General features: G+C 43.7%; 3 protein-coding genes and 5 pseudogenes across 4 annotated transcripts; 2 read left to right on the forward strand and 6 right to left on the reverse strand.

Annotated features, from left to right (window-relative positions):
• Window positions 1-330: 330 nt before the first annotated feature.
• LOC133243531 (melanoma-associated antigen B4-like) lies at window positions 331-18,667 on the reverse strand. 2 transcript variants are annotated; one of them, XM_061410512.1, is made up of 3 exons: window positions 18,194-18,667; window positions 2,892-2,948; window positions 331-2,235 (listed from the first exon to the last, which is right to left on the reverse strand). In XM_061410512.1, the coding sequence occupies exon 3, from the start codon at window positions 2,172-2,174 to the stop codon at window positions 801-803; it is 1,374 nt and encodes a 457-aa protein (XP_061266496.1). In that variant the 5' UTR covers window positions 2,175-2,235; window positions 2,892-2,948; window positions 18,194-18,667; the 3' UTR covers window positions 331-800. The 2 variants fall into 2 exon arrangements, with proteins under 2 accessions (XP_061266496.1, XP_061266497.1); XM_061410513.1 differs by lacking the exon at window positions 18,194-18,667 and adding an exon at window positions 4,577-5,213.
• LOC133242666 (ubiquitin-conjugating enzyme E2 D3-like) lies at window positions 10,000-12,012 on the forward strand (annotated as a pseudogene).
• Window positions 18,668-35,447: 16,780 nt separating the features above from the next.
• On the reverse strand, window positions 35,448-41,503 carry LOC133243532 (melanoma-associated antigen B2-like; annotated as a pseudogene).
• Window positions 41,504-45,225: 3,722 nt separating this feature from the next.
• Window positions 45,226-46,189, forward strand: LOC133242667 (ubiquitin-conjugating enzyme E2 D3-like; annotated as a pseudogene).
• Window positions 46,190-50,331: 4,142 nt separating this feature from the next.
• On the reverse strand, window positions 50,332-55,760 carry LOC133243533 (melanoma-associated antigen B1-like). The gene is made up of 2 exons (XM_061410514.1): window positions 55,645-55,760; window positions 50,332-51,903 (listed from the first exon to the last, which is right to left on the reverse strand). The coding sequence occupies exon 2, from the start codon at window positions 51,843-51,845 to the stop codon at window positions 50,835-50,837; it is 1,011 nt and encodes a 336-aa protein (XP_061266498.1). The 5' UTR covers window positions 51,846-51,903; window positions 55,645-55,760; the 3' UTR covers window positions 50,332-50,834.
• A 4,751-nt stretch (window positions 55,761-60,511) lies between these two features.
• LOC133243534 (polyhomeotic-like protein 2) lies at window positions 60,512-62,259 on the reverse strand (annotated as a pseudogene).
• A 1,768-nt stretch (window positions 62,260-64,027) lies between these two features.
• Window positions 64,028-65,729, reverse strand: LOC133242668 (melanoma-associated antigen B3-like; annotated as a pseudogene).
• Window positions 65,730-90,283: 24,554 nt separating this feature from the next.
• Window positions 90,284-94,508, reverse strand: LOC133243535 (melanoma-associated antigen B2-like). The gene is made up of 2 exons (XM_061410516.1): window positions 94,305-94,508; window positions 90,284-92,044 (listed from the first exon to the last, which is right to left on the reverse strand). Exon 2 carries the CDS (start codon window positions 91,980-91,982, stop codon window positions 90,777-90,779), a length of 1,206 nt encoding a protein of 401 aa, XP_061266500.1. The 5' UTR covers window positions 91,983-92,044; window positions 94,305-94,508; the 3' UTR covers window positions 90,284-90,776.
• Between the last annotated feature and the right edge of the window lie 36,115 nt (window positions 94,509-130,623).

The following is a 130,623-nucleotide window of genomic DNA, read 5'->3' on the forward strand; positions in this document are numbered from 1 at the left end:
CTATCAGATGTCAGAAACTATGCAGTGTTCTAACCAAAAGAAAAAAAAAAAAAATGACCCAACCTCCCCAATCAGCCAAAATTCTGCTTAGCAATGAAACCAAATTAATACATTCTCTCCACCCACTCTTTACCCTGCTTTTTTTTTTGTTCTTCTTGAAGTAGAGAGTCTCTCAGCCTCTTCCATAGAATGACAGCTTCCCTGGAAACTATAATTGAATGGGCAGAAACTGGGAGTTTCCTTGACTAAACATCGCCAGTACAGGCATGAAAGACTTCTTAAAAGCAGATGCTCAATTAATGTTTGTGTAAAAGAAGAGCCACAAATAAATCATTTGCTTTAATTTATATTTTCAAACAATCTTGAAAACCATAAGCAGATCCAAGCATATATCTTTTATATTTACAAAAAGGGAGACTAAACAGAGTAAAACAAACCAAAAATTGAAGAACTTTTGGCTATCTCTCTATGTATCTATGTTCTGAGCTTCTATTAGTGTGGTGTCTTTCACATTTCTAAGGATATTCTTATCCTAAAGTGATGTTATTCTCATCCGGGATCACAAAAGTGATATGAGGATTTCCAATATGCATTTCAAAAAACAAAATTGTTACTCATAAATCTGACAAACAGCAAAGTGTGTGTGACCCATTTTACTCAAATACTTGTATCATGAACCTAAATAAACTTTCTGTTGAAAAAACAAAGAACTAAAACCGAGGAAGAGGGTGGAGAAATCACAGGAACACAGGTTGACAGGCTTTTCTGACCACAAAGTGAAGAACGGCCTTCAGACCACACTAGGGGCGAGATGAGTGGCTGGATGCAGCCCTAGCGTGCACACTGGCTGAAGCAGAAGGGCCAGCACTGGCTGCAGCAGAAATGCCAGGCCTGGCTGAGGCAAGATACTCAGCCTGGGCTGCAGCAGAAGGGCCATCCCAGACCGAGGCAGACATGCCTGCAGTAACCCAGGCAGACATGCCAGCCATGCCCGAAGCAAAAGTGCCAGCCATGCCCAAGGCAGAAGTGCCAGCCATGCCCAAAGCAGAAGTGCCAGCCATGCCCGAGGCAGAAGTGGCAGCCATGCCCGAGGCAGAAGTGGCAGCCATGCCCGAGGCAGAAGTGCCAGCCATGCCCGAGGCAGAAGTGCCAGCCATGCCCGAGGCAGAAGTGCCAACCCTGGCTGCAGCTCTGGCCCCAGTGCTCTCTACTTCCTGTCTGAAAGACTCCTCATACTGCGCCAGGCAGGCATCAGGGACTGTATCATTGACCTTGGCCAAAAACTCCATGACTTTATTCTTGTTGGTTTCTGTAAGCGCTTTAGGACCCCAGAGGAACTCATAGCGAGGGGGATTGCTGCCAGGCACCTGGCGGTACTCCAGGTACTCTTCCTGCACCAGATCTTCTGTGATGAGCTTCCTGGTGTCTCCAAAGATGAAGTGCCTTCTTCCATCATAGATGCCCAGAATATTCAGGAACTTCCAGATGTGCTCCTCAGAGATACGGGGGCCATTCAGGTAGATGAAACTCAGCAGAGGCATTAGAAGACCATTCTTAGGCAGCCCCAAGTCACCTCTCATAGACTCACTGTCGCTGAAATCTAGGTTGCTCACCAGGGTATAGCAGTGACTGTTGGGTCTGACTTCCTTCAGCACCAGGCCAAACACAATCTCCATGTGCTCAGAGGCCCTGCTGAGGATCTCTGGGAATTGCTTCATGTACCTTCTACCGATTGCCTTCAGCATTTCAGACCTCTTAATGAGCTCCCTCATCTTATACTTATACAGCATGTGCTGCACCAACATCTGTGCCTTCTTGGTCAGAAGATCTCTGTGAGAGCTCGCAGCAGCAGCTGAGGCCTGGGAGGAATTTTCACGTTCCTGAACTTGGCCCCTGGCACCTACACCAGATCTCGAGCATGCTGTGCCACCACCACCAGATCTTTTGGGTATAGCACCTGCAGCAGCACTGGTGGTGCCTTGGGCTCCCTGACGCCCCTTGGGGGTGCCAGCAGCAGACGAGCTTGAGGGAGCACTCTCTGAATAAGGAAGGGAGGAGGAGGTGGTCTCTTCTCCCCGAGATGTGGTGGCCTGATCATGAAGAACCTGGGTCTCAGACCAGGCCTGGTGACGTTTCTCACGAGCACGGACCTTACTCTTCTGCCCATGGGGCATGATGGCTGTGGTCAGGGACTAAAGGCAGGATTCTGGGCCAGTAGACAGGAGATTGGGGCACCTGGAGGATGGAGAATGAGGTGACATGAGCACCTTAAAACAGGGAGATTCTACCTTGGCTTCATCAAAGGCCACCTCTGCAGGTGTCCTTGAGGACACTGCCCTAGGAACCCACAAGCCTCCTGTTTTCCTGCTCAGCCTGTCCCCACATAATCCCACAGAGGAAGAACAGAGGCCTTAGACATTTCCTCTGCATCCTCTCAGCCCTGCTTTGGATTTACTGCGGTGACAGCAGGTCCCAGCAGTGGGGTCCTCTCAGCTCATCTTTAGTATTACCATGTCAAGTCCTGGTGGAGCCTGGGCACCCTTCTCTCTGCTACTCTGATACAGACACTTTAGACCTCCACATGATCCAGAAGCAAGTGAAAGGATGCCTCAGTCCACCTCCCTCCAAGGGGATACCCAGTGCTGAGAACTCAGTAGGGTTTTTTCCATCCCGAGTTCACTGGGATCATCATTCAAGGTCCTTACCTTGGCTCCTTAAAACATTGGGCACCATTCTCCATGTGCTGACTGGTGGCTACACCTTCAGACTAGACATTTCCCCTCCCCTACACTTGCTATAAAGCAGTGAAGTAGATGCTCAACCTGACAGTCCTTCCCTGAGATTTCCTGGGCTGAAATCCAAGGGTTGGGATAAATGCATTGAGTACTCACTCAGGTTCCTCAACTGGGCTCCTGGCAGAGAAGCTCCACTTTCTCCTGAATTGATGCCTGGGTGATAGTAAAAGCCAATCACTCTGTGTTCCAACAGGAGGAAGTTAAGATGACCTTATCTTACCAACACAGTCTTCTAAGAACAGGTGCTGTTACAGGCAGGTTGATGTCCCTGTGGTCCCACACAGATCCCAATTCAAGGCCTATAGTATTTTTTTGCTTCTCTTTTCCTCTGTCTTTTTAAAATTAAATGTATTTACTATTGATTGGAGGATGATCACTTTACAGTATTGTGTTTGTTTCAGCCGCACATCAATAAGAATGAACCATAGGTATAGCTTATGTCCCCTCCCTCTTGAAACTCCCTCGCACCTCCCACCCCATCCCACTCCTCTAAGCTATTACAGAGCACTGGGTTTGAGCTCTCTGTGTCATATGACTAATTCCCACCGGTTATCTATTTCATATATGGTAATGTGTATGTTTTCAATGTTACTCTCTCAGTCTGTCCCTCCCTCTCTTTCTCCCACTGTGTCCACGAGTGTGTTCTCTATGTCTGCATCTCCACTGCTGCCCTGCAAATAGGTTCATCAGTACCATCTTTCTGAAATCCATGTATATGTGTTAATATACAATTTTGGCTTTCCTCTTTCTGACTTAATTCACTCTGCATAAAAAATCAGGACTAAAATGACCACATCAGCCAACAATCCCATTACTGGGCACATTCCCTGAGGAAACAGTAACTTAAAAAACACTTGTACTCCAGTGATCGTTGCAGCACTCTTTACAATAGCCAGTACACAGAAGCAACCAAGGTCTACATTTGACTTATGACAGTGTGTAAAATTTCTCTGACCAGAGAAAAATTTCTCAGATTTTTTTTTTGTAAAAAATCTGCTGACCACACCCCTCGGACCAGGGCGGAGTGGTCTGAGGGGTGTTGCTTTCCCCCTTTAGCCCGCAGTGGGAACCGCCATGTATTCCTGAGGTCTCAAAGGGATGATGACAGGGAGGATGTGGTCTGAATGATGTGGTGTGGAACATCCCCACAGCCCCAGAGGTTCTCACCATCCCACAAGGGAACCTGAAACTCTCCCTTCCCAACCTGACGCTCCCCACTTTGACCTGGTCTCTCACTTCCCTGAGATGATCTGGGAAATGTCATGTCAAAACGCCCGATTCTCCCAGTCCTCAAAATAGGACTGGCGCTTTCTGTGACTCCATTTCTTATGGGAGGAACCCCCATCCTGACGCAGTGTCACAGCCATTAATATTGTTGGGGACTAGGTCCCTTTGTTGAACTGGGTTTATTCCATTACAGCAAGGCTCTCACTTCCCCCAAACCACCTCCAGTGGACACCAGGGGGCACCACAATTGGCCAGCTCTACCCGGGGCATCCTAGAGCCCAGTATAGGGGGGCCGCTCAGTGTGGCCCCCTTGGCGGTGTCGAAGTCTGCTCCTCAGCCCTCAGGGCCCTCATCTAGGTCCTAGAGCTCCTCCAGGGGTAGAATCCGGGCCTACCCCCACAGACCAACACCGTAGCCTGAGACACTCTAGACCATATTCAGCCGATAGCTCCGAGAGACTCATAAGAGCCGTATCACAGGGGTGGGATGTGGATGGGTCACTTTTATTACTAGGAGGGTTGGGAAAGTCCCTTCAGCTCCATTCAGGTCCTCACCTTGGTTCTGGACGAGTCCTGGACACTAAGTCTCTGCCAAACAGTCACCGCGGCTACTGGTTAATCCGCTGACTTTCAAAGCGGAAGTGGAGGGGGGCTGCGTAAGGTCTTACGTGGGGTCCCTCAGGGATAACAGCAGGCACAGCGTGCTACGGGAACCCCAGTAGCTCAATATTCATCCGTCCTTGGGTCTTCCTTGTGCACTGTATCAAAGCCCAGGATGCCGCCTCCTATGAACCCGAGTCTTCCAGCTCCCAAACAAAGCCCTTGCCTTCCCAAGTGCCTAGTGGTGGGAGGCCAGCTCTGCCCTGAGCATCTCTGCTTGTCAGGTGGGTTGCCATTCTGTGAGCCTCCTTCGTTGGGGGAGAGATCCTCTCACTAGCACTGATGGTCTTCACCTTATGTTCAGTTATGTTCAAGACACCCCCATCTGCAGATCTGGGTTCTGATCTGGCTAGAGGAGACTCAGCCCTCCCTAAGATCACACAGGTTGAATGAGCGGACCACTCAGATGTAGCTCCTGTGGGCTTCTCAGGGCTAAGAATTTACAGAATTCTGTTTGGCTCCGTCTGCAGGGGTCCCTGCTAACACTCAGCATTGCATGTGAGGTCCTCCTTGGATTCAGGTCCCTCGCTCTTGGAAACTGCAGCCGATTGTATTAGACAGAGGTCTCACCTCGCTAAAACTTTCTAGACTGAAATCAACCAGACATCTGTGCCCAAGCTTCCTAGGGACCACAGCATCAGTGATTTTCCAGGGCCTCCTTTTACAGGGTGTGCTACTGTGAGTACACTTTCAGGTCTTCACATTGACATATGACGAATCCTGTAACTCCACTCTGTTTTATGAAGCTTCTTGTCTTACATCAAGGTCCTAGTCTCCTGAGAATTCCAAGTTGGAAGTCAGGATGATGCTCATATGATCCTAGTCCATCAGGGCCTCTGAGAATAGACAGTGGGGATGCAACTTGAGTCCTTCTGATTCCTCTTGCTCAGCATCCTCACTACATCTACCACAGCCTGGGACTGCTCCTTCTACTGAGCTAAGATTCCTCTTCTTAGTCTTTGGGTGACCACTATATTCAGGGGTGATTGTCTCCTTATTCCTCCTTCATGGAGGTTCCCATATCAGCTTCTGTCCCTCGATTAAAGGCTTCCTGGGGAATGCATATTCCTACAAACAGTGAGCAGTCACCCTCTAGCAAATCTTGGAGAAAATGGGTCTCGGTCCCAAAAGTGATGTAAGATTAGGAAAATGCAGCAGAAATTAAGGAACTCAGGATAGATGTTATGATGTCAAAGAGATAGAGGTGATATATTCCTGCTCTTCAGCCAGATTTAGAGTGTGTGCTTAACCGCTGTCATGTTCCACTCTTTGTGACCCCATGTACTGTAGCCCGGCAGGCTCCTCTGTCCATGCAGATTCTCCAGGCAAGAATACTGAAGTGTGTTACATGCCCTCCACCAGGGATTGTGCCCAACCCAGAGATCGAACCCAGGTCTCCTGCATTGCAGGCGCATTCGGTACCATCTGAGTCCCCAGATTTAGGGTAGTTCTAAAATATTTACTCTCGGCACCTCCCTGTTTGTCCAGTGGTTATGCGCTCCCAATGCAGGGGTCCTAGGTTTGATCCCTAGTCAGGTAACTTGATCCCACATGCCACAACTAAAAATCTCACATCCAACAACTAAGAGTTCTCCTGCCACAACTAAAATCTCACATTCCACAACTAAAGAGCCTGTATGTGGCAACAAAGATTCCAAGTGTCACAACTAAGACCCCCAGCAGTCAAAAAATAAATAGAAATAACTATTTTTAATTAAAACAAATAAAATGTTTACTTTCTACATAGAAGGATAACGCCAGATAATCTTGTAAGCCCTCGATCACTTGAGGGTGTCTGAATTTCCACATGCAGGTGATCATTTGCTAACTGAGCATTATCTCCTTCTCTCCTTTATTCACACCTCTTAATTATTTTGGTGTTTGTATTGCCTTGGCTATGTATTCCATCCCATTTTTTTCGTCACCGAGTCCTTTCTGTCACTCAAGATACATGTTGGAGTGCTAGAAGACAGTGAATTTACTGACTCATGAGCACCTCAGGCCAGGACAAGTGGAAGGGTACATGCTGTGGACAAATTCAGACCAGCGCTCTAGTCCCAGCTCTGTCTCTTATCAGTTGTGTGGACTTGGGTCCATCCCCAAACTCGGGGAACCTCAGGTGAAGTGGCTTTTGTAGGGCTAGTGGCATGTAGCTAAAGCACCTGGCACATGGCCTGGACTACACTGGACTTTACACAATATCTGTTTTTACTATGAGTATGATTAGTTTCATCCTGGAGGATACCACCGACCCTGAGGAATCTTTTAAATGCAGGAGATGTCAGAGAATCTGTGGCATTCTCGGACATGAAACACCAAATCAGTCCAAAATGCTGTTTAGAAAGAATCTTTCATTTCCACTACTAGATCGTATTTTGAGTATGGGGGTACTTTTTTAACTGAAAGAAATTCAAAGACTCTAAATTTGATTCTGAGACTAATTCTGTCTTCCTTCCCGGCTGCTCTTTCATCTGAACAACTCCTAGAGACTTCCTTAGTGGTCCAGGGGTTAAGACTCTGCACTCCCAATGCAGGAGGCCTGGGTTCCACTGCTGATCAGGGAACTAGGTCCCACATGCCACAGCTTCGCCGCAACTAACAGTTCACAAGCCACAACTAAAGATCCTATATGCCACAACTGAAACATTCCTCATGCTGCAACTAAAGAACTCCCAGGCTGCAAGGAAGATCAAGGATCCTGTGTGCCAAAGATAAGACCAAGCATAGCCAAATAAATAAGTAACTAAATAAAATAAGCCCCCATCTTCATCAATTTCACCATCACCTAAAATAGACTCACCTCACAGACTTTGGTGGAATTATCAATGTAGCCAAAAACACTGAATGGAATGCCCTTTCAGTAAAACGAGCTCTGTTTCCATGAGTCACAGAAAAGAGTGTCAGCCCACTGGCTTCTGAGTTTCCGGGTTCATTCTACTACTTTTATTTCACAGAATCTCCTTGGAGATGATGTGCATGAAACATCTAGGTTGTGCACTGTGTTCACGGGCACTGGGACAGGAGCACAGGGCACAGTCCATCCCCACTCCAGGGGGGATTTCTCTCTGGTCTACTCGTGTTGCTCTTTAGTCACTCGGTCCTGTCTGACCCTTTTCTACCCCATGGACTGAACAGATTGCTCTGTCCATGGGATTCTCCAGGCAAAAATACTGGACTGCGTAGCCATTTCCTCTTCCAGGGGCAGCTTCCTGACCCAGGGATTTAACCCATGTCTCCTGCATTGGTGGGCGGGTTCTTTACCACTCAGCCACCTAGGACGCCCCATAATTCCATAGCAATTATTCGGGGTAGTTTTCCATTCCAGGCTTAAGTCTCTCAACTTTGAGACCCGCCATCTGAGGGTCTGACCCCTATTCAGTGTTTCCACAGCCTCCCTGGTGGGCTAGCCCTGTAGCCTAACTTAAAACTACCTTCCACTGCCAGACTTTTATTGTCCTAAAGTCTCCAAGTGCCTTGCCTCAGTGTATTTACACTAGACTCCTCATGAGGAAGCCCTCAATCCCCTCACCTCCTTACACCTCATTTTTATTGGGCCCCTAGATCTCAGTTCACCAGCTACTTTAGATGAATGCTGCTCTTAGACTCTAGAATTCTATAAGAAGGGGTTGAGTTTATTTTTCTTAGCATCCCCAAAACCACCCAGAAGCCTTCCAAAGAGCAGATGCTAAATTGATATTTGAACAATTACAGTGCAAGTGTGCAAGAAAGCAATTTACTGGGATTTCACTTCTCCCACATTCTTAAATAAGTGAAGCCAATCCAGGTAAATAAACTTCAATTTTACAAAGAAAGACTAAAACAAATAAAACAAATGAAGAAGTGAATACCTCTTAAGATTTTTTTCTGTATCTGATAATCTCACAGACTTCACTGTGGAAAAATTTCCATTTTCACAAAAAAAAAACCATATTCCAATATCATGTTAGCTTGTTCCGAATGACAAGAAATGATTCAAGGATTTCAGTCTGTGCTATGTAATACGAAATTTCTTATTTTTCGACTTGATAATCTGCAGTACATGTGGGAGCTCTGCCATTAGTATACTTGGATTCTGAAGCTAAACACATCTTTAATTAAAGGGAACAACATTTAAAAACAGAGAAAAGAAAAACCTCCAATTTGTGCATATTGTATAGGAACACAAATACCTTATATGCTGAATTTCCATGAGCCCCACCGTGGCCCTCCACTAGTGGGAAGATTGCCTGCTTTCTTGAAATGCAATGTGAAGTATCTGCTCAGACTTCACTAGGGGTGGGAGGAAATTTGGACATGCTCTGGAAAGTGTACTGGCCTTGGCACCATAGGAGCAATTGCTGCAGCTCTGGCTCTGGCTCTCCTTCTTCAGCTGTCAAAGCCTCTTCATACCAGAATGGGAAGGCACTGCACTTGGTATCATCAACATTAGCCCCAGACTCCCACATTCTTTTATATATCTATATCTATCATGGAAGCACTCCATATTAGTTTACAAAATTGTACTCATTCCTTTTTATAGCTTCGTAGTACTCCACTCTGTGGATATATCATGTTCCCTCAATTAACATGTGCATAGGCATTTACGTATTTTCATATGGTTGTGCATGTCTTTTCAGAGTTAATTTCCGAAAACACTGAATTACTGGCTCAAATGTAAAAGCACATTTAATTTTCTGACATTACCAAATTGTATTTATGCTCTAATCTCATTCTTTGACATGTAGCTCTCAAAGAATGAGGTCAGTATATTCTCTAACACTATATACAAAAGTAAACTGAAAAGGGATTAAAGACCTAGCTATAAGAGTGGAAACCATAAAACTCTTAGAAGATAATATGAGCAGAACATTCTTTGACATAAATCATAGCAATAGTTTTTTGGATCTGTCTCCTAAAGCTAGGGAAATAAAAGCAAATTAAAGTTAAAAGCTTTTGCACAGCAAAGGAAACCATCAACAATATGAAAAGCCAACCTCCCATATGGGAGAAAATACTTGCCAATGATATAACCAATAAGGGGTTAATATCCAAAATATATAAATAGTTGATATAACAGTTTTAAAAAAATCAAGAAAAAGATGGGCAGAAGACTTAAGTACACATTTTTCTAAAGAAGACATACAGCTGGCTAAGAGGCACATGAAAAGATGTTCAACATCGTTAATCATCATATGAATGCAAATTTAAACCACAATGAGGTATTATCTTATACCTATCAGAAGGGCTATCATCCAAAAAGAACAGGAGTAACAAATGTTGGTGAGCATGTGGACACGATCTGTACACTGTTGGTGGGAATGTCAATTGGTGCAGCCACCATGGATAACAGTAAGGAGGGTCCTCAAAATCTAAAAACAGAACTAACCCATTACCCAGAAAACCCACTCCCGGGTGTATATCTGAAAGAAAAAAAAAAAAAAAACCCACTAATTTGGATGGTCTCCATCAGGTACTCGATGCTTGTCTGAGTCTAAGGGTTTCCACTGCTTGTTTCCCCTTCCCCTCCAGCCTCATCTACTCTCTGCCAGTGACCCCACCCAGGTCCAACCTCCCTGTTTATTAAGAAGGCACCTGTGTCTGGCAGAGCCAGTGTGAGATGAAGAGATAGTCCTTCCCAGCCACCAGATAATCAGGAGTTTTGGCTGGACCTTTGAGCCCACACTGAGACAGTGAGGAGTCAGACAAAAAGCACAGACTGTGGCGCTGAAATGGATTAATAAGGAACTTAGTGAGGTGGGCAGGGACCCTCCAGCACAATATTCTACAGGTCCAGTTGGGGATGATACATTTCATTGGCAAACCACAACTATGAAAAAGAACGGCAGCCCATATTGAGGCAGTGTATTCTCTCTGACAATTCATTTCCCTAAAAACTACCCCTTCACACTACCTAAGGGTGCATTTGCAACAGAATTTATCATCCAGACATGAACACTAATGGCAACACTCAGTTCACTACTCTAAGATCACTGTGGTCTCTTGCTTTAATGATTTCTAAAGTTCTGATATCCATTTGTTCATTGCTATGTGATCCGAACCCAGATGATAGCCTCCACAGTGCCAGAGGTTGCATAGATCTATAAAACAGAAATAAGTACAAAAGAATTTTTCAGGAATGTACTCAGAAGTATGCCATGTGATGCTACCTTAAAGTCAGAACAACCTGCACTAAAGCGTTAATAAAGTTTCAGTTCAGTTTAGTCGCTCAGTCATGTCCGACTCTTTGTGACCCCATGAATTGCACACGCCAGGCCTCCCTCTCCATCACCAACTCCCGCAGTTCACTCAAACTCACATCCATCGAGTCGGTGATGCCATCCAGCCATCTCATCCTCTGTCCTCCACTTCTCCTCCTGCCCCCAATCCCTCCCAGCATCAGAGTCTTTTCCAATGAGTCAACTCTTCACATGAGGTGGCCAAAGTATTGGAGTTTCAGCTTTAGCATCACTCCTTCCAAAGAAATCCCAGCGCTGATCTTTAGAATGGAATGGTTGCGTCTCCTTGTAGTCCAAGGGACTCTCAAGAGTCTTCTCCAACAGCACAGTTCAAAAGCATCAATTCTTCAGCACTCAACTTACTTTAAATTACTGCTAAAAATGAAAAAAAAAAACCCACTAATTTGAAAAGATCCACATACACACAATAGAATATTACTCAGTCATAAAAAAGAATGAACTTTTGCCATTTTCAAGAACATGGATTGATTGGAAGGCATTATGTTAAGTGAAATAGGTGAGATAGAGGAAGACAAATGCTGTACAATACCATTTATTTGGAGAATTTAAAAAAAAACAGACTAGGGAGATGAAGCAGACTCACAGATACAGAGAACAAGCTAGCAGTGGTTACCGGGGAGAGCAGCAAGGGGGAGGGTAAGGGCAGGGATAGAAGATTAAGAGGTGCAAACTCATATGTATAAAATAGATAAGCTACAAGGGTATATTGCAAAACAAGGGGGATATACCGATATTTTATAACAAGTATAAATGGAACATAACATTTACAAATTGTGAATCACTTTGTTGTGTCCCTGAAACATAAAATATTGTACATCAACTATGAAAATGAAGAGAAAGTGTTAGTTGCTCAGTCTTGTTCTACTCTTTTTGACCCTAAGGACGGTAGCCCGCCAGGCTCCTCTAGCGATGGAATTCTCCAAGTAAGAATTACCCACTGGAGTGGGTAACCATTCCCTTCTCCAGGGGATCTTCCTGACTAAGTGATCAAACCCAGGTCTCCTACATTGCAGGCAGATTTTTTGCCATCTGAGCCACCAGGAAATCCCACAATAACTATAGCTTGCTTTAAAAACATATATATTCTCTCAGGAACTTTCACATATACAATACAGTATTATTAACTATGTGCTTCCCTGGTGGCTCAGTGGTAAAGAATCTGCCTGTAGATGCAGGAGATGCGGGTTCAATTGCTGGGTCGGGAAGATGCCCTGGAGGAGGACACGGCAACCCAATCCAGTATTCTTGCATGGAAAATTCCAGACAGAGGAGGCTGGTAAGCTACAATCCATGGGATTGCAGAGAGTAGGAAACCACTTGGCAACTTAACAATGGCAATGATTAAGTACAGTCACCATGCTGTACATTATATCCCTGCTGCTGCTGCTGCTGCTACATCGCTTCAGTCGTGTCCGACTCTGTGCGACCCCATAGACAGCAGCCCACCAGGCTCCCCCGTCCCTGGGATTCTACAGGAAAGAACACTAGGGCTTCTTTATTTTGTAAGTGAAAGTTGTGAATGTTTATGCCATTGGGTCATTTACACCCATTTCATCCATCCTCCAACCCCTTCTTGTGGCAACCGCCAATCTGCAACATGATGGACCTAGAGATCATCATACTGACTGAAGTGACTCAGACAGAGAAGGAGAAATATTATATGACATATCTTAGATGTATAATTTAAAAAGAGATGATACAAATGAATTTAACTACAAAATAGAAAGACTTACAGTCTCAGAGAACAAATTTATGGTTGCTGTTGGGGAACGATGTGGGACAGGGATAGTTAGGGGATTTCTGATGGACATGTACACACTGCTATATTTAAAATGGATAAGCAACAAGGATGTACTGTATAACACAGGGAACTCTGCTTAATATTATGTGGTAGTACTGATCGAAGTTTGTGGGAGAGTGGATACGTGTATATGTATGGCTGAGTCCCTTCACTGTTCACCTGAAAACTGTCACAATAGTGTTAATTTGCTATACCCCAACACAAAATAAAAAAGCTAAAATTTTACAAACACTGTGCCTCCAGTGCAACGGCTGTGAGCTCAAACCCTGGTTGGGGAATTAAGATCCTATCTGCCACATAGCAAACCAATCAACAAAATATCATCAAAGAAAAAAGTGATGGGGATCCATGAAAGAAATAATTGATAAGCTAGATTTCAGTGCCTTTAAACTGCTGCTCTATAAAAATACACCAAGAGAACAAGAAGATGAGCCATAGTCTGGGAGAAAATATTTGCAAAAAACATGTCTGATGAAGGCTCTAATCTAAAATATACAAAGAACTCTTAATATTAATAATCTTAATATTAATAAGAAGAAAACTAACATCTAATAAAAAATGGACAAAAGATAGGAATAGATACCTTGCCCAGGAAGATACCGAGATGCCAAACAAGCATATGGAAAGATGCTCCACATCATATACCATTAGGGAACTGCAAATTAAAAAAAAAAAACAAGCAGATACCACGACATGCCTTTCAGAATGGCCAGCATTCAAAGGACTGGCAACACCAAATGCTGGTAAGGACGTGAATCAACAAGAACTCTCATTCCTCGGTAGTGGTGATGCAAAATGGTAGAGCCACTTTGGCAGACAGTTTGCAAGCTTCTTAGTAAACACTACATATTCAACACTGCTGGTAGGAATATAAAATGGTACAGCCAATTTACAGGGAAAACAGTGTAGCAGTTCCTCAAAAAATCAAAAATAACTCATAATACTTTCCGCAATTCCACTACTATCCAAAGGAACTGAAATCAGGACCTCGAAGAGAGCTCTGCACTCCCATGTTCATTGCAGCACTACTCACAATGGCCAAGAAAGGGAAGCATCCTAGGTGTCCAGTGACAGATGAATGGATAAAGAAGGTGCAAAATATACACATAATGGAACACCATCCAGCCTTAAAAAGAAGCTAATCTCTCCAGTTATTACAGCATGGATAAACCTAGAGGACCTGCTGCTACAGTGAAATAAGCCAGACACAGAAGGACAAATACTGCATGTCATTTATATGAAGAATCTAAAATGGTCAAAGTCACAAAAACAGAGTAGAGTGGTGGTTGCCATGATCTATGGGAGGGTGAATGCAAAGGAATTGTAGACTTAAAAAACATTCACAACCTATGCATGAGACAGGGTACTCAGGGCTGGTGCACTGGGATGACCCTGAGAGATGGGATGGGGAGGGAGGTGGGAGTGGGGGTCAGGAAAGGGAACAATGTACACCCATGGCTGATTGATGTCAATGTACGGCAAAAGCCACTACAATATTGTAAAGTAATTAGCCTCCAATTAAAATAAATAAATTAAAAGAAAAAAAAAATCACAGTAAAAGCTGACAGGTATGTTCTCTTTGGTACATACATTTAGGACTTGAACCCAGGAGGCAGCATCTCGAGTAACCCTGAGAGAACTCCTCCAAAGAAGGGAGCGGAGGAGCCAGGTTACATAGAAGTTTTGCAACAAAGGGCAGGTAGTCTGAATATCAAAAGATTAAGATAAATGAAGGAAAACCAGATAACCCTGGTTAAGGAATTTAGCACTTTTCCATATATGGAAAGATGTAAGAATCGGGGCTCACTGAAATCAATCCTTTGATATGAACTTCACATATCTGGGGCCCGTATCCTGTATTTTTACATGCTGTGTTCCCTCAGGGTTCACCATCCGTGGTGGCTGCAACTGTCGATAACTGACAGTGTTTATTCACTGATATAGCAGGCAGTATTCCAATTTTCAGTATTAATCAAAAGTTACAAAGTTTAATTTTACAAAATGAATAAGTTCTAGGGATCTACTATATAATATAGAGCTTATAGTTAAGAATACTATACTGTACACTAAGAGGTCAAACCTTATGGTAAGTGTTCTTATCCCAGATACAAAACATAAAGGGTGAGATGGCATCTGTCAAAATGGCCATCATCAAAAAGTCTATAAACAATAAATGCTAGAGAGGGTGTGGAGAAAAGGGAACTCTCTTGCATTGTTGGTGGGAATGTAAATTGATACAGCCTCTATGGAGAAGAGTATGAAGTTTCCTTAAAAACTTGGACTTAACTACCACATGACTCAACCATCCCACTACTGCGCATAAACCATTAGGAAACCATAACTGAATAAGACACATGTACTCCAATGTTCATTGCCACACTGTTTACAACAGATAGGCCACAGAACCAACCTAGATGTCCATCACCGAATGGATAAAGAAGCTCTGGTTTCTGTATACAATGAAGTACTACTCAGACATAAAAAAGACCATATTTCAGTGAGTTCCAATGTAGTGGGTGAACATAGGGCCTATTATACAGAGTGAAGAAAGTCAGAAAGAGAAATATAAACATCGTATCCTGACACATATACATGGAATCTAGGAGACAGCATTGATGAATGTATTTGCAGGGCAGGATGGAGATGCAGACATAGAGGACAGACTTGGTGACACAGGGGTGGACGAGAGGGAGGGACAAACCGAGAGTAATACTGAAACATACACATTACCATATGGAACATCGACAGCCAATGGGGATTTGCTGTGTGATGCAGGGAGCTCAAACTGGTGCTCTGTGAAAACCTAGACGGGTGGGAAGGAGTGGGAGGTGGGGGGATATTCAAGGGGGAGGGGATATATGTATACCTATGGCCGATTCATGTTGATGCATGGCAGAAACCAACAAAATATTGTAAAGCAACTATACTCCGATTAAAAATAACCTTAAAAAGGATGAGAGGGAAATTCTGGAGGTAATGGATATGCTTAAGGCATAAACTGTGGTGGTCATTTCACAGGAGTAGACTTATCTCCAAACTCATCAATAAATAAATCAGAAAAATACTGGTTAGCAAGGAAAACTAGCATATCCCAGTTAAGAGTATGCCACTGAAGGTCACCATGAGGGAGACACCCTCAGTGGATGTAACACAAAGCTCCAAAATGTTTCAAGGGCCCCAAACTTACCTATCTCTCACTTGCCCTTTTTCATAAACCACTCCCACTTTCATTCATTTAACCACCCACAAGTGTCTATTCCTTCCCTATTGTTTGCCAAACTACAGTCAAGATAACTTGATTTCAATTATTATTATTTTTTAGTGGCGTGGGCTCTGGCTCCCCCACCGAGGGCAGAGAGCGCCAGTCCAGTGGCTTCAAGGCATCATCCCACCTCAGGGGAGTGCCATCATGATTTCTGAAAAACTCCATAGACAGAAGACAAGATGATTAAAGCATCTAATCTCCACCGGGTTTCCCTGTACTGGAATAAGAGCACAGGACACATTCCATGTCAGCTTTACATGATTTTTCTCAGATTTACTCACAATCCCAAAAGCACAGGCAGACTCAGAAAATACTGCAGGTTTGGGTCTCAACCCCCAAAGGAAAGTCCATACCACAATTGAGTCATACGAATTTTTTGGTTTCCCAGTGCTTTCATAAAATTTATGTTTATACTATACTATAGGTTATTAAGTGGGCATTAGTATTATGCCTCAGAACAATATAGATATCTTAAATTAAAAACACCTCTTTGCTAAAGGAAAAAAGATGTTAACCATTATCTGAGCCTTCGCTGAGTCCATCATTTTTGCTGCTGAGGGTGTGAACATTGCAAGAGGTATCAAAACGTGACACACAGACATGAAGTGAGCAAACGATGTTGGAAACATGGAGCCGAAAGGCTTGCTGGAAGCAAGGTTGACTAACACAAACTTTTAATTTGGTAAAGAAAAAGAACAAAGAAAAGAAAAGCAGTACCTGTGAAATACAATAAAGCAACATGCAACAGAGTGAAGTGTGTCTGTAACTGTTAAGGACAGTTTCCCATCCCAGGCTTTGTCTTTAACTATGCGGCCCACCATGTGAGAACCTGGTCCCTGGTCACGATTACCACAGCCTCATCCAGCCTGCCATGCCCTCAACTTATAATTAATTCCCACCGAAAGACTTATACTTTCCCAAGGCCCACCACTACCTTGCATCAGAGAATTCACATTTGACTGCTGTCATGTCACCATTTCCTTTACATGACAGCTGCTTCTCGACTCTATAATTTTATGGTGAGTGGCTAGATCTTTTTCTCAGTTCTCCAAGTATTAGCATGGAGTCTTCTATGAGCAGAAGCTCAATTACTGTTTAGGGAATAAATGAGCCTGTGAGCACAAGGATGAATTTCTTAGAATTTAATTTTACATTTTTAAATTAACAAAGCATACACGGTCACTTATAATTTTGTAAAACACAGACTATAAAACATGGGGAAACAAAATACCATCCATCTTACTTTCCCTCTATTTGTTGATCCCACATATTGCCCTGCTTAATTTTTTCATATTGTCAAGGAAATAACATATTGTAATGCCATGTTATCTTGTACCAGCTTATTAAATAAGATGGAAGCTTTCCCATTTGTTTTACACAACAGAAAAACTCTTATCCTTAAGACCGATAAACAACAGTAAGTGTGACCGATGTCATTGGTACACTTAGATTATAAGCTTTTAGAAGCAACCTTTGAAAAGTAGCAAGAACATAAGAACACAGATTTATCTTTAAATTCCTCATACAGAACACAAATCCCAGGGAATTATACACTGTGCACCCTCTGGGATGCCTCGTTCTATACTACTTATAGAACACTGAATGCTATCTTCAGCCACAAAGTACAGAATTTGGCTCAGCTTCATTAGGTGTGGGAAGAATTGCTGGAGGAACACTGGGACATCCGGTGGCTTGGGCCCTCTCTTCCTCACCTCTCAAAGCTGTGATACCCAGGATCTCTGATAGCTGACAGAAGGGGTGGGGTTGGCGGGGGGAAGAAGACTGGTGGGGTGTTCTACAGTCCTCATTCAGAGTCCCCATCTTCATATCTCTCAGAATCGGACACTCCTCCCTTTCCCGAACTGTGTCCACAAGCCTCCAAACAAAGTTTCACCTCTTAGAGTTTCGGCAGGGGAGAATTCTGGGAGTTCAGTGCATGGGTGCTGCTTTGTGTCGCCATCTTTACTGCCCCATGCCTGGTTCGCACTTGGCGCTCTCCCGGTGACTGGAGTTAGGGCCTAGGTTTCCTTCATTTACAGAATCAAGTAATCGCTTACCTTACAGAATGTGTTAGATCAAGATGTACCAAAGAAATCAGCCTAAGAGAGTTGTAGGAACTGTCCCCTGCTGATCTCAGAGATGAGACTTTGGGCGTTATCTTTGTTACAGGACGGGGGAATGGTCCCTTGAGTCCACATTCAGGTCCTTACCTTGCCTACAGATCAGTCCTGAGAATCCACTCTTAGCCACACGAACACGCTGAACATCAGTCCGAGCTCTTCGCCACCAGCACGGAAGTTTTGCAGAGACACTTCCGGCTATGGCTGCCCTGTGCACGATCTCTGAGGGATAATGGAAGGGGCGGGGCTCTGTGGGGACCCCGTCGTTCAGCGTTCAGCAGTCCCTGGGTCATCACTTAGGGTCCTCACCATGCCGTCTGTCGGAGCCCAGGACCCTTCGCACTACGGACTTGAGTCCTCCTGCCCCCAAACGAAGCCCTCACCTCTCAGAGTCCCTAGTGGGGAATCAGGGCACTTCTTTGTGCATCTCTCCTTGACAGGGGCAGCGCCATTCTGTGAGCCTTCCTCCTTGGTCGGAGAGACCCTCTCATCGGCACTGATGGTCCTCATCTTCCTAGTGGTGATGGCCAAGATGCCACCCTCCTCAGAACTGAGGTTCCATCCATTCCCTCGCTGAAATCAGAGAGAAATGAAGAGGCTTCTCATCCCTATAACTCTGCCTGGAACCTCTGGGGTTAGGAATAGGGGCAGGGGTCTGTAAAGCCTCCTCATTTGTGGGTCTAGTGATACTTCTTTATTCACTCAGGCACCTGACCATGGTCCTGGCCAGTCCTGGGACCTGACCCTCCAACCTGAGATTCTCCCTGTACTGAACTGAGGCCATTCTTCTTAGACTGAGACTTTGACCTCACAGAGAACTACAAAGCTTATAAGACGGAATGTCCTTTCTGGGCATTCTTGGCCTGAGAGCAAGTTTGGGCAGGTCTCTGAATGACCTGTATTTTATGGTGGTTTTCTCTCCAGACCCCACTTATGGGGGCCCAAATTTTGTCTCTCTCTTGGATTAAAAGATTCCTGGGGAACACCACATTCCAGCAAACTCTTGAGCAGTGTCCCTTATGCAAACCTTACAGTTTCATGTCCCAGACTTGACCTGAGATGGGGAAAATAACACAGAAGGCAGGGGGCAGAATGAGGTGTGCTCCCAGAGAAAAATGCTGCTCCATTCTTTTCAAAAGCCAGAGTCAGTCTCTACTCATGACTTGTTTTAATTGATTGACAGGCATACTTTTCAAACATTCTACTGCATGTAATCATGCTTCACAAATACTGTGTTTCGTTACAAACTGAAAGTATGGTAACCATGCATTGAACACGTCTATGGCATCATTTTCCCAACATCATGTATTCACTTGGGGTCCCTGTTCCACATATTGTTAATTCTTTAAACATATTAAACTCTTTCCTTATTTTATTTCTTATGGTGCTCTGATCAGTTGTCTTTGTTACTATTGTAACATATTTGTAAATTAAGCTATGTGTATTTTTTAGACATCTTCTAGTAAGTGTACAATAGGATTAACAACTTTTATAAGCACTGGGAATCCTCCAAATTCCTAATGCTTTACTCTATGGCCATTTTACCTTTACTGCAGTGATCTAGAACCCAAGTCACCATATCTGAGATATGAGTACAATGCTAAAGGAAAAAAGCCATCCAAGATGGTTTTGTACTATTCTGATTGAGGTTATTGGACACTGCATAGAGAGACGATCTTACTGTCCCTATCATCTGTTTCTCTTCTTTATTCATGTCATTTATTGATGTAGCCTTCAAGGCTTTGTGCCCGAAGAAGTGTATTGGAATATATCCAGAGTCCTTACTTTTATCCCAAGATACATTTGAGTGTTAAGGGACACAAGTTCTGCTTTAGGCCAAGAGCAGTATAACAGCGTCGGATCTAGAGGAATTCAGAGAGGACTAATTCCAGGCCTATCAGTCACTAGTGTTCCCCAGCAAGGGCTCACTGCCTGATGCACATAGAAGCCAAACTATGGAATGGGCTTTTGAGAGACAAACTTTAATCCAAGGTGGAGTAGCAAGAAGACAGGAAGTGGGGCTCTGAAATCTGCCTCCTCAATCCAGAGTTTGAGGTAAAATGAAAGGGTTTAGGGGAACTGCAAACTTGGAAGCTAACTGGCTAGTCTTGAATTAGTTCATGTAAGCTATTCATGCTGCTAGAAGCCAGATTTTCCATATTGAAGGACTTCATACAGTTCTCCCCTGGCAACATTGCTACTCTGAGAGTTCCACAGACTGAACCCTCTTGGTTCTGCAGTCATCCTGGAAATGGAGGCTCCTTTTTGGCACATGCATAGTCCTGCCTCTAAAAATAACTCAAGGTTTGGTTAATCAACAACTTGTTTTAAGGAGGCAAAACCACTTTAAACTGGTCAATGCTTTATGTTTCAATCCCCCCATTTCTCTTTGTACGTTCTTCAAGCTTGTGGGAAATCATCCTCAATTTGGTTAATGAGTCTCAAATTCTGTAGAAAATGATAATCCCAGGTCCCAGAGTTTTGTACCACCAGGACTGGAGTGTTACATAAGCACTGACAAGGTTGGATTAATTGGTATTTAAGAAAGGTGATTATCAGAGGCTTTGTTTCCTTCACATGTCTCTTTTCAGGCTATTGCTTGAAGTTTGGTGTTTTGGTGCCTGGATGGAATTTATTACTATTGGGTCATCTGTCTTGGCTCTTCCTGGCCACTTCTCAGCCCAAACTGAGCTCTGCAGTTGACTGACCAATTTCTTCCACTGTAGTGCTCAAAATAGTTTACCTTTTGGCCAGCAAACAGAGCCTGGACCTACTGTGTTTAACCAATGCTTGCTGCCTCTTCCAGCCTTCATGGATTGAAGTCGACATCAACCAGCACTCTTATCAGGAACTTGATGTCTGCCTGGAAAGCCCTTGCATTCATTCCTACATTCAGGCTGTAGGAAAGCCTTCAGGGCTTGTCTATCTGTGGCTCAGGGCGCTTTGTTCCTCTCTAGGGAGAAAATGGGCAAACTTGAGGCATCGCCCCTTAATTTAGGACCCAATTCCATCTCCTAGTTTGGTTTCTGGAAAGCGTTGGCTGTATTAGTTCCCTGGAGAAACCACTGAGAAGAATGGACAGTCTCAAGGTAGCCAGCTTGGATCTGAGGGTTCACTTAAAGAACCCTGAAAAGTTTTCCATTATTATATGTGGTTGTCAAACTGTAGCTTGAAAGGCACACGTGCTACCCAGCTTCCAAGGAATCTGTCCCACCAGTTCCAAGACTGGAGCCCATTTGGTCACAGGCTCCTAATATTTCTGCCCGGCCATGTGCTGAGGGCATGCTTGTCTACTGAGGAGGGTCCTATAGAAGTTCAGGCTCTGTCTCAGTCTCCACGGAGAAAAACTTACCTAGTGAGTAGGAGGCTGAGAGTGTGATTGCATCCCATTGAAGAAAGTGAAAGAGGAAGCTGTCTTAGACTCAGGCAGAGCTGACTTTCAGAGAGCAATTCAGGAGCACACACATTCAAACACTGATTTCCTCATTTCCTTTCTGAGCATGCTGGGGTTTAATCTTTCTTGTAGAGGACCTAAATACTTTACCCCTCCAGCAGAGATCACCAACAAGCAAATCTAGATGTCTGGGCAATTTCCAGGGGAAATACATTCACTCCAAGGCCTCTGTGTAGCCCATGGCCTTTAAGACCACAACCAATGGCTATTTTTCCTGGTAAAATTTCATTTTTAACATCACGCATGCACAAATATATAAAAGTAGTTCAGTACTACCTTCCTGCTATTCTGGCTGATACAGAATAGGACTAGACTTTTTAGTGAGGAAACACCAGAATGTGCCCTATTGCATGAAATTCCTTAGCTGGATTACGGTGCATTCTTCTGTGTGGTGGTGGAGGGTACTTTTCCTGCTTTATACTCCCTCATCTTACATTTATACTCACACAACAAGGTAATCAGGACTGGTTTCATTAAGAATACACTCATGTGGAACTCCAAGTATCATAAGAGACTACTACAAACAACTATATGCAAATAAAATGGACAATCTAGAAGAAAAACACAGATTCTTAGAGAGGTACAGCCTTTCAAGACTAAACAAGGAAGAAATAGAGAACGTGAGTAGACGGATCACAAGTACTGAAAGAGTGATTTAAAACTTTGCAATAAAATGTCCAGGACCAGGGGGCTTCTTGGGTAATTCAAACAAACACTTAGAGATTCTATCAACCTCTTGCAAAAAGAATTACAGAGGGAGGAACACTGCCAAGCTCATTCTATGAGGCCACCATCACCCTGAGAGCAAAACCAGACAGAGAAGCACGCATAAAAACAAAAAAAAGAAAAGAAAAGAAAATGACAGGCCAATATCACTGAAAAACGCAGATGGAAAAATCCTGAAAAAAATACTAGCCAACCAAAAAAGACAGTCTCTTCAATAAGTGGTGCCTTGAAAACTGGACAGTTACATGTAAAATAATGAATTTAGAACATTCTGTAATACCATACAAAAAAATAAACTCAAAATGGATGAAAGACTGAAATGTAAACCCAGATTCTATAAAACCCTCAGAGGAAAACCTAGGCAGAACACTGTTTGACATAAGTTGCAGCAGTATTTTTTTTCTTTTAGTAAAATGGTTTTTGATCCACCTCCTGGAGTAATGAAAATAAAAATAAAAACAAACAGGTGACCTTTAATTAAAGTCAAAAGCTTCCACACAGCAAAAGAAACCAAAAACAAAAAGACAACTCACAGAATCAGAGGAAATATTTGCAAACAAAGCAAACAACAGTGCAATTATCTCCAAAATATATAAATAGCTCATGCACCTCTGTGTCAAATAAACAATCCCATAAAAAAGTAGGCAGAGTGTATAAACAAACATTCCTTCAAAGAAGACATACAGATGACCAAAAAGCATATGAAAAGATGCTCAACATCACTAAGTATCAGAAAAATGCAAATGAAATGTACAATGAAGTATCACCTCATACCAGCCAGAATGGTCATCATCCCCAAATCTGCACACAACAAATGATGGAGTGTGGAAAAAAGGGAACACTGTTGCACTCTCAGTGGGAATGCAAATTGACACAGTCACTATGGAGAACATTATGGAAGTTCCTTGAAAAACGAAAAATAGAGTTACCATATGATTTACCAATCCCACTCCTGGTACATATCCAGGGAAAACCATGATTCATAAATATACATGCACTTCAATCTTCATTGCAGCACTATTTACATTAGCGAAGATATCAGTTCAGTTCAGTTGCTCAGTCGTGTCCGACTCTTTGTGACCCCATGAATTGCAGCGAAGATATGGAAGTAACCTAAGTGTCTCTTAACAGAGGAATGAATAAAGTAAATGTCGTACACATATACAATAGGATATTATTCAGCCATAAAAAGAATTAATTAATGACATGTGCAGCAACATGGATGGACCTAGAATGTCATACTAAGTAAAGTAAGACAGAGAAAGACAAATAGCATATGTTATCACTCATAAGTGGAATCTAATTTTTAAAACATGACACAAATGAACTTGCCTCCCTGGTGGCCCAGCTAGTAACGAATCTACCTGCAATGTGGGAGACCTGGCTTTGATCCCTGGGTTGGGAAGACCCCCTGGAGAAGGGAACGGCTACCCACTCCAGTATCCTGGCCTGGAGAATTCCATGGACTGTATAGGCCATGGGGTTGCAAAGAGTTGGATAAGACAGCGACTTTCATTTCACTTCACAAATAAACTCATTTACAAAATAGAAACCAACTTATGGATATCAAAAACAAGCTTATGATTACCAGTGGTGAAATGTTGGTGGAGGGATACTTTAGGAGCCTGAGATAAACATACATGACTGTTGTGTCTGACTCTTCGTGACTCCATGGACTGTAGTCCACCAGGACCCTCCATCCATGGAATTTTCCAGGTCAGAATACTGGAGTGAGTTGCTATTTCCTGCTCTAGGGGATCTTCCTGACCCAGGGACTGAACCCACTTCTCTTGTGTCTCCTGCATTGGCAGGTGATTCTTCACCACTGTGCCACTTGGGAAGCCCACATCTACAACTAAGATGTATATATAATAGCAATAACCCAAAAGCGCCTACTGTATAACACAGGGAACTCTACTCAATAATCTGTAGTAATCTGTATGACAAAAGAATCTGAAAATGAGTGAATATGTGTATGTATAACTGAATCACTCTGTTATACACCTGAAACTAACACAACATTTTAAATTAATTATACTCAATAAGACACAATAGAAAAATAATACTACCATAATATCCAGCAATCTGACTCCTGAGCATATATCCTGAAAAAATCATAATTTGAAAATGGAACAATCACTCCAGTGTAAATTGCAGCAATATTTACAATACCCAAGACATGGGAGCAAACTAAATGTCCATCAACAGAGGAGTAGATAAACATGTGGTCCAGAAATACAAAGGAATATTACTCAGCCATAGGAAAGAATGCCATTTGCAGCAACATGGATGGACCTAGGGACTGTCATATTAAGTGAAGTAAGTTAAAGACAAATATATCCTTCATATGTGGAATCTAATTTTAAAAAGTGATAAAATGAATATAATACAAAACAGAAAACTTACAGATCCTGAAAACGAACTTAGGGTTATTAAAGGGGAAATGTAGTGAGGGAGGGATAAATCAGGAGCTTGGGATCAACATACTTACACTCCTATATATAAAATATATAACCAATAAGGACCTCCTACATAGCACAGGGAACTCTAATCAATATTCTGTGATAACCTAGATGAGAAAAGAAATTGAAAATGAATATATATATATGTGTGTGTGTGTGTGTGTGTGTGTGTGTAAAAGCACTACTTCGCTATATTCCTAAAACTAACACAACATTGTAAAACTATACTCCAATAAATTAAAAAAAAATAGACTACCTGGGCATATATCTGAAGAAAACCATAATTTGAATAGGAACAAGCACCCCCATGTTCCTTGCAGCACTGTTTACAAGAGCCAAGACATGGAAACAACCTAAAGGTCCATCAACAGATGCAAAAGATGTGATACCTAAATACAATGGAAGAATACTCAGCCATAAGAAAGAATCAAAGAATGCCATTTTCAGCAACATGGATGGACCTAGAGATTGTCTGAGTAAGTCAAAGACAAATACCATAGTATATTGCTCATAAGTAAATCTAATTTTTTTAAATAACACAAATGGACTTATTTACAAAACAGAAACAGACTCGCACAATTTGAAACAGATTTATGGTTAACATAGGAGAACTTTGTGGGCAAGGATACATTAGAAGCTTGAGGTGAACATACACATACAACCAATATAGAAAATAGATAACTGAACAGGACCTCCTATACTCAATATTCTGTAATAGCCTATATGGGAAAAGAATCTGGAAAAGATTGAATATATGTGTAACTGAATCACTTTGCTGTACACCTGAAACTAACACAAGATTGTAAATCAACATATCTCCAATAATTTTTTTCAAAGAATATCCATCTGTAACAATACCTCTGTGCTGTCACCTTAGGCAAAGGGGAAAACCCCCATCACCTCCATAAAGCAAAGTTTCCAGTCCAGGAGCAAGGTGTTTTATCTCCCGATTCAGAGGACCCTCATTAATTACAGGTTGAAAAAAGTCTCGCCACATTCATCCCATAGCCAACACCCATTAGCCAATCCCAATACATAAAACAGTCAGACACAGACAAACATAGGCAATTAAATCCAAAGGCCTGGAACCTTAAGCCAGTGTTCAGACCTCTAACCCAATCATTTGAGCACCTCAGTAGCTCTAACCTCTGACATTGTCCTCTTAGGGTGGGTCTTTAACCCAGGACTGTAGCCTTAGGATTCTAATCAGACAGAAGAAACTCTCCTAGGTGGGACTCTAACCCACAGTGGTGGTGTTGTTCTTCAATCAGTTCGTCACGTCTGACTCTGTGCAACCCAATGGACTGCAGCATACCGGGCTTCCCTGTCCTTCACTTTCTTCTTGGGTTTGCTCAAACTCATGCCCATCGAGTCAGTGATGCCATCCAACCGTCTCGTCCTCTCTAACAAGCAGTCCTGATGAGATTATTAGACTAAAGGCACATTCTAACTTCATATAGCACATTTACTTACAGGCATATTTTAAGGAGTTTACTCACCCCAAAGATGTCTGATCCAGGAGCTGTTTCCTTCCTTAAAAGTGAAAGGAGCCCCAGAAGCCAGAGGAGCCCAGAGTGCCATGGCTAGCAAACAGGAACCTGAGAGCCAACTCTCTAGACAAACTCAGTATAGGTGGCCACTCAGGGTTGGTGTTGAGGGCCCACCAGGGGCTACAGTGCATCAAGCAGATGGTCACAAGTCCTAAACCTCAACAAGGCTGCCCAGACTAACGGAACATGGGCTCACTACCCGATGCTCAGAGAAGTCCACACTTAGGGCAAGAGCTTTAGAGAAAAGAACTTTACTGCAAGGCCAATCAATGCAGGAGGCAAGGTATCAAATCTCTCTTCAATCCAGGAGCCTGGGTGCAATCTAAGGGGGTCAGGGGAATTTCTAACTTGAAAGCTAATTGGCTAGTCTTCAATTAGTCTGTTTCAGCTACTCAGGTTACAGGAAGCCAGGTTTTCCTCATTGAAGGACTTCTCACTTTGTAAATGGCCCAGGGCAATATTTCTCTTCTCTGAGTTTTGCAGACTGAAGAGCTTGGCTCCAGGGTCATCTTGAGGTCATGTGTTCCTTCTTGGACACATGTACTTCCTTCTTTGTAAAATGACTCAAGGTGTGATTAATCAACAATCTATTAGAAAAGGTCAAACCAGTTTAAGCTGGTCAATTGTTTCACATGCTGTTTCACTAGCCCCCTGAACTCCAGCACATTACCCAAACTCCAAGACAAAGAAAATCACAGTGAATTAAAATGTTGCCTAGCAAGGACAATCATATAACATTCACACCAGAGGATATGACATGGAATGTGCTTGAGGTAGAATCTTTCCCCATTGGAAACAACTCAGAGTTCTTAGAAATTTTGTCATTGATCAGTATCTTCCCTCCCAGATACCCTTTCATCTAAATAATGAATATGTCCACGTATTTAAGCACCAACAAAAAATCTAGAACTTGCCTAGAATTTGCCCAGTTACACACAAGATAAAATAATCGAGTAGGTCCTTAAGGAGAGGTCTCTGGCTCCCTCAACCCAGGGTAAAGGTCACCAGTCCAGGAGACTGTGGATTCTCTCAGGTCCTCCTTCTGAGGACCTGGCCGTGCTCACCACTCCCACTGTCTCTCTAGCCCACCAGGCAACTTCCCTTGAAATGACCTCTCGCTGAAGGCTCTGCTTTTAACTAAGGCTCCAAAGCGAGACAGTGTATTAAAAAATGGAGATATCAGTTTGCCGACAAAGGTCCCTGTAGTCAAATCTATCGTTTTCCCAGTAGTCATGTATGGATGTGAGAGTTGGACCATAAAGAAGATTGAGTGATGAAGAACTGATGCTTTCAAACTGTGATCTTGGAGAAGACTCTTGAGAGTCTCTTGGATAGCAAGGAGATCAAGCCAGTCCATCCTAAAGGAAATCAACCCTGAATATGTATTGGAAGGACTGATGCTGAATCTGACTCCAATACTTTGGCCACCTGATGGAAAGAGTGGACTCAGTGGAAAAGACCCTGATGCTAGGAATGAAAGATTGAGGGCCAGAAGAGAAGGGGCAGCAGAAGGCGAGATGGTTGGATCGCATCACTGACTCAATGGACATGAGTTTGAGAAAACTCTTGGAGAGAGTGAAGGGCAGGGAGGCCTGGTGAGCTGCAGTCCATGGGCTCTCTAAGAATCAAACACAACTGAGTGACTGAGGACGCACACACACACACACACACACAACACTCCATGATATATATATATCATATATCTATCCATTGATACATCAACGGACATTTAGGCTGCTTCCCTGTATTGGTTATTGTGAATAATCCTGCAACAAATACAGGAATGAAAATATCTCTTGGAGAGTCTAATTTTAATTTTTTTGGATTAAAACCCAGAAGTGGGCTAGCTGAATCATATGGTAATTCAATTTTTAATTTTTTGAGGAACCTCAATATTGTTTTCCACCATGGTTGCACACATTGACATTCTCACTAACATTATAAAAGAGTTCTCTAAATGCTTGCACTTAATCATCTTCCTCTGTCCTAGACAGGGAGCAAGACAATCAACTTTTCAAATGATTGATGTGGTAAAATCACTTAACATCAGATCTACTCACTTAAATATTTAGGCACACAATACAGTAATGTTAAATATAGGCACAATGTTACCCAGCAGATCTCTGGAATTGGTTCATCTTGCATAACTGAAACATTATACCAAGTGAAAAGCAACTGCACATGCACATGCAGTCACCATGTGCAGTGATCTTGGAGCCCCCCAAAATGAAGTCTCTCACCGTTTCCATTGTTTCTCCATCTATTTGCCATGAAGTGATGGGACCGGATGCCATGATCTTTGGTTTTTGAATGTTGAGTTTTAAGCCAGCTTTTTCTCTTCTTTTTCACTTTCATCGAGGCTCTTTAGTTCTTCTTTGCTTTCTGCCATAAGGATGGTATCATCTGCAAATCCGAGGTTATTGATATTTCTCCCTGCAATCTTGATTCCAGCTCGTGCTTCATCCAGCCAAGTATTTTGCAAGATGTACTCTGCATATAAGTTAAATAAGCAGGGTGACAATACACAACCTTGATGTATTCCTTTCTTTCTAGTTGACATAGCTATAAGTATTAGCTATTGTATTCTTACAATAATGTAAGCTAGAGAAAACAAAATGTTATTAAGAAAATCTTGAGAAAATATATTCACAGGACTGTATTTATCAATATTGTAAGTTTACAGCATGCATTTGTAAGAACTGTCTGTCAAGACAATTGCCTTATTGACAATATTATATATATTGTCATATATATTTATTGCCTTATATGACAAAGACTATAGATGCAAAACGCTAAATATCAACAATGAATAAATAATGTGAAAAGCAATTCATAGTTACAGGTATAATGATTCAAGCATCAATAATGAAGAAGCAGCAATATGATTGCTTTATAGTAGCCTAGTGTAACTGATAGGATTGCTTCATGGTAGCCAAGCATATATAGTAATGAATGGATCACTAAAAATTTTTATATCCTACACCATTTCAGTCATATTTATAATAAAGTACTGAAAACATTGTTACTTTAAGAGAAAACACTTACCTGTGATGACAGGCTAATGTGCCGTTTATCCATTCACAAGAGAGAGATGGGACAGTGTATAGTAATAGAATTCTATCACACCACATTTGAGTGATGTGATATTTGTCTTTGTCTGACTTCACTTAAGGAGAAGGCGATGGCACCCAACTCCAGTACTCTTGCCTGGAAAATCCCATGGACGGAGAAGCCTGGTAGGCTGCAGTCCATGGGGTCGCTGAGGGTCGGACACGACTGAGCGATTTCACTTTCACTTTTCACTTTCATGCATTGGAGAAAGAAATGGCAACCCACTCCAGTGTTCTTGCCTGGAGAATCCCAGGGACGGGGGAGCCTGGTGGGCTGCCGTCCATGGGGTCGCACAGAGTCGGACATGACTGAAGCGACTTAGCAGCAGCAGCAGACTTCACTTAATATGAAAATTTCAAAGATGTCCATTTTCTCCACTTTTACTCAACATGATTTCAGAAGTCCCAGCCGTGGCCATCAGAGAACAGAAGAAATAAAAGGAATCCAAGTTGGAAAAGAAGTGAAACTGGCACTGTTTGCAGATGACATGATACTAGACATAGAAAAGCCTCATGTTGCTGTGAGAAAACTACTGGAGCTCATCAATGAATTGGTAAAGTTGCAGGATACAAAATTAATACCCAGTGATTTTCTTAATGACATATGGGAAACCACCTGTTGCCTCTTGTTTGCAAAAGCTGCTTCCCCTATTATTTAGATATTTTGAAGTCAAACCTCTTTCTGAAATTATCAGATCATCCTTTGCTGGCATTAAATTTTCCAGTTTTAGATCCTTCACCCACTTTTGCTTTAGGTTGTCATAATGACTTTGCTTTTTCTTCAATCATGTTCAAGTCTATAGATATGCCTTGCTTATAGCAATCCTGCACCCACATACAAGCTATATTTTCAATACAAGATAAAAACTTATTTCACAAAAAGCACAAGATTTTCACACCTGCTGGTGTAGCTGCAGTGATGGCTTCATAAATTTCCTTTTCTTTTTCTTACAGTAGCGCTTATGCTGGATTCATTCATCTTGAAATGGTGGCAACTACAACTGCAGATCCAAATCAGTATACAAGGAGCAACTCAACTTTTTTGTATAATGTCATGACTTCTCTCCGCTTCGTGAGAGCACTTCCAGCACCACTAGGGGCACTTCACATGAGTCCTATTGTGTTACTCAAAGTTTAGAGTATCGTACTAAACAGAGTAAGAAATAGCTGTGAACCATTGGTGATCACATTTGTTGAGATAACAGTTTAGTATAGAAACTGGTTATCATAGATGAATAGTGCTATTCATGATCCATAAGTGTGTGTGTGTGTGTGTGTGCGTGTGTGTGTGTGTGTGTTGTTCTTACCCATTTCAAGTGCAGCTGATCTAAGATGTATGCTTACCTGTGGTACTGCAATTTCTTAATTGGACTCTGGACCTTCTATAAAGGTTATTTTGCTACTTATATACTTTTAAGATCTGGGTTGCTGAGGGGAAACAGGGGCTGGGAATTCCTGTTCCACTGTACTGCAGATGCCACACAGAAAAGACCTTTTTTTTTATATTTCCCAATATGAACAATTTCACTCACTGTCCATTATCATTGGCAAAAAACTCCCAATTCTCTTGTCCTGTCATCTTGTTCTGAACCACAAAAGGAGATTCAAGGATTTCTGACTCAATATAAAAACCTTTGTACTTATACTGAAATACAGCAATAAATGGGATATACTTTGTTCATAAACACAAATACGGAAGTCAAATTAACCTTCAATTACAAAAGGCTACTTCAATAGTGCCAAAAAGAAAGCCCTAAACAGCAAAAGATACATCTCCCAGTTACCGAGGTCAAGCAAGGACAAAACAAGACATAAAATGTGTTCCCTTCAGATCCACCTTGGCACTCAATTACTTGGAATACTTACTTCTCTTTTCAACCTCAAGATGAAGGATCTTCCCTGGATGTCACTATGTGGGAGGAGCTGGCAGACTTGGTTCTGGAACGTGCCCTGCCCATGGTGGTAGCGCTCTGTCTTTCTCAGCTCTCAAGGCCTCTCTCTTCCTCATCCTATGATGGAATTCAGGACCTCCGAGGGCTGACAGCAGCAAGTGGACACTACAGAACCCCAGTGGTTCTGGGTGGCTATTTCTTTCACTTCTTTTTAAGGGGCTTCACATATATATTTGACAATTCCTACTCTGACCTGAGATTGCCCTCCTTAGACCAAAGGTCTCACGTCCCTGACAACTGTACTGAGACAACAGAGAAAAGAGATGTTCAGCTTGAGAGTTCTGCCTGAAGCCTTCTTACACCTAATATTCTGGGGTGTTGCATTCCTCAGTCCAGTTGCATGGGTGTCTTCCTAAAGGCCCTTGCCCCTTTGATTAAAGCCTTCTTGGGAAATGCCACATCCCTGAAAGGCCCTGAGTACTTTCTCTACTGCGGACCTTGCAGAGAAGGAATCCCTGCCCTAGAAGTGATAAGAGATAGGAAATCCATGGCATAAGTAAGGGGGCCCAGGCAGAGACCTGTGAGAGAAACAAAACGTGGTAACCTGTCCCTTCTCTCCTTCAGCCAGAATTCTCAGGCAATCGCTGTTCTAATAAATAAACTTTATATTTTAGATCTAATAGATATTTTTTTATACAAAGGAATGGCTGTGAGATGATTTTCTTGAGTCCCTTATGATCTTATAAGCTCATCTGAAAGTTAAAACGTTCAGATCTTTTAAGATGTCTGAACCCTCATATGTATGGACAGATGATCCTATTGTCAGCAAATACTATCTCTTTTTTCCTCTCTACATATGTCACATTTAGTTTGGCATTATTATTATTATTGCTCTGGCTATGTATTAAAATATAATAGTTGGACCTGAGAGTCCCTCTTCTTAATGCTTCATACATTTCACAGTAATGAGAATAAAAAGGGAATTAAGGGCATAAGGTCAGATCAGGCTTGCAGGAGTGAGAGGGTGAGCTTTAGACTAACTCAAATCAAGGGCTTTTGGCCATCCCTGTCACTTAAACAGCCATGGAAAAGTTTGTCACATCATTAAACTCTCTGAGAGCGCCACGGGCTCTTTAACTGTGAAGGGAGTTTGACAAGCCCTGTCTGGAAGGACTGCTGGCATGTGGTGGTAACTGCAAACCATCTGCCACAGTGCCTGGCAGGCACCAACCATATCCCTCCCTTCTCAGGACCCGTGGCTATACTTTGCAACGAAGATCTCACCTCCCTTAGGCCTGATATAGGGCTTCCCTGATGGCTCAGCAGGAAAGGACCTGCCTGAGATACAGGAGCTGCAGGAGACGCAGACTCGGTCTCTGGGTCAGGAAGATCCCCTGGAGGAGGAAATGGCAACCCAGCCTAGAATTCTTCCTTGGAATATCCCATGGACAAAGGAGCCTGGCGGCCTATAGTCCATGGAGTCACAAGAGAGTCAGACATGACTTAGCAATTCAACAAGAAGAAGAAGGCCAGGTATAAGAAGAAGGCCTGGTATAATAAGTGAGGGAGAGCCTTGCCTGACAGTCTTCCCCTGAGCTTTCTAGAACTGACATCAAAGGGGAGGGCAGGACTCTCCTTTGTTCCTTCTATTCAGGGATGAGTGACCCCTCAGTCTCCACTCGGGCTTCACAATTTGACTTCTGGTGGGGCCTGGGGAATGCCTTCCTTCTTGACCTGAGGCCTGTCTCCTCATAGTAAGACCGATACCTCCCTGTGAGCCTGGAGGAGGAAGTAAGAGTGGCCTTATCTAGCCACCCCTACCCATAGTCTCACAAGAATGAAAGCTGTGGCAAGCTCCTTGGGAATGACAGATGGTTCCTCTCAGGGGCCCAAATCAGGGTCCCAAATTTGACTCTCAGCCAAGCCCAAGACTCCCCCTTCTATTGACATGTGAACTCACCATCAGACCAAACCTTAACTTTCCTGCTACTGCTCCGTCAGAGCTGAAGGGCCCCTTGGCCTGGTAAATCTGCCTGAGGCCTTCTAGGCTGAGAGTAGGAAACATACTGTGTGGCCATCCTGGTATTTGTGTTCCCACATTCTTTGCTGTCCTCACTGTCTTGGAAAGAACCTGGAAATATTCCCCAACTGGAAACATTCCCTGACTTGCCTTAAAGCTTCTCCACCCAGGCCACTAGTTTCCTGATCCCCGAGGAAGAAGAGGAGTTTGCCTCATAGGCCCACCACAGGCCATGGTCTTCTGAGGTTAATAGGAGTGGAAGGAATATGTTCTGCTCCCACTGTTTTGAGGCTAGTGGTCTTTTCAAGAATTCAGGGTCCTTACCTTGACTTCTGGCACAACGTGGAAATCATCCTTCTGCTGAGCTTTGGCTGCTCCCTTTGATCAGGATGAGGTTCCTTACCTCCATGTGATCCTCTGGGAGGAAGTGAGTAGGACTCACTATGTCACCAGGCCTAAGTGGCACAGTGAAGGGAGTTTGACAAACCTGAAGAATAAGTGAGGCTATACCAAGGCTAATAGCCTAAGCCCACCAGTTCTGAATTCCTCTGTGTCTGAGATCAGAAGGGAGTGCTATCCCAGTGACCACCATCCCCCATATTCTTGGGTCTTGCTCTCCTCAATCCTCCTACCTGGGGCCCTCATCTTGCTTTCTGTGTCTTGGATTAAAGGCCTTTGGGGAAATTCCATGTCTCTACAAACTCCTGAGCTATGTTTGCTCTGCAGTGCTACAGAGAATGGGTCCCTGTCCCAGGAGTGACGGGAGATGGAGAAGCTATAGTCCAAGGCGGGAGTCCCAGGACAGGTGGCAGTCCTTTAAGGAGAAAAAAGTAGATCAATCTATCTCATCAGCCAGGTGAAGATTCTCATGTCATTTCTGTTCTGATAGGTTTACTTTCCACAGGGAAGAGATTGCAAGGATGATATGGAGACTCCTTGCTCTTCAGAGGTTATCTAACATGGCCAATGTACATGCTTGTACTGTCCCTGAATATTGTTTCTTTCACTTATCTATGAGTAATGAATAAGGGATACATATCATTGGTTAAGTATATCTGGTATTCTTACTGCTCTGGCTACACATTTCGATCCAGTAGCTTGAGCATGAGGGCATTCTTTTCTATCACCTAGGACAAATTTTGGAGTACTGAGAAAAGCACTGAAATAAAAGATACAGGGTGGGGACTTTCCTGGTGGTCCAATGGCTAGGACTCCAGGCTCCCAATGCAGGGGGCCCAGGTTCGCTCCCTGGTCAGGGAACTAGACCACACATGGAGCAACTAAGATCCAGCACAGCAAATAAATAAATAAATGATAAATAAATAAGGAAAAGGAAATGTCAAATGTTAAAAGGACTTGTTAAAGAACAAAGACAAGGGTATGTCTCAGGTTGTGAGGAGAACAACAGTATGAGTGCTGAAGTAGTGTAGCTGCGACCGCTAAGTCGCTTCAGTCGTGTCTGACTCTGTGAGACCCCATAGACGGCAGCCCACCAGGCTCCCCTGTCCCTGGGATTCTCCAGGCAAGAACACTGGAGTGGGTAAAGTAGTGTAGAGCAGGAGTCTATTGCCAGCTGTCATTTACCAGCCCTATGTATTTCAGCACAAATCCAAACCATAACTCTATGAGCCTTGGGCTCTCTCCTGTGAAGTAAGTTCGATAAGCCCTTTCTTGTCAGATTGGTGGAATATAAGTATTTATGGAAAGCTTCTGTCACGTCACCTGTTCTATTGAGAAATTAGGAGCAACAGCAGTCATTACTATGATTATCTTGACCTCAGATGTTACATCAGCTGGATTCTTTTTTCAATCTATCAGATGTCAGAAACTATGCAGTGTTCCAAGTCAGGAAAAAACAAAAGACCCAACCTCCCCAATCAGCCAAAATTCCACTTAGCAATGAAACCAAAATAATATGTTCTCTCCAACCCCTCTTTACCCTGCTTCTTTCTTGTTCTTCCTGAAGTAGAGAGTATCTCAGCCTCTTCCATACAATGACAGCATCTCTGAGAAACTATAATGAGTGGACAGAGGCTAGAACTTTTTTTGACTAAACATCACCAGTACAAGCATGAAGACTTCTTAAGAGCAGATTGTCAACATTTGTGTAAAAGAAGAGCCACGAATAAATCATTTGCTATAATTTATATTCTCAAACATTCTTGAAAACCATAAACCATAAGCAGAGGCAAGTGTCTTTTACATTTACAAAAAGGGAGACTAAGCAGAGAGTAAAGCCAGCCAAAAACTGAAGAAATTTCAGCTATCTCCCTAACAAGGTATCAATGTTCTGAGCCTCTATTAGTGTGGTGTCTTTCATATTTCTAAGGACAGTCTCATCTTAAAGTGATGATATTCTCATCCTGGATCACAATAGTGATGTGAGGAATTCCAATATTTATTTGAGAAAACAAAATTCTTACTCCTAAATTTGACAAACAGCAAAGTGTGTGTGACCCATGTTATTCATATACTTATATCATGATTCTAAATGACCTTTCTGTTGAAAAGTTTTAACAACTGAAAATTGGGGGAAATAAAGTCAACAAGTTATTGATGCATATCAGGAACACAGGTTGACTGGCTTCTCCAGCCACAAAGTGAACAACAGGCTTCAGATCACACTAGGGGCGAGATGAGCGGTTGGATGCGGCCCTGGGGTGCACAGTGGCCGAAGCAGAAGGGCCAGTGCTGGCTGAGGCAGCAGTGCCAGGCCTGATTGAGGCAGAAGTGCCAGCAGAGGTTGAGGCAGCAGTGCCAGGCCTGGCCAAAGCAGAAGGGCCAGCAGCGGCTGAGGCAGCAGTGCCAGGCCTGGTTGAGGCAGAAGTGCCAGCCCTGGCTGCACCTCTGGCTCCGGTGCTCTCTACTTCCTCTCTCCAAGCCTCTTCATATGCTGCTGCAAGGCGGGATGGACCGAATCCTTGACCTTGGCCAGAAACTGCAGGACTTTCTTCTTGCTGGTTTCTGTGAGCACTTTAGGACCCCACAGGAACTCATAGCGAGGGGGATCGCTGCCGGGCACCTGGCGGTACTCCAGGTACTCTTCCTGCACCAGATCTTCTGTGATGAGCTTCCTGGGCTCTCCAAAGATGAAGTGACTTCTTCCATCATAGATGCCCAGCATATTCAGGAACTTCCAGACCTTCTCCTCAGGGGCGTGGTTGCCATTCAGGTAGATGACACCCAGCAGAGGCATCAGAAGACCATTCTTCGGTAGCCCCCGGTCACCTCTCAAAGACTCGCTGTCACTGAGATCTAGGTGGCTCACCAGGGTATAGCAGTGACTGTTGGGCCTGACTTCCTTCAGCACCAGGCCAAACACCATCTCCATGTGCTCGGAGGCCCTTCTAAGGATCTCAGGGAATTGTTCCTTGTACCTTCTATTGATTTCCTGCAGCATTTTGGACCTCTTAATGAGCTCCCTCATCTTATACTTAAACAGCAGGTACTGCACCAATATCTCTGCCATCCTGGTCAGAAGATCTGTGTGAGAGCTCGCAGCAGCACCTGAGGCTTGGGAGGAATTTTCACCTTCCTGAACTTGGCCCTCGGCACCTACACCAGATCTGGAGCGTGCTGTGCCACGCACTGCAGATCTTGAGCGTGCTATGCCACCGACACCAGATCTTTTACATATAGCACCTGCAGCAGCACTGGTGGTGCCTTGGGCTCCCTGAGGCTCCGTGGCGGTGCCAGCAGCAGACGAGCTTGAGGGAGTGCTCTCGGAATCAGGAGGGGAAGAGGAGGTGGTCTCTTCTCCCCTCGATGTGGTAGCCTGATCATGAAGACCCTGGGTCTCAACTCGGGCCTGGTGACGTTTCTCACGAGCACAGTGCTTACTCTTTTGCGCACGGGGCATGATGGCTGTGGTCAGGGACCAGAGGCAGGAGTCTGGGCCAATACACAGGAGATTGGGGCACCTGGAGGATGGAGAATGAGGTGACATGAGCACCTTAAAACAGGGAGACTCTACCTTGGCTTAATCAAAGGCCACCTCTGCAGGTGTCCTTGAGGACACTGCTCTAGGAACCCACAAGGCTCCTGTTTTCCTGCTCAGCCTGTTCCCACAGAATCCCACAGAGGAAGAACAGAGGCCTTACTTTTCCTCTGCATCCTCTCAGCCCTCCTCTGGATTTACTCAGGTGACAGCAGGTACCAGCAGTGGGGTTTTCTAAGTTCTACTTCAGTATTATCACGTCAAGTCCTGGTGGAGCCTTGGCACCCTTCCCTCTGCTACTCTGATGTAGACACTTTAGACCTCCCCATGATCCACAGGTAAGTGAAGGGATGCCTCATACCACCTCCCTGCCAGGAGACAGATAACCAGTAATGAGAGCTCATTAGGGTCTTTTCTATCCTGAGTTCACTGGGATCATCATTCAAGGTCCTTACCTTGGCTCCTTAAAACGTTGGGCACCATTATCCATTTGTGGACTGGTGTCTGCACCTTCAGACTAGACATTTCCCCTCCCGTAGACTTCGTATAGAACAGTATAGAAGGGGCTCAGCCTCACAGCCCTTCCCTGAGATTTCCTGGGCTGAAATCCGAGGGTTGGGATGGATGCACTGAGTCCTCACTCAGGTTCATCAATTGAGCTCCCAGTAGAGAAGCTCGGAGAAGGCAATGGCACCCCACTCCAGTACTCTTTCCTGGAAAATCCCATGGACGGAGGAGCCTGGTAGGCTGCAGTCCATGGGGTCGCTAATAGTCGGAAACGACTGAGCAACTTCACTTTCACTTTTCACTTTCATGCATTGGAGAAGGAAATGACAATCCACTCCAGTGTTCTTGATTGGAGGATCCCAGGGGCGGGAGAGCCTGGGGGCTGACCTCTATGGGGTCACACAGAGCCGGACAGGAATGAAGAGACTTAGCAGTAGCAGTAGAGAAGCTCAACTTTTTCCTGAAGTGATGACTGCTTGATAGTAAAAGCCAATCACTCTGTGTCCCAAAAGCAGGAAGTGAAGATGACCATATCTTACCAAACACAGTCTCCTGAGAACAAAATCTGGTGCAGGCAGGTTGATGTCCCTGTGAACCCTCACAAGATCCCAATTCAAGGTCTAAAATATTTTTTGGCTTCTGTTTTCTCCTATACGTCTTTTTGAAAATAATTTTTTTACAATATTAATTCATAATAGTGTACCAGTTTCTGCCACACATCAATATGAATCAGCCATAGGTATATCTTATGTCTCCTCCATCTTGAAACTCCCTCCCATGTCACACCCCTCTTAACATATCAGAGTGCTGGCTTTGAGCTCCCTGGTCATAAAACTACTTTCTACTGGTTATCTATATTCCATACGGTAATGTGCATGTTTTCAATGTTACTCTCTCAATCTGCCCCTCCCTCTCCTTCCCCCACTGGGTCCACCAGTCTGTTCTCTATGTCGGCATCTCCAGGCTGCCCTGCAAATAGGTTCATCAGTACCATCTTTCTGGATTCCATACATATGCATTAATATATGGTATTGGCTTTCCTCCCTATGACCTAATTCACTCTGCTTACAAAAACTAGAAATAAAACTACCACACGAGGCAACAATCCCACTAGTGGGCGTATACCCTGAGGAAATGGGGATGGAAAGAGACACTTGTACTCGTCTTCACTGCAGAACTATTTTCAATAGCCAGGACACAGAAGCAACCAAGCTCTACATTTGACTCATGACAGGGTCTAAGGTTTCTCCCTCTGCTGACCACTCCATTCAGACCAAGACCCTTACTTCCCCATTAGCGCGCAGTGGGGACAGACATGTATTCTTGAGGTCTCCCAGGGATGACGACAGGGAGATGTGGTCTGAATGACGTGGTGTGGAACATCCACAGCCTCCAAGGTTCTCACCATCCACCAGGACACCTGAAACCCTCCCTTGTCAACCTGAGGCTGCCCCCACTGACCTGGTCTCTCACTTCCCTGAGATGTCCCGGGAAGTGTCATGTCAAAACGCCTGATTCTCCCAGTCCTCAAAATAGGACTGGCGCCTTATGTGACTCCATTTCTTATGGGAGGAGCCTCCATCCTCACTCAGCGTCACAGCCATTAATATTGGGGACTAGGTCCCTTTGTTGAACTGGGTTTATTCCATTACAGCAAGGCTCTCACTTCCCTAAAACCACCTCCAGTGAACACCAGGGGGCACCAGAGTTGGCCAGCTCTACCCAGGGCCTCCTAGAGCCCAGTACAGGGGAGCCACTCAGTGTGGCCCCCTTGGCGGTGTCGAAGTCTGCTCATCAGCCCTCAGGGCTTTCATCTAGGTCCTAGAGCTCCTCCGGGGGTAGAATCCGGGCCTACCCCCACAGACCAACACCTTCGCCTGAGACACTCTAGACCACATTCAGCCGATAGCTCTGAGGGACTCTTAAGAGCCATATCACAGGGGTGGGATGTTGATGGGTTACTTTTATTACTGGGAGGGTTGGGAAAGTCCCTTCAGCTCCATTCAGGTCCTCACCTTGGTTCCGGACGAGTCCTGAACACTAAGTCTCTGCCATACGGTCGCCGCGGCTACCGGTCGATCTGCTGGGTTTCAAAGCGGAAGTGGAGGGGAGCTGCATAAGGTCCTACGTGGGGTCTCCCAGGGATGACAGCAGGGGCAGCGCGCTATGGGAACACCAGTAGCTCAATATTCATCCGTCCTTGGGTCCTCCTTGTGCGGTGTATCAGAGCCCAGGATGCCCCCTCCTGTGAACCTGAGTCTTCCAGCTCCCAAACAAAGCCCTCGCCTTCCCAAGTCCCTAGTGGTGGGAGGCCAGCTGTGCTCTGAGCATCTCTGCTTGTCAGGTGGGTGGCCACTCTGTGAGCCTCCTTCGTTGGGGGAGAGATCCTCTCACTAGCACTGATGGTCCCCACCTTAAGTCTGGTTATGGTCAAGACACCCCCATCTGCAGATCTGGGTTCTGATCTGGCTAGAGGAGACTCAGCCCTCCCTAAGATCACACAGGTTGAATGAGTGGACCACTCAGATGTAGCTCCTGTGGGCTTCTCATGGCTAAGAATTTACAGAATTGTGTTCGGCTCCCTCTGCAGGGGTCCTCAGTAACACTCAGCATTGCATGTGAGGTCCTCCTTGGATTCAGGTCCCTCCCTCTGCGAAACTGCAGCTGATTGTATTAGACAGAGGTCTCACCTCGCTAAGACTTTCTAGACTGAAATCAACCTGACATCTGTGCCAAGAGCTTCCTGGGGACCACAGCATCAGTGATTTTCCAGGGCCTCCTTTTATAGTGTGTGCTACTGTGAGTCCACTTTCAGGTCCTCACATTGACACATGACGAATCCTGTAACTCTACTCTCTGTTTTATGAAGCTTCTTGTCTTACATCAAAGTCCTAGTCTCCTGAGAATTCCAAGTTGGAAGTCAGGATGATCTTCATGTGATCCTAGTCCATCAGGGCTTCTGAGAATAGACAGTGGGGATGCAACTTGAGTCCATCCGATTCCTCTTGCTTAGCATCCTCACTACATCTACCACAGCCTGGGACTGCTCCTTCTACTGAGCTAAGATTCCTCTTCTTAGTCTTTGGGTGACCACTATATTCAGGGGTGATTGTCTCCTTCGTCCTCCTTTATGGAGGTTCCCGTATCAGCTTCTGTCCCTAGATTAAAGTGTTTCTGGGGAATGCATATTTCTACAAACAGTGAGCAGTTACCCTCTAGCAAATCTTGGAGAAAATGGGTCTCAGTCCCAAAAGTGATGTAAGATTAGGAAAATGCAGCAGAAATTAAGGAACTCAGGACAGATGTTATGATGTCAAAGAGATAGAGGTGATATATTCCTGCTCTTCAGCCAGATTTAAGGTGTGTGCTTAATCGCTCAGTCATGTCCCACTCTTTGTGACCCCATGTACTGTAGCTCCCCAGGCTCCTCTGTCGATGCAGATTCTCCAGGCAAGAATACTGAAGTGTGTTACATGCCCTCCACCAGGGATTGTGCCCAACCCAGCGATCGAACCCAGGTCTCCCGCATTGCAGGCGCATTCTGTACCATCTGAGTCACCGCATTTAGGGTAGTTCTAAAATATTTACTCTCGGCACCTCCCTGTTGGTCCAGTGGTTATGCGCTCCCAATGAAGGGGTCCTAGGTTTGATCCCTCGTCAGGTAACTTGATCCCACATGCCACAACTAAAAATCTCACATCCAACAGCTAAGAGTTCTCGTGCCACACCTAAAATCTCACATTCCACAACTAAAGAGCCTGCACATGGCAACAAAGATTCCAAGTGTCCAAACTAAGACCCAGAGCAGTCAAAAAATAAATAGAAATAACTATTTTTAATTAAAACAAATAAAAAGTTTACTTTCTACATAGAAGGATAGCGCCAGATAATCTTGCAAGCCCTCCATCACTTGAAGGTGTCTGAATTTCCACATGCAGGTGATCATTTGCTAACTGAGCATTATCTCCTTCTCTCCTTTATTCACACCTCTTAATTATTTTGGTGTTTGTATTGCCTTGGCTATGTATTTCATCCCAGTGTTTTCGTCACAGTGTCTCTCTTTCTGTCACTCAAGATACATGTTGGAGTGCTAAAAGACAGTGAATTAACTGACTCATGAGCACCTCAGGCCGGGACAAGTAGAAGGGTACATGCTGTGGTTAAATTCAGACCAGCACTCTAGGCCCAGCTCTGTCTCTTATCAGTTGTGAGGACTTGGATCCATCCCCAAAATCCAGGAGCCTCAGGTGAAGTGGCTTTTGTAGAGCTAGTGGCATGTAGCTAAAGCACCTGGCACACTGCCTGGACCACACTGAGACTTTACACCATATCTGTTTTTACTATGATTATGGTTATTTTCATCCTGGAGGATACCACCGACCCTGAGGAATCTTTTAAATCCAGGAGATGTCAGAGAATCTGTGGCATTCTCGGACATGAAACACCAAATCAGTCCAAAATGCTGTTTAGAAAGAATCTTTCATTTCCACTACTACATCATATTTTGAGTGTGGGTATAGTTTTTTAACTGAATAAAATTCAAATAATCTAGAATTTGGTTCTAAAACTCACTCTTTCTTCCAAGCTGCGCTTTCATTTAAACAACTCCTAGAGAGTTGCCTAGTGGCCCAGTAGCTAAGTGGCTAAGAATCTGTGCTCCAAATGCAGGGGGCCTGGGTTCCACCCCTGATCAGGGAACTAGACCCCACACACCACAAGTAATAGTTCACATGTCACAACTAAAGATCCTATATACCAGAACTAAAACATTCCTCATCCTGGAACTAAAGAACTCTCAGGGTGCAAGGAAGATCAAGGATCCTGGATTCCAAAGATAAGACCAAGCACAGCCAAATAAATAAGTAACTAAATAAAATAAGCCCCTACCTTCATCAATTTCACCATCACATCACCTATAATATACTTATCTCATACACTTTGTGGAATTATCAACACAGCCAAAACCGCTGAACGGAATGCTCTTTCAATAAAATGAGCTCTGTTTCCACGACTCACAGCACAGTGTCAGCCCACTGGCTTCTGAGTTTCCGGTTTCATTCTACTATTATTTTTATTTCACAGAATCTCCTTGGAGATGATGTGCATGAAACATCTAGGTTGTGCACTGTGTTCACGGGCACTGGGACAGGAGCACAGGGCACATTCCATCCCCTCCCCGGGGGGGGATTTCTCTCTGGTCTACTCGTGTTGCTGTTTAGTCACTCAGTCGTGTGTGACCCTTTTCTATCCCATGGACTGAACAGATTGCTCTGTCCATGGGATTCTCCAGGCAAGAATACTGGATGGGGTAGCCATTTCCTCTTCCAGGGGATCTTCCTGATCCAGGGAATGAACCCACATGTCCTGCATTGGCAGGTGGATTCTTGACCACTGAGCGGCCTGGGAAGCCTGATAATTGAAAAGTAATTGTTCAGGAATTGTTCCATTCCAGTCTTAAGTCTCTCAACTTTGAGACCCACCATCTGAGGGTCTGGCCTCTATTTAGTGTTTCCACAGCCTCCCCGGTGGGCTCAACATGTAGCCTAACTTAAAATTACCTCCCAGGGACATTTATTGTCCTAAAGTCTCCAAGTGCCTTGCCTCAGTGTATTTACACTAGACTCCTCATGAGGAAGCCCTCAATCCCCTCACCTCCTTACACCTCATTTTCATTGGGCCCCTAGATCTTTGTTCACGAGCTACTTTATATGAATTGTTCTCTTAGACTCTAGAATTCTATAGGAAATGGTTCGGTTTATTTTTCTTAGCATCCCCAATACTACTCAGAAGCCTCCAAAGAACAGATGCTAAATTGATATTTGAAGAATTACAGTGAAAGTGTGCAAGAAGTAAAGTTTACTGGGTTTTCACTTCTCCCACATTCTTAAATAAGCTAAGCCAATCCAGGTACATACACTTCAGTTTTACAAAGAAAGACTATAAGGAATAAAACAAACCAAGAAGTGAATACCTCTCAAGACTTTTTTTTCTGTATCTGATAATCACACAGACTTCACTGTGGAATAATTTCCATTTTTGCAAAAAAATCCATATTTCAGTATCCTGTTTTCTTATTCTGAATGACAAGAAATGATTCAAGGATTTCAATCTGTGCTATGTATTATGAAAATTCTTATTTTTCAACTTGATAATCTGCAGTACAAGGGGGAGCTGTGCCATTAGTATACTTAGACTCTGAAGCTAAACACGTCTTTAATTAAAAGGAATGACATTTAAAAACAGAAAAAAGAAAAACCTCTAATTTTTGCATATTGTATAGGATCACAAATACATTACATGCTGTGTTTCCATGAGAAACACCTTGGCCCTCTGCTAGTTGGAAGATTGCTTGCTTTCTTGAAATGCAATGTGAAGTATCTGCTCAGACTTCACCAGGGGTGGGAGGAGCTTTGGACATGCTCTGGAAATTGCACTGGCCCTGGCACCATAGGAGCCCTGGCTGCAGCTCTGGCTCTGGCTCTCTCTTCTTCAGCTCTCAAAGCCTCTTCATACCAGGATGCGAAGGCACTGCACTTGGTATCATTGACATTAGCCCCAAACTCCCACATTCTTTTATATATCTATATCTATCATGGAAGCACTCCATATTAGTTTACAAAGATCATGCTCATTATTTTTTATAGCTGTATAGTACTCCACTCTGTGGATATATATCATGTTCCTTCAGTTAACATGTTCATGGATATGTAAACATTTTCATATGGTTGTGGATGTCTCTTCAGGGTTACTTTCTGAAAACTCTAATTACTGGCTCAAATGTAAAAGCATATTTAGTTTTCTGATAATACCAAGTTGTGTTTAGGCTCTAATCTTATTCTTTGACATGTTGCTGTCAAAGAATGAGATTAGTACATTCTCTAACACTATATACAAAAATAAACTGAAAATGGATTAGAGACCTAATATGAGTGGAAACTATAAAACTCTTAGAAGGCACTATGAGTGGGACATTCTTTGATATAATTCATAATAATATTTTTTGGATCTGTCTCCTAATGCTAGGAAAATAAAAGCAAAAATAAATAAATGAGATGTATTTAAAGGTAAAAACTTTTGCACAGCAAAGGAAACCATCAGCAAAATGAAAAGACAACCTACTATACGGGAAAAAATATTTGCCAATGATATAACCAATAAGGGGTTAATATCCAAAATATATGAACAGCTTACATAACTCAACAGTTTAAAAAAAGAATTAAAAAAATGGGCAGAAGACTTAAATACACATTTTTCCAAAGAAGACATACAAATGGCCGAGAGGCACGTGAAAAGATGTTCAACATCGTTAATCATCATATGAATGCAAATTTAAACCACAATGAAGTATTATCTTATGCCTATCAGAAGGGCTATCATCCAAAAGGAACAGAAGTAACAAATGTTGGCGAGCATGTGCACAAGATCTGTACACTGTTGGTGGGAATGTCAATTGGTACAGCCACCATGGATAACAGTAAGGAGGGTCCTCAAAATCTAAAAAGAGAACTACCAAATGACCCAGAAAACCCACTCCCGGGTGTATATCTGAAAAAAAAAAAAAAAAGGACCCCCTAATTTGGATGGTCTCCGTCAGGTACTCGATGCTTGTCTGAGTCTAAGGGTTTCCACTGCTCGTCTCCCCTTCCCCTCCAGCCTCATCTACTCTCTGCCAGTGACCCCACCCCAGTCGAACCTCCCTGTTTATTAAGAAGGCACCTGTGTCTGGCAGAGCCAGTGTGAGATGAAGAGGTAGTCCTTCCCAGCCACCAGATAGTCAGGAGTTTTGGCCGGACCTTCACACACTGATAGTGAGGAGTCAGGCAAAAAGCACAGACTGTGGCGCTGAAATGGATTAATAAGGAACTTAGTGAGGTGGCCAGGGACCCTCCAGCACAATATTCTACAGGTCCAGTTGGGGATGATACATTTCACTGGGAAACCACAATTATGAAAAAGAACGGCAGCCCGTACTGAGGCAGTGTATTCTCTGTGCCAATTCATTTCCCTAAAGACTACCCGTTCACACTACCTAAGGGTGCATTTGCAACAGAATTTATCATCCAGACATGAACACTAATGGCAGCACTAGGTTCGCTACTCTAAGATCACTGTGGTCTCTTGCTTCCATGATTTCTACAGTTCTGGTATCCATTTGCTCCCTGCTATGTGTTCCGAACCCCAATGACCCCCTCCCCAGTGCCAGAGGTTGCAGAGATCTATAAAACAGACAGAGATGAGTACAACAGAATTTTTCAGGAATGGACTCAGAAGTATGCCATGTAATGCTAACTTAAAGTCAGAATAACCTGCATTAAAGCTTGAATAAACTTTAAATTACTGTTTAAAATGAAAAAAAAAATCCACTAATTCAAAAATTCCATGCACTCCAATGTTCATAGCAGCATTACTGAAATTTGCCAAGGTACAAAAGTAATCTATATGTATACAACCTACACACACACACGCGCGTGTGTGCACGCATAATGGAATATTACTCAGTCATTAAAAAGAATTAATTTTTGCAATCTTTCAACAACATGTATGGAGTTGGAGGGTATTATGCTATTAATTAGTAAATAGTTGGATGGTATTAATGAAATAAGTGAGACAGAGGAAGACAAATGCTGTATGATACTACTGACACGGAGAATTTAAAAAATAAAAGACTAGGGGAATGAAGCAGACTCACAGATATAGAGAACAAGCTAGTGGTTACCAGTGGGGAGTGGCAAGCAGGAGGTGAAGGGCAGGGACAGAAGACTAAGAGGTGCAAACTAGGATGTATACAATAAGCAACAAGGATATATTGTACAACAAAGGGGATATAGCCAATATTTATAATAACTGTAAATGGAACATAACCTTTAAAGACTGTGAAGCACTTTGTTAATCATCTGTAATTTATAAAATATTGTACATCAACTATGAAAATGAAGTGAAAGTATTAGTTGCTCAGTCTTGTCCAACTCTTTTTGACCACATAGACTGTAGCATACCAGGCCCCTTTGTCCATGGAATTCTCCAGGCAAGAATACTGGAGTGGGTAACCATTCCCTTCTTCAGGGGATGTTCCTGACCCAGGGATTGAACCCAGGTCTCCTGCCTTTCATGCAGATTCTTTGCCATCTGAGCCACCAGGGAAGCCCACATCAACTATACCTCACTTTAAAAAAATCTACTCTCCCAGGAACTTTCACATATACAATACAGTATTATTAACTATGGGGTTCTCTGGTGGCTCAGCAGTAAAGAATCTTCCTGTTGATGCAGGAGATGAGGGTTTGATTCCTGGGTCGGGAGGATCCCCTGGAGAAGGACATGGCAACTGAATCCAGTATCCTTGCATGGAAAATTCCCTAGACAGAGGAGGCTGGCAAGCTACAATTCATGGGGTTGCAGAGAGTAGAAAACCACTTGGCGACTTAACAACAACGATTAACTAGTCACCATGCTGTACATTATATCTCCAGGACTTCTTTATTTTGTACATGAAAATTGTGAAAGTTTATGCCGTTTGGCCACGTACACCCATTTCATCCATCCTCCAACCCCCACTTGCGGCAACCACTAATCTATTCTCTGTGAGTTCATTTTTCAAAAATCTTCACATATAAGTGAGATTATACAGTATTTGTCTTTGTCTGACTTATTTCACTTAGCATAATGCCCTCAAGGTGCAACTGTGTTACTGCAAATGGCCAGATTTCCTTTTTTTCTTTTATTGGCTAAATAATATCTGAGTGATGATGAATGTGTGTGTGTGTGTGTGTGTGTGTGTGTCTATGTGACATTATCTTTATCCATTCATCCATTAATGGACAGTTATGTTGTTTTCATAACTTGGTTATGGTAAATAATGTTTCAATGAACATGGGGGGTGCAGATATCTTTTCCAGGTGTTGGCTTTATTTCTTTCAGCTAAATTTCCAGGAGTAGACTTGCCAGATCACATGGTAGTTCTATTTTCAATTTTTTTATGAGCATCTATACTATTTTCCATAGTGGCTGCATCAATTTACATTTTCATAAACCCACATTTTCTTTAATAATTTAAGTATATCTGAAATGCAAAAGTTATATATGCTTCTAAATTTAAAAGGTATGTATCTTTGAAATTTAGGAATGAGAGACTGAATACAGTAAGCTAGACCCATAACTGAACCACTTTAAATTTTTTTTCTCTTCTTATCCTATCTTAGTGTGGGGTTTTTCACATTACCAAGGATACCCCTATTCCAATGCCATGTAATCTTGCTCTGGATCACACAGATGGTTTAAAAGTTTTCAGTTTGTATTTCAGAAAGCAAAATTCTTATTTCTATACCTGGTAAACAGCAATAAGTGTGTGACCCCGTGTCATTCATAAGCTTGTGATCTGAATCTAAATAAACTTAGTACTGAAAAGAAAATCACTTGAAAATTACCGCCTCACCCCCCACAAGAAAAGGATAAGTCAAAAAGTTATTGATGCATATCAGGAACACAGGTTGACAGGCTTTTCTGATCACAAAGTGAAGAACAGTTTCAGACCACACTAGAGGTGAGACGAGTGGCTGGATGCGGCCATGGATTGGGCACTGGCCACAGTAGGGCCATCACTGCCCGAGGTAGAAGTGCCAGCCCTGGCTGCAGCCCTGGCTCCAGTGCTCTCTACGTCCTCTCTCCATGTCGCCTGATAATGGGGGCAGGAATGCAGTGGGGACAGTATAGTTGACCTTGGCCAAAAACTCCAGGGCTTCTACCTTGCTGGTTTCCATAGCGGCTCTCAGACCCCACAGGAGTGCTCTCGTATCCCCCCATAGCGAGGGGGATCGCAGCCAGGCAGGGGGATTGTGACCAGGCAGTGTGAAGAGAAATGAATTGACAATATGTCAGCCTCAGACTGGGAGGAGTGAAACATTATGGACTCTAGAGCAATTCAGACCAGGCTCTACACTCAGTTCCATCACTTTATCAGCCTGGAGAATAGAAGTTCTTTGTCTGCTAAGTGAATTTGATAAGCCTTGTCTTACAGAAGTATCAGAACATATGTAGCTTGTGTAAAGCACCTGGCAATGCAGCTGGCAATGTTTAGGCCTTATGATGCTTATTTTCACACCAGAAGAAAATCTATGGGAATTTCTACCTTCATCTATGGGAATTTTTCTTTACCCAGGAGAAACTAGAGACTATGTGGTCTTCTAAACAAAGAAAGCTAAGTCAATCAAACTTCTGCTTAGCAAGAAACTGTAGGGCTTCCCTGGTGGCTCAGTGGTAAAGAATCTACCTGACAACCAGATGTCAGTTCAATCCCTGGGTTGTGAAGATCCCCTGGAGAAGGAATTGGCAATCCACTCCAGTATTCTTGCCTGCAAAGTTCCATGGACAGAGGAGCCTGCCAGGCTACTGTCCATGGGCCCACAATGAGTCAGACACGACTTAGCAACTAAACAAGTAATCCTATGTAAATTTTCTCTATCAGAGAATATGTTATTGAATTTAGAGGCAAGTGTTTTACCAGGATGCAATGCAAAACCTTATAGAATTTGTGTCAAGGACCAGTAATTCCCCTGCCTCCCAAAGCCCTCCCGACAAAACACCCCGATTTTCATGTATTTCACCACCACTAAAATCTAGCCCCGCTCAGGAGGTCTACTAGATTACACTCGAGATACCCTCATGTTTGGAGTGTGCTGGGGCTTCTTCTGTTCAGGGCCCAGAGTGCCAGCACAGTGACGTCTCAACATCCCATCACAAAGGAGAGAGTAATATGCATCAAACACCTGGTTTGTGGACTGTGTTCACCTGCACTGGGGCAGGAGCACTGGACACCTTCTGTTCTTTCCCCCAGATGGAGATTCCCTCTGGTTGACTCACAATCTCAGGGTAACTGTTCAGGGAAGCTTCTCATTTCAGTCTCAGCCTCCCAACTTTGAGGGCCACCATGTAGGGATCTCGGCTCGGCTCACCATTATCACAGGTTCATCCAGCCCACCACGCAGCCAACTTAAAATGACCTCCCAGGAAGGAACAGGAAGACAAAGAAGATGTATATTATGATTAGCTTTCCAGCCCCACCTTAGCCTCTCACAACTTAAAAGGCTGGGAGTGTTGGTCGAACGCAGTGAAATAGTTGCCTCAGACCTGACTAGGGGCTGGAGGGACTGCTAGATGTGACTTTGGAGCACACACTGGCCTTGGCAGGACTATAAACCCTGACTGCAGCTTGGGCTCTCTCGTCATCCTCTCTCAGAGCCTTTTCATAATCGGGTGGGAAGGCACTGGGAATGTTACCATTGACCTTGGCCAAAATACCAAACCTCAAAGTTTTGGTTTAAGAGAATAAAGGCTGAGAGAATTCATACCTCACTGCTCTCATCCCAACTCCCTCCCCAGCATCCTCCCTGATTTTTGTCACTTGTCTTAGATCATCACACCACCTTCCTTATGGAATCACTGCTCATATACTCAACACATCTACAGGCAGGTACAGGGTCTCCTTTATCTTTGCATCACCCCCACCAGCACAGAACCTTCTGAAGAGCAGATGCTCAAGTAAAGATGGGAATAAAGGAGCCACCAAGCAAGGAATGTAGTTTCTTATTGTTTTTATCGGCATTCTTGAATAAGCTAACAACATCTAAGTATATCGCTAAGGTTACTACTGAATGTTATAGAGAGAGAGACAAAGGTGAATAACATAAGTCAAAACTTGACTACAGCTTACTTGATTTTCATATGTTTTAAAACTACAACATTCTTTCACATTTCCAAGAAAATTACTATTCCAAAGCTATGTTATCTTGTTCTGGATCCCCAAAAGATGAAGGATTTTCTGAATTACACTACACAGTACCAAAACTCTTACTCTTAGATCTGACAGACAACAACAAATCTGTGATCCATGTCATTCGTAAATTTGGATTCTGAATCTAAACAAACATGCTAGGAAATGAAACAACGTTTGAAAGGTAATAGTGTAAAACAGGAACACAAAGAAGATACGTATTGACATTTCCAGCCCTACTTTAGCCTCTCACTTCTTGAAAGGTTGGCAGTATTGGTCAAACAAAGTGAAGCTGCCGCCTGAGAACTCACTGGGCACTGGACGGATCTCTGGGTGGGACCCTGGAGCGGGCAGTGGCCCTGGCAGCACCACGAGACCTAACTAGAGATCTGCCTCGGGATCTCTTCTCTTCTCCCAAAGCTTCAGCATAATGCAACGGGAAAGCACTGGGGATGGTACTACTGATCTTGGCCAAAAACTCCAGCACCTTCATCTTGCTGGTTTCAGCGTAGGCTCTTGAGCCCCATAGGAACTCATAGCTCAGGGGATCGCTGTCGGGAATCTGACGATACACAAGGTAATTCTGCTGCACCCACTCTTCCGTGATGAGCTTCCTGGGATCCCCAAAGATTACATGCTGCTTTCCATCATAGATGCCCAGAACATTCAGGAACTCCCAGACATCAGCCTCAGAGGCGCGGTTGCCATTCACGTAGATCACATTCAGCAGAGGCATCAGAAGCCCATTCTTTGGCACCTCACAGCTGCTGCTCAGCACCTCATCACTGATGAGGCCTATCTTGCTGACCAGGGTATAGGAGTAACCATTTGGCTTGACTTCCTTCAATTCAAGACCGAATGACAGCTCCATGCATTTAGCTGCTCTCCTGAGGATCTCGGGGAAGCGTGTCTTGTACCTTTTGTGAAAAAGATTCAGCATATCTATCTTCCTAATGGGCTCTTTCATCTTAAACTGATCAAGCAGGAAATTGACCAACACTCCTGCCTTCTCCGTCAGAGGATCTAGAGGAGCGGTCTTAGCAGAGGTTGAGGCCCGGGAAGAATTTTCACGTTCCTCAACTTGGCCCCTGCCACGTGCTTTAGATCTGGGGCGTAAAGCCCCTGCAACAGGAGAGCTAGTGGCTGCAGCTCCCTGAGGCTTCTGGCCCGCACCGGCAGGTGGGGAGCCCGGGGGCGTACTCCCAGAAGTAGGGGTGGGGGTGGCAGCAGCCTGAGCATTCCCGAGATCCTTGGTCTCCATGCGTGCCAGGCAGCGTTTCTCACGCCCACGGCGCTTGCTCTTCTGCCCCCGAGGCATGACTATCAGCAGGCACAGCTGGCAGGGAAGCAGGCAGGCAAGTAGGTGATGCTGGAACCTGGAGAAGAGAAGATGAGTGGATGAGCTCCTTCAGCATGGAGGGAATAAGGCTGCTCTGCCCCTTTCCTTGAGAGCCCTACTCCAGGAACCACTGGCCTCTTGTTCTTGGTCAGCCTATCCCCTGAGAACCCTGTGTAAGAAGTGAGAGCATGCCAGCCTCAGGCCACAGCCTGCCTGTGGCTGCCTCCAATGACAGAAGATCCTGGGAGTGGGGCCCTTTCTGGGTCCCTTCGTTCACACACACAACTGTCACATCAGCTCTTAGTGGGGCCGGGACCCCTGCCATGTGCTGCTTGAAAGGCGACACCTCAAAGCTCCCTGGGACCCATGAGAAGGAGCCAAGTCATGGACACTGTAGGGGTGGATGGCACTGGCAGTTCTGGGGGCCTGCTCTGTCCTGAACTCGGTTCTCCACCATTCAGGGTCCTCATCTTGTCAACACCAAGGGTGTGGGCCCCTCCCTCCTGCCTCTGGTGCTGCCCCTTCAGGTGAAGAACCTCATCTCCCTTAGAAATGACACAAAGAAATGAGGGGCCTCAGCGGAGGATCAGGCAAGACTCTAGTGTTCGTTTGATTAGCTGCAAGGGGGAGCGTGCTACCTTCAGTCCTCATTTGCAGTCCCCACTTTGACTCCTGGGAGGATCTGGGGGCTCCTTTCTCTCCTGGCTTGAGGACCTTTCTTCACAGCAAGGCCAACAGCTCCCTAAGATCGAATGGGGAAAGCCAGGGTGGCCTTACCTGGCCCTACCGCCCATGGTCTCTGGGGCCTGAAGAACTGCAGCAGGAGGTTGAGGCCCTGTAATGGGTGCTATTCATGCAAGGTCCCCAGATTTTACTTAGGGGAGAGTCTAAGATTCCTTCCTCTGCTGACTCATTAGACTAAGACGCTCACTTCCCTGTTAGCTGTGAGTGAGGCACACATCTGCCCGCCATGTATGCCTGGGGGCACCAAGGAGTGACAGTGCGAGGAATTCTGGGAGTTTCCCATAGTCCTCAGCATCTTCTCTGTGAGTCCTGGAAAATGTTAGAAATTCTCCCTCTGCTGACCTGAGCATGCTGAGGTTCCCAAGGTGAAAGAAAGTGTGAGCCACCTCTAGTCATCCCTGTCCCTGACCTCCCTGGGATGGCAGCAGGGGCTGGACTCTGTGGGACTTCACTGTTCTGTCATCACTGGCCCCTTTCGTCCTTACTTGGATGTGATTTATGTTCCTCCCTTAGTCCACACTGAGTTTTCTGGCCTCAGATCAAGGCCCACATCTCCCTGAGTTCCTGGGGCTGAAAGTGAGGGGTGACATCTGGCAATCTCTGCCTGAGGTGCCCCAGGGCAGACAGGGACTGGGACTTTGCAGGCCCCCACTGCTTTGGGTAGGTGCTCATCTAAGTCATCTCTCTGGGTCCTTATCATGACTCTGTGACTCCTGGCAAGACCAGGAAATCTCTGTCTTTTCTTGAGATCTCTCCCCTCCTACTAAGTCCCCCATCTCCCTGAGACCCACTAGAAAGCAGCGACATTGTCCCGATGTCTAGCTATAGCTGTGTGTGGACTCCTGATGCAGACAGTCAGGAAGAGATTCTGCACTGCCCTCTGTTGTCACAGGGTAGCTGGATGGTCCCTCAATTCTTAGGTCCTCTTCTGGGCTCCTGGTACTAGCTGCAAATGCTCCAGTGGCGGACCTGAACCCATACCCCCATCAACGAGGTTCCTCACCTCCCTGCGAGGCTCTGGGCAGAAGCAAGTGGGGGTCATCTGATCCCCATGCTGGGTCTCCCAGGTCTGAGAGGAGTGATGCGACTATGTGGTTCACTTCCTTCTGGGTGGGGTTCTCGCATGTTCATTCAGTGTTACCACTGTGACTCCTTTTAGGAACCGGGCTTCCTCCCTATGTTGAATGAGGCCTCACCCATCAGCGTCAAACCTGAATATCCCTGAAACCATCCTTGGAGAAAATGAGAGGGCATGTCTGCCTGAGAGCTCTAACCCGGCTTCCCAGGGCGACGGCAGAGGTGGCACTCTGTGTGGGCTCCTCTGTTCTGGGGGAGTCAGTTGTCTCCTTCCTCACATAGAATTGGTGCTTCAACATCTCTCACGGCCTAGGACTCCTCGTTTTCTCCTAACCTGGGCAGGCAGACCTGAAACCAAGGCCCTCATCTCCCTCGGACCCCACAGGAAAAAGTCAGGGGCACCAGAACTGGCCAGCTCTTCCCTGGGACCCCCAGGGCTGACACCTGAGGGGGCATCAGATGTGGCTATCTCTACCGTGTATGGATCTTCCCTCGACACCGCATCCTTTCTGGGACTCTGCCTTCTGCAGACCTGAGCCCAAGACCCTGTGAAAGGTCTTCACCTTTCCCGGACGCAAGCTGACAGAGTGAGACACATTCCACCAAAAATGATTTGGGGCTATGCTGCTAACCAAAAGGGCAGCACTCTCAACCCCCACCCCCTGCCCCAGTTCTGGAGTCAGGGGCTCCCTCAGTCCTCACTCAGGATTCTGGCCTCCAGTTTGGGTAGGGTTTGGGGTCTTCCCTCTGCTGACCCGAGTCTGCATGCCCCAGAGCAAAACTCTCACCTCCCTGAGTGCCTAGAGGAGATGCTGGGGGCTCCATATCCAGCTACCTTGTTTGGGGATGCCCAGATCTGAGAGCGGGGCTGCTCCTTAGTGCAGCAATCCGCTTGGATGCCAGCCTGCTGACTAGCACTGAAGGTCCTAGCTTGACTCCTTCTAAGGCTGAGACTCCTCCCTATGCCTAATGGGTTACCTTATCTATCATTCTATGTCTTTATTTATTTACCTTTCACACCCATTGCTTTTTATTATGTAACTGGTAGTTACATCTTAACCTTTCTCACCTATTTCTCTTCTCCCCCACACCCCTAACCCTAACCCCCATCAACCATCTGTTTTTTCTCTCTTGCTTCTACAATTGTTTCTGTTTTTCAGATTCCTCACAGAAGTGAAATCATATAGTATTTCGTTTTCTCTGATTCATTTCACTTAACATACATAATACCCTCTAGGTCCATATCCTTTTATATAAAGGCCTTTCTCTACCTGAACGTCCCTTATCCACAACGCCCGCCAGCTCCCACACACCATGCAAAAATGACGGGTTCTCTCAGCCTGAATTACTCTATGGTAATTTGGACCCCTATGGTAGGGGTCCAAACCTTCCCATTCTAATGCCTAATGATCTGAGTGGGAGGGGATGTAATAATAACAGAAATAAAGTAAACAATGTAATGCGCTTCAAGCATCCTGAAACCATCCCTTTAGCCTACCCTACCCTACCCTCATGCCACCCCACCCTCCTTTGTCCACCGCATCACACCCCATCCCACACTGCACCCCACCCCATGCAAAAATTGTCTTCCAAGAAACCGGTCCCCCAGTGCCAAAAAGATTGGGGGCCACTACTGCGCGGCACTGCAGCCATTGGTGGCAGGAATGGCTTCTGTGCAGCCACCACTTTGGAAGGAGATAGACCTGTGAGCACTGAAAGCCCCATCTTTTCACCTGTTGAGGGCAAATACCACTTCCAACGCATAAAGAGTCCATCCTCTTTCAACAAAGCCGCCCGAGCCGCCACCGACCCTCCACGTGGCAACAAGATGGCCCCTCGGCCCGCAACTCGGGAGAGGGCATGTTACACTGCAGATTGCAGGGGTGGGATGCGGTTGGGTCACTTTTCTTACAGGGAGGGGTTGGGAAATTCACTTCAGCTACATTCAAGTCCTCACCTTGGCTCCGGACGAGTCCAGCACACAATCTCCGCTGAACAGACGCTGCAGCTACCAGTCGCGCTCCTCGCCTCGGAAGCGGAAAAGAAGAGCCCTGCATACGTTCGTACGTGGGGTCTCCTAGGGGTGGGGCAGGGGCAGGAGGCGGGGGCGGGGCGCTACAGAAACCCGGTAGCTCAATATCATCCAGCCCTGGGTCCTCCTTGTGCAGTGTATCAGAGCCCAGGACACCTCCTTCTATGAACCCGAGTCCTCCAGCTCCCAAACGAAGCCCTCGCCTTCCCAAGTCCCTAGTGTCGGGAGTCAGGGTGCTGCTCTGAGCATCTCTGCTTGTCAGGAGGGGGCGCCACTCTGTGAGCCTCCTTCGTAGGGGAAGAGACCCTCTCACTAGCACTGATGGTCCTCACCTTAAGTCCAGTTATGGTCAAGATGCCCCCCTCTGCAGATCTGGGGTCCGATTCTGCTAGAGGAGGCCCTGTCCTCCCTAAGATCACACAGGTTAAATGAGGGGGCCACTCAGAAGTAGCTCTTCTGGGTCTCTCAGGGCTAAGAATTTACAGAAATCTGTTTGGCTCCCTCTCCAGGGGTCCTGTCTAACACTCAGCATCGCATGTGAGGTCCTTCTTGGGTTCAGGTCCGTCCCTCTGCGAAATAGGCAGACCCTATTAGACAAAGGCCTCACCTCGCTGAGACTTTCCAGACTGAAATCAACCTGACATCTGTGCCCAGCGCTTCCTGGGGACCACAGCATCAGCGATTTTCCAGGGCCTCCTTTTATAGTGTGTGCTACCATGCATTCACTTTCAGGTCCTCACATTGACTCATGACGAATCCTGTAACTCCACTCTCTATTTTTATGAAGCTGCTTGTCTTACATCAAGGTCCTAGTCTCCTGAGAATTCCAAGTGGGAAGTCAGGGTGATGCTCATGTGATCGTAGTCCATCAGGGCCTCTGAGAGCAGACAGTGGGGATGCAACTCTAGTCCTTTCGGATTCCTTTTGCTCAACATACTACATCTACTACAACCTGGGTCTCTGCCTTCTACTGATCTAATATTCCTCTTCTTAGTCTTTGGATGACCACTCTATTCAGCAGTGATTGTCTCCTCAACCCTCCTTCATGGAGGTTCCCATATCAGCATCTTTCACTTGATTAAAGGCTTCCTGGGAAATGCATATTCCTACAGACATTGAACAGTTAACCTCTAGCCAATGTTGGAGAAAACAGGTCTTGGTCCCAAAAGTAATCTAAGATTAGGAACATGCAGCAGAAATCAAGGAACTCGGGAAAGAGGTTATGCTGTCAGAGAAAAAGAGCTGATATATTCCTTCTCTTCAGCCAGATTAGGGTGTCTGCTTATTTGCTCAGTCATATCTGACACTTTACAACACCATGGACTGCAGCCTGCCAGGCTCCTGTGTCCATGGGGATTCTCCAGGCAAGAATACTGGAGTGGCTTGCCCTCCTCCAGGGGATCTCCCCAACCCAGTGATTGAACTCAGGTCTCCTGCATTGCAGGCAGATTCTTTGCTATCTGAGCCGCTGGATTTAGGGCAGTTTAAAAATCTTTACTTTCAGTACCCTCCTGTTGTTGGTTGAATGGTTAAGACTCTGTGCTCCCAATGCAGGGGGCCTGGGTTCAATCCCTGGTCAGGTAACTGGATCCCACATGTCACAACCAAGAGTTCATGTGCCACAACTAAATATCTCACATGCCACAACTAAAGAGCCTGCAGACATGGCAGCAAAGGTCCTGAGTGTCACAACTAAGACCCAGCACAGCCAAAGAATAAATTGAAAAAAATATTTTTAGTACAAATAATAAAATATTTACTTTCTACATAGAAGGATAGCACCAGATAATCTTGTAAGCCCTTGATCACTTGAGGGTGTCTGATTTTGCACATGCAGATTACCATATGGTTACTGAGCATTATCTATTTGTCTCCTTTATTTATCACTCTTAATTATTTTGGTTATGTGTTATGTAGCAGTATTGATGGGAAGGGAGTTTGGGGGAGAGTGGACATGTGCATATGTATGGCTGAGTCCTTTCACTGTCCACCTGAAACTGTCACAATATTGTTAATTTGCTATTCCTCAACACACACACACACACACACACACACACACACACAAACTGTGCTTCCAGTGCAAGGGGTGTCAGTTCAAACCCTGGTTGGGGAATTAAGATCCCATGTGCCACATAGCAAATCAATCGATCAACAAAGAAAAAAGTGATGGGGATCCGTGAAAGAAATAATTGATAAGCTAGATTCCATTCTCTTTAAACTTCTGCTCTGTAAAAATACACCATCAAGAGAACAAGATGATCCCTAGTCTGGGAGAAAATATTTGCAAAAGATATATCTGATGAAAGCTCTAATCTAAAATATACAAAGAATTCTTAAAATTCATAAGAAGAAAACTAACATCTAATAAAAAATAGACAAAAGATAGGAATAGATACATCACCAAGGAAGAAACACAGATGTCAAACAAGCATATGAAAAGATGCTCCACATCATATACCATTATGGAACTGCAAATTAAAAAAAAACAAGCAGATACCACGACATGCCTTTCAGAATGGCCAACATCCAAAGGACTGAAAACACCAAATGCTGGTAAAGATATGAATCAACAAGAACTCTCATTCCTTGGTGGTGGTGATGCAAAATGGGAGAACCACTTTGGAAGACAGTTTGCAAGTTTCTTAGTAAACTATACACATTCAACACGGCTGGTAGGAATGTAAATTGGTACAGCCAGTATAGAAAACAGTATAGGGGTTCGTCAAAAAATCAAAAATATCACATAATACTTTCCGCAATTCCACTACTATCCACAGGAACTGAAATCAGGACCTTGAAGAGCGCTCTGCACTCCCATGTTCACTGCAGCACTACTCACAATAGTCATGACAGGGAAGTTGCCTACCTGTCCAGTGACAGATGAATGGATAAATAAGTAAAATATACATACAGTGGAATATCATTCAGCCTTAAAAAGAAGCTAACCTGTCTAGTCATGACAGCGTGGATAAATCTAGAGGACATTATGGTACAGTGAAATAAGCCAGACACAGAAGGACAAATACTGCATGTCCTTTACATGAGGAATCTAAAATGGTCTAAGTCAAAGAAACAGACAGTAGAGTGGTGGTTGCCAGGGGCTATGGGAGGGTGAATGAGAAGGAACTGTAGATTTAAAAAATATTCACAACCTAAAAGCTGACAGTTATGCCCAGTGAGGAAAGAGTGTGCCATTCTAGCGGATTCTGGGCATCATCCCACCTCAGAGGACTGTCACCCTGATTTCTTTTTTTATTTTTATACATCAGGGTAGGTATTATTCTGTTTTGCTTCAGTTACATACATCTCAGTACATATATGAGTGTGGGGAACAAACTGTCGGTCACAATCAAAAGTTTTGCAAAATTCTATGTAAGGCATGAATATCAGGAGCGAATATATGTTGAAGGAAGCACCCTTCAGACTGAGGCCTTCCACCCAGAGTGAAGAGACAGCAGGGGTGTATTTACCTGTGTCAGTCAGCCCTGCAGATCCACCCTATCCTCTTTCAGGAGTTTCAGCTCCCTCTCCCACCTCACATACAAGGACAGACTCTGGCTGGGCCTGGCTTTGTCCTCCAGAAAGCGAAAGTCGAGGTCCAGCATGGACTCGCCAAGCTGCACGGGCCACAGTGGCCCGCTCCCCTGCCCTGGAGTGGGGTGGGCAATATGGGGGTCTTCCTGGGGGACATTCCCCACTCCCCCTCAGCCCAGGGTCCCATGCTGGCCCCGGTCTGGCTAGCCATTCCCGACCTTCTGCAGACCAGACTTCCCAAGACCTAGCTCCATCCTGTGGGTGGTCAACTAGTCAGTTGTTTGTTTCTCCTCTTCCTCCAGGAAGTAGTTACATCTTAAAGGTTTTCTGCAGTTGTCATCAAGATGTGGGTATTAGTTCTTAAAAGGTCCCTGCTAATCAGTCTCCCTGGGCCCCTCTGTTACAGACTAATTGAGTGCACAAGCAGCCTGTGTTTGGCAGGCCCCTTCTTTATTCGAGGCTTAGGCAATTGCCTCCTGAGGCAGAGACTCTCCTAACAGTTTGCTATTCCAGCATCCAAAGAATGCTCAGCTGTTGAGTGAGGCAGAGTTACCCCAAGGGTGGTGCTGGACACGGAGCTGCACGCACCACAGGTGTGTGTGTGAGGGTGGGGAGCTCTGGGCTCTGCCTCCGGTGAGCCAGGTATTGCTGACGAACAGCGTCCTGTCTCCCCAGCGGCAGTGGTGGGTCGGGGAGGCTCAGAGTTGAAGGGGCCCTGGACCCTTGCACTCCCAAGGAATACCCATGAAGAACAGGTGGGATCGGAACCGGGGCTGAGTGTGCCCTCAAATGATGCGGCAAAGCGTGGAGGATATGCTGTCCAGTTAAGGTGGTCGTCCCCCTACCACCCCAGGGACCTACCCTCTCCCTGCAGGTGAAAAGTAGCTCTTCAGGATCACAGAAAGGCATCCCCAGGGGAGAAAGGCACAGAAGGAATGGATTTTACGTATTTGTTTTTTAAAAACAAAAAAAGGTTTAAAAAGTCCTTCATTTCCAACCCTGCCTGGGGGTGTGAGTGGGGAATAGAACGAACTGAGAAGGGCACCTACCCTCCCCTGGGGTGAGTCCAACTCTTCCCTGGGAGCCTGCAGTGTGCAGGGCAGGTCAGTGGCCGGCCCTTGCTCTTCTTGCCCCCACCTCCTCCATGGGCAGCTCACACTGCTGCCAGCAAGTTCCAGAAGCAAAGAAGTGTGGGAGCCGAGGACGAAGGCTGCCTTCTTCACCTCAGCGGTCACTCCAGCTCTTCCGCCCTTGGACGTTGTCTGGGCCCCACCACTGGGCTCTCAGGGTGAGTGGACAGGCAAGACCAGGAGGCGCACCTTGGCCCAGCCCACTGGCAGCTTCCTTAATGCCGTCTGTGACACAGCAGGGCAGTTTGGGCGGGGGGCGTCAACAGTGAAGGAAAGGGCTGCAGAGACACCACGATAATCTGGAAAGGAAAATCTCCTGCTAACCTGCATCGCTTTTTGATCCTGCCTCTGCACCGGGGCAGCCCTTTTTCCTATTCCCCATCCCGAGGCTGAGTGGAGTCCAGGACAAAGCACTAAGTGGCTGTTTGTTACAAAACACCTGGAGATGCCAGGGGGGCTCTCGGCCCGTCAGTCAGTCCAGGCTCCCACACAGTCACACACATAGCATTAAGGCGTCTGTACTCGCAGGGGTGGCCAAAGCGGGCCCAGCTTCTCTCCCTCCACCTGCAGGGGTAAGGGGGGAGAACCCTTCTGGCGGCTTCAGTAACAGGGTGAAGTGGGAGAAGCTGGCAACGGAAGAGCGAGCTGGGCCCCGAGAAAGAAGAGGAAGAAGGCAGGCGAGGGCTTCCGAAGCCTCTCTCCAGGCCCGACGGCTGCCCTGGGAAGTGACCCAACTCAGCTTGGGAGCCCTGACCACATACCCCGTGGAAAATGGGGGACAGAAAGAGAGGAAGAGAAGCGGGGCTAGAGTCGTGGGACTTTGGAGGAAGCCAGTGCTATCAAATATTTACAAGCATAAAGCCCCATCTTCTGTGCCACCTACCTCTCTGCCCCTCCCACAGAAAGAAAGGCCCCTGAGAGCCACCAAGGAGGTCCCGAGACCTCCTCCCCAGCCACGCCCCACAGCGGGGGGCCCTTCCCTCCACCGCCCTGCTCCTTGAGCATGCTGATGCACACGTAGATCTTGAGGGTGGGCCCCAGCTTGATGTTTATGGCACTCATCAGGTGATCCTCGTTGAGCAGCAGCAGAGATTGCCCATCGATCTCCTGGCCACAAAACTCCTCTGTGATTTCCTGGCAGCCTGGCAGAGAGCGGATGAATTCGTAGACATCGTCCACGTTCCACTTGGTGGGCTCACTTGACAGGAAGTGGTGTCCCATGCCTGCCAGGTCCCGCATGTGCATGTCAGGGAGCTCCAGGTCCCGCAGGCCTTGTTGCTGGCGGGAGGTGGACGAGCTGGCTGAGATGGGGGACAAGGGTTCCTCATAGCTTGAGTTATCTGAGCAACGGCTGGAGTCTTCCTGGCTGTGTGTTAGCTGCAGGGCAGCAGTAACTGAAAGGGGTATGGTGCCTGTTGGCTGCTTCTTGGTATCCTTGGTAAGTGTTGGCAGATTGGCTTTGCTGGCCTGATGGCGGTTGTGGGTCGTGGCTCCCACCTTTTGCACCTTGCTCTGGTCTGAGTGGAAAAGCCCCACTCGTTTGGTGCACCCCACGTTGTACCTTTTTGCACAAGCCATGGAACAAAAGTGCTTGGAACGCTTAAACTTGTAGGCAAAGTCCACCCAGCCACAGAGCTCACACTTGAGTTTGAGGGGAGTACCCTCCTCTTTGGATTCTTGCAGATAGGGCTCCTCCATCTCTGAGTCAGTGGTGGTGGTATGGTCCTGCTGAGGAAGTTTCTCAGGCAAGAACCCCTGTGCATACTTCTTGAGATTCCCCACCAGCAGAGATGAGCGTCCCACCATTCTTGGGGGCAGTGCCAGTGATGCTGGAGGCAGAGTTTCCGTTCCCTGAGGTCATGCCAGGGGTGCTAAGGTCCGTCAGTGCATGAACAATGCCCCGCCCTGTCTCTGTTCAGGGCCCGGCTGGGCCTGGCCGGGCAGGGTCTACTCAACCCCTTGGCTGGCTGCCGCCTCGTACAGGGTCCATGGCTGGGCGGGCTGCCTCTTCTCCGCCGGGAGCCTCTGAGCCGGGGCCCAGGGCTGCCGCGGCGCATCCGACTGCACCGACCGAGCTGGCGTCCACGAAGTGCGGCAGGGGCGGGAGGCCAGGGTAGAGGTGCTAGCGGCGGCGGATTGCATGCGTGTGCGTCGGGCGCTCTAGGGCTGCAGCCGCCACGGAGACCTCACCCTGATTTCTCAGAAACTCTGTGGATAGAAGGCAACGTGGATAAAACATCTAATCTGCACATTGCTTGCCTGCACCGGAACAAGAGCTACAGGATACATTCCACGCCAGGTTCACGCGATTTCTGTCTGATTTACTCACAATCCCAAAGCACAGGGAGACCCAGAAAATCCTGCAAGTTTGGTTCCCAACCCCTGAAGGACAGTCAATATCACAATTGAGTCACAACAAACTTTTGGTTTCCCAGTGCTTTCATAAAACTTATGTTTACACTATATTGTAGGCTATTAAGTGGGCAATAGCATTATGCCTCAGAACAATATAGATACCTTAAATAGAAACACCTCTTTGCTGAAAGAAAAAAGATGCTAACCATTATCTGAGCCTTCACTGAGTCCATCATTTTTGCTGCTGAGGGTGTGAACATTGCAAGAGGTATCAAAACGTGACACACAGACATGAAGTGAGCAAAGGATGTTGGAAACATGGAGCCGAAAGACTTGCTGGAAGCAAGGTTGACTAACACAAACTTTCAATTTGGTAAAGAAAAAGAACAAAGAAAAGAAAGCAGTACCTGTGAAATACAATAACACAACATGCAACAGAGTGAAGTGTGCCTGTAACTGTTAAGGGCAGTTTCCCATCCCAGGCTTTGTCTTTAAACTATGCGGCCCACCATGTGAGAACCTGGTCCCTGGTCACGATTGCCACAGCCTCATCCAGCCTGCCATGCACACAACTTATAATTACTTCCCACTTAAGGACTTCTATTTTCCCAAGGCCCACCACTCCCTTGCATCAGGGAATTCACATTTGACTGCTGTCATGTCACCGTTTCCTTTGCATGACAGCTGCTTCTCGCCTCTGTAATTTTATGGTCAGTGGCTAGATCTTTTTCTCAGCTCTCCAAGTACTAGCATGGAGCCTACTATGAGCAGAGGCTCAGTTCATGTTTAGGGAATAAATAAGCCTGTGAGCATGAGGTTGAAATTATTAGAATTTAATTCTATATTTTGAATTAACCAAGTATATACTGTTGTTTATAATTTTGTAAAACACAGAGTACAAGGCATGAGGAATCCAAATACCATCTTACTTTTCCTATGTTTCTTGATCCCACATATTTTACTGCTTAACTTTTTCATATTTTCAAGGAAATAACATATTGCAATGCCATTTTGTCTTGAACTGGCTTACTAAATAAGATGGAAGCTTCCCCATTTGCTTTACACAACAGAAAAACTCTTATCCTTAAGACCAATAAAAGTGTGACTGATGTCATTCATACACTTAGATTATAAGCTAGGTAAGCTTTCATTTAGGAGCAGCATTAGAAAAGTAGAGAACTTAAAAACACAAGTTTCTTTCTAAATTCCCCATACAGAACAGGAACACCAAGGTATTTTACACTATGAATCCTCGGTGACGTCCAGTCCTATACTACTTGGAACACTGACTACTCTCTTGAGCCACAAAGTGCAGAATTTGCCTCAGCTTCACTAGGTGTGGAAGGAACTACTGGGGGAACACTGGGACATCCGCTAGCTTGGGCCCTCTCTTCCTCATCTTTCAAAGCCTCTTCATACCCAAAGTGCAAGGCACTGGGATCCAAACGGTTAATCCTGGCCAGGAACTCCAGGACTCTCATCTTGCTTCTTTCAGCATGTGCTCTGGGACCCCACAGGAGCTCATAGCATGCTGGATCACTGCCAGGCACTTGCCGATATTCCAAATACTTCAGCTGCACCAAATCTTGGGTGATGAGCTTCTTGGGCTCCCCAAATAAGAAATGCCTCTTCCCAGCATAGATATTCATCTTACCCAGGAAATCCAAGATGTCTTCCTCTGGGGCACAGTTGCCCTTCATGAAGATCACACCGAGGAGATTCATCAGGAGACCGGTCTTGGGAAAACCCCTGCCATGGTGCACGATCCCATTGCGGGCAAGATTCATCTTGCTGACAAGGACATAAGAATGCTTGGCAGTGTTGTCTTTCTTCACGTCAATACCAAATACCACCTCCATCCTGTCAGAAGCACTTTTGAGGATTCTGAGGAATCAATTTTGGTACTTTTTATCGATGATTTTCAGCATATTTGCTTTCTTAATGGGCTTTTTCATCTTACACATGCGTAACAGGAACTGCACCAACAGACTTGTCTGCCTGGTTAGTGAGTGTTTTCCAGACCGCACATTGGAGAGAGGAGGTTGAGAGGAATTTTGCTTTTTCCCAATTTTCCCAAGGGTTCTTTTGGATGATCTTGTGGGAGAAACACCTGCAGGCACAGTGGTGGTGGCCATGGCCCCCTGAGGACTCTTGAGATGGTTACAAGACCTAGCACCGGACTTTCCCTTAGCATCAACCCCAGGACCAGGACTGGAGGAAGATGAGAGTGCTTCCATCGTGGTGGCAGTGACCTGAGTGCCCCTCAGATCCTGGGTGCCATGCTGAGCCTGGTGGCGTTTCTCACAGGTGTGGAACTTAGCCTTCTTACCCTGAGGCATGGTGACTGTGGTCAGGACAACAGGCAGGAGTGCAGGTAGAACAGCACGTGATCTGGGCAGAGAGGAGAGAGAATGAGTGGGTGTGAGTGCCCACAGCAGGGAGGCACCACTCGGTCTTTAAGAAGGCCCACTCTGCAGGTTTCCATGTGGGCACTGCTCTACAAACCCAGAGGACTCCTGATCTGATCACCCTGTCCTCTTGAGAACTCTGTCAAAATAATTGAGACTCAGGCTGCAGCCTGCCAGCCCTGCCGCCTGCTTCCTGGGGCTGAGGAGCAGTGGGCCAGTCCTTTAGGATAACCCCCTCCATTCTGGAGGGTGGGGGTCCTCTCAGTTCAAATTCAGGATAATCTATCAACTTTTGGCAGGCGCAGGGCCCCCTCCTCTGTGCGGCTCTAAGCTTATACCCCAGAGGCTGGTCCTCATCTTCCTGTGATACCTGAAGAAGTGAAGAGGTACCTCAGCCCAGTGTCCCTGGCAGGGGGCAACCATAGCAGTCCGCTCTAGGGAACTCTGTCCTGGGCTCACTGGGGTTTTCCGTCCCCTTTCAGGGTCTTTCCTTGGCTCTAGGTAGAGCCTGGGACACCGGTGTCTGCTGCCCTGGTGTACCTCCTCTCAGACAAAGGCTCTCACCAATCCCATACCATCAGAAAGAAAGGAGAGTTCACATACACCTGACTTCCATGCCTGGGCTTCTCAGTGCTGTGCGGTGGGTGGGGGTGGGGGATGGTGCTCTGTATTGTTTTCCCTGTTCTAGGGTGAGAGTGATCAACATTGTTTTTTCAGGGTCCTCATGCTGACTCCTCTGAAGCCCTGGGCCTCCTCCCTTGGCAGAATTGAGGCCATTCACATATTCCAACATCCTCACATCTCTAAACTCTCCAGACAAAAGTGAGAAGACTCACTCAGCTTCACAGATATGCTAGGTTTCCACTTGGAAAAGAGCCAAAATTTATGACAACTTAAGTTTAGAGTTGGTGTTCACCTTAGACCTCGTTCCAGTCTGGGTAGAACTTAGGACTCCTCCCACCAATAACCTGGGTAATTCAGCCTCAGAGCAAAGTCCTGAATTCCCCGAGTTCCTGGAGGGGCAAAGTCAGGATAAGACATACATGACTACCCTTCACTCGAGCCCCCTAGATACGTAGGTGCTCTGCTTTGTGAAACCACCCCTAAACGGGAAGGCCTCCCAATCAGTATTTAGGGTTCTCAATTCACTGCAATTAGGACAGAGGTATCCTCCATCTGCAAGCAGGGGCTACTCCTGACCAAAGCCCTCCCATCCCTGAGACTTCCCCAGGCAGAACTCAGTTTGATGGCTCTGCCGGAGCTTCCCAGGGCTCACAGCAGCAGTGAAACTTAGTGCAGCCCTCTTGCTTATGGGCTGAGTGGCCCCTGCCTCAGTCGCAACTCAGTTTTCACGACTCTGGACCAGTGCTGGGAATCCACCTTCTGCCGCCAGAGGCCTGATTGCTGGATAGAAGTCCTTACTTCCAGGAAACTGTAAAACGGAAGTCAGGATGACTCATTTCTGGCCATGATGCACAGGGTGTCAGATAGCTCGGGGACATGGGGGCACAGGGAGGATGGGGGCACGCAGGGGGTGGGGTTGGGGAAATCCGTGGGAGGGTGTCCTATGGTCCTCATTCGGAGTCTCCATCTTCATGTCTATTAGAGTCTGACACTCGTCCCTTACCTGAACTCTGTCCACAAGCCTCCAAACAGAGCTTCACCTCCTAGAGTTCAGCAGAGGAGAAGTCAGGGAATTGAGCGCATGGGTGCTGCTTTGTGTCACCATCTTTATTGCCAGTGCTGAGTTAGCACTCGGACCTCTCCCCATGGCTGGAGTTGGGGCCTAGGTTTCTATTATAGAATCAAGTAATCTCTTTGATCTTACACAATCTCTTCGATCAAGATTTACTGATAATTCAGCCTAACAGTGTTGTAGGAACCATCCCCTGCCGTCACAGAGGTGAGACTTGGTGGATTTCGCTTTGTTACAGGAGGAGCAACGGTCCCATGAGTCCACATTCAGGTCCTCACCTTGCCTTCAGATCAGTCCTGGGAATCCACTCTCGTTTAAACGAACACCCTGAACAACAATCAGAGCTCATTGCCACCAGCACGAAAGTTGGGGGGAGCCAATTCTGGCAATGGCTACCCTGTGTGGGATCTCTGAGGGATGATGGCAGGGGTGGGGCTTTGTGGGGACTCCATCGTTCAGTGGTCCCTGGGTCATCCCCTAGGGATGACCTGTACCGTCTGTCAGAGCCTGAGTCCCCTTACTCTATGGACTTGAGTCCTCCTGCCCCCAAACAAAGCCTTAGCCTCCCCATATCCCTAGTGGGGAGTCAGGACATGTCTCTGAGCATCTCTCCTTGACAGTGGCAGTGCCACTCTGTGAGCCTTCCTCCTTGGTGGGAGAGACCCTCTCATTAGCACCGATGGGCCTCACCTTCACTGTGGTGATGGCCAAGACGCCCTCCTCTGCAGAACTGAGGTTTGATCCTGAGAGAAAAAGCCCTTCCCCTCACTGAGACCAGACAGAAATGAAGAGGCTTCTCATCCTTATAACTCTGCCTGGAGCCTCTGGGGTTAGGAATAGGGGCAGGGGTGTGTAAAACCTCCTCATTTGTGGGTCTAGTGGTACTTCTTTCTTCACTCAGGGACCTCACCATGATCTGGCCAGTCCTGGGACCTGACCCTCCAACCTGAGATTCTCCCTCTACTGAACTGAGGCCATTCTTCTTCGACTGAGACTTTGACCTCATAGAGAACTCTAAGACTTGTAATAGGGAATTACAAGTATCCTGTCTGCGTGTTCTAGGTTTGAGAACAAGTTTGGGCAGGTCTCTGAATGACCTATATTTTAGGGTGGTTGTCCCTCCAGTCCTCACTCATGTGGGCCCTCATTTTGTCTATCTCTTGGAATAATAGGTTCCTGGGGAACACCACATCCCTGCAAAATCTTGAGCAGTGTCCCTAAAGCAAACCTTACAGTTTCATGTTCCAGACTTCATGTGAGATGGGGAAAATGTCACAGAAGGCAGGGGGCAGGATGGGGTACGCTCCCAGAGAAAAATGTTGATCTCTCTGTTTCTGGAGGGGGCGGGATTTAGGATGGGGGGGACACATGTACACCTGTGGCTGATTTTTGTCAATATATGGCAAAAACCACAATATTGTAAAGTAATTAATCTCCAATTAATTTAATTTAAAAGAAAAAAAGAAACTTAGCCAGAGTCAGTCTCTTAGGTGAATTGTTTTAATTGATTTATAGGCATACCTTTAAAAAATTGTACTTCACTTAACCATGCTTCACATATAGTGTTTCATTACAAACTGAAAGTTTACAGTAACTGTGCATTGAACATAACTATGGCATCATTTCCCCAAAACCGTGTGTTCACTTGGGGTCCCTGGGCCACATTTTGTAAATTTGTGAAATATTTTAAACTCTTCGCATATTTTATTCCTCATGGTGCTCTGATCAGGTCTCTGTTACTATTGTAGCTGTATTCTAATTTTAAATTAAACTATGTACATTTTTTAGACATTTTCTAGTAAGTGTACAATAGGATTAACAACTTTTATAAGCACTGGGAATCCCCCAAATTCCTATGATTTACTTTATGGCAATATTCACTTTATTTCAGTGATCTAGAACCCAACCCACCATATCTGAGATATGCGCACATTTCTAAAGGAAAGGAGCAGTCCAATATGGTTTTCTGCTCTTTTGATTGAAGTTCTCTGAAACTGCATAGAGAGACGATCTTATTGTCACTATCATCTATTTCTCCTCCTTATTGCTGTCATTTCCTGAGGTAGCCTTCAAGGCTTTGTGCCTGATGAAGTGTATTGGAATATATCCAGAGTCCTTACTTTTATCCCAAGATACTTTCGAGTGTTAAGGAACACAAGTTCTGCTTTAGGCCAAGAGGAGTATAACAGCGTCAGATCTAGAGGAATTCAGAGAGGGATCTAATTCCAGGCCTATCAGTCACTAGTGTTCCCCAGCAAGGGCTCACTGCCTGATGCACCTAAAAGCCAATATTATGGAATGGGCTTTTGAGAAAAAAACTTTATTTCAAGGTGGAGTGGCAAGAAGACATGAGGCGGGGCTCTCAAATCTGTCTCCTCAACCCAGAAACTGGGGTAAAATGAAAGGGTTTAGGGGAACTATAAACTTGGAAACTATTTGGCTAGTCTTGAATTAGTTCATGTAAGCTATTCATGTTGCTAGAAGCCAGATTTTCCGTATTGAAGGACTTCATACAGTTCTCCCCTGGCAACATTCCTACTCTGAGAGTTCCAGAGACTGAACCCTCTTGGTTCTGCAGTCATCCTGGAAACATAGGCTCCTTTTTGCACATGCACAGTGCTGCCTCTAAAAATAACTCAAGGTTTGATTAATCAACAATGTGTTTTAAGAAGGCAAAACCACTTTAAACTGCTCAGTGTTTTGTTTCAATCCCCCCATTTCTCTTTGTACATTCTTCAAGCTTGTGGGAAATCATCCTCAATTTGGTTAATGGTTCTTAAATTGTATAAAAAATGATAATCCCAGGTCCAAGATTTTTGTACCAACAGGACTGGAGTGTTATATAAGCATTGACAAGGTTGGATTAATTGGTATTTAAGAAAGGTGATTATCACATGTCTCTTTATAGGCTATTGCTTTGTTTTTTTGGTTTTTTTTTTGGGGGGGGGCTATTGCTTTAAATTTGGAGTTTTGGTGCCTGGATGGAATTTATTAGTGTTAGGTCAGCTGTCTTGGCTCTTCCTGGCCACTCATCAGTCCTAACTGAGCTCTGCAGTTGACTGACTGATTTCTTCCACTCTAGTGCTCAAAATAGTTTACATCTTGACCAGCAGAGAGCCTGGACCAACTGTCTTTAACCAATGCTTGCTGCCTCTTGCCAGCCTTCATGGATTGCAGCCAACATCAACCAGCACTCTTATTAGGAAATTGAGGTCTCCGGATGACACAGAAATGTTGGCTTCCCCTGGAAAACCCTTGTATTCATGGGAGTTGTAGGAAAGCCATCAGGACTTATCTATCTTGGCTCAGAGAACTTTGGTACTTTAAGAAGAAAAAGGGGCAAACTAGAGGCATCTCTCCTTAATTTAGGACCCAATTCCATCTCCTAGTTTGGTTTCTGGGAAGAGTTGGCTGTATGAATTCCCTGGAAAGCCAATGAGAAAAATGGACAGTCTCAAGGTGACCAATTTGGATTTGAGGGTTCACTTAAAGAACCCTGAAAAGTTTTCCTTTAGAGGTGGCTGTCATACCATAGCTTGAGAGTCACACGTGCTACCCAACTTCTAAGGAATTTGTCCAGTTCCATGACTGGAGCCCATTTGGTCACAGGCTCCTAATATTTCCACCCCGCCATGTGCTGAGGACAAGCTTGTCTACTGAAGACAGGCCCATGGAATTTCAGGCTCTGTCTCACTCACTCTCCACCTTGAAAATCTTACCTAGTGAGGAGGAGGGTGAAAGAGTTATTGCATCACATTGAAGAAAGTGAAAGAGGAAGCTGTCTTAGACTCAGGCAGAGCTGAGTTTCAGAGAGCAACTCAGGAGAACACATGTTAAAACACTGATTTCTGCACTTCCTTTCTAAGCATGCTGAGGTTTAATCTTTCTGGTAGATGACCAAATCATTTTACCCCTCCAGCAGAGACTACAGACATGCGAGTCTAGATGTCTGGGCAATTTCCAGGGGGAATACATTCACCGCAAGTCCTCTATGTAGCCCATGGCCTTTAGCACCACAACCAATGGCTATTTCTCCTGGTAACATTTGATTTTTAACATCACACACACACACACACACACACACACACACACACAAGCAATTCAATTCTAACTCCCTGCTATTCTGGCTGATACAAAAGAGGACTAGACTTTTTAGTGAGGAAACACCAGAATGTGTCCAATTGTATAAAATTCCTCTAACACGGGCTCATGGTTTGTTCTTCTGTGGGGGGAGAATTTTCCTGCATTACACTCCCTCATTTTACCTTTATGCTCACACCACAAGGTAATCAGGGCTGGTTTCATTAAGAATACACTTGTGTGAAATTCAAAGGATCATAGGAGACTACTACAAACAACTATATGCAAATAAAATGGACAATCTGGAGGAAATGGACAGATTCTTAGAGGTACAACCTTCCAAGATTGAACAAGGAAGAAACAGAGAATGTGAAGAGACCAATGACAAGTACTGTAAAACAGTGATTTAAAATTTTCCAATAAAAAGCCCAGGGCCAGACAGTTTCACAGGTGAATCTATCAAACAGTTAGAGAAGAGTTAATGTCTGTCCATCTCAAACTCTTCCAAAAAATTGCAGAGGAAGGAACACTCCAAAGTCATTCTATGAGGCCACCATCACCCTGATAGCAGAACCAGGCAGGGAAACACACACACAAAGAAAATGACAGGCCAATATCACTGAAGAACATAAATTCAAAAATATTGAATAAAATACTAGCAAACCAAAAAAGAAAGTCTCTTCAATAAGTGGCGCTCTGGAAACTGGACAGCCCCATGGAAAAGAATAAAATTAGAATAATCTCTAACACCATACACAAAAATAAACTCAAAATGGATCAAAGATCAAAATGTAAGGTCAAACACTATAAAACTCTCAGAGAAGAACCTAGGCAGAACACTCTTTGACAAGTTACAGAAGTACTTTTTAAAAATTATTTTTATTGAAGGATAAATTCTTTACAGAATTTTGTTGTTTTCTGTCAAACATCAACATGAATCAGCCATAGGTATACATATATCCCCTCCCTTTTGAACCTCCCTCCTATCTCTTTCCCCATTCCACCCCTCTAGGTTGATACAGAGCCCCTGTTGAGTTTCCTGAGCCATGCAGCAAATTCTCATTGGCTGTCTATTTTGCATATGGTAATATAAATTTCCATGTTGCATTTTCCATACATCTCACCCTCCCCTCCCGTCTACCCATGTCCATAAGTCTATTCTCTATGTCTGTTTCTCCATTGCTGCCCTGTAAATAAATTCTTCCATGCCATTTTTCTAGATTCCATATATGTGCATTAGAATATGATATTTATCTTTCTCTTTCTGACTCACTTCATTCTGTATAATAGGTTCTAGGCTCATCCACCTCATCAGAACTGACTCAAATGCGTTCCTTTTTATGGCTGAGTAATATTCCATCGTGTATATGTACCACTACTTTTCTTATCCATTCATCTGTTGATGGGCATCTAGGTTGCTTCCATGTTCTAGCTATTGTAAATAGTGCTGCAATGAACAATGGGATACATGTGTCTTTTTCAATTTTGGTTTCCTCAGGGTATATGCCAAGGAGTGGGATTTCTGGGTCATATGGTGGTTTTACTCCTAGTTTTTCAAGGAATCTTCATATCATCTTCCATAGTGGCTGTATCAATTTACATTCCCACCAACAGTGCAGGAACATTCCCTTTTCTCCACACCCTCTCCAGCATTTATTGTTTGTAGACTTTGATGATGGCCATTCTGACTGGTGTGAGAAGATATCTAATTGTGGTTTTGATTTGCATTTCTCTAATAAAGAGCGATGTTTAGCATCTTTTCATGTGTTTGTTAGCCATCTGTATGTCTCTGGAGAAATGTCTGTTTAGCTCTATTTGCCACTTTTTGATTGGGTTGCTTGTTTTCCTGGCATTGAGTTGTATGAGCTGCTTGTTCAGTTCAGTTCAGTCCAGTCACTCAGTGTATCTGACTCTTTGCAACCCATGGACTGCAGCACGCCAGGCCCCCCTATTCATCGCCAACTCCTGGAGCTTACTCAAACTCATGTCCATTGAGTCGGTGATGCCATCCAGCCATCTCATTGTCTGTCGTCCCCTTATCTTCCTGCCCTCAAGCTTTCCCAGCATCAGGGTCTTTTCAAGTGAGTCAGCTCTTTGCATCAGGGGGCCAGAGTATTGGAGTTTCAGCTTCAGCATCAGTCCTTCCAATGAATATTCAGGACTAATTTCCTTGATGATAGGCTGGTTGGATCTCCTTGCAGTCCAAGGGACTCTCAAGAGTCTTCTCCAACACCACAGTTCAAAAGCATCCATTTTTCATCACGCAGCTTTCTTTATAGTTCAACTCTCACATCCATACATGACTACTGGAAAAACCATAGCTTTGACTAGATGGACCTTGTTGACAAAGTAATGTCTCTGCTTTTTAATATGCTGTCTAGGTTGGTCATAACTTTTCTTCCAAGGAGCAAGCATCTTTTAATTTCGTGGCTGAAGTCACCATCCTCAGTGATTTTGGAGCCCCCCCCCCAAAATAAAGTCTGTGACTGTTTCCCCATCGAGCTGCCATAAAGTGATGGGACCAGATGCCATGATCTTAGTTTTCTGAATGTTGAGTTTTAAGCCAACTTTTTCACTCTCCTCTTTCACTTTCATCAAGGGGCTCTTTACTTCTTCTTCACTTTCTATCATAAGGGTGGTGTCAACTACATATGAGATTATTGATATTACTCTCAGCAATCTTGATTCCAGCTTGTGCTTCATCTAGCCCAGCATTTCTCATGAGGTACTCTGCATATAAATTAAATAAGCAGGGTGACAATATACAGCCTTGACATACTCCTTTCCCTATTTGGAGCTGCTTGTATATTTTGGAAATTAATCCTTTGTCAGTTGTTACATTTGCTGTTATTTTCTCCTTTTCTGAAGGTTGTCTTTTCACCTTGCTTATAGTTTCCTTTGTTGTGCAAAAGCTTTTAACTTTAATCAGGTCCCATTTATTTACTTTGTTTTTATTTCCATTACTCTAGGAGGTGGGTCATAGAGGATCTTGCTTTGATTTATGTCTTTGAGTGTTCTGCCTATGTTTTCCTCTAAGAGTTTTATAGTTTCTGGTCTGACATTTAGGTCTTTAATCCATTTTGAGTTTATCTTTGTGTATGGTGTTAGGAAGTGTTCTAATTTCATTCTTTTATACATAGCTGTCCAGTTTTCCCAGCACCATTTATTGAAGAGACTCTCTTTGCTCCATTGTATATTCTTGCCTTCTTTGTCAACAATAAGGTACCCATAGGTGCATGGGTTTATTTCTGGGCTTTCTATTTTGTGCCATTGGTGTATATTTGTGTGTTTTTTTTTTTTTTTTTTTGCCAGTACCATACTGTTTTGATGATTGTAGCTTTGTAGTATAATTTGAAGTCAGGAAGGTTGATTCCTCCAGCTCCATTCTTCATTCTCAAGACTGCTTTGGCTAGTCAGGGTCTTTTGTGTTTCCATATGAATTGTGAAATGTTTTGTTCTAGTTCTGTGAAAAATGCCATTGGCGAATTGATTGGGATCACATTGAATCTGTAGATTGCATTTGGTAGTATCGTCATTTTCATAATATTGATTCTTCCTACCCAGGAACATGGAATATCTCTCCATCTGTTTATGTCATCTTTGATTTCTTTCATCAGTCTCTTATAATTTTCTGCATACAGTTCTTTTGTCTCATTAGGTAAGTTTATTCCTAGATACTTAACTTTTTTTGTTGCAGTGGTGAATGGGATTGATTACTTCATTTCTCTCTCTGACTTTTCATTGCTAGTATATAGAAATGAAAGTGATTTCTGTGAATTGATTTTGTATCCTGAAACTTTGCTAAATTCACTGATTAGTACTAGTAATTTTCTGATACTATCTTTAGGTTTTTCTACATACAGTATCATGTCATCTGCAAACAGTGAGAGCTTTACTTCTTAGTTTCTGATCTGGATTCCTTTTATTTCTTTTTCTTCTTTGATTGCTGCAGCTAGGACTCCCAGAACTAAGTTGAATAACAGTGGTGAAAATAGACACCCTTGTCTTGTTCCTGATCTTACGGGGAATGCTTTTAGTTTTTTACCATTGAGAATAATGTTTACTGTAGGCTTATCATATATGGCCTTTACTATGTTGAGGTAGGTTCCTTCTATGCCCATTTTTTGAAGAGTTTTAATTATAAATGGGTGCTGAATTTTGTCAGAGGCTTTGTCTGCATCTATTGAGATTATCATATGGTTTTTATCTTTCAATTTGTTAATATGGTGTGTCACATTGATTGATTTGCGTATATTGAAGAATCCTTGCATTCCTGGAATAAACCCAACTTGATCATGCTGTATGAGTTTTTTGATGTGTTGCTGAATCCTGTTTGCTAAAATTTTGTTCTGGATTTTTGGATCTATGTTCATCAGTAATATTGGCCTGCAGTTTTCTTTTTTGGTGTTGTCTATGTTTGGTCTTGGTATCAGGGTGATGGTGGCCTAGTAGAATGAGTTTGGAAGCGTTCCTCCCTCTGCAAGTTTTTGAAAGAGTTTTGGAAGGATAGGCTCTTCTCTAAATGTTTGATAGAATTCTCCTGTGAATCCATCTGCTCCTGGGCTTTTGTTTTTTGGGAGATTTTTGATCACAGCTTCAATGTCACTGCTTGTAATTGTAACCCAATTACAAGCAGTGTAATTGTAAATTACATAAATTCTATTTCTTCCTGGTTCAGTCTTGGAATATTGAACTTATCTAAGAATCTGTCCATTTCTTCCAGGTTATTCATTTTATTGCCATATGCTGCTACTGCTGCTGCTAAGTCACTTCAGTCCTGTCCGGCTCTGTGCCACCCCATAGATGGAAGCCCACCAGGCTCCCCTGTCCCTGGGATTCTCCAGGCAAGAATACTGGAGTGGGTTGCCATTTCCTTCTCCAATGCATGAAAGTGAAAAGTGAAAGGGAAGTTCCTCAGTCATGTCTGACTCTTAGCGACCCCATGGACTACAGCCTACCAGGCTCCTCCATCCATGGGATTTTCCAGGCAAGAGTACTGGAGTGGGATGCCATTGCCTTCTCCGTTATTGCCATATAGTTGTTCATAATAGTCTCTTATAATCCTTTGCATTTCTGCATTGTCTGTTGTAACATCGCCTTTTTCATGACTAATTTTGTTGATTTGGTTCTTCTCTCTCTTGTTCTTCATGAGTCTGGCTAAAGGTTTGTCAATTTTGTTTATATTCTCAAATAATCAGCTTTTAGTTTTACTAATCTTTACTATTGTTTCTTTCTTTTTATTTCTGCTTTATCTTTATGATTTCTTTCCTTCTACTAATTTTGGGGGGGTTTTGTTCTTCTTTTTCCAGTTGTTTTAGGTGTAAAGTTTGGTTGTCTATTTGATGTTTTTCTTGTTTCTCGATGTAGGACTGTATTGCTATAAACTTCCCTCGTAGAACTGCTTTTGCTGCATCCCATAGGTTTTGAGTTGTCGTGTTTTCATTGTCATTTGTTTCTTGAAATTTTTTGATTTCTCTTTTGCTTTCTTCAGTAACCTGTTGGATATTTAGAAACGTGTTGTTTAATCTCCATGTGTTTGTGTTTCTTACAGTTTTTTTCTTGTAATTGATATCAAGTCTCACAGCATTGTGGTCAAAGAAGATGCCTGATATGATTTCAGTTTTCTTAAATTTACTGAGGTTTGATTTGTGACCCACGATGTGGGCTATCCTGGAGAATGTTCCATGTGCACTTGAGAAGAAGGTGTATTCTTCTGCATTTGGATGGAATATCCTGACAATGTCAATGAGATCCATCTCATTGAATTTATCATTTAAGACTTGTGCTTCCTTATTAATTTTCTGTTGATAATCTGTCCATTGGTGTGAGTGGGGTGTTAAAGTCTCCTACTATTATTGTGTTACTGTCAATTTCTCCTTTTATGTCTGTTAGTGTTTGTCTTATGTATTGTGGTGCTCCTATGTTGGGTGCAGAGATATTTACAATTGTTATGTCTTCCTCTTGGATTGATCCCTTGATCATTATGTAGTGTCCTTTCTTATCTCTTGTAATCTTTATTTTAAGGTCTATTTTGTCTGATATGAGGACTGATAGTCCAGCTTTCTTTTGCTTCCAGTTGGCACGGAATATACTTTTCCATTTTCTCACTTTCAGTCTATATGTGTCTTTAGGTCTGAAGTGGGTTTCTTGTAGACAGCATATATATGGGTCTTGTTTTTGTATCCATTCAGCCAGTCTGTGTCTTTTGGTTGGAGCCTTTAATCCATTTATATTTAAAGTAATTATTGATATATATGCTCCTATTGCCATTTTCTTAACTGTTTGGGTGTGATTTTGTAGATCTTTTTCTTCTGCTGTATTTCTTGACTATATAAGTCCTTTTAACATTTGATGTAAATCTGGTTTGGTGGTACTGAATTCTCTTAACTTTTGCTTGTCTGAAAAGATTTTTATTTCTCCATCAATTTTGAATGAGATCCTTGCCAGGTACAGTAATCTTGGTTGTAGATCTTTCCTTTCAGTACTTTAAATATATCTTGCCATTCCCTTATGGCCTGCAGAGTTTCTCCTGAAAGATCAGCTGTTAAGAAAATGAGGTTTCCCTTGTATGTTACTTGTTGCTTCTCCTTTGGTGCTTTTAATATTCTTTGTGTTTAGTCTTTATTAGTTTGATTAGTATGTGTCTTGTCATGTTTCTCCTTGAGTTTATCCTGTATGGGACTCTCTGTGCCTTTTGGACTTCATTGACTATTTCCTTTTCCATGCTGGGGAAATTTTCAAATATAATCTCTTGAAAAATTTTCTCATACTCTTTCTTTCTCTCTTCTTCTTCTGACACCCCTATAATTGGTGTGTTTGATATTGTCCCAGAGGTCTCTGAGACTATCCTCAGTTCCTTTCATTCTTTTACTTTATTCTGCTCTTCAGAGGTTATTTCCACCATTTTGTCTTCCAGCTCACTGATTCGTTCTTCTGCTTCAGATATTCTGCTCTTGTTTCCTTCTAGATTATCTTTTACTTATTAATTGTGCTGTTTGTCTCTGTATTTTTTTTCTTTAATTCTTGTAGGTCTTTGTTAATTGACTGTTGTATTTTCTCCATTTTGTTTTCAAGGTTTTTGATCATCTGTACTCTCATTATTCTGAATTCTTTTTCAGGTAGTTTGACTATTTCCTCTTCATTTATTTGGACTTCTGAGTTTCTAGTTTGTTCCTTCATTTGTGTAGTATTTATCTGCCTTTTTTTTTTTTAACTTATTGTGTTTGAGGTCTCCTTTTCCCAGGCTTCTAAGGTTGAATTCTTTCTTCCTTTTGGTTTCTGCCCTCCCTCCTAAGGTTGGTCCAGTGGTTTGTGTAATCTTTATTTAGGGTGAGATTTTGTTTTTTGTTTGTTTGTTAGTTTTTCCTCTGATGGGCAAGGCTGAGTGAGGTTGTTAATCCTGTCTGCTGATGATTGGGTTTGTATTTGTTTTGTTTGTTCTTTAGATGAGGCATCCTGCTCAGGGTGCTACTGGTGGTTGGGTGATGCTGGGTCTTCATGCGTTTTTCTTTGTCTGAGTTCTCAGTATTTGATACTCCCTAGGGTTAGTTCTCTGGTAGTCTAGGGTCTTGGAGTCAGTGTTCCCACTCCAAAGGCTCAGGGCTTGATCTTTGGTCAGGAACGAAGATTCCACAAGTGGTTTGTTATAGCATTTAGTGAGATTAAAACAAATAACCCCAAAACAAGAAACCAAAGATGAACCCCAGACAAATGGTTGTTAGAAAATCAGGAAAAGAATAATTAAAATAATGGAATATACATATATACACCCATGAGCAAAGTCAAAACATTCCAACAAAAATAAAGTAGAATGTATTTGATCTGGTGAACATAGGAAATCAAAAATTATATTTACCAGTTAATAACAGAAGTAACTAAAGCACAAAGTGGAAAACAAAACTAAAGCAAGGTGCCAAGTGGGGAATAAAGTACTGAAAACAAAACTAACAAATATTTTGAGAGGAAAGAAAGAAAAGAAAGAAAGAATAGATATGCAAAGTTAAACAGAGGTAGAAGAAGAAGGTTTATATAAAAATTAACTGCAAGGGGAAAATCACAGTAGGAAAAGCAAACAATGGAATAAATGTAGAAAAATATAATAGGTTTTTAAAAATTAAAAGTATAAAAAAAGAGAAAAGAAAAAAATGGAAGAAGAAAGAAAAAAGGAAAAAAAGGGAAAACTCCACAGAACTACAAAAGCCCAATGTAGATGCAGAGGTTTATAACAATAAAAAGTTTGACTGAATATCCATAAATACATATATACCCATAAGCAAAATCAAAACAGTCTAATGAAAATAAAGTACAGTAGATTGACCTGGAAAACAAAGGAAACCAAAAATATGTCTAGCAGAACAAAACTAACTAAAGCACAACTGGAAAACAAAACTAAAGCAAAGTGCCAACTGGGGAATTAAAGCAATGAAAATAAAATTAACATACATTGAAAAGAAAAGAAAGAAATAAAGAATAGATATGCAAAGTTAAATAGAGGTAGATAAAGAAGATTTATATACATTAAAGATTAACTGCAAGGGGGAAAGAACAGTAGGAAAACAAAGAAATAAATTTAGAAAAAATAATAATAGGTTTAAAAAAGTAAAAATTAAAATTAAAAAAAAGAGAAAAGAAAAAAAATAAGGAAAACTCCCTATAACCGCAAAAGCCCAATTTAGAGGCAGGGGTTTATAACAACAATAAAAAATCTGACTGTGAAAAGTAAAAAAAAAAAAAGCTCAAAGCCTTAATTAGATTTCATTGTGCCACTAAAATCGACAATTACAACGGTGGGGGGGGTGGGGGAGGAAAAAAAAGAAAAAAAATCCAAAAGAATCTACAGAGTAAGTCAAAAAATAAGAATAATGAATGTTTTCTTGAGTCACTGCTGTCAGAGTCCTTTCCCTCGCTGGGAGCCACAGTCCACCTCACCTCCCTAGGATGCCCTCCAACACTGTGCTGGTCTCTGGACCTGCTGTGGGGGCAGCTCAGATTCTAATCTGGTCCTACTACTCTGTGTTCTTGCCTCCAATGTCCACAGCTACCAGAACTAGTGCATTTTCTTTTGTGGGAGCTCTCAATGACCTACAATATATTTCATAGACACAGAGTCTGCCTAGTTGATTGTGTGGATTTCATCTGCAGCTTGTACAGCTGGTGGGAGGGTTTTGGGTCTTCTTCCTTAGTCACACTGCCCCTGGGTTACAATTGTGGTTTTATTTCCACCTCTGCATGTGAGTCATCCACTGGGGTTTACTCCTTAGGCTGCCCTACAGGACTTGGGTTTGCCCCTGAGAAGGCCAGGTGTGGAGGTGGTACAGCTGCTTGGGTCGCAGGGGTTCTGGCAGCACCAGGTACTCAGGGGAGTTGGTGGCTAGGGCAGCAGGAAATATAGTGCTCTAGAGGGGTATGGCAACCAGTATTGGCCAATACACTCCAGTGTCCTTGCCTGGAGAGCCCCCCTCCCTGACAGAGAAGCCTGGCACGCCAGTCTACAGGGTTGCAAAGAGTCTGACACTACTGAAGCCATCCTGCACACAGACGCAAGATTTTTTTGGCCTGTGGCAGCTCTGCCCCAGTGAGATTTGAGCGTGAAGGTGGTGCAGCTGCTTGGCTTGCAGGGACCCTGGCGGTGCCAAATCTGCTGGGACACGGACTGCCTCTGCCGCAGCAAATATGGCCCTATCAGTCTTTTTTCGAGTCTCTTGTAGCTGGCTATCAGAAGGCCTCTTTGGCCAGTCTTTCTCCATAGCTCCGCCCGTTCAGGCACTTAACAGGGTGCCACTGCCTGGGGTCCTTCTCTGTTGTTCAGGGTATCAGTCACTTCAAGGAGCACCCTGGGTGGGGTCCTATTCTGTAGTTCAGAGCATCAAGTGTTTTATGTACCAGCCTCTCTACTGTTCAGGTGCCAATGCCGGCATGTGAGGGGAGAGAGGCTATGGTGATGGGTCCACCTCCTACACATGACTCAGCAGTATCGCCTTGCTTCCATGGCTACCTGGCTTACCTCCACAGGCATTTCCCACCACAGTTTCCTCCCTCACATCCCCTTGATCCATCTCCCTATGGTCAACAGCAGCCCTCGCCCTGAGATTGCTCCACAATCCCTAAGCTCCCAGCTGCTGCACCTTCCAGGGGATCTACGACCCTGTCCGGGGTATATATGGCTGCTACAAGGACTGTCTGATTCTCATTCATTTAGGCTGCCACAGATCAGCTGTTTCACTCTCAGCCTTAAATGTTTCTCCTCTGACTCAGACAATTGTCCTGACTTGGGTATCAGACCCCTGCTTCAGTTCCCCTACCCACCAAAAGGAGGTCCTGTCCTACTAACACTCCTGTTTTTCCTTCTAGTTCCTTTGTCCTACCAAGTTTTGCATGGGTCTATATATTCTTTTCCACTGGTCAGGTACTCCTACCTGCTCTCAGCTGGTGTTCTGCATGCATTTCTGTGTCTGAAGGTATATTCCTGATGTATCTGTGGAGAGAGATATACTCCATGTCCACCTACTCCTCTGCCATCTTGTTCTCTCCAGCAGTAATTTTTTTTTTTAGCAATATGGTTTCTGATTCACCTTCTAGAGTAATGAAAATAAAAACAAACAGGTGACATCTAATTAAAGTTAAAAGCTTCCATACAGCAAAAGAAACCATAAAGAAAAAGACAATTCACAGAATGAGAGGAAATATTTGCAAATAAAGCAAACAACAAGGGATTAATCTCCAAAATATATAAAAGGCTCATACACTCTACGTCAAATAAACAATCCAAACAAAAATTGGCAGAGGATATAAATAAAGACACCTTCAAAGAAGACATACTGATATCCAAAGAGCACATGAAAAGATCCTCAACATCACTAATTATCAGATAAATGCAAATCAAAACTGCAATGAGGTATCACCTCACACCAGCCAGAATCGTCATCATCCCCAAATCTGCAAACAATGCATGATGGAGAGAGTGTGAAAAAAGGGAACTCTCTTGCACTGTCGGTGGGAATGAAAATTGATACAGTCACTATGGAGAATATTATGGAAGCTTCTTGAAAAAACTAAAAATAGAGTTACCATATGATCCAGCAATTCCACTACTGGCACATATCCAGAGAAAACCATGATTCATAAATGTATATGCACTTCAATCTTCATTGCACCACTATTTATATTAGCCAAGGTATGGAAGTAACCCAAATGTCCATCAACAGAGGAAAGAATAAAGCAGATGTGGTACATATATAAAGTGAAATACTACTCACTCATAAAAACGAATTAAATAATGCCATGTACAGCAACATGGCAGAGAAGGCAATGGCACCCCACTCCAGTACTCTTGCCTGGAAAATCCCATGGATGGAGGAGCCTGGTAGGCTGCAGTCCATGGGGTCTCGAAGAGTCAGACACGACTGAGCGACTTCACTTTGACTTTTCACTTTCCTGCATTGGAGAGAGAAATGACAACCTACTCCAGTGTTCTTGCCTGGAGAATCCCAGGAATGGGGGAACCTGGTGGGCTGCCGTCTATGGGGTCGCACAGAGTCAGACACGACTGAAGTGACTTAGCAGCAGCAGCAGCAACATGGATGGACCTAGGGAACGTCATACTAAGTAAAGTAAGAGAGAGAAAGACAAATATCATATGATATCACTTATGTGTAGAATCTAATTTTTTAAAAAATGACACAAATAAACTTATTTACAAAAGAGAAACAGACTTCTGGATATCGAAAACAAGCTTATGGTTACCATTGGAGAAATGTTGGGGGAAGGATACATTAGGAGCTTGAGATAAACATACACAACTGTCGTGTCTGACTCTTTTTGATTCCATGGACTGTAGTTCAACAGGATCTTCTGTCCATGAAATTTTCCAGGCCAGAATACTGGAGTGAGTTGCCATTTCCCGCTCTAGGGGATCTTCCCGACCCAGGGATTGAACCCACTTCTCTTGTGTCTCCACCATTGACAGTGGATTCTTTACCTCTGTACTACCTGGGAAGCCCACATACACAATTACTATGTATAACAGTGATAACCAAAAACAACCTGCTGTATAGCACAGGGAACACTACTCAATATTCTGTAGTAACCTGAATCTAAAAGTGAATGAATATATATGTATCTATAACTGAATCACTTTATTATACACCTGAAACTAACACAACATTGTAAATCAAGTATACTCCAATAAAATAAAACAGAAAAATAATATTACCATAATATCTAGCAATTCCCTGCCTGGGAATATATCCAGAGAAAATTATAATTTGAAAAAATGTACAAGCACCCCAATGTTCACTGCAGCATTATTTACAATATCCAAGACATGAAAGCAACCTAAATGTCCATCAACAGAGGAAGAGATAAATATGTGGTCCAGAAATACAAAGGAATATTACTTAGCCATAAAAAAGAATGAAAGAATGCCATTCCCAGCAACATGGATGGATCTAGGGATTGTCATACTAAGTGAAGTAAGTCAGACAAAGACAAATATATCCCTCATATGTGTAATCTAATTTTAAAAAGTGATAAAATGTACTTATTTACAAAACAGAAAGAGTTACAGATATTGAAAACAATCTTACAGTTACTAAAGGGGAAGTATAGTGAGGGAGGCATAAAACAGGAGCTTGGGATGAATTTACACACAGCATTATGTATAAAATAGATAATCAATAAGGACCTCCTGCACAGCACAGGAAACTCTAATATTCTGTAACTACCTATATGAGAAAAGAAACTGAAAATTAATGAATGTATATATATGTATAACTGAATCACTTTGCTATACACCTGAAACTAATACAACATTGTAAAACAACTGTACTCCAGTAAATTTTCAAAAATAGACTATCTGGGCATGCATCTAACAAAAACCATAATTTGAATAGGAACAAGCACCCCCATATTCCTTGCAGCACTGTTTACAATAGCCAAGACATGGAAACAACCTACAGGTCTATCAACAGATGAAAAAGATGTGATACATAAATACAATGGAAGAATACTCAGCCATAGAAAAGAATGAAAGAATGCCATTTTCAGCAACATGGATGGACCTAGAGATTGTCAGACTAAGTCAGACAAAGACAAATACCGTAGTATATTGCTCATAGGTACAATCGAATTTTTTAAAATGACACAAATGGACTTATTTACAAAACAGAAACAGACTCACACAGTTTGAAAACAGACTGATGGTTACCAAAGGAGAACTTTGTGCGGAGGGATACATTAGAAGCTTAAGATGAACATACACACACAACCAATATAGAAAATAGATAACTGAACAGGACCTCCTATATTCAATATTCTGTAATAGCCTATATGGGAAAAGAATCTGGAAAAGATTGAATGTAAGTATAACTGAATCACTTTGCCATGCACCTGAAACTAACAAAAGACTCTAAATCAACAATCTCCAATAATTTTTCTTTTTTTTGAAAGGAATATACATCTGTAACAATACCTCTGGGCAATCACCTAAGGCATGGGTGAAAAACTGTCACCTCCATAAAGCAAGGTTTCTAGTCCAAGAGCAAGGTGTTTTATCTCCTGATTCAGAGAACCCTCACTCATATAAGATTTCATAAAGTTTTGCCACAGTGATCCAATAGCCAACGCCTATTAGGCAATCCCAACACATATAACAGTCAGACATAGACAACATAGGCAAGCAAATCTAAAGGCCTGAGACCTTATCCCAATGTTCAGAACTCTAAACCAATCCTTTGAGTACCTCAGCAGATTTAATCTTTTGCATTGTCCTCTTGGGGTGGGTCTCTAACCCACAGTTGTTGCCTTGGATTCTAACCATACAGAAGAAAATCCCCTAGGTGGGACTTTAACCCACAGTGTTGTTGTCGTTCCTCAGTTGCTCTCTCATGTCTGACTCTGTGCCACCCTATGGACTGCAGCATGCCAGGCTTCCCTGTCCTTCACTATCTTCTGGGATTTGCTCAAATTCATGTCCACTGAGTTGGTGATGAGATCCAACCATCTCATCCTGTCTAACCCACAGTCCTGATGAGATTATTAGACCACAGACACATTTTAACTACATTTAGCTACCGGGACATTATAATGAGTTTACTCACCCCAAAGATGTCTGCTCTAGGAGCTGTTTCTTTTCTTAAAAGTATCCCGAGGATCCCGGTGTGCCATGGTGAGAAAGCAGGAACCCGGAAGGTGACTCTGTAGACAAAACTCAATCGAGGTGGCCATTCAGGGTGGGTGCTAAGAACCCACACTCTGCCAGGGGCTACAGTGCCTCAGAAAGATGGTCACAAGTCCTAAATCTCAACTGGGCTGTTCTAACTCACTGAACATGGGTTCACTGACAGATGTGCACAGAAGCCAATACTTATGGCAAGAACTTTAGAGAAAAGAGCTTTACTGCAAGGCCAACTAATGAAGGAGGCAAGGTATCAAATCTCTCTTCAAACCAGGAGCCTGGGTGCAATCTAAGGGGTCAAGGGAATTTCTAACTTGGACGCTAATTGGCTAGTCTTCAATTAGTCCCTTTCAGCTACTCAGGTTACAGGAAGCCAGGTTTTCCTTATTGAAGGATTTATCACTTTGTAAATGGCCCTCGGGGCAACAGTTCTCTTCTCTGAGTTATGCATACTGAAGAGCTTGGCTCTGTGGTCATCCTGAGGTCATGTGTTTCTTCTTGGACACATGCAGTTCCTTCTTTGTAAAATGACTCAAGGTGTGATTAATCAACAATCTATTTGAGGTCAAACCAGTTTAAGCTGGTCAATTTTTTCACATGCTGTTTCACTAGGCCCCTGAACTCCAGCACATTACCCAAACTCCAAGACAAAGAAAATCACAGTGAACTAAATGTTGCCTAGCAAGGACAATCATGTAACATTCACACCAGAGGATGTGACATAGAATGTGCTTGAGGTAGAATCTTTCCCAGTTGGAAACAACTCAGAGTTCTTAGAATTTTTGTCATTGACCAGGATCTTCCCTCCCAGATACCTGTTCATCTAAATAACGAGTATTTCCACATACTAAAGTACCAACAAGAAATTTAGAACTTGCCTAGAATTTGCCCAATTACACACAAGATAAAATAATCGACTAGGTCCTTAAGGAGAGGTCTCTGGCTCCCTCAACCCAGGGTAAAGGTCACCAGTCCAGGAGACTGTGGATTCTCTCAGGCCCTCCATCTAAGGATCTGGCTATGCTCACCACTCCCACTGTCTCTCTACCCACCAGGCAACCTCCCTTGAAATGACCTCTCGCTGAAGGTTCTGCATTTTCCTAAGGCTCCAAAGCGAGACAGTGTATTAAAAAATGAAGACATCCGTTTGCTGACAAAGGTCCCTGTAGTCAAAGCTATGGTTTTCCCAGTAGTCATGTATGGATGTGAGAGTTGGACCATAAAGAAGACTGAGTGCTGAAGAACTGATGTTTTCAAACTGTGGTCTTGGAGAAGACTCTTGAGAATCTCTTGGACAGCAAAGAGATCAAGCCAGTCCATTCTAAAGGAAATCAACCCTGAATATTTATTGGAAGGACTGATGCTGAATCTGACTCCAATACTCCGGCCACTTGATGTGAAGAGCAGACTCATTGGAAAAGACCCTGATGCTAGGTATGAAAGATTCAGGGCAGGAGGAGAAGGGGGCAGCAGAGGGCGAGATGGTTGGATGGCATCACTGACTCAATGGACATGAGTTTGAGAAAACTCTTGGAGACAGTGAAGGGCAGGGAAGCCTTGTGAGCTGCAGTCCATGGGGTCACAAAGAATCAGACACAACTGAGTGACTGAGGATGCACACACACACACAACACTCCATGATATGTATATATCATATATCTATCCATTGATACATCAACGGACACTTGGGCTGCTTCCCTGTATTGGTTAATGTGAATAATGCTGCAATGAATATGGGAACGAAAGTATCTCTTGGAGAGTCTAATTTTAATTTCTTTGGATTAAAACCCAGAAGAGGGCTTGCTGAATCATATGGTAATTCAATTTTTAATTTTTTGAGGAACCGCAATACTGTTTTCCACAATGGTTGCACACATTGACATTCTCACTAACATTATAAAAGAGTTCTCTAAAGGCTTGCACTTAATCATCTTCCTTTGTCCTGGAGAGGGAGCAAGACAATCAACTTTTCAAAGGATTGTTGTGGTAAAACCACTTAACATCAGATCTACTCACTTAAATATCTCTTTTTTCCTCTCTTCAATGTCACAGTTAGTTTGGCATTATTATTATTATTGCTCTGGCTATGTATTACAATATAATAGTTGGACCTGAGAGTCCCTCTTAATGCTTCATACATTTCACGGTAATGAGAATAAAAAGGGAATTAAGAGCACAAGGTCAGAGGAGGCTTCCAGGAGTGAGAGGGTGAGCTTTAGATCAACTCAAATCAAGGGCCTATGGCCATCCCTGTCACTTAAACAGCCATGGAAAAGTTTGTCACATCATTAAACTCTCTGAGAGTGCCTCGGGCTCTTTAACTGTGAAGGGAGTTTGACAAGCCCTGTCTGGAAGGACTGCTGGCATGTGGTGGTAACTGTAAACCATCTGCCACAGTGCCTGGCAGGCACCATACCCCATCCCTTCTCAGGACTGGTGGCTATACTTTGCAACGAAGATCTCACCTCCCTTAGGCCTGATATAGGGCTTCCCTGATGGCTCAGCAGGAAAGGATCTGCCTGTGATACAGGAGCTGCAGGAGACGCAGACTCGGTCTCTGGGTCAGGAAGATACCCTGGAGGAGGAAATGGCAACCCAGCCTAGAATTCTTCCTTGGAATATCCCATGGACAAAGGAGCCTGGCGGGGTACAGTCCATGGAGTCACAAAAGAGTCAGACATGACTTAGCAATTCAACAAGAAGAAGAAGGCCTGGTATAAAGAAGTGAGGGAGAGCCTTGCCTGACAGTCTTCTCCTGAGCTTTCTAGAACTGACATAAAAAGGGAGGGCATGGCTCTCCTTTGTTCCCTCTATTCAGGGGTGAGCAGACCTCTCAGTCTCCACTCGGGCTTCACAATCTGACTTCTGGTGGGGCCTGGGGAATCCCTTCCTTCTTGACCTGAGGCCTATCTCCTCATAGTAAGCCCGATACCTCCCTGTGAACCTGGAGGAGGAAATAAGAATGGCCTTATCTAGCCACCCCTACCCATAGTCTCACAAGAATGAAAGCTGTGGCAAGCTCCTTGGGAATGACAGACGGTTCCTCTCAGGGTTCCAAATCGGTGTCCCAAATTTGACTCTCAGCCAAGTCCAAGACTCCCCCTTCTGTTGACATGGGAACACCACCATCAGACCAAACCCTGACTTTCCTGCTACTCCTCGGTCAGAGCTGAAGGGCCCCTTGGCCTGGTAAATCTGCCTGAGGCCTTCTAGGCTGAGAGTAGGGAACATAGTGTGGCCATCCTGGTATTTGTGTTCCCACGTTCTTTGCTGTCCTCACTGTCTTGGAAAGAACCTGGAAATATTCCCCAACTGGAAACATTCCCTGACTTGCCTTAAAGCTTCTCCACCCAGGCCAATAGTTCCCTGATCCCTGAGGAAGAAGAGTTTGCCTCATAGGGCCACCACAGGCCATGGTCTTCTGAGGCTAACAGGAGTGGAAGGAATATGTTCTGCCCCCACTGTTTTGAGGCTAGTGGTCTTTTCAAGAATTCAGGGTCCTTACCTTGACTTCTGGCACAACATGGAAATCATTCTTCTGCTGAGTTTCGGCTGCTCCCTTTGATCAGGATGAGGTTCCTTACCTCCATGTGATCCTCTGGGAGGAAGTGAGTAGGACTCACCATGTCACCAGGCCTAAGTGGCACAGTCTCAGGCCTGACAACAGGGACAGTGCCCTCTGTAGCCCCCTTCTTTCTGGGAGGGATCCTTTGCTGTCGGTCAGTATCATCAGTTGACTCCTGTTAGGAACGGGGTACCCTTCCTCAGCTGATACAGCCTCCCTCCATTAGCCCAAAGACTTTAAGGCCCTGAAGCCATTCGCCTTCAGAAACTAAGGGATAAACCTAGTCTGAAAGCCCTGCCTGTTCCCTCCCAGGGCCCATTACATTTGCAGGACTTTCTAAGGATTTATCTGTAATGGGGTAGTTGGTTGCCACACTCTTCATACAGGACTGTACACACGTCATGCCTGGGATTTCCACTCTCTGATGAAGAGCCAGCCTATAAACCAAGGTCATCTCCTTGAAACCCTCCAGGCAGAAGTCACGGGGCCCTTGAGCTGGCCAGCACTTCCCTATGCCTCCCAGGGCTAACTGGAGAGGAGGGACTAAGTGTAGCCCTGTCAGCTGTGGATTGAGGTGCTTCATGTCCACACTCTGGGTCCTCACTTTGACTCTGCACCCTTCCTGGGGCTCTATTCTCTGCAGATTCCCAATGTCCCCACCTCCCCAGGACCTGAGTTGAAAGTGTTAACCACAGCAGCCCAGATAGTTCTGGACTTCATGGGCTTGCTAATGAGGATGGGTCTTAACAGGATCCTTCTGTTCTGGATGGGTCTTTCCATCACCCTCATTCAGGATAATCACCATCATTTCTGCAAGATTGATTCTCTTTACCAACCTCAGAACTCTGCGCTGAGACCAAGTTTCTTAGGTCTCTGAGAAGCCTAAAGAATAAGTGAGGCTATGCTAAGGCTAATAGGCTAAGCCTGCTGCTGCTGCTAAGTTGCTTCAGTCGTGTCCGACTCTGTGCGACCCCATAGACGGGAGTCCACAAGGCTTCCCCGTCCCTAGGATTCTCCAGGCAAGAACACTGGAGTGGGTAAAGTAGTGTAGAGCAGGAGTCTATTGCCAGTTGTCATTTACCAGCCTTATGTATTTCAGCACAAGACCAAACTCTAACTCTATGAGCCTTGGGCTCTCCCCTGCGAACTAAGTTTGATAAGCCCTTTCTTGTCAGATTGGTGGAATATAAGTATTTATGGAAAGCTTATGTCATGGCGTCTGTCTCTATTGAGACATTAGGAGCAATAGCAGTTATTACTATGATTATCTTGACCTCAGATGTTACATCAGCTGGATTTTTTTTCAATATATCAGATGTCAGAAACTATGCAGTGTTCCAAGTGGGGGAAAAAAAGACCCAACCTTCGAAATCAGCCAAAATTCCTCTTAGGAATGAAACCAAAGTAATATGTTCTCTCCAATCCCTCTTAACCCACTTCTTTCTTGTTCTTCCTGAAGTAGAGAGTATCTCAGCCTCTTCCATAGAATGACAGCATCTCTGAGAAACTATAATGAGTGGACAGAGGTTAGGACTTTTTTTGACTAAACATCACCAGTACAAGCATGAAGACTTCTTAAGAGCAGATACTCAATATTTGTGTAAAAGAAGAGCCATGAATAAATCATTTGCTATAATTTATATCTCAAACATTCTTGAAAACCATAAACCATAAGCAGAGGCAAGTATGTGTCTTTTACATTTACAAAAAGGGAGACTAAACATAGAGTAAAGCCATCCAAAAACTGAAGAAATTTCAGCTATCTCCCTAACAATGTATCAATGTTCTGAGCCTCTATTAGCGTGGCGTCTTTCACATCTCTAAGGACAGTCTCATCCTAAAGTGATGTTATTCTCATCCTGGATGACAAAAGTGATGTGAGGATTTACAATATTTATTTGAGAACACAAAATTCTTACTCCTAAATTTGACAAACAGCAAAGTGTGTGTGACCCATGTTATTCATATACTTATATCATGAATCTAAATGACTTTTCTGTTGAAAAATTTTAATAACTGAAAATTGGGGGAAATAAAGTCAACAAGTTATTGATATCAGGAACACAGGTTGACCGGCTTCTCCAGCCACAAAGTGAACAACGGGCTTCAGATCACACTAGGGGCGAGATGAGCGGCTGGATGCGGCCCTGGGGCGTGCAGTGGCCAAAGCAGAAGGGCCAGCACTGGTTGAGGCAGCAGTGCCAGGCCTGGTTGAGGCAGAAGAGCAAGCAGCGGCTGAGGCAGCAGTGCCAGGCCTGGCCAAAGCAGAAGGGCCAGCAGCGGCTGAGGCGGCAGTGCCAGGCCTGGTTGAGGCAGAAGTGCCAGCCCTGGCTTCACTTCTGGCTCCGGTGGTCTCTACTTCCTCTCTCCAAGCCTCCTCATATTGCAGCAGGAAGGCAGGATGGACTGAATCCTTGACCTTGGCCAAAAACTGCAAGACTTTCGTCTTGCTCGTTTCTGTGAGCGCTTTAGGACCCCAGAGGAACTCATAGCGAGGGGGATCGCTGCCGGGCACCTGGCGGTACTCCAGGTACTCTTCCCGCACCAGATCTTCTGTGATGAGCTTCCTGGGCTCTCCAAAGATGAAGTGACTTCTTCCATCATAGATGCCCAGCATATTCAGGAACTTCCAGATCTTCTCCTCAGGGGCGTGGTTGCCATTCAGGTAGATGACACCCAGCAGAGGCATCAGAAGACCATTCTTCGGCAGCCCCCAGTCACCTCTCATAGACTCACTGTCGCTGAGATCTAGGTTGCTCACCAGGGTATAGCAGTGACTGTTGGGCCTGATTTCCTTCAGCACCAGGCCAAACACCATCTCCATGTGCTCGGAGGCCCTTCTAAGGATCTCAGGGTATTGTTCCTTGTACCTTCTATTGATTTCCTTCAAAATTTCGGACCTCTTAATGAGCTCCCTCATCTTATACTTATACAGCATGTACGGCACCAATAGCTCTGCCTTCCTGGTCAGAATATCTGTGTGAGAGCTCACAGCAGCAGCTGAGGCCTGGGAGGAATTTTCACCTTCCTGAACTTGGCCCTCGGCACCTACTCCAGATCTTGAGCGTGCTGCGCCACTGACACCAGATCTTTTGCGTATAGCACCTGCAGCAGCACTGGTGGTGCCGTGGGCTCCCTGAGGCCCCTTCGGGGTGCCAGCAGCAGACGAGCTTGAGGGAGCACTCTCTGAATCAGGAAGGGAGGAGGAGGTGGTCTCTTCTCCCCCAGATGTGGTAGCCTGATCATGAACACACTGGGTCTCAGTTTGGGTCTGGTGACGTTTCTCACGAGCACGGTGCTTACTCTTCTGCCCACGGGGCATGATGGCTGTGGGCAGGGACCGCAGGCAGGAGTCTGGGCCAAGAGACAGGTGACTGGGGGCACCTGGAGGATGGAGAATGAGGTGACATGAGCACCTTAAAACAGGGAGACTCTACCTTGGCTTAATCAAAGGCCGCCTCTGCAGGTGTCCTTGAGGACACTGCTCTAGGAACCCACAAGGCTCCTGTTTTCCTGCTCAGCATGGCCCCTGAGAATCCCAGAGGAAGAATAGTGGCCTAACTTTTCCTCTGCATCCTCTCAGCCCTGCTTTGGATTTACTCAGGTGCCAGCAGGTGCTAGCAGTGGGGTTTTCTAAGTTCTACTTCAGTATTATCACGTCAAGTCCTGGTGGAGCCTTGGCACCCTTCCCTCTGCTACTCTGATGTAGACACTTTAGACCTCCCCATGATCCAGAGGTAAGGGAAGGGATGCCTCAGTCGACCTCCCTGCCAGGAGATAGATATCCAGTGCTGAGAGCTCATTAGGGTCTTTTCTATCCTGAGTTCACTGGGATCATCATTCAAGGTCCTTACCTTGGCTCCTTAAAACGTTGGGCACCATTATCCATTTGCAGACTGGTGTCTGCACCTTCAGACTAGACATTTCCCCTCCTGTAGACTTCGTATAAAACACTAAAGAAGGGGCTCAGCCTCACAGCCCTTCCCTGAGATTTCCTGGGCTGAAATCCGAGGGTGGGATGGATGCACTGAGTCCTCACTCAGGTTCTTCTATTGGGCTCCTGGTAGAGAAGCTCAACTTTCTCCTGAAGTAAAGACTGCTTGATAGTAAAAGCCAATGACTCCGTGTCCCAAAATCAGGAAGTGAAGATGACCTTATCTTACCAAACACGGTCTCCTGAGAACAAAATCTGGTGCAGGCAGGTTGATGTCCCTGTGGACCCTCACAAGATCCCAATTTAAGGGCTAAAATATTTTTTTGCTTCTGGTTTCTCCTATATGTCTTTTTGAAAATAAATTTATTTTTTACAATACTAATTTATAATAGTGTACCAGTTTCTGCCACAAATCAATATGAATCAGCCATAGATATAGCTATGTCTCCTCCATCTTGAAACTCCCTCCCATGTCAAACCCCTCTTAAGCTTTCAGAGCACTGGCTTTGAGCTCCCTGGTCATAAAACTACTTCCTATTGGTTATCTATATTCCATATGGTAATGTGCACGTTTTCAATGTTACTCTCTCAATCTGCCCCTCCCTCTCCTTCCCCCACTGTGTCCATGAGTCTGTTCTCTATGTCAGCATCTCCAGGCTGCCCTGCAAATAGGTTCACCAGTATCATCTTTCTGGATTCCATATATATGCATTAATATATGATATTGGCTCTCCACTTTATGAATTAATTCACTCTGCTTAAAAAAACTAGGAATAAAACTACCACATGAGCCAACAATCCCACTAGTGGGCGTATACCCTGAGGAAATGGTAATGGAAAAAGACACTTGTACTCGTCTTCACTGCAGCACTATTGACAACAGCCAGGACACAGAAGCAACCAAGCTCTACATTTGACTCATGACAGGGTCTCAGGTTTCTCCCTTTGCTGACCACTCCATTCAGACCAAGACCCTTACTTCCCCATTAGCCCGCAGTGGGGACCAACATTATCCTTGAGGTCTCCCAGGGATGATGACAGGGAGATGTGGTCCGAATGACATGGTGTGGAACATCCACAGCCCCCAAGGTTCTCACCATCCACCAGGACACCTGAAACCCTCCCTTGCCAACCTGAGGCTGCCCCCACTGACCTGGTCTCTCACTTCCCTGAGATGTCCCAGGAAGTGTCATGTCAAAACACCCAATTCTCCCAGCCCTCAAAATAGGACTGGCACTTTCTGTGACTCTATTTCTTATGGGAGGAGCCCCCATCCTCACTCAGCATCACAGCCATTAATATTGCTGTGGACTAGGTCCCTCTTGTTGAACTAGGTTTATTCCATTACAGCAGGGCTCTCACTTCCCCAAAACCACCTCCAGTGGGCACCAGGGGGCACCACAGTTGGGCAGCTCTACCCGGGGCATCCTAGAGCCCAGTACACGGGGGCTGCTCAGTGTGGTCCCCTTGGCGGTGTTGAAATCTGCTCATCAACCCTCAGGGCCCTCATCTAGGTCCTAGAGCTCCTCCAGGGGTAGAATCCGGACCTACCCCTGCAGACCAATGCCATAGCTTTCGACACTCTAAACACATTCGGCCAATAGCTCTGAGGGACTCATAAGAGCCGTATCACAGGGGTGGGATGTGGATGGGTCACTTTTATTACTGGGAGGGTTGGGAAAGTCCCATGAGCTACATTCAGGTCCTCACCTTGGTTCCAGAAGAGTACTGGACACTAAGTCTCTGCCATACGGTCGCCGTGGCTACCGGTTGAACCGCTCGCTTTCAAAGCGGAAGTGGAGGGAGCTGCGTAAGGTCCTACGTGGGATCTCCCAGGGATGACGGCAGGGGCAGTATGCTACGGGAACCCCAGTAGCTCAATATTCATCCGTCCTTGGGTCCTCCTTGTGCAGTGTATCAAAGCCCAAGATGCCCGCTCCTATGAACTCGTGTCTTCCAGCTCCCAAACAGAGCCCTCGCCTTCCCAAGTCCCTAGTGGTGGGAGGCCAGCTGTGCTCTGAGCATCTCTGCTTGTCAGGTGGGTTGCCACTCTGTGAGCCTCCTTCGTTGGGGGAGAGATCCTCTCACTAGCACTGATGGTCCTCACCTTAAGTCTGGTTATGGTCAAGACACCCGGATCTGCAGATCTGGGTTCTGATCTGGCTAGAGGAGACTCAGCCCTCCCTAAGATCACACAGGTTGAATGAGTGGCTCCCTCTGCAGGGGTCCTCAGTAACACTCAGCATTGCATGTGAGGTCCTCTTTGGATTCAGGTCCCTCGCTCTGCGAAACTGCAGCTGACTGTATTAGACAGAGGTCTCACCCTACTGTGAGTCCACTTTCAGGTCCTCACATTGACACATGACGAATCCTGTAACTCCACTCTCTGTTTTATGAAGCTTCTTGTCTTACATCAAAGTCCTCGTCTCCTGAGAATTCCAAGTTGGAAGTCAGGATGACCTTCATGTGATCCTAGTCCATCAGGGCCTCTGAGAATAGACAATGGGGATGCAATCTGAGTCCTTCTGCTTCCTCTTGCTTAGCATCCTCACTACATCTACCACAGCCTGGGACTGCTCCTTCTACTGATCTAAGATTCCTCTTCTTAGTCTTTGGGTGACTTTTTTTTTTTTTTCAGAAGGAAAAATGCAGCATTTACACTTTATTTGTGACATAAAGAAGCCGTATTTACATAATACATTCATATTTTTAAATCAAGTAGATTTAAATATTGAATCAAGGGGTGATTGTCTCCTTATTCCTCCTTCATGGAGGTTCCCATATCAGCTTCTGTCCCTTGATTAAAGGCTTCCTGGGGAATGCATATTCCTACAAACAGTGAGCAGTTACCCTCTAGCAAATCTTGGAGAAAATGGGTCTCAGTCCCAGAAGTGATATAAGATTAGGAAAATGCAGCAGAAATTAAGGAACTCAGGACAGATGTTATGATGTCAAAGAGATAGAGGTGATATATTCCTGCTCTTCAGCCAGATTTAGGGTGTGTGCTTAATCACTCAGTCATGTCTCACTCTTTGTGACCCCATGTACTGTAGCTCGCCAGGCTCCTTTGTCGATGCAGATTCTCCAGGCAAGAATACTGAAGTGTGTTACATGCCCTCCACCAGGGATTGTGCCCAACCCAGAGATCGAACCCAGGTCTCCCGCATTGCAGGCGCATTCGGTACCATCTGAGTCACCAGATTTAGGGTAGTTCTAAAATATTTACTCTCGGCACCTCCCTGTTGGTCCAGTGGTTATGCGCTCCCAATGCAGGGGTCCTAGGTTTGATCCCTAGTCATGTAACTTGATCCCACATGCCACAACTAAAAATCTCACATCCAACAACTAAGAGTTTACGTGCCACAACTAAAATCTCACATTCCACAACTAAAGAGGCTGCATGTGGCAACAAAGATTCTGAGTGTCACAACTAAGACCCAGAGCAGTCAGAAAATAAATAGAAATAATTATTTTTAATTAAAACAAATAAAATTACTTTCTACATAGAAGGATAGTGCCAGATAATCTTGTAAGCCCTCAGTACCTTGAGGGTGTTTGAATTTGCACATGCAGGTGATCATAGGCTAACTGACCATTACCCCCTTCTCTCCTTTATTCACAGCTCTTAATTATTTTGGTGTTTGTATTGCATTAGCTATGTATTCCATCCCAGTGTTTTTGCCACAGAGTCCTTCTTTCTGTCACTCAAGGTACATGTTTAAGTGCTAGAAGACAGTGAATTAATTGACTCATGAGCACCTCAGGCCGGGACAAGTGGAAGGGTACATGCTGTGGACAAATCAGACCAGCGCTCTAGTCCCAGCTCTGTCTCTTATCAGTTGTGTGGACTTGGGTCCACCCCCAAACTTGGGGAGCCTCAGGTGAAGTGGCTTTTGTAGGACTACTGGCATGTAGGTAAAGCACCTGGACCACACTGAGACTTTACACGATATCTATTTTTACTATGATTATGATTAGTTTCATCCTGGAGGATACCACCGACCCTGAGGAATCTTTTAAATCCAGAAGATGTCAGAGAATCTTTGGCATTCTAGCACATGGAACACCAAATCAGTCCAAAATGCTGTTTAGAAAGAATCTTTCATTTCCACTACTAGATTGTATTTTGAGTGAGGGGGTAGTTTTTTAACTGGAAAAAATTCAAAGAATCTATATATGGAATTTAGAAAGTTGGTAACAATAACCCATTGTACGAGACAGCAAAAGAGACACTGATGTATAGAACAGTCTTATGGACTCTGTGGGAGAGGGAGAGGGTGGGAAGATTTGGGAGAATGACATTGAAACATGTAAAATATCATGTAAGAAACGAGTTGCCAGTCCAGGTTTGATGCATGATACTGGATGCTTGGGGCTAATGCACTGGGACAACCAAGAGGGATGGTATGGGGAGGGAGGAGGGAGGAGGGTTCAGGATGGGGAACACATGTATACCTGTGGCGGATTCATTTTGATATTTGGCAAAACTAATTCAATTATGTAAAGTTTAAAAATAAAATAAAATTAAAATAAAAAAGAATCTAAATTTGATTCTGAGACTAATTCTGTCTTCCTTCCCGGCTGCTCTTTCATCTGAACAACTCCTAGAGACTTCCTTAGTGGTCCAGGGGTTAAGACTCTGCACTCCCAATGCAGGAGACCTGGGATCCACTGATGATCAGGGAACTAGGTCCCACATGCCACAGCTTTGCCACAACTAACAGTTCACATGCCACAACTAAAGATCCTATATGCCACAACTGAAACATTCCTCATGCTGCAACTAAAGAACTCGCAGGCTGCAAGGAAGATCAAGGATCATGCATGCCAAAGATAAGAGCAAGCATAGCCAAATAAATAAGTAACTAAATAATATAAGCCCCCATGTTCATCAATTTCACCATCACCTAAAATAGACTCACCTCATAGACTTTGGTGGAATTATCAACGTAGCCAAAAACGCTGAATGGAATGCCCTTTCAATAAAATGAGCTCTGTTTCCACGACTCACAGCAAAGAGTGTCAGCCCACTGGCTTCTGAGTTTCCGGGTTCATTCTACTATTACTTTTATTTCACAGAATCTCCTTGGAGATGATGTGCATGAAACATCTAGGTTGTGCACTGTGTTCACAGGCACTGGGACAGGAGCACAGGGCACATTCCATCCCCACCCCAGGGGGGATTTCTCTCTGGTCTACCCGTGTTGCTGTTTAGTCACTCTGTCGTGTGTGACCCTTTTCTATCCCATGGACTGAACAGATTGCTCTGTCCATGGGATTCTCCAGGCAAAAATACTGGACTGCGTAGCCATTTCCTCTTCCAGGGGCAGCTTCCTGACCCAGGGATTTAACCCATGTCTCCTGCATTGGTGGGCAGGTTCTTTACCACTCAGCCACCTAGGAAGCCCCATAATTCCAAAGCAATTATTCAGGGTAGTTTTCCATTCCAGGTTTAACTCTCTCAACTTTGAGACCCGCCATCTGAGGGTCTGACCCCTATTCAGTGTTTCCACAGCCTCCCTGGTGGGCTAGACCTGTAGCCTAACTTAAAACTACCTTCCACTGCCAGACTTTTATTGTCCTAAAGTCTCCAAGTGCCTTGCCTCAGTGTATTTACACTAGACTCCTCATGAGGAAGCCCTCAATCCCCTCACCTCCTTACACCTCATTTTTATTGGGCCCCTAGATCTCAGTTCACCAGCTACTTTATTGAATGCTGCTCTTGAGACGCTAGAATTCTACAAGAAGGGGTTGAGTTTATTTTTCTTAGCATCCCCAAAACCACCCAGAAGCCTTCCAAAGAGCAGATGCTAAATTGATATTTGAACAACTATAGTGCAAGTGTGAAAGAAAGCAATGTTACTGGGATTTCACTTCTCCCACATTCTTAAATAAGCAAAGCCAATCCAGATAAATAAACTTCAATTTTACAAAGAAAGACTAAACAAATAAAACAAACGAAGAAGTGAATACCTCTTAAGATTTTTTTCTGTATCTGATAATCACACAGACTTCACTGTGGAAAAATTTCCATTTTCACAAAAAAATCCATATTGCAATATCATGTTATCTTGTTCCGAATGACAAGAAATGATTCAAGGATTTCAGTCTGTGCTATGTAATAAGAAATTTCTTAGTTTTCAACTTGATAATCTGCAGTACATGTCGGAGCTGTGCCATTAGTATACTTGGACTCTGAAGCTAAACACATCTTTAATTAAAAGGAACAATATTTAAAAACAGAAAAAAGAAAAACCTCCAATTTGTGCATATTGTATAGGAACACAAATAAATACGTTATATGCTGAATTTCCATGAGCCCCACCATGGCCCTCCACTAGTGGGAAGATTGCCTGCTTTCTTGAAATGCAATGTGAAGTATCTGCTCAGACTTCACTAGGGGTAGGAGGAAATTTGGACATGCTCTGGAAAGTGCAATGGCCCTGGCACCATAGGAGCCCTGGCTGCAGCTGTGGCTCTGGCTCTCCTTCTTCAGCTGTCAAAGCCTCTTCATACCAGAATGGGAAGGCACTGCACTTGGTATCATTGACATTAGCCCCAGACTCCCACATTCTTTTATATATCTATATCTATCATGGAAGCACTCCATATTAGTTTAGAAAACTGTACTCACTCCTTTTTGTAGCTTTGTAGTACTCCACTCTGTGGATATATCATGTTCCCTCAATTAACATGTGCATAGGCATTTACATATTTTCATATGGTTGTGGATGTCTCTTCAGAATTAATTTCTGAAAACACTGAATTACTGGCTCAAATGTAAAAGCACAGTTAATTTTCTGACATTACCAAACTGTATTTACACTCCAATCTCATTCTTTGACATGTAGCTCTCAAAGAATGAGATCATTATATTCTCTAAAACTATATACAAAAGTAAAGTGAAAAGGGATTAAAGACCTAGCTATAAGAGTGGAAACCATAAAACTCTTAGAAGGTAATATGAGCAGAACACACTTTGACATAAATCATAACAATATTTTTTTTGGATCTGTCTCCTAAAGCTAGGGAAATAAAAGCAAAAATAAATAAATGGGTTGTAATTAAAGTTAAAAGCTTTTGCACAGCAAAGGAAACCATCAACATAATGAAAAGCCCACCTATTATATGGGATAAAATATTTGCCAATGATGTAAGCAATAAAGGGTTAATATCCAACATATATAAACAGTTGATATAACAGTTTAAAAAAAATCAAGAAAAAGATGGGCAGAAGACTTAAATGCACATTTTTCCAAAGAAGACATACAAATAGCTGAGAGGCACATGAAACGATGTTCAACATCATTAATCATCATATGAATGCAAATTTAAACCACAATGAGGTATTATCTTATACCTATCAGAAGGGCTATCATTCAAAAGGAACAGAATTAACAAATGTTGGTGAGCATGTGGACAAGATTTGTACACTGTTGGTGGGAATGTCAATTGGTGCAGCTACCATGGATAACAGTAAGGAGGGTCCTCAAAATCTAAAACCAGAACTAACACATGACCCAGCCTGGTTGTGTATCTAAAAAAAAAAAAAAAAAAAAAAAGAACCCACTAATTTGGATGGTCTCCGTCAGGTACTTGATGCTTTTCTGAGTCTAAGGGTTTCCACTGCTCATCACCCCTTCCCCTCCAGCCTCGTCTACTCTCTCCCAGTGACCCCACCCCAGTCCAACCTCCCTGTTTATTACGAAGGCACCTGTGAGTGGCGCAGCCAGTGTGACATGAAGAGATAGTCCTTCCCAGCCACCAGATAATCAGGAGTTTTGGCCAGACCTTTGAGCACACACTGAGACAGTGAGGAGTCAGACAAAAAGCACAGACTGTGGCGCTGAAATGGATTACTAAGGAACTTAGTGATGGGGCCAGTGACCCTCCAGGACAATATTCTGCAGGTCCAGTTGGGGATGATACATTTCATGGGCAAATCACAATTACGGAAAAGAATGGCAACCCATACATATCAAGGCAGTTTATTCTCTGTGACAGTTCATTTCCCTAAAGACTATCCGTTCATACTACCTAGGTTGCATTTGCAACAGAATTTATCATCCAGAGATGAAAACTAATGGCAACACTTGGTTCGCTAGTCTAGGATCACTGTGGTCTCTTGCTTTCATGATTTCTAAAGTTCTGGTATCCATTTGTTCACTGCTATGTGATCCGAACCCAGATGATAGCCTCCACAGTGCCAGACGTTGCATAGACCTATAAAACAGAAATAAGTAGAAAAGAATTTTTCAGGAATGTACTCAGAAGTATGCCATGTGATGCTACCTTAAAGTCAGAATAACCTGCATTAAAGCTTGAATAAACTTTGAGTTCAGTTAAGTCGCTTAGGTGACTCTTTGCGACCCCATGAAGTGCAGCATGCCAGGCCTCCCTGTCCATCACCAATTCCCGCAGTTCACTCAGACTCACATCCGAGTCAGTGATGCCATCCAGCCATCTCATCCTCTGTCACAGTCTTTTCCAATGAGACAACTCTTCCCATGAGGTGGCCAAAGTACTGGAGTTTCAGCTTTAGCATCATTCCTTCCAAAGAACACCCAGGACTGATCTCCTTTAGAATGGACTGGTTGGATCTCCTTGCAGTCCAAGGGACTCTCAAGAGTCTTCTCCAACAACACAGTTCAAAAGCATCAATTCTTCAGCGCTCAACTTACTTTAAATTACTGCTACAAATGAAAAAAAAAAAAAACCCACTAATTCTAAAAGATCCACACACACACAATGGAATTTTACTCAGTCATAAAAAAGAATGAACTTTTGCCATTTTCAAGAACATGGATTGATTGGAAGGCATTATGTTAACTGAAATATGTGAGAGAGAGGAAGGCAAACGCTGTATAATACTGTTTATATGGAGAATTAAACAATAAAACAGACTAGGGAGATGAAGCAGACTCACAGATACAGAGAACAAGCTAGCAGTGGTTACCAGGGGAGAGCAGCAAGGGGGAGGGTAAGGGCAGGGATAGAAGATTAAGAGGTGCAAACTCATATGTATAAAATAGATAAGCTACAAGGGTATATTGCAAAACAAGGGGGATATAGCCAATATTTTAAAACAAGTATAAATGGAACATAACATTTACAAATTGTGAATCACTTTGTTGTGTCCCTGAAACATAAAATATTGTACATCATCTATGAAAATGAAGTGAAAATGTTAGTTGCTCAGTCTTGTTCAACTCTTTTTGACCCTACGGACAGTAGCCTGCCAGGCTCCTCTATCGATGGAATTCTCCAAGTAAGAATTACCCACTGGAGTGGGTAACCATTCCCTTCTCCAGGAGATCTTCCTGACTAAGTGATCAAACCCAGGTCTCCTACATTGCAGGCAGATTCTTTGCCATCTGAGCCACCAGGGAAGCCCACAACAACTATAACTCACTTTAAAAATATATATATTCTCCCAAATCATCCCACCCTCTCCCTCTCCCACAGAGTCCAAAAGACTGTTCTATACATCAGTTTCTCTTTTGTTGTCTCATACACAGGGTTATTGGGACGACCCAGAGGGATGGTATGGGGAGGGAGGAGGGAGGAGGGTTCACCATGGGGAACAAATGTATACCTGTGGCAGATTCATTTTGATATATGGCAAAACCAATACAATATTGTAAACTTAAAAAATAAAATAAAAATATATATATATTCTCTCAGGAACTTTCACATATACAATACAGTATTATTAACTATGTGCTTCCCTGGTGGCGCAGTGGTAAAGAATCTGCCTGTTGATGCAGGAGATGCGGGTTCAATTCCTGGGTCGGGAAGATGCCCTGGAGGAGGACACAGCAACCTAATCCAGTATTCTTGCATGGAAAATTCCAAAGACAGAGGAGGCTGGCAAGCTACAATCCATGGGGTTGCAGAGAGTAGGAAACCACTTTGCCACTAGCAACAGCAATGATTAACTACAGTCACCATGCTGTACATTATATCCCTGCTGCTGCTGCTGCTCCTACGTCGCTTCAGTCTGTCCGAATATGTGCGACCCCATAGACGGCAGCCCGCCAGGCTCCCCCATCCCTGGGATTCTCCAGGCAAGAACACTAGGGCTATTTTATTTTGTAAGTGAAAGTTGTGAATGTTTATTCCATTTGGTCACTTACACCCATTTCATCCATCCTCCAACCCCTTCTTGTGGCAACCGCCAATCTGCAACATGATGGACCTAGAGATCGTTACTGGTTGAAGTGACTCAGACAGAGAAGGAGAAATATTATATGACATATCTTAGATGTATAATTTAAAAAGAGATGATACAAATGAATTTAACTACAAAATAGACTTACAGTCTCAGAGAACAAATTTATGGTTGTCGCTGGGGAAGGATGTGGGACAGGGATAGTTAGGGGATTTCCGATGGACATGTACACACTGCTATATTTAAAATGAATAAGCAACAAGGATGTACCGTATAACACAGGGAACTCTGCTTAGTATTATGTGGCAGTACTGATGGAAGTTTGGGGGAGAGTGGATACGTGTATATGTATGGCTGAGTCCCTTCACTGTTCACCTGAAAACTGTCACAATAGTGTTAATTTGCTATACCCCAACACAAAATAAAAAAGCTAAAATTTTACAAACACTGTGCCTCCAGTGCAAGGGCTGTGAGTTCAAACCCTGGATGGGGAATTAAGATCCCATGTGCCACAGAGCAAACCAATCCACAAAATATCATCACAGAAAAAAGTGATGGGGATCCATGAAAGAAATAATTGATAAGCTAGATTTTATTCCCTTCAACTTCTGCTCTATAAAAATACACCAAGAGAACTAGAAGATGAGCCATAGTCTGGGAGAAAATACTTGCAAAAGACATATCTGATGAAGGCTCTAATCTAAAATATACAAAGACCTCTTAATATTAATAAGAAGAAAACTAACATCTAAAAAAAAATGGACAAAAGATAGGAATAGATACCTTGCCCAAGAAGATACAGAGATGGCAAACAAGCATATGGAAAGATGCTCCACATCATATACCATTGCTGCTGCTGCTGCTGCTGCTAAGTGGCTTCAGTCGTGTCTGACTCTGTGCGACCCCATGGACTGTAGCCTACTAGGCTTCTCCGTCCATGGGATTCTCCAGGCAAGAACACTGGAGTGGGTTGCCATTTCCTTCTCCAATGCATGAAAGTGGAAAATGAAAGTGAAGTTGCTCAGTCATGTTTGACTCTTAGCGACCACATGGACTGCAGCCTACCAGGCTCCTCCATCCATGGGATTTTCCGGGCAACAGTACTGGAGTGGGGTGCCACTGCCTTCTCCCCATATACCATTAGGGAACTGCAAATTAAAAAAAACAAGCAGATTATCACAACAACCCTTTCAGAATGGCCAGCATTCAAAGGACTGACAACACCAAATGCTGGTAAGGACGTGAATCAACAAGAACTCTCACTCCTCGGTCGTGGTGATGCAAAACGGTAGAGCCACTTTGAAAGACAGTTTGCAAGTTTCTTAGTAAACTATACATTCAACACTGCTGGTACGAATATAAATTGGTACAGCCAATTTACAGGGAAAACAGTGTAGCAGTTCCTCAAAAAATCAAAAATAACACATAATACTTTCCACATTCCACTACTATCCAAAGGAACTGAAATCAGGACCTCGAAGAGAGCTCTGCACTCCCATGTTCATTGCAGCACTACTCACAATGGCCAAGAAAGGGAAGCATCCTAGGTGTCCAGTGACAGATGAATGGATAAAGAAGATGCAAAATATACATATAATGGAACACCATTCAGCCTTAAAAAGAAGCTAACCTCCACAGTTATGACAGCGTGGATAAACCTAGAGGACCTTCTGCTACGGTGAAATAAGCCAGACACAGAAGGACAAATACTGCATGTCATTTATATGAAGAATCTAAAATGGTCAAAGTCACAAAAACAGAGACCAGAGTAATGGTTACCATGGTCTATGGGAGGGTGAATGAGAAGGAATTGTAGACTTAAAAAACATTCACAGTCTCTGCATGAGACAGGGTGTTCAGGGCTGGTGCACTGGGATGACCCTGAGAGATGGGATGGGGAGGGAGGTGGGAGGGGGGTCAGGAAAGGGAACAATGTACACCCATGGCTGATTGATGTCAATGTATGGCAAAAGCCACTACAATATTGTAAAGTAATTAGCCTTCAATTAAAATAAATAAATTAAAAGAAAAAAAAAAAACATTCACAGCCTAAAAGTTGACAGGTATGTTCCCTTTGGTACAAACGTTTAGGACTTCAACCCAGGAGGCAGTGTCTCGAGTAACCCTGAGAGAACTGCTCCAAAGAAGGGAGGGGAGGAGCCAGGTTACATAGAAGTTTTGCAACAAAGGGCAGGTAGTCTGAATATAAAAAGATTAAGATAAATGAAGGAAAACCAGATAACCCTGGTTAAGGAATTTAGACCTTTTTCATATATGGAAAGATGCAAGAATCGGGGCTCACTGAAATCATTCCTTTGATATGAACTTCACATATCTGGGGCCCGTATCCTGTATTTTTACATCCTGTGTTCCCTCAGGGTTCACCATCCGTGGTGGCTGCAACTGTTGATAACTGACAGTGTTTATTCACTGATACAGCAGGCAGTATTCCAATTCTCAGTATTAATCAAACGTTACAAAGTTTAATTATACAAAATGAATAAGTTCTAGGATCTAATATATAATATAGTAGTTATTATATTATATATATATAATGTATATATATTATAGTTAAAAATACTTAGAGTTAAAAATAGTTAAAAATATAGTTAAAAATACTATATTGTATACTCTCTAAGAGGTCAAATCTTATGGCAAGTGTTCTTATCCCAGACACAAAACATAAAGTGTGAGAAGGCATCTGTCAAAATGGCCATCATCAAAAAGTCTATAAACAATAAATGCTGGAGAGGGTGTGGAGAAAAGGGAACTCTCTTGCATTGTTGGTGGGAATGTAAATTGATACAGCCTCTATGGAGAAGAGTATGAAGTTGCCTTAAAAATTCAGACTAAAACTACCACATGACCCAACCATCCCACTACTGGGCATAAACCCTTAGGAAACCATAACTGAATAAGACACATGTACTCCAATGTTCATTGCAGCACTATTTACAACAGATAGGCCACAGAAGCAACCTAGATGTCCATCGCTGAATGGATAAAGAAGCTCTGGTTTCTATATACAATGAAGTACTACTCAGCCATAACAAGACCATATTTGAGTGAGTTCCAATGTAGTGGGTGAACCTAGGGCCTATTATACAGAGTGAAGAAAGTCAGAAAGAGAAATATAAACATCGTATCCTGACACATATACATGGAATCTAGGAGACAGCATTGATGAATGTATTTGCAGGGCAGGATGGAGATGCAGACATAGAGGACAGACTTGGTGACACAGGGTGGATGAGAGGGAGGGACAAACCGAGAGTAATACTGAAACATACACATTACCATATGGAACATCGACAGCCAATGGGGATTTGCTGTGTGATGCAGGGAGCTCAAACTGGTGCTCTGTGAAAACCTAGACGGGTGGGAAGAAGTGGGAGGTGGGGGGATGTTCAAGAGGGAGGGGACATATGTATACCTATGGCCGATTCATGTTGATATATGGCAGAAACCAACACAACAGTGTAAAGCAACTACACTCCGATTAAAAATAAACTTAAAAAAGGATGAGAGGGAAATTTTGGAGGTAATGGATATGTTTATGGCATAAACTGTGGTGGTCATTTCACAGGAGTAGACTTATCTCCAAACTCATCAATAAATAAATCAGAAAAATACTGGTTAGCAAGGAAAACTAGCATATCCCAGTTAGGAGTATGCCACTGAATGTCACCATGATGTAGACATCCTCAGTGGATGTAACAGAAAGCTCCAAAATGTTTTAAGGGCCCCAATCTTACCTATCTCTCACTTGACCTTTTTCATAAACCACTCCCACTTTCATTCATTTAACCACCCAAAAGTGTCTATTCCTTCCCTATTGTTTGCCAAATTATGGTCAAGATAACTTGATTTCAATTATTATTATTATTTTAGTTGCGTGGGCTCTAGATCCCCCACTAAGGGCAGAGTGTGCCAGTCTAGCAGCTTCAAGGCATCATCCCACCTCAAGGGAGTGCCACCCTGATTTCTGGGAAACTCCACAGACAGGAGAAAACATGAATAAACCATCTAATCTGCACAGGGTTTCCCTGTACTGGAATAACAGCACAGGACACATTCCATGCCAGCTTCTCATGATTTCTCTCTGATTTACTCACAATCCCAAAGCACAGGCAGACTCAGAAAATACTGCAGGTTTGGGTCTCAACCCCCAAAGGAAAGTCCATATCACAATTGAGTCATACAAATTTTTTGGTTTCCAGTGCTTTCATAAAATTTATGTTTATACTATACTACAGGTTATTAAGTGGGCAATAGATTTGTGCCTCAGAACAATATCAGATTAGATCAGTCACTCAGTCGTGTCTGACTATTTGTGACCACATGAATTGCAGCACGTCAGGCCTCCCTGTCCATCACCAACTCCCAGAGTTCACTGAGACTCACGTCCATCGAGTCAGTGATGCCATCCAGCCATCTCATCCTCTGTCGTCCCCTTCTCCTCTTGCCCCCAATCCCTGATGTCTTAAATAGAAACACCTCTTTGCTAAAACAAAAAAGATGCTAACCACTATCTGAGCCTTCATTGAGTCCATCATTTTTGCTGTTGAGGGTGTGAACATTGCAAGAGGTATCAAAACGTGACACACAGACATGAAGTGAGCAAACGGTGTTGGAAACATGGAGCCGAAAGCTGGAAGCAAGGTTGACTAACACCAACTTTTAATTTGGTAAAGAAAAAGAACAAAGAAAAGAAAAGCAGTACCTGTGAAATACAATAAAGCAACGGGCAACAGAGTGAAGTGTGTCTGTAACTGTTAAGGGCAGTTTCCCATCCCAGGCTTTGTCTTTAACTATGCAGCCCACCATGTGAGAACCTGGTCCCTGGTCACGATTACCACAGCCTCATCCAGCCCGACATACACACAACTTATAATTACTTCCCACCGAAAGACTTATAACTTTCCCAAGGCCCACCACTACCTTGCGTCAGGGAATTCACATTTGACTGCTGTCATGTCACCATTTCCTTTACATGACAGCTACTTCTCGACTCTATGATTTTATGGTCAGTGGCTAGATCTTTTCCTCAGCTCTTCAAGTAGTAGCATGGAGTCTTCTATGAGCAGAGGCTCAATTGCTGTTTAGGGAATAAATGAGCCTGTGAGCATGAGGATGAATTTCTTAGAATTTAATTTTACATTTTTGAATTAACGAAGCATACACAGTCACTTATAATTTTGTAAAACACAACTAGAAAATATGAGGAAACAAAATACCATCCATCTTACTTTCCCTCTATTTCTTGATCCCACATATTGCACTGCTTAATTTTTTCATATTGTCAAGGAAATAACATATTGTAATGCCATGTTATCTTGCACCAGCTTATTAAATAAGATGGAAGCTTTACCATTTGTTTAACACAACAGAGAAACTCTTATCCTTAAGACCGATAAACAACAGTAAGTGTGACTCATGTCATTGGTACACTTAGATTATAAGCTTTGAGAAGCAACCTTTGAAAAGTAGCAAGAACATAAAAACACAGATTTATCGCTAAATTCCTCATACAGAACACAAACCCCAAGGAATTATACACTGTGCACCCTCTGGGAAGCCCAATTCTATACTACTTATAGAACACTGAATGCTATCTTCAGCCACAAAGTACAGAATTTGGCTCAGCTTCATTAGGTGTGGGAAGAATTGCTGGAGGAACACTGGGCCCTCTCTTCCTCACCTCTCAAAGCTGTGATACCCAGGATCTCTGATAGCTGACAGAAGGGGTGGGGTTGGGGGGAGGGAAGAAGCCTGGCAGGGTGTTCTACAGTCCTCAGAGTCCCCATCTTCGTATCTCTCAGAGTCTGACACTCCTCCATTTCCTGAACTGTGTCCACAAGCCTCCAAAGTTTCACCTCTTAGAGATCGGCAGGGGAGAAGTCCGGGAATTGAGTGCATGGGTGCCGCTTTGTGTCTCCATCTTTACTGCCCCATGCCTCGTTCGCACTCGGCGCTCTCCCAGTGACTGGAGTTAGGGCCTAGGTTTTCTTCATTTACAGAATCAAGTAATCGCTTGTCTTACAGAATGTCTTCAATCAAGATGTACCGAAGAAATCGGCCTAAGAAAGTTGTAGAACCATCCCCTTCCGATCACAGAGATGAGACTTTGGAAGTTATCTTTGTTACAGGATGGGGGAATGGTCCCTTGAGTCCACATTCAGGTCCTCACCTTGCCTTCACATCAGTCCTGGGAATCCACTCTTAGCCACATGAACACGCTGAACATCAGTCCGAGCTCTTCGCCACCAGCACGGAAGTTCTGCAGAGACCCTTCCGGCTATGGCTGCCCTGTGCACGATCTCTGAGGGATGATGGAAGGGGCGGGGCTCTGTGGGGACCGCGTCATTCAGTGTTCAGCCATCCCTGGGTCATCCCTTAGGGTCCTCACCCTGCCGTCTGTCAAGAGCCCTGGACCCTTCGCACTACGGACTTGAGTCCTCCTGCCCCCAAACGAAGCCCTCACCTCTCTGAGTCCCTAGTGGGGAATCAGGGCACTTCTCTGTGCATGTCTCCTTGACAGGGGCAGAGCCACTCCGTGAGCCTTCCTCCTTGGTGGGAGAGACCCTCTCATCAGCACTGATGGTCCTCATCTTCCCGGTGGTGATGGCCATGATGCCACCCTCCTCAGAACGGGGGTTCCATCCATTCCCTCGCTGAGACCAGATAGAAATGAAGAGGCTTCTCATCCCTATAACTCTGCCTGGAGCCTCTGGGGTTAGGAATAGGGGCAGGGGTCTGTAAAGCCTCCTCATTTGTGGGTCTAGTGATACTTCTTTCTTCACTCAGGGACCTCACCATGGTCCTGGCCAGTCCTGGGACCTGACCCTCCAACCTGAGACTCTCCCTCTACTGAACTGAGGCCACTTTTCTTAGACTGAGACTTTGACCTCACAGAGAGCTACAAGGATCATAAGACGGAATGTCCTGTCTGGGCATTCTAGGCCTGAGAGCAAGTTTGGGTAGGTCTCTGAATGACCTGTATTTTACGGTGCTTGTCTCTCCAGTCCTCACCTATGGGAGCCCAAATTTTGTCTATCTCTTGGATTAAAGGATTCCTGGGGAGCACCACATTCCAGCAAACTCTTCAGCAGTGTCCCTAATGCAAACCTTACAGTTTCATGTCCCAGACTTGATCTGAGATGGGTAAAATAACACAGAAGGCAGAGGGCAAAATGGGGTGTCTTCCCAGAGAAAAATTCTGCTCCATCCTTTTCAAAAGCCAGAGTCAGTCTCTTTTCATGACTTGTTTTAATTGATTGACAGGCATACTTCTCAAACATTGTACTGCACGTAATCATGCGTCACAAATACTGTGTTTTGTTACAAACTGAAAGTTTATGGTAACCATGCATTGAACACATCTATGGCATCATTTCCCAACATCATGTATTCACTTGGGGTCCCTGTTCCACATGTTGTTAATTCTTTAATATTTTAAACTCTTTCCTTATTTTGTTTGTTATGGTGCTCTGATTAGTTGTCTTTGTTACTATTGTAACTGCCTTACATTTGTAAATTAAGCTATGTGCATTTTTTAGACATCTTCTAGTAAGTGTACAATAGGCTTAACAAGTTTTATAAGCACTGGGAATCCCCCAAATTCCTAATGATTTATTCTATGGCAATTTTCACTTTATTGCAGTGATCTAGAACCCAAGTCACCATATCAGAGATGAGTACAATTCTAAAGGAAAAAAACCATCTAAGATGGTTTTGTGCTATTCTGAATGAGGTTATCTGACACTGCGCAGAGGACGATCTTCCTGTCCCTATCATCTGTTTCTCTTTATTCCTGTCATTTATTGATGTAGCCTTCAAGGCTTTGTGACTAAAGAAGTGTATTGGAATATATCCAGGGTCCTTACTTTTATCCCAAGATACATTTGAGTGTTAAGGAACACAAGCTCTGTTTTAGGGCAACAGGAGTATAACAGCGTCGGATCTAGAGGAATTCAGAGAGGAATCTAATTCCAGGCCTATCAGTCACTAGTGTTCCCCAGCAAGGGCTCACTGCCTGATGCACATAGAAGCCAATACTATGGAATGGGCTTGAGAGAAAAACTTTAATCCAAGGTGGAGTAGCAAGAAGACAAAAGTGGGGCTCTCAAATCTGTCTCCTCAATCCAGAGTTTGAGGTAAAATGAAAGGGTTTAGGGGAACTGCAAACTTGGAAGCTAATTGGCTACTTTTGAATTAGTTCATGTAAGCTATTCATGCTGCTAGAAGCCCAATTTTCTGTATTGAAGGACTTCATACAGTTCTCCCCTGGCAACATTCCTACTCTGAGAGTTCCACAGTCTGAACCCTCTTGGTTCTGCAGTCATCCTGGAAACATAGGCTCCATTTTGGCACATGCATAGTGCTGCCTCTAAAAATAACTCAAGGTTTGGTTAATCAACAACCTGTTTTAAGGAGGCAAAACCACTTTAAACTGGTCAATGCTTTATGCTTCATTCCCCCCATTTCTCTTTGTACATTCTTCAAGCTTGTGGGAAATCGTCCTCAATTTGGTTAACGAGTCTCAAATTCTGTGGAAAATGATAATCCCAGGTCCCAGAGTTTTGTACCACCAGGACTAGAGTGTTACATAAGGACTGACAAGGTTGGATTAATTGGTATTTAAGAAAGGTGATTATCAGAGGCTTTGTTTCCTTCACATGTCTCTTTTCAGGCTATTGCTTGAAGTTTGGTGTTTTGGTGCCTGGATGGAATTTATTCCTATTGGGTCATCTATCTTGGCTCTTCCTGGCCACTCCTCAGCCCAAACTGAGCTCTGCAGTTGACTGACCAATTTCTTCCACTGTAGTGCTCAAAATAGTTTACCTTTTGGCCAGCAAACAGAGCCTGGACCAACTGTATTTAACCAATGCTTGCTGCCTCTTCCCAGCCTTCATGGATTGAAGTCGATGTCAACCAGCACTCTTATCAGGAACTTGATGTCTCCCTGGAAAGTCCTTGCATCCTTGGGAGCTGTAGGAAAGCCTTCAGGGCTTCTCTGTGGCTCAGAGTGCTTTGTTCCTCTCTAGGAAGAAAATGGGCAAACTTGAGTCATCGCCCCTTTATTTAGGACCCAATTCCATCTCCTAGTTTGGTTTCTGGAAAGCGTTGGCTGTATGAGTTCCCTGGAGAAACCACTGAGAAGAATGGACAGTCTCAAGGTGACCAGCTTGGATCTGAGGGTTCACTTAAAGAACCCTGAAAAGTTTTCCATTATTATATGTGGTTGTCAAACTGTAGCTTGAAAGGAACACGTGCTACCCAGCTTCCAAGGAATCTGTCCCACCAGTTCCAAGACTGGAGCCCATTGTGTCACAGGCTCCTAGTATTTCTGCCCGACCATGTGCTGAGGGCATACTTGTCTACTGAGGAGGGTCCTATAGAAGTTCAGGCTCTGTCTCAGTCTCCACAGAGAAAAACTTACCTGGTGAGTAGGAGGCTGAGACAGTGATTGCATCCCATTGAAGAAAGTGAAAGAGGAAGCTGTCTTAGACTCAGGCAGAGCTGACTTTCAGAGAGCAATTCAGGAGCACACACATTCAAACACCAATTTCCTCACTTCCTTTCTGAGCATGCTGGGGTTTAATCTTTGTGGTAGATGACCAAAATACTTTACCCCTCCAGCAGAGATCACCGACAAGCAAATCTAGATGTCTGGGCAATTTCCAGGGGAAATATATTCATTCCAAGGCCTCTATGTAGCCCATGGCCCTTAAGACCACAACCAATGGCTATTTTTCCTGGTAAAATTTCATTTTTAACATCACGCATGCACAAATATATAAAAGTAGTTCAGTACTGCTGCTAAGTCACTTCAGTCGTGTCCAACTCTGTGTGACCCCATAGACGGCAGCCCACCAGGCTACAGCATCCCTGGGATTCTCCAGGCAAGAATACTGGAATGGGTTGCCATTTCCTTCTCCAATGCATGAAAGTGAAAAGTGAAAGTGAAGTCGCTCAGTCGTGCCCGACTCCTAGCGACCCCATGGACTGCAGCCCACCAGGCTCCTCCATCCATGGGATTTTCCAGGCAAGAGTACTGGAGTGGGGTGCCATCAGAGCCAACTCCTATTAGCCAATCCCAACACATAAAACAGTCAGACACAGACAAACATAGGCAATTAAATACAAAGGCCTGGGACCTTAAGCCAGTGTTCAGAGCTCTAACCCAATCACTCGAGCACCTCAGTAGCTCTAACCTCTGACATTGTCCTCTTTTGGGTGGGTCTTTAACCCACGACTGTAGCCTTAGGATTCAAATCAGACAGAAGAAACTCTCCTAGGTGGGACTCTAACCCACAGTGGTGTTGTCCTTCTTCAATCAATTCGTCATGTCTGACTGTGCAACCCAATGTACTGCAGCATACCAGGCTTCCCTGTCCTTCACTTTCTCCTCGGGTTTGCTCAAACTCATGCCCATTGAGTCAGTGATGCCATCCAACTGTCTCATCCTCTCTAACACCCAGTCCTGATGAGATTATTAGACTACATATAGCACATTTAGTTACAGGCATATTTTAAGGAGTTTACTCACCCCAAAGATGTCTGATCCAGGAGCTGTTTCCTTCCTTAAAAGTGAAAGGAGCCCCAGAAGCCAGAGGAGCCCAGAGTGCCATGGCTAGGAAACAGGAACCCGAGAGCCAACTCTCTAGACAAACTCAGTATAGGTGGCCACTCAGGGTTGGTGTTGAGGGCCCACCAGGGGCTACAGTGCATCAAGCAGATGGTCACAAGTCCTAAACCTCAGCAAGGCTGCCCAAACTCACGGAACATGGGCTCAAGCCCGATGCTCAGAGAAGTCAATACTTAATGCAAGAGCTTTAGAGAAAAGAGCTTTACTGCAAGGCCAACCAATGCAGGATGCAAGGTATCAGATCTCTCTCCAATCCAGGAGCCTGGGTGCAATTGAAGGGGTCTCGGGAATTTCTAATTGGAAGCTAATTGGCTAGTCTTCAATTTCATTTCAGCTACTCAGGTTACAGGAAGCCAGGTTTTCCTCATTGAAGGACTTCTCACTTTGTAAATGGCCCGGGGCAATATTTCTCTTCTCTGAGTTTTGCAGACTGAAGAGCTTGGCTCCAGGGTCATCCTGAGGTCATGTGTTCCTTCTTGGACACATGCAGTTCTTTCTTTGTAAAATGACTCAAGGTGTGACTAATCAACAATCTATTTGAGAGGGTCAAACCAGTTTCAGCTGGTCAATTGTTTCACGTGCTGTTTCACTAGCCCCCTGAACTCCAGCACATTACCCAAACTCCAAGACAAAGATAATCACAGTGCACTAAATGTTGCCTAGCAAGGACAAGCATGCAACATTCCCATCACAGGATGTAACATAGAATGTGCCTGAGGTAGAATCTTTCCCAGCTGGAAACAACTCAGAGTTCTTAGAATTTTTGTCATTGACCAGTTATCTTCCCTCCCAGATACCAGTTCATCTAAATAATGAATATTTCCACATATTTAAGTACTAACAAGAAACCGAGAACTTGCCTAGAAGTTGCCCAATTACACACAAGATAAAATAATCGAGTAGGTCCTTAAGGAGAGGTCTCTGGCTCCCTCAACTCAGTGTAAAGGTCACCAATCCAGGAGACTGTGGATTTTCTGAGGCCCTCCATCTGAGGATCTGGCTGTGCTCACCACTCCCACTGTCTGGGAGTAGCCCACCAGGCAACTTCAGCCTTCGCTGAAGGCTTTACATTTTCCTAAGGCTCCAAAGCAAGACTGTGTATTAAAAAATGGAGACATCCGTTTGCCGACAAAGGTCCCTGTACTCAAAGCTATGGTTGTTCCGGTAGTCATGTATGGATGTGAGAGTTGGACCATAAAGATGGCAGAGCGCTGAAGAATTGATGCTTTCAAACTGTGGTGCTGGAGAAGATTCTTGAGAGTCCCTTGGACAGCAAGGAGATCAAGCCAGTCCATCCAAAAGGAAATCAACCCTGAGTATTCATTGGAAGCACTGATGCTGAAGCTGAAGCTCCAATACTTTGGCCTCCTGATGTGAAGAGCCGACTCATTGGAAAAGACCCCGATGCTAGGAAAGAAAGATTGAGGGCAGGAGAGGAGTGGGCAGCAGAGGAGAAGATGGTTGGAAGGCATCACTGACGCAATGGACATGAGTTTGAGAAAACTCTAGGAGACAGTGAAGCACAGAGAGGCCTGATGAGCTGCAGTCTATGGAGTCACAAAGAGTGGGACATGACTTAATGACTGAACAACAAGAAGGCTCCAAACTGCCTCACTGCAGGCCATTTACACTTGCTTTCAACTCCAACTGCCTGCCCTCCTTACCCCTGCTTTTGACTTGTTCTTTCAGCAGTCCCCAACCTTTTTGGCACCATGGACTGGTTTTGTAGAAGACAATTTTTCCACAGACTTGGAGTGGGGGATGATTTTGGGGTAATTCAAGCACAGTACATTTATTGTGAACTTTATTTCAAATGTAAATGCCACTGCTGATCTCACAGGAGGTACTGGTCCAAGGCCTGCAGGTTGGGGACTGCTGCTTTTGGTCAGAGAGTATCTCACCATATTTTTATGTAATAGTACCTCCTAGATTCTAAAATTCAACGGGCAGGGGCTAGATCTTGTTCTGGTGGTTGCTGTTGTTCCATTTAAAAAAAAAAATCCACAGTACTAGTAAGCATCCAAAAACCTCATTCTCAGAACTTCCCTGGTGATCCAGTGGATAAGACCCCCTGAACAATTAATGTAACATCTACCCTTTTAGAAAATCTTTAAGTGTACAATATGGAATTGTTAACTATAGGCTCTATGCTACACGGTATATTCCTAGAAATTATTCACTGTGTATAACTGAAAATCAGTGCCCTTTGACAATCACTTCCTCATTACACCTCCTCCCAGCCCCTGGCAATCTCCATCCTACTCTGCTTCTATCAGTTTGCCTATTTTAGATTCCTCATTTAAGTGATATCATCTATTTCTCCTTCTGTGTCTGGATTATTTCACTTAGCACAATGTCTTCTGGGTCATCTCTGTTATTGCAAATGACAAAGTTTCCTTTTTTTAAGGCTGAATAATACTCCATTATAGGCTTCACAGGTAACTCAGTGGTACAGAATCCACCTGCCAATTTGGGACACACAGGAGACTTGCGTTCAATCCCTTGATTGGGAAGATCCCCTGGAGGAGGAAATGGCAACCATTCCACTATTCTTCCCTGGGAAATCCCATGGTCAGAGGAGCTTCGTGGGCTACAGTCCATGGGATAGAAAGAGTCAGACACAACTGAGTGACTGAGAACACACACACACAACACTCCGTGATATGTATATACCATATATTTATCCATTCATCCATCAAAGGACATTTAGGCTGCTTCCCTGTTTTGGTTATTGTGAATAATGCTGCAACAAATACGGGAATACTGATATCTCTTGGAGAGTGTAATTTTAACTCCTTTGGATAGATACCCAGGAGTGGTTTGCTGAATCATACGGTAATTCAATTTTTAATTTTTTGAGGAACCTCAATACTGTTTTCCACAGTGGCTTTACCCATTGACATTCTCAATAACAGTATAAAAGAGTTCTTTTCTAAATGCTTGCACTTAATCAGCTTACTCTCTACTGGAGAGCAGGGCAATCAAAATTTCAAATTATTGTTGTGGCAAACACATTTAACATTAAATCTACTCTTAAATTTTTAGGCACACAGCACAGTACTGTTAAAAACAGGTACACTGTTGCACAGCAAATCTCTGGAATTTATTCATCTTGAATAACTGAAACATAATACCAAGTGAAAAGCAACTGCCCATTTCTCCCTCCTGTGGCCCGTCTGTGTTTCTATGTGTTTAAAGACTTTAAATACCTCATATAAGTGGAACCATGCAGCATTTGTTCTTCTGTGACTGGCTTATTTCATTTAGAATAATGTCCATGTGGTTTCTCCATGTTGTCCCATATAACAAAATTTCTTTCCTTTTTAAGGTGAAATTATATCTCCTTGTCTGTGTCTACCACATTTTCTTTATCCATATATCTGTTGGTAGATATTTGGGTTGTTACCATATACTGGCTATTGTAAATAATGGTGCAATGAACACAGGAGTGAAGATGTCTCTTCAAGATACTGATTTCACTTCCTTTGGATAAACAATTAACCCTTGTATCATGTGGAGTTTAGAGGCACCAAACCCCCATGCCGTCAAAACCCCCTGTATTCTTTTGACTCTGTCCACACGTAACTAATAATAACCTACTGTTGACTGGAAGCCTGACTGACAAACAGTCAATGCTTATTTTGTATACTATAAGTATTTTCTACTGTATACTTATGCTAAAGTAAGCTAGAGACAGCAAAATGTTATTAAGAAAATCATAAGAGAAAATATAACAGTACTGTGTTTATCAGTACTACAGGATTACAGCATCCATTTACAAGAATTGTCTGTCAGTACCTACATCTATATTGTCTTACTGACACAAAGGACTATAGATACAAGACACTATATATCAAAACTGAAAACATAATGTGAAAAGAAATTCATATTTAGTTACAGGTATAATGATTCAAGCATTGATCATGAAGAAGAAGAAATATAATTGCTTTATAGTAGCCTAGTGTCGGAGAAGGCAATGGCACCCCACTCCAGTACGCTTGCCTGGAGAATCCCATGGATGGAAGGAGCCTGGTGGGCTGCATTCCGTGGGGTCGCTAAAAGTCGGACATGACTGAGCAACTTCACTTTCACTTTTCACTCTCATGCATTGGAGAAGGAAATGGCAACCCACTCCAGTGTTCTTGCCTGGAGAATCCCAGGGATGGGGGAGCCTGGTGGGCTGCCATCTATGGGGTCGCACAGAGTCGGACACCACTGAAGTGACTTAGAAGTAACAGTAGCAGCAGCCTAGTGTACTTGATAGGATTGCTTCGTGGTAGCTGAGAATATACAGTAGTGAATGAATCACTAAAATTTTTTTATATCATACACTATTATGGTCATATTTATAATAGAGTACTGAAAACATTGTTAGTTTAAGAGAAAACACCTGTGATGACAGCTTGATATGCATTTATGTTCATCCACTCACAAGAGAGAGGTAGGACAATGCACAATAATATAATTCCTTGAAAGTAAAGTCATAAAACTAAAAAAAATGAAACATTATTAATTTTATATTAAATATCACTCACCTTCTGCCTATGCAATGGTAGGCTATCCATTTCAATACAAGTCTTGCACGCAACATTCTACATGATGAATCCTTAGCTGGTGGTGATGATGAAGATGATGACAAGGAAACATCTCATACAGTCCTTGCCTACAGTTATTAGCTCGTAGAACAAATACACTCACACACATACTCAACAGATAAGCTGATTACCCATATGGCACAATGATTATTTACTACTCATTGACTGGAAGTGGATCATCATGAAGGTCTTCATTCCTGACACCTTCTTGCTGAGTAGGCTGAAGAGGAGGAGGAAGAGGAGGGGTTGACCTTGATGAGTGGCAGAGATGGAAGAGCAGAGGAGGTGGAAGGGGAGGCAGGCACACTCAGTGTACCATTATGGAAATACATTGTAATTTCTGTCTAAAGATTTTGCTTTTTCATTTCTCTAAAAACGTTTCTGTGTGTTATCAGTCCTCCTTCCACCACTTGCTTTCTTTTCAGTGCCTTTATCATAGAAGGGTCCATGCCATACAAGAGTCAAAAGCAGTCTTGAGTCCTCAGAACACTTCTGCCAGATTGTCTAATGTCAATTTGTTTTCTGGCACTGCTTCTTCTACATCTTGTTCCTCATCATCCAGCTCTGTTTGGGAACCATTCATCTCCATCAAGTGGTATATTGTTAATTCCTCTGCTGTAGGGTCTGTTAGCTCTTGGGTTTTTCCAAGATCTGTATTTTGGGACTCTGCACCCCCTCCCACCCTTTCATGTCATATCCACAGTCTCTTTCATGATTTCCTTGACTCTGTCACAAATCCTGTGAAGGCATACACAACACCTGGACTGTTTTCTTTAGAAGGAATTTATTGTTTTGGGCTTTCATTTTTTTTTTTTTTTTTTTGGTAACAACAATCACATCTTCAGTTGTGTAATCCTTCCAGAGTTCATGATGTTCTATCAGGGTTCTCTTCCATAGCATTGACAATCATTTCCATACAGTACCCTGTGTAATGAGCCTGAACGGTCCTTTTGACCCTCTGATCTATAGGCTGACTTACAGATGTTGTGTTTAGAGGAAAGGAGACCACCGAAAGGAAAGTTCGGTGTTGAACTCACAGGGTTCTTGGTGACCAAGGGCATTGTCCAATATCAAAAGAATTTTAAAAGGCAGTCCCTTACTGGCAAGGTACTTCCTGAATTCAGGGACAAAGCACTGATGAAACCAATCCTCCCCAAGGTTTCATGCTGTCCAGCCTTCTTGTTGTACAACTGAAACACTGGCCGATGATGTTTATAGTTTACCTTTAAAGCTCAGGGTTAGCAGCTGTATAGGTTAGGGGAGTCCTGATCATTTGCACAAAAACCTGATGACATTTGCACAAAATCAGAGAATTAGCCTATCTCTGTCTCAATCCTGGAGCTCATTTCCCTTCCTTGCCAATGAATGTACTTTGTGGCATTTCGTCCAGAATAGGGTACTTTCATCTGCCTTAAAACCTGTCCAGACAGATCTTTCTCCTCAGTGATTTTCTTTTTTAAATCTTACTGGAGTATATTTAATTTACAATATTGTGTTCGTTTCAGGTATACTGCAAAGTGATTCAGTTATTCATATACATATATGCATCCTTTTAGAGAATCTTACCTCATATAAGTTATCACAGAATATTGAGTTTCCTGCTCTATACAGTAGGTCCTTGTTGGTTATCTACCTTATATACAGTAGTATGTATATGTTCATCCCAAGCTCCTGATTTATCCCTCCCTGACACGTTTTCTCCTATTTCCTCTTTGGTAACCATAACTTCACCTTTGATATCTGTTCAGTCTGTTTATATTTTCTAAAGAACTTCATTCGTATAATTTTTTTTAAAGAACTACATTTTCAGATGAGAACAAGATGGCAGAGGAATAGGTGGATGTGGAGTACATCTCTCTCCATGGATACATCAGGACTACACCTTCAGACACAGAAGTGCATGCAGAACACCAGCTGAGAGTGGACAGGAGTACCTGACCAGCAGAAAAGAATATACAGAACCAGGCAAAACTTGGTAGGAGGAAGGAACTAGGGGAAAAAACAGGAGTGTTAGTAGGACTGGACCTGCCCTCGGCGGGTGGGGGCACTGAAGCAGGGGTTTGATCCCCACATCAGGGCAACTGTCTGAGTCAGAGATAAAACATTTAAGGCTGAGAGTGAAACAGCTGGTCTGTGGCAGCCTAAATGGAATGAGAATCAGACAGTCCTTGCCGCACCCATACATACCCCAGACAGGGATGCAGGTCCCCTAGAAGGCACAGCAGCTTGGAACTGGAGTTTAGGAATTGTGGAGCAATCCTATGGCGAGGGCTGCTGTTGACCGTGGAGAGAACAATTGGGGGGGGGGTGTGAGAGGAGATTGTGGTGGGAAATGCCTGTGGAGGAAAGAGAGGCAGCCATGGAAGCAAGGCAATACTACTGAGTCACATATAGAGAGTGGAGCCATCACCATAGCCTCTCTCCCCCAACATGCCAGCATCGACAGCTGAAGAATAGAAAGCCTGGCCCATCAAACGCCTGACGCACTGAACTACAGAATAGGATCACACCCAGGGTGTCCCTTTAAGTGCCTGACATGCCAATCTACAGAGTAGAGCCCCAGCCCGGGGGGGACCCGCTATGTGCCTAATGTACACAACAGAGAAGGACCGCAGGTAAGGGAGCCCTCTAAGTGCCTGAATGGGAAGAGCTACAGAGAAAGACTAGCCAAAGAGGCCTTCTGATCACCAGCTACAAGAAACTTGAAAAAAGACTCTGATACGGCCACAACTCCTGCAGTGGAGGCAGTCCATGTCCCTGCACACTTGGTGATGCCAGGGTCCCACAACCCAAGTAGGTGTGCCATCTTCACAATCAACCCTCACTGGGGCTAAGCTGCCACGGGCAAAACAGTCTTGTGTCCATGCATGTAGGGTTGCTCCATTCATGTCCAACTCTTGCAACCCTGTGGACTGTAGCCTGCCAGGCTTCTCTGTCAGGGGGGTTAGGGAGGAAAGAATACTGGAGTGTATTGGCCAATACTGGTTGCCATACCCCTCTAGAGCACTATATTTCCTGCTGCCCTAGCTACCAACTCTCCTGAGTACCTGGTGATGCCAGAACCCCTGTGACCCAAGCAGCTGCAGCACCTCCACATCTGGCCCTCATTGGGGCAGACCTCAGTCCTCCAGGGCAGCCTCAGGAGTAACCCCAGTGGATGACTCACATGCAGAGGTGGAAATAAAACCACAATTGAAACCCAGGGGCAGTGTGGCTAAGGAAGAAGACCCAAAACCTTCCCACCAGCTGTACAAGCTGCAGATGAAATCCACACAATCAACTAGGCAGACTCTGTGTCTATGGAATATATAAAAGGTCATTCAGAGCTCCCGCAAAAGAAAATGCACTAGTTCTGATAGCTGTGGACATTGGAGGCAAGAACACAGAGTAGTAGGACCAGATTAGAATCTGAGCTGCCCCCACAGCAGGTCCAGAGACCAGCACAGTGTTGGAGGGCATCCTAGGGAGGTGAGGTGGACTGTGGCTCCCAGCGAGGGAAAGAACTCTGACAGCAGTGACTCAAGAAAACATTCATTATTCTTATGTTTTGACTTGTTCTGTAGATTCTTTTGGATGTTTTTCTTTTTCTTCCCCCTACCCCTGTTGTAGTTTTCAATTTTATTGGCGCTATTAAATCTATTTAAGCTTTTGGGTTTGTCTGTTTTTGTTTTTTTTTTTTTAGTCACACTTTTTTCTGTTGTTATAAACCTCTGCCTCTGCGTTGGGTTTTTGCAGTTCTGTGGAGTTTTCCTTTTTTTTTTTTTCTCTTTTTTTATTTTAATTTTTTAAGCTATTATTATTTATTCTACATATATTCCTTTGTTTGCTTTTCCTACTGTTCTTTCGCCCTTGCAGTTAATCTTTAATGTATATAAATCTTCTTTATCTACCTCTATTTAACTTTACATATCTATTCTTTCTTTCCTTTCCTCTCAATGCATTTGTTACTTTTGTTTTCATTGCTTTATTCTCCACTTGCCATCTTGCTTTAGTTTTGTTTTCCAGTTTGTGCTTTAGTAAGCTTTGTTCTTAAATTGTAGATATGATTTTTGGATTCTTTTGTTTGTTGGGTCAATCTATTGTACTTTATTTTCATTGGACTGTTTTGATTTTGCTTATGGGTTTATATGTATATGTGTATATTCCCTTATTTTAATTATTATTTGCCTGATTTTGTAACTGCCATTTGCCTGGGGTTCATCTTTGGTTTCTTGTTTTTGAGTATTTGTTTTAATCTCATTTAATGCCATAACAAATCACTTGTGGAATCTTCATTCCTGACAGAGGTCAAGCCCTGAACCTTTGGACTGGGAGTACTGACTGCAAGACCCTAGATAACTGGAGAACTAACCCTGCTGCTGCTGCCCTAGGGAGTATCAAATAGTGAGAACTCACACAAAAGAAACCACCTGAACACAAGACCCAGCATCACCCAGCCACCTGTAGCACCCTCTGCAGGACACCTCATCTAAACAACAAACAAAACAAAAATACAAACCCAATCATCAGCAGACAGGATTACCAACCTCACTCAGCCTTGCCCATTAGAGGAAAAACAAACAAACAAACAAAACATCTCAGCACAAATCGCACCATATACAAGGTTACACAAACCACTGGGCAAACCTTAGGAGGGCATGAGCCAAAAGGAAGAAAGAATTCAACCGTGAAGCCTGGGAAAAGGAGACCTCAAACAAACAAACAAAAAAGAAAGGAAAGGCAAAAAAATACTACACAAGTGAAAGAACAAAGTATAAACACAGAAGTCCAAATAAATGAAGAGGAAATAGTCAAACTACCTGAAAAAGAATTCAGAATAATGAGAGTAAAGATGATCAAAAACCTTGAAAACAAAATGGAGAAAATTCAAATATCAACTAACAAAGCTCTATAAGAATTAAAGAATAAGCATGCCGAAACAAACAACACAATTACTGGAATTAAAAATATGCTAGAAGGAATCAAGAGCAGAATATCTGAAGCAGAAGAACGAATCAGAGAGCTGGAAGAGAAAATGGTGGAAATAACTTCTGAAGAACAGCATAAGGTAAAAGGAATGAAAAGAACTGAGGATAGTCTCAGAGACCTCTGGGACAATATCAAACGTACCAACAGTCGAATTATAGGGGTCCCAGAAGAAGAAGAGAAAAAGAAAGGGGATGAGAAAATTTTCCAAGAGATTATAGTTGAAATTTTCCCTAACATGGAAAAGGAAATAGCCCATCAAGTCCAAGAGGTGTAAGGAGCCCCATACAGGATAAATCCAAGGAGAAACATGCCAAGATACATACTAATCAAACTAACAAAGATTAAACACACACACAAAAAGAATATTAAAAGCAGTAAGCGAAAAACAACATGTGACATACAAGGGAAACCCCATGCATCTAACAGCTGATATTTCAGCAGAAACTCTGCAGGCCAGGAGGGAAGGGCAGGATATATTTAAAGTTCTGAAAGGGAAAAATCTACAACCAAGATTACTGTACCTGGCAAGGATCTCATTCAAAATTGATGGAGTAATAAAAAGCTTTTCAGACTAGCAGAAGTTAAGAGAATTCAGTACCACCAAACCAGATTTACATCAAATGTTAAAAGGACTTATATAGTCAAGAAATACAACAGAAGAAAAAGATCTACAAAATCACACCCAAACAAGAAAATGGCAATAGGAGCATATATATCAATAATTACTTTAAATATAAATGGATTAAAGGCTCCAACCAAAAGACAGATTGGCTGAATGGATACAAAAACAAAACCCATATATATGCTGTCTACAAGAAACCCACTTCAGACCTAAAGACACATATAGACTGAAAGTGAGAGGATGGAAAAATATATTCCATGCAAACAGGAAGGAAAAGAAAGCTGGACTATCAGTCCTCATATCAGACAAAATAGACCTTAAAATAAAGAAGATTACAAGAGATAAGAAAGGACACTACATAATGATCAAGGGATCAATCCAAGAGGAAGACATAACAATTGTAAATATCTATGCACCCAACATAGAAGCACCTCAATACATAAGACAAACACTGCTGCTGCTGCTGCTGCTAAGTCACTTCAGTCGTGTCCGACTCTGTGCGACCCCATAGACGGCAGCCCACCAGGCTCCCCCATCCCTGGGATTCTCCAGGCAAGAACAGTGGAGTGGGTTGCCATTTCCTTCTCCAATGCATGAAAGTGAAAAGTGAAAGTGAAGTCGCTTAGTCGTGTCTGACTCTTAGCGACCCCATGGACTGCAGCCTACCAGGCTCCTCCGCCCAAGGGATTTTCCAGGCAAGAGTACTGGAGTGGAGTGCCATTAAGAAATTGACAGTAATACAATAATAGTAGGAGACTTTAACATCCCACACACACCAATGGACAGATCATCAAAACAGAAAATTAATAAGGAACACAAGTCTTAAATGATACATTAAATGAGATGGATCTCATTGATATCTTCAGCACATTCCATCCAAATGCAGAAAAATACACCTTCTTCTCAAGTGCACATGGAACATTCTCCAGGATAGACCACATCCTGGGTCACAGATCAAACCTCAGTAAATTTAAGAAAACTGAAATTATATCAAGCATCTTCTCTGACAACAATGCTATGAGACTGCTGCTGCTGCTAAGTCACTTCAGTTGTGTCCAACTCTGTGTGACCCCATGAACTGCAGCCCATCAGGCTCCCCCGTCCCTGGGATTCTCCAGGCAAGAACACTGGAGTTGCCATTGCCTTCTCCAATGCATGAAAGTGAAAAGTGAAAGTGAAGTTGCTCAGTCGCGTCTGACTTAGCGACCCCATGGACTGCAGCCTACCAGGCTCCTCCGTCCATGGGGTTTTCCAGGCAAGAGTACTGGAGTGGGGTGCCATTGTCTTCTCCAGCTATGAGACTAGATACCAATTACAAGCAAAAACTTTAAAAAACAGAAACACATGGAGAATAAATAATATGTTTCTAAATATCCAACAGGTTACTGAAGAAAGCAAAAGAGAAATCAAAAAATTTCTAGAAACAAATAACAATGAAAACATGACAACTGAATACCTATGGGATGCAGCAAAAGCAGTTCTAAGAGGGAAGTTTATAGCAATACAATCCTACCTCAAAAGACAAGAAAAACATCAAATAGACAACTTAACTACACTTAAAACAACTGGAAAACGAAGAACAAAAAATATCCCAAAATTAGAAGAAGGAAACAAATCATAAAGATCAAAGCAGAAATAATTGAAAAAGAATTGAAAGAAATAATAGGAAAGATTAATAGAACTAAAAGTTGGTTCTTTTAGAAGATAAAGCTGACAAACCTTTAGCCAGACTCATCAAGAACAAAAGAGAGAAGAATCAAATCAATAAAATTAGAAAGGAAAATGAGAGGTTACAATAGATAATGTAGAAATACAAAGGATTATAAGAGGCTATTATGAGGAACTGTATGGCAATACAATGGATAACCTGGAAGAAATGGACACATTCTTAGAAAATTCAATCTTCCAAGAATAAAACAGGAAGAAAGAGAAATTATGAATGATCCAATTACAAGCACTGCAGTTGAAGCTGTGATTAAAAATCTTCCAAAAAACAAAAGCCCAGGACCAGGTGGCTTTACAGGAGAATTCCATCAAACATTTAGAGAAGAGCTAATGCCTATACTTCTAAAACTCTTTCAAAAAATTGCAGAGGAAAGAACACTTCCAAACTCATCCTACAAGGCCACTATCACCCTGATACCAAAACCAGACAAAGACAACACGCAAAAAAAGAAAAGTACAGGTCAATATCACTGATGAACATAGATACAAAAATCCTCAACACAATTTTAGCAAACAGAATTCAGCAACACATCAAAAAGCTCATACACCATGATCAAGTTGGGTTTATTTCAGGGATGCAAGAATTCTTTATTGTATGCAAATCAATCAATGTGATACATCATATTAACAAACTGAAACATAAAAAAAAATGATATTAGATGCAGGAAAAGCCTTTGACAAAATTCAGCACCCATTTATGATTAAAACTCTTCAAAAAATGGGCATAGAACAAACCTACCTGAACATAGTAAAGGCCATATATGATAAGCCTACAGCACACATTATTGTCAATGGTGAAAAATTGAAAGCATTCCCTGTAAGATCAGGAACACGGCAAGGGTGTCCCCTTTCACCACTATTATTCAACATAGTTCTGGAAGTCCTAGCTACAGCAATCAGAGAAGAAAAAGAAATAAAAGGAATCCAGATCGGAAAAGATGTCATCTCACTGTTTGCAGATGACATGACACTGTACATAAAAAACCCTAAAGATAGTATCAGCAATTACTATTACAAATCAGTGAATTTAGCAAAGTTGCAGGATACAAAATCAATACACAGGAATCACTTGCATTTCTGTATACTAACAATGAAAAATCAGAGAGGGAAATCAAGGAATCAATCCCACTTACCACTGCAACAAAATGAATTAAATATCTAGGAATAAACTTACCTAAGGAGACAAATGACTGTACACAGAAAATTAAAAGACACCGATGAAAGAAATCAGAGATGACATAAACAGATGGAGAGATATTCCATGTTCCTGGGTAGGAAGAATCAATATTGTGAAAATGACTATCCTACCAAACGCAATCTACAGATTCAATGTGATCCCTATCAAATCACCAATGGCATTTTTCACAGAACTAGAACAAAACATTTCACAATTCATATGGAACACACAAAAGACCCCAAATAGCCAAAGGGGTCTTGAGAAAGAAGAATGGAGCTAGAGGGATCAACCTTCCTGACTTCAGATTATACTACAAAGCTACAATCATCAAGACAGTATCATGCTGGCACAAAAACAGAAATATAGACCAATGGAACAAGATAGAAAGCCCAGCAATAAACCCATGAACCTACTTATTTTTCACAAAGGATGAAAGAATATACAATGGGGCAAGGACAGCCTTTTCGATAAATGGTGCTGTGAAAACTGGACAGCTACGTGTAAAAGAGTAAATTAGAACACTTTCTAATACCATACACAAAGATAAGCTCAAAATGGATTAAAAACCTAAATGTAAGACCAGAAACTATAAAACTCTTAGAGGAAAACATAGGCAGAATACTTGATGACATAAATCAAAGCAAGAGCCTCTATGTCCCACCTCCTGGAGTAAAGGAAATAAAAATAAAAGTAAACAAGTGGGACCTGGTTAAACTTAAAAGCTTTTGCACAGCAAAGGAAACTATAAGCAAGGTAAAAAGACAACCCTCAGAATGGGAGAAAATAATATCAGATGAAACAACTGACAGAGGATTAATTTTCAAAATATACAAGCAGCTCATACAACTCAATACCAGGAAAACAAACAACCAATCAAAAAGTGGAAAAACACCTAAACAGACATTTCTCCAAAGAAGACATATAGGTGGTTAACAAACACATGAACAGATGCGCAAAATCACTCATTATTAGAGAAATGCAAATCAAAACTACAATGAGATATCACCTCACTCCAGTCAGAATGGCCATCATCCAAAAGTCTACAAACAATAAAGGCTGGAGAGGTGTGGAGACAAGCGATTGCTCTTGCACTGTTTGTGGGAATGTAAATTGATATAGCCACTATGAAAGATGATGCAAAGATTGCTTAAAAAACTAGGAATAAAACCACCATGTGACCCAGCAATCCCACTCCCTGGCATATGCCCTGAGGAAACCAAAATTGAAAAAGACACATATATCCATTGTTCACTGCAGCACTATCTACAATACCTAGAACATGGAAGCAACCAAGATGTCCGTCAACAGATGAATGGGTAAAGAAGTTGTGGTACATATACACAATGGAATATTACTCAGCCATAAAAAGGAACACGTTTGAGTCAGTTCTAATGAGGTGGATGAACCTAGAGCCTATTATACAGAGTGAAGCAAGTCAAAAAGAGAAAAATAAATAATTGTATTCCAACGCATGTATACAGAATCTAGAAAAAATGGTACTGAAGAATTTATTTACAGGGCAGCAATGGAGACGAACAAAGCTAGTGGAGGTGATGGAATTCCAGTTGAGCTATTTCAAATCCTGAAAGACGATGCTGTGAAAATGCTGCACTAAATATGCCAGCAAATTTGGAAAACTCAGCAGTGGCCACAGGACTGGGAAAGGTCAGTTTTCATTCCAATCCCAAAGAAAGGCATTGCCAAAGAATGCTCAAATTACCACACAATTGCACTCATCTCACATGGTAGTAAAGTCATGGTCAAAATTCTCCAAGCCAGGCTTCAGCAATACCTGAACCATGAACTTCCAGATGTTCAAGGTGGTTTTACAAAAGGCAGAGGAACAAGAGATCAAATTGCCAACATCCGCTGGATCATGGAAAAAGCAAGAGAGTTCCACAAAAACATCTATTTCTGCTTTATTGACTATGCCAAAGCCTTTGACTGTGTGGATCACAATAAACTGTGGAAAATTCTGAAAGAGCTGGGAATACCAGACCACCTGACCTGCCTCTTGAGAAACATCTATGCAGGTCAGGAAGCAACAGTTAGAACATGACATGGAACAAAAGACTGGTTCCAAATAGGAGAAGTGGTACAGAAACGTTGGACTGGAAGAAGCACAAGCTGGAATCAAGATTGCCGGGAGAAATATCAATAACCTCCGATATGCAGATGACACCACCCTCATGGCAGAAAGTGAAGAGGAACTAAAAAGCCTCTTGATGAAAGTGAAAGAGGAGAGTGAAAAAGTTGGCTTAAAGCTCAACATTCAGAAAACTAAGATCATGGCATCCGGCCCCATCACTTCATGGGAAATAGATGGGGAAACAGTGGCTGACTTTATTTTTCGGGGCTCCAAAATCACTGCAGATGGTTATTGCAGCCATGAAATTAAAAGACGCTTACTCCTTGGAAGGAAAGTTATGACCAATCTAGATAGCATATTCAAAAGCAGAGACATTACTTTGTCAACAAAGGTCTGTGTAGTCAAGGCTATGGTTTTTCCAGTGGTCATGTATGGATGTGAGAGTTGGACTATAAAGAAAGCTGAGCACTGAAGAATTGATGCTTTTGACTGTGGTGTTGGAGAAGACTCATGAAAGTCCCTTGAACTGCAAGGAGATCCAACCAGTCCATCCTAAAGGAGATCAGTCCTGGGTGTTCATTGGAAGGACTGATGTTGAAGCTGAAACTCCAATACTTTGGCCACCTGATGCAAAGAGCCGACTCATTTGAAAAGACCTTGATGCTGGGAAAGATTGAGGGCAGGAGGAGAAGTGGACGACAAAGGATGAGATGGCTAAATGGCATCACCGACTCGATGGACATGAGTTTGGGTAGGCTCTGGGAGTTGGTGATGGACAGGGAGGCCTGGTGTGCTGTGGTTCATGGGGTCACAAAGAGTTGGACACGACTGAGCAACTGAACTGAACTGAACTTAATGCAGAAACAGTCATAGAGAATAGACTTATGGGCATGGGGAGAGGGGAGGAGAGGGTGAGATGTATGGAGTGTGTAACACGGAAACTTACGTTACTGTGTGTAAAATATATAGCCAATGGGAATTTGCTGTTTGTCTCAGGAAGCTAAAATGGGGCTTTGTATCAATCTAGAGGGGTGGAATGGAGAAGAAATGGGAGGGAATTTCAAAAGGGAGGGGATATATGTATACCTAGGCAGTGGCAACCCACTCCAGTACTCTTGCCTTGAAAATCCCATGGACAGAGGAGCCTGGTAGGCTGCAGTCCATGGGGTCGCTAAGAGTCGAACACGACTGAGTGACTTCACTTTCACTTTTCACTTTCATGCATTGGAGAAGGAAATGGCAACCCACTCCAGTGTTCTTGCCTGGAGAATCCCAGGGATGGGGGAGCCTGGTGGGCTGCCGTCTATGGGGTCGCACAGAGTCGGACACGACTGAAGTGACTTAGCAGCAGCAGCAGCATGGCTGATTCATGTTGAGCTTTGACAGAAAACAACAAATTTCTGTAAAGAAATTATCCTTCAATTAAAAAAATTATATTTCCACATGAGTGATGTGATCTCTCTCTTTTTCTGACTTCACTTAATATGAAAATCTCAAGGATGTCCACGGTCCCCACTTTTACTCAACATGATTTCAGAAGTACTAGCTGTAGCAAGCAGAGACGATAAAAAATGAAAGGATCCAAGTTGGAAAAGAAGTGAAACTGGCACTGTTTGCAGATGGCATGATACTAGACATAGAAAAGCCTAAAGATGCTACCAGAAAACTACTAGAGCTCATCAATAAATTGGTAAATTTGCAGGATACAAGATTAATACCCAGTGATTTTCTTAATGGCATCTGGGAATGCATCTGTTGCCTCTTGATTTCTCAGAAGTTGCTTCTACTATTATTTTGATATTTTAAATCAAACCTCTTTCTAAAATTATCAGACCATCCTTTACTGGGATAAAATTCTCTAGCTTTAGATCCTTTACCACCCTTTTGCTTTAGGTTGTCATAATGACTTTGATTTTTCTTCGATCATATTAGAGTCTATAGATATGCCTTGCTTGTAGCAATCCTGCACCCACATACAAGCTATATTTTCAATACAAGATAAAAAGGTATGTCACAAAAAGCACACGGTTT

This window comes from Bos javanicus, chromosome X (genome assembly GCF_032452875.1).
Source record: "Bos javanicus breed banteng chromosome X, ARS-OSU_banteng_1.0, whole genome shotgun sequence".
NCBI classification, from domain to species: domain Eukaryota; kingdom Metazoa; phylum Chordata; class Mammalia; order Artiodactyla; family Bovidae; genus Bos; species Bos javanicus.

Bases quoted from the DNA above. Each gene is read 5' to 3' on its own strand.
- LOC133243531 (XM_061410512.1), bottom strand. From the start codon at position 2,174: ATGCCCCATGGGCAGAAGAGTAAGGTCCGTGCTCGTGAGAAACGTCAC.
- LOC133243533 (XM_061410514.1), bottom strand. From the start codon at position 51,845: ATGCCTCGGGGGCAGAAGAGCAAGCGCCGTGGGCGTGAGAAACGCTGC.
- LOC133243535 (XM_061410516.1), bottom strand. From the start codon at position 91,982: ATGCCCCGTGGGCAGAAGAGTAAGCACCGTGCTCGTGAGAAACGTCAC.